The 144,179-nt window shown below is 42.6% G+C and overlaps 2 protein-coding genes across 10 annotated transcripts; one reads left to right on the forward strand and one right to left on the reverse strand.

The window, feature by feature from the left end:
• The first annotated feature begins 4,718 nt into the window (after nucleotides 1–4,718).
• LAMP2 (lysosomal associated membrane protein 2) lies at nucleotides 4,719–38,152 on the forward strand. Of its 2 annotated transcripts, none has more exons than XM_052662901.1 (9): nucleotides 4,719–4,917; nucleotides 14,971–15,089; nucleotides 15,761–15,983; nucleotides 21,097–21,255; nucleotides 22,163–22,329; nucleotides 23,600–23,722; nucleotides 27,848–27,911; nucleotides 28,345–28,509; nucleotides 37,643–38,152. In XM_052662901.1, exons 1-9 carry the CDS (start codon nucleotides 4,719–4,721, stop codon nucleotides 37,780–37,782), a joined length of 1,359 nt encoding a protein of 452 aa, XP_052518861.1. In that variant the 3' UTR covers nucleotides 37,783–38,152. The 2 variants fall into 2 exon arrangements, with proteins under 2 accessions (XP_052518861.1, XP_052518862.1); XM_052662902.1 differs by lacking the exon at nucleotides 37,643–38,152 and adding an exon at nucleotides 31,115–33,094 and having other exon boundaries at nucleotides 4,741–4,917.
• A 13,265-nt stretch (nucleotides 38,153–51,417) lies between these two features.
• Nucleotides 51,418–98,161, reverse strand: ATP1B4 (ATPase Na+/K+ transporting family member beta 4). 8 transcript variants are annotated; one of them, XM_052663094.1, is made up of 9 exons: nucleotides 97,774–98,161; nucleotides 93,607–93,865; nucleotides 89,545–89,673; nucleotides 89,173–89,277; nucleotides 85,819–86,015; nucleotides 85,124–85,180; nucleotides 81,655–81,750; nucleotides 80,798–80,924; nucleotides 51,746–51,939 (listed from the first exon to the last, which is right to left on the reverse strand). In XM_052663094.1, the coding sequence occupies exons 1-9, from the start codon at nucleotides 97,834–97,836 to the stop codon at nucleotides 51,896–51,898; spliced, it is 1,077 nt and encodes a 358-aa protein (XP_052519054.1). In that variant the 5' UTR covers nucleotides 97,837–98,161; the 3' UTR covers nucleotides 51,746–51,895. The 8 variants fall into 8 exon arrangements, with proteins under 8 accessions (XP_052519062.1, XP_052519054.1, XP_052519056.1 ...); XM_052663096.1 differs by having other exon boundaries at nucleotides 51,747–51,939; nucleotides 93,619–93,865; XM_052663097.1 differs by lacking the exon at nucleotides 51,746–51,939 and adding an exon at nucleotides 58,369–58,837.
• Between the last annotated feature and the right edge of the window lie 46,018 nt (nucleotides 98,162–144,179).

The raw sequence follows: 144,179 nt of genomic DNA on the forward strand, positions 1-144,179 counted from the left end.
GTGTGTGAAGGGGAAGACCAGATGCACACAGAGCAGGGACTGACCTTCCCAAGTTTGCATGGTAATCTGATGACTGAAAAGGGTGCCAAAAATCCACTCCAACATCACAACCGTGGACCCCATTCCACTCTGGCCACACTAGCAATGCTTATCTCATGACAAGTTTCCACTTTTGAAAACAGCATAAAACTTAGGCTTATGAAAACACATAAGCCTAAATGATTTATTCAAATTCCCTTATTATTAATGGTGGGCTTCCCTGGTAGCTCAGACGGTAAAGAACCTGCTTGCGGTGCAGGAGACCCAGGTTCAGTCCCTGGGTTGGGAAGATCCCCTGGAGAAGGAAATGGCAGCCCATTTCAGTTTTCTTGCCTGGAGAATCCCTGTAGTCCATGGGATCGCAAAGAATCTGACAGGATTAAAAAAAAAAAAAAAAGAATCTGACAGGATTGAGAGACTTTCACTTTCGTGTGATGCAATTCCTATGCTAACCACAGGGTGGTGCTGCAGACAGATCTAGGGATTTGTTTGGGGGAACGGGTTTAAGAATATTTGGGTTTTTATAAATCGAGGTACAGCTATACAATGAAAGCTAATTAGAAGAATGAGGTCAAGATATATGACTTTTAAGGACCATCTTCAAAATATGCCACTAAGTGAGAAAAGCAAGTCACTAAACAATATGAAGAGTATGCTTGTAATCATGAAAATTTTAAAATGTAAATATATATGCAGGTACGTGCAACATTTTTTCCTGAGAGTTAAAAAAATAGATTCTTACCAGTTATTACTTTGAGGAGTGGGGCTAGAGTCCAGGAAGAGGCAAAAGTGTGCTTCTTTTCAGTTTTATAAGTTAAAAAAATTATTTGATTTTTAAAAATGATTTGTACTCACTAATTTTAAAACCATCATTACAAAAACAATCTGATTGCTATAAAAATTGAAATACTGCAGGAGTTAACAGAAGTCCCTTCTCTTCCACCTTTTAACCCCATTCCCCAGAGGACAGGTGACCTCTGTTTGGTTTCTGGACCAGCAGCATCAGAACCACATGAGAAGCGGCCAGAAATGCAGATTCTCAGGCCCCACCCCAGACTTGCTTGAACTCCACAGTGGGGCCCAGTAATCTGTGTTTTCAAAAGATTTTTTGGTGATTGTGATACACTCTCCAAGTTGAGAGCCGTTAGCAGGTTAGACCAGCTCTTTGGTGGGCACTGGAGAAGAATACTGCTGCAGAAATTAATAACTCCAATGGCCTGCTTCCACTCACCCAGTGCACTTTAGGTTGAGGTTGGCAGCCCTTTGAGTCCACTCTGACCTCTCTGTTGGGGCTGAGTGACGACCATTTTGTCACAGTTTGGAGGAGAAAGGAAAAGAGGAGTGGAGTAGAAACTTTAAAAAAAAAGGGGGGGGTAAGGAAAGGGGGGAAAATGGCAGAGAAAGAATGCAAATAAAATAATCACATGATTTGGAGACAAAAAAATGTTCCCTGCCATTTCACTAAACAAAGAATGTCACCCCCCACCCCCCCCACCATCAAGACATCAGCCACTGCAGTGCACCAGCCCAAAGGGATTCAGGATGGAGAAAAACAGGATACTGCTCGTAAATCCTTAAGATGCATATCTAAGGAATAATTTCAATGAGCCTAGATTCTTGCATCTTCCCATACAGAGAAAAGCAGTAAAATCATTAACTTGAGATGTTTTCTGTGATTAGCAGTAATTTTTTTGGATGTTCAATTACTTGTTTTTTTTCCAGCAAAAATTCCTGGCTCCTTCCTTTGGAACAGTTCCTCAGCGCTATTTAAGAGGCTGTTTCATGGGCTGTAGACCAGTAAGTTTTTTGAATAAAACTTAACTTTTAGACGGTGTTTTTCTTCAGTCAACAGACGGCAGGGAGATGAGATCAGAGCCTCAGGGCTGCTCATTCATTCATTTAATAAGCATTTCTCCTTTTTCCATTCTAAATCTATATGTTGATGTTCATTTCCTCCCTCGGACCTACACATTTCATTGTCATCATTTACCAAATCTGAGAGGGTCATTATCTCTTCCACCCTTCGGTGTGTTCACTTTTCTTCGGGGAAGTGTTTACCAGCGATTCCTTGCTCTCAAAGCTGCTCAAAAAGAGTCAGAATCTACCTGGGGTGGCGTGGGCCTGGGGGTCGGGGTGGGGGAGGGGGACTGAGGAGTTTTGCGCAGGCAGGTGGGCACGGCGTCCCCTAAGAGAGGAAGTGCATGTGAAAGCGCTCCCTTTCCTGGCAACAACAATCAAGCCCACAGCTGGGAAGCTCATATGCCAGGGGAATCTCACAAAGTTCTTCAAACCACCGACCCTAGTCCCACTTAGGAATCTGCCTCTCCTGCAGAAGAGTCAGGGCCAAGTTCCTTCAACTGGCCCGGTGATGGGAGACTGCAGAAAAAAGCGAGTAGTTCTCGCAGTATCTCCGAGTGCGGAGACAACTGCGTTTGAATTGTTACATTAAATTAAGTTGTTAAATTAAACAAAGGTTTGAGAATTTTGAGCCTGTGTCTTCTGACAAAATAACCGAACCTTTACTCACCAATCCCCCACCCCCCATCCTCCAACAACAACAAAAAACAAACACTGTTCTGTCTCCTGAAGGAGGCTGTCCCGGTCAAGAAACCAGCGTTTGTTTTGCGGGAATGGTGGTGATGGGGGCGGGTGGGGGGGAGGATTTAGCTTGTAAGGCCACTGATATCTCTCTCTGTTCCATTTTTTTCATTTGATTGACATCTGCAAGAAGTTCAGTACAATTGGTTAAACGGAATTCTTGACTCAATGGGACCCTTTGTTTTCTTATATTTTATACTAATGAGCATTTACTTTCATAGAATCGTAGACTTGTAAAGCTGGGATTACCTTCAGTTCATCTCTGGCCCATTAATACTGTCTTTGGGAGTTCTAACAAAAATACAATGCCCAGGCCCCAGGCCTTATCTACTGAATCAGAGAATCTCAAGGGGTGGGACCAAGGGTCATCTCTAGGTTTTAAGCCCTATAAGTGATCCCAGAGTGTAGCCGGTGCTGAGAAACAGCTCTAGTCACACGTTTCTACTTTATGGATGTAGAAGCTCAAAGAGATGATGTGAAGGTCATGGTGTCAGTCAGAGGTATCTCATGCCCAACTCTTCTGAATGTCCACCCAGTGTTCTTTCCACTATGCTCTTTTATCTCTTCTTAGCATTTTGCTGAACATGAAATTTAGGCAGTTTATAGTTGAGGGTTAAGGATTGAGCAGGGCGGGGTGGGGGGCAGTGTGCTTCCCTGGAGGTCCAGGGGTTAAGATTCTGTGCTTCCACTGCAGGGCTCACAGGTTCGATACCTGGTCGGGGAATTAAGATTCTGCATGCCTGCATGCCATGCAGCACAGCCAAGATAAAAAAATAAAAATAATGGGGGGGGGCGCACTTCTGAGCGCTCAACTCAGCTGCCGGTTCTCCAGGACAGAGCTGCTTCCTAGCCTTATTGATAGGGCAGTTAGTTTCACTCGTGACAGAACACATTCAGTGTTCTCACTTTCAGGAATTAATCACATTCAAGCAAAGGACAGTGGGGGAATAGATCTTAATATTGGAGCAGAAGTGGGTGTTAGGGTGAGAAGTCATAGGTCCTACTTAAGAAATTGTAAAAACTACCAACTTCCTCAGAAAAATACACGTATGTAAATCTTGCCTGTAATTTTGGGGGATTCACAGACACTTATCCTCCACCTCTAGTTCATCCATTGGAACCAGATTAAGATCTCCTGGGACTAGATGATTTTGAAGCTCTATTTTCTGGTACTTGAAATGTAGTCTGGGAACCATAGGAATCAGAATCACTTGGAGTTCTTGTTAAAAGAACTGATTCCTAGGAGTGCCACAGACCTACTGTTTCAGAATCTCTGGGGAATGAGGTGAGGATTCTACATGTTATTAAAAATCCCCACATGACACTTTTGGAAACTAACATTTGAGAATCAACGCTTTGTCCCAATTTGAGATCTTTATAGTTTTTGAATGCTTTCATTTGTTGAAGAGTTTAGGTTTCAAATGTTCAGTTGTCAACTATACTAAATAATGTGTTTAGCGTGAATTCTAACTAAAGAATATTTACATGTGTATAGGTAGAGGAAAAACAGCTTGTTGGATGGTGTCTCTTTCTGTGTACTCGGAATATGGATGATCCTTTCTTCCCTTGTCCTTCTATTTCTTCCTCATTGTCTTTCTATATTTAAATAAGATTCTTCCTCTTTCTGAGTTCAGTTTCCCCATCTGAAAAACAGGGTGTTGTAACTAGGTGAACTTCAAGGCCTGCTCTGGCGTTCACTGACTCCATATCACCCTCTAGCTCCCTTGTCCTTTTAATGACATGAACTGCATGGGCAACGGTGTTTGGAGAATAATCCTGTTTTATTTCTGTAGGTATGACGTTGCAATACCTAGCAACCATTTTTACTCCAGCAAAAGTATTCTCAAAGAGTCAGAATTGAAATAATCTATACTATCTACACCCCCCAAAAGAGTTCGTCTCTCCTTAAAAACCTCAGAAAGGGCCGTCCGCGCGCATCTCTTAGGAGCGTAAAAATGACTGTGAACCAAAAAGCCAGGGCGTGGTCACCCCGCCCACTGGGCCCAAGCATCACCACCCCTAGGGCCTCTTTCAAGCGCGCAGATTGGCTGAAGGCAAGAAAGAGCCCCGCCCCTGGTCTTATGACCCGCGCTGAAAGCGCCGAGTCCTGGCTTTTGCAGCGTTGTGGTCGGTGGTCATCAGCGCTCCTATCAGGTTTCAGCGAGCCTTTTCCCTGCTGTCGCTGCTCTTGTCGCCGCCGCCTGCTCTCCGGGATCATGGTGTGCTTCCGCCTCGCCCCGGTTCCGGGCTGTGGGTTCCTTCTCTTCTGCCTCGTCCTGGGTGAGTTGTCGGGCCCTTCTGCTTAGTCCCTGATCCTGGGCCCGGGGCTCCCAGTTCAGAGGCAGTAACCTGAAAGACTGGTCCGGAGGGGAGGGGGTTGAGAGGCTGAATGACAGACACTGGGCGTTGGCGCTTGGCCCGAGGTGATGAGCAGTGACCTAGCGAAGGCCCGACTGAGGGATGGCGAGGGACAAGGGCCCATGAGAATAAAAAAGAGCAAGGGGTGGGGGTGGACGCCGAGGGAGTAGGTAGGGAAGAGTGAGGAGTGGAGCACTGGGGGTGGAAAGAGTGACTTGGGGGAGATGCTAAGGAGAGGTGAGCGTGGGAGGGCGGTACGTGCGGACTCTGGGGTGGGGACAATTAGAGTCCTGGTCCTAGGATCAAGGAAGAGTTTTGAAGATGGTAGGAACCTGTGGGGCGGCAGAGGAAACTGAGGAGGGAAGGGGACTGCCTGCGTGGAGAAGCTTGGGTTAAGGGGGGGTGGGGGACAGATAGGGGGAGATTCTGAGGGGCAATAAGAGGCTTGGTGGGGCAGGAGTTTAACGCTGTGGAGGAGGGGCGATTCTAGAGAGATAAATTGGGGTTTGGTACTTGGAGTGTTGATGGGGAAGGGGGAGCTACGGTGGCTGGGGCAATTTCCAGACGAGAAAACTTGGATGTACCCAATCTCTGGAGACTAAAAGGGGTGAATACCAACTTCGGTGGGGAGTGAATATCTGACTTGGAGGTGCTGAGGACATAGTTGTTTATTTTTTTAAAACCAGTTTTATTACTTCCTTCCAGCTAGACTGATTAAAAAAAGGTCCCCAGATACTGAGGTTTTGCGGGTGGTGTATCTGAGTCTTGTATACTGCCACTTTGCGTTCAGAAGCTCCTTTTCTTCTCTCTCACACAACTGGCCTGTTACCGCCTGGTTTTCGGAGGAGGAGGAGGAGGAGGGCAGGTCATTTTCTAAGGATCGGGTTTTTACTAGGTCCTAAGAATGACTGGCTGGCTGCTGGCGCTATGAGCGCCCCGTGCCCCACCTCCACCTCCACCCCCCACCCCCACCCCCACCCCCCGACCCGAACGCTTTAGGTCCCCGAGGCCTTTAAATACCTGAAAGGTGAACTTTGACCAGAATTTTCTTCCTGTCCTGATAAATTCTGAGCTTGTTACTACCTGAAAATTGCCGTTTGTGACCTAATAAAAGACCAGAAAGGGCAGACTCAGATGGGAATAGAGAAGAAATAGATACAGTAGGGGCCGGGGAAGGGCAGTGAGAGGCACACATTTTGTAATTCACATTTCAGTAGAAGAATAAAGTCAACACGTGGAATGGTGGATTCTCACCCAAGAGGCATTTAGCAATGTCTGGAGACATTTTGGGTTGTTATCACTGGGGATTGCTTTTGGCATCTAGTGGGAAGAGGCCAGTGGTGCGTCTAAACATCCCACAAGGCACAGGACAGCACACCCCCCACCTCCCCCCCGCCCAATAAGGAATGACCCATCTCAGAATGTCAGGAGTGCCAAAGGATGAGGAGTCTGGCTCCAAAGCTGTGGCGTTGGAAGGGGTCTGGATCGTCTAGGGATTCTTAAGGATCTTTGGGGGTGGGGTGGGGGGAAGTTCCTGTCAGATGAAAACTATTTCCAGACTGAAATTAAGATATTTGTCTTTTTCACACTCATCCTCTTCTCAGTACGGTGGAGTTTTCCAGAAGCTATAGAATGTGTGATGACATCACCACTCTCATGGGTCTGACGTGTTTTAGTCCTTTTTTTTAGTTTTAATTTCTAGTACAGCAAGTAACAATGGATATAAGTCACATAAACAAAGCCCTTTGAGGTCCTCAGTGGATAAGAGAGTAAAGGGGCCCTGATGCCAGAAGGGAATCTAGCTGTGCATTTAGTGCAGGAAAGCCTCTAGCCCTTTTGAAAGGGGCCACGGAGCTTTGCTCAAATGTAATGTGCAGCCTTGACTCCCCTGTGAAGCACTTAGTAAGGCCAAGTGACCCTATGAGAGGATTGTTTACAGTGAGAAGCACCTTATCAGTGACTAGAACACATCTGACCAAGGCATCTGGTAATCAGTAGTTCTCTGCCAATTGGATCAGCACAAACAACACTTCTATTGTTCAGAGAAAGGGGGAAAAATTCATTGTCTTGTTGGCTTGCTTGTCATTTTTTTTCCTTTTAATGAAAGCTTTTTTGTGTGTTCTTTTTACAAAAGCAGTACTTGCTCATTGCAGAAAATAAACAGGAGAAAAGAAGCACATTAAGAAAAAGCATCAGCTCATCTGCTAGTTTGCCATTTATTGTTTGGGACTAACATCCTCTTGGAAGATTTTCAAACTCCTGTGTGTGTTTAAGAATTTAGCAATTCTTCAGTTGCTTGGTGGATTTTGCACCTTACCTTTATATATCAAAGTGGATACCAATAATAGTATTTTGGAAAGTCAATAAAGTATCTGCTGTGAAATTCACACTGTTCTGAGCACTGCAGAGGGTCCCAGGGAGGAGGATTTGTTCCTGGATTTATGACCTCATCAACTGGTAGTGCACTGGTTTCACTTGGTAACTTTATCACTCCCAGCTCTACCAGGTAGCTCTTTAAAAATAGCTGCTTTAGAGTAAGTATAGAAAGGAATTCTCAGAGCCTGTGTATTGGCCTTTTTCACAAAGATTAAATTATGCTAGTATTTATTGGAATGAATTGACCTGCCTAGAGAACGTCTGAAGAAAAGCTACCTAGAGGTATTAGAGAGTAGTGGATGAAAAACTTTTCCTAGCATCATTGCTTATGTTTCCCCTATGACATTATCGATTTCAGAGTTCCGTGGTTACTGATTCCCATAACTAGTCTGACTTCTGGTTTTTATAGGGTGGAGGCTATTCTGGGTGGGGAAAAACCTGATAGAAATTTCCCAAGTGTGTATTTCACTGGTAGAGGAGTTTCTCCTTCCCACAGTTGTTGATGGAAGCCACTAGGCAAAAGGGGTCGATAGAGCAATGGAGAAGACGGTCAGGTTCCTGCTCTCAGGGAGCTTACCTCTCAGTGGGGGAAGACAGCCCCTCAGGTCAAGAATAGAGTTACAGAGTGCAATAAACAGGTAAAGGCAATGAGGCAGGATGTGAGGAAGAAGAGCGGAGCAGCAGCCGGTAGGAAGGGAGTGGTGGGGTTAACCCTCTTTGACATTTGTGGTCAGAGGCCTTTGTTGTTGGGTGACATTTGAGCAGAGACTTGAAGGAGGCCAGCCCAAGTGACTTATTTGGAGGAATAGGAGTCAGTCTTGTCTTGTCCAAATGCCTAGGTTATTAGGCTAGCCTGTTTTCCACCCTTTTATTCCCCCTCCCCCCAGCACCCCCCCCCCCCCCAGTACTAGGGAAGTCTCTGTGGATTTAGTCTCTGAGTGGAGACTGTCTGCTGTACTGCTAACTTCCCATTGCCTCCCTGGCACAGGGCCGGGGGGCACGGGGTTAACTCAGTAGGCTTTTGTTGAAGGTCTTTGTTGGTGAGTGCTGGGGAGACGTCGGTGAACTAGATTAAGTTGGTTACCGTTTTCTTCTGTAAACCTTACATTGGGCTTTGCAAGAGCTTTAAGATCAGTGCTAAGCTGTACAAATGATTATAAACCAACTGATTAAAGTATAATCCCATGTAATAATGCTGGTATCTTACCTGTTGTTCACTCGCAAAGTTGTGTCTGACTCTTTTTTCGACCCATGGATTGTAGCCTGCCAGGCTCCTCTGTCCAGGGGATTTCCAGATAAGAATGCTGGAGTGGGTTGCCATTTCTCTCCAGCTCCAGGGTATCTTTCCAACCCAGGGACTGAACGCGTCTCCTGCGTTGGCAGGATTCTTTACCGCTAGGCCACCAGGGAAGCCCCATCTTACCTATATCCTTTCGCATAAACCTAAGCGGTAGTGAAGGTTCACCTGGGGAACCAGAACATCCTAGATGAGGAGAATAAATAAGATTTTCGCAAAGAACCAGTTTCTCTCTCTTGGAGGTGATTGAAAAATGAGAAAGTAAGCACTGAGATTTTTCTGTAGCCTTACCACTGATAACTTTGGTTTCACCGTTTTCCTGAAATTATTCTAGTTTTAATAAAGATACTCGAAAGGACAGGCTTATTATTCGTCTATTGGTCATTGGTTATCACATCTGATAGGATTTATAGATATTCACATATTTCCCGTGAGTGCAGGTTTCTTCCACTATATCCTTGAGTGGAATTTGTGATGAAGGATTATTTCACAGCATTATAGCTGAATTCAGTGATCCTTGGTGCAAGAAGACTGCTCTTCCTCCTGTAGTGATGAAAGCATTTCGATCATAATTTCAGATTAAAGTGATCAGAGATCCCATCAGCTCCAAAAGTGTACTTTATAAGTACTTGTTGGTATCCTGCTGTGCATTGAAAAAGAATTCTGGAGGTCTGCCCAACACCACTCAGCAATAAGCACTTTCCATTAGTTGAATAGAAATCTTTTATTTCCTTACCCACTCTCTGACCTTAAAAAAATATTTCATAGCTTGAAATCTACTATTTTTTTTTTAAATTTTAAGAGATTTACCAGAATCCAGAGTATCAGGAACTACCACGTGGTAATTGTACTTACATTAGGAATTGAGGAACAGTTGATTTGACTTGGTTGACTCAACAAACCTATGAGTTGAAACAAAGTGTAAATAGATGCTGTATGCCTATGTCCTAATTTTTTTTCGTGTTTTTGTTTTTAAGATCCTTTGCTCAACCTCATTCTGAATTGATATCAGAGTTTGAGGACAAGAGTCCATCACTTAATACAGTGAAAGTAGACATACTGAAAATTTGGGAAGGGATCCCTTTAGGTGCTGTGTTTCTTAAAAGGGAAAAACAAACTTTTGTTGGAATCTCTTAACTTGCATGGCAAAGGTCTCTTAGCTCTGAAGGGCTCTCGTGCTTTCGAAGAATGTGTTAGAGAAATACACTGTACAATTCTTAGCAAGGTTAACTTGCCCAGAATCTCACAACCAGTGTTTAAATTGGACTGCCTGATTTGAATTCTAGCTCTTCAGCTCCAGTGATGGGTCTCTTTAATTGTTTCATTATACTATTGCCTCTTAGATAATTGTTTTTTATTGGTTTTGTTTTACCACTATTATGATGTTCCCACCCCACCCCCATATTGTTTACAAATGTATATTTTTCAATCACACTTTGGATCGAAAAGACTTAGGAAAACCTAGCCACTTTTTGCTGTGTGTCATGCTTAGAGACCAGAGTCCTAAAAGAACCTATAAATAATTTCTTTGGAAACGAGGATATTTGCATTTGGGAAAGTTGATTTTGCCTCCCCGCCCCCAGCCCCTTTGGAGAGTAAACTCAGGTCTATAATTACACACTCTAGGATATATTCAGCTGTGTTTTTTAATGTCATAAGGCCTTTTAGACAAAAATGGTTGGCTAGTCTAAAATCTGGAGAAGGCAATGGCACCCCACTCCAGTACTCTTGCCTGGAAAATCCCATGGACAGAGGAGCCTGGTAGGCTGCAGTCCATGGGGTCGCTAAGAGTCAGATACGACTGAACGACTTCACTTTGACTTTTCACTTTCATGCATTGGAGAAGGAAATGGCAACCCACTCCAGTGTTCTTGCCTGGAGAGTCCCAGAGATGGGGGAGCCTGGTGGGCTGCCGTCTATGGGGTCACACAGAGTCGGACGCGACTGAAGCGACTTAGCAGTCTAAAATCAGACACTTCGATAGGATGCAAGTGGCTTGCTGAAGATTTTTTTTAACCAAAATGTAAATGTTTCAACTATAAACTTCTGGGAAAAGTATTATTGCTAGCTTGAATCCATGTCAAAATGTATTGCGAAAAACCGACATAGGGGTTGAGGGGAGTATCCAGAAGACTGATGGGTTGGGTTCATGATTTGGAAGAGGTGAAGGCTTAGACTTCCTGTAATTAGATTAAGCTGGGTTCCAGGTCCTGATTGCATGGTATTTTCACCTGGATATAATCAATCAGTATTTATTGACAATCTAATATATTCAGCACTACTAGGGATGGTGGGAGACAGAGGAAAGTAATAGATATATAGTCTCCCCTTCCCTGACACCTGTGATGGATGACATTCATAAAAAAGACACACTCCTAGGGGCTGTGCATAGATAAGATCATCTGCCTAAGGGAGAATATTAGAATTCAAATGAGTAGCAGAGACCTTATCAAAAGCGAATCTTGAATCTATTCGTGTATATCATTCATTCACGGTCTTTGGTACTTTTTTATTAGCTAACAATTTATTTGCTGTATATTATAATTTACCCTGGCATATCAGTTTGTTGAAAGTTACAGTTGAAAACTGTTGTTTTGGAGCTTACAGTAATAGAGGAGACAGGATTTACAGGCATAAACTAACTGAATAATTCAGGGTAGTATAAAATATATGGAAGTGTGGCAATATGCACTATGACTGCCCCTTGAGGGCTGTTATAGTCAGGAAATCTTTAAGGAGAGAATGGTGGCTGAAAAATGAACAGCCTATCAGCCTGGGTTCTTTATTGTAAACAACAGAAATTAAATCTCATCAATTTTTAAGCAGAAAAGGAATTTCTTAGAAGGATATTGGGACATGTGCATACCCTTCCTAAACATATACCCAATAGACACACAACACACACCTGTGTTCACTGATGCGTCCATTTGTAATAGAACCAAGCTGGAAACTCTTGCCAGTGTCCACAAGCAGTAGCATAGACATGCAGTGGAGTACTGACCTAATGCAGGAAGGCTGTATGTAGATACAGAATTAGAAATGACAAACCTCGATTATGCTCAACACCATGGGTGAATCTCAAAAGACATAGTGTTGCATGAAAGAAGCCAGATACAAAAGAGAGCATAGCGAATGATTTCATTTACATCAGGTTGAACAACAGGCAAAAGTAAACTGTGCTGTTTGTTAGAAGTCAGGTTGTTGGCTGCCCTTGGAAGGGAATTGGTAACTGGAAGGGGGAAGTGAGGGAACTTTCGAGGGAGCACTTAGAATGTTTTGCGTCCTGACACAAGTGGGTTCAGTTCGTGAAAATGCTTCAAGCTGCATACTTTATGCACTTGAAATCCCTTCTGTATGTATGCTTTACACACTTTTCTGTATGTATGTTACACATCACACATTAAAAAAAAAACTCACGTTGGAAGAAAGGTACAGTGGATTACTCAGAATTTAAGCCAAGTTTAGTGTTCAAACTCATGCCACTGAGCTGCAGTGCCGCCGCCAAGCATTAAGCAGCAACTTGCCCTGCTGGCTGGCCCCTGCCACATTTTCAGCTGTTACAGTTGGGGGGGTGGTATCGGCCAGAAATTGTTTTCAAAAAAAGGGCGGGGGTGTTGTAGATTTTGGGACAGCCAGAAATAGTGAAATCCCCTCCCAGGTAAACAAGTCTATTTCAGATGTTAGGAACGGTAGAAGCCTGGGACAGAGGTTGACTAGAGCGCGGCGAATGGGTCCAGTGGAACAAGTTCAGCCGGATTGAAGGGTGTGTTCTGGGAACATGGCCTTGAAAGAAGTTGAAGGAATAGGGTGGGACAAGATTAAAGGTTACTTTGAAAGTCAGGCAGAGGAATTAAATTCTAGGATGGGTATTTTGGAGCCCGTAAAAGGTTTTGAACAAGACAGTATCCTGAGAGGAAGAGATGTTTAAGGACCATTCATGTGACAACACCTCTAGGGGCTGCTAGGAGGCATCTGTAGTAAGTTAGGGGTGTGTTGGTGGAGTTGGAGTAGAAATTAAAGGCAGAGATTGGATTTCAGAGGGAATTGGAAGGAAAAAAAATCAAGACTCAACAAAGAGAATGAAGGAGGAGCCAGTTCCCAAAACATTTTGAGCCTGAGTGACTGTACAGGGTGCTGCCTTTCCTTTCAAGCCAGTGAGGCTGAGAAGGGGGGAATGAGTTCGGTGATGGACAGGGAAGCCTGGTGTGCTGCAGTCCATGGGGTCGCAAAGAGTCGGACACAGCTGAGCAACTGACATCAAAACTAACATCAAAACAGCCTACCCACCTACCCAAGGGCCCAGCACATTCTGTCCTCTGACTTCACAACCCAGCTCCCTGGGAGAACTGTGCTTTCAGATGTCTTCTTCCACCCCCAGCTGCCCAGGGGCCACTTTTACTCAATGCCTGTCACCTCAAACTCGACAGATCCAAAACATCGATCACCAAAAAAAAAAAACAAAAAAAAAACACTCCATCACCAATTCCTGGAGCTTGCTCTGACTCGATGGACGTACAGATGGACTGACGTCCATCGAGTTGGTGATGCCATCCAACCATCTCATCCTCTGTCGTTTTGATGTTGATGTAGCAGCAAATACAGACAACTGCCTTTGCCTTCTGTTCCAGAGAGCCGAGTCCTCCACCCTTGATACTGATCCTTTGATACTGAGTGCTTTTTCACACGGTTTTGTTTGCTACTCTAATATCTTTGGAAAGAAAATGATTAACACATGGCAGGCTTTTTTGGTTGTTTCTGATGGTTTTGAATGTTTTTTTTTTTTTAATGAGTTTATTCAGAATCAACAAAGAATTTTTTTTTAATCGTATTTTTGGCTCTGCTGGGTCTTTTGTGCTTTGTGTGGGCTTTGCAGTGAGTGGGGGCTACTCTCTAGTTGCTTGGGCTTCTCATTGTGGTGGCATCTCTGGTTGCAGAGCACCGTTCCTAGGGCTCGCAGGCTTCAGTAACTGTGGCACACGGGCTTAGTGGTCCCGCAGCATGTGGGATCTTTCCAGACCAGGGATCAAACCCATGTCCCCTGCACTGGCAGGCAGATTCTTAGCCACTGCACCCCTAGGGAAGTCTTGAATACTTTGAATACAAGGAGAATATGTTAAAACGGGGGACTTTAAACAGATCAAGAGAATGTGTTCCAGCTGATCAGAATTCGGAGCTGCAGTTCTCAACACCACTGCAGGGTAGCCTTGGATCAGTGATGGTAGCTCCATTCCAGATGGTTCTGAGAAAAGAATGGCTGTAAAACCTACTTAGGCCTCACAGGTCTTTTGGAGCCTGTAGCCAGTACATTTAGGCATTGTCAGTGACCACGAGCTTAGACATATCAGATTCAGGCTTGGCGAGGCAGCTTGGTCTCCAGAGCATGACGCGGGCTTTGTGTACAGCTTGAAAGCTGTTGCTGAGGCACGCCTTCTTGGTATTCCTTTTGGGACTTGATTCTCTATAGTCTAGAGCATGGCCCCACTTGTAGGGGACGCTGGCATGCTTGGGTATCATTCAAGGCTGTACAGCTATCTCAACAGGAAACAGTGCACCCCCTGGTGAGGCAGTGAAGAAAATCCCTAGATGGTGGTCCATCGTTTATGCTGCTGGTGTGTTTTCTGGCATATCGTGTTTTGAGTCCTTGGGCTCTTCAATGTAATAGGTGATGTCCCCCATTTAACCTACTGTAGAAGATCAGAGTCAAGGTAGCTGAAAATCCCCAAAGCTTTTCTGTCCCTGAAAGGTTTCTCTGCTAAAAAAACAGAGGTAGCAGGTTGAGAATGGAGGAAGGGACTTTGAGTCCACGTCAAAAGATGAATTAGGCTTTCTAATCGATCGGGTTTTAAAATGAAACTGAAATGATGAACGTTGTGTTTATAAAAATTAACTTTTTGCTTGTGGATCTAATGACCTTTGCAATACGCTTCCTTTGATCACGTGATACACATGCTTAGACCTGGCCCACATTTTTACATCAGAATAAAAGGGTTTGCCAAGACTTCTCAGTGTCATAGGTCATGTAGTTTGACAGGATTTAAAGCACCAAGATCGCAGAAATCAGAGCTATCATTATTTTTATAGAGAAGGTTGCACCAGCTGGTTTGAGAAAACACCACTTCCACATTTCCCCATCACCTCATTTACCTAAAAAAAACAAAAGTCTTAATAAGTAATAATTGCCTAAAACTAGCAAGGCACAGAGTGTGGAAATGATTATTAGGTTGAACTTTAGGGGTGAATAGAGCTTACTTTTATATATGTTTTTGTAGTCCAATTTAAAAATCTTGCTGTTTTTAATCTAGGCACTGTCTCGTCTTATGCATTGGAACTTAATTTGACAGATTCATCAAAAGCCACTTGCCTTTATGCAAAATGGCAGATGAATTTCACAATACGCTATGAGACCACAGACAAGCATAATGTAAGTGCTTTTATTTTTCTTTGGGTTTTATAGTAGGAATTTAATTGTATTCTCTTTTTTTAATCCTTTGCATTCATTTATACAAATTTAATTTCATGTTAACTAACACCATGTACATTTTGTGGAGCTATTTTATTTAGCATGTACATTTGAACATACTGTATTTAGTTTTGGAGTGAATTTTTTAATTTAGGAATGAATATTTTAATTCATCAGTTCTTTGGAGGCTTTTTGGAGTTGGTTAAGGGACAGTGATCTGAAGACTATGGTGTTTCAGTTCTAACTACTTCTATAATTTTTTAACATGAACTAACATCAAAGCTTTTTTAAATAGCTCGCTATTAAAGTCTCCTTTGGGTGGAGGTGGGTTTATCCTCTCAATCCTTTTTGCCTTATTTCTTTTGGTTGAGATCCTGCCTGCTTACAGCCTGATATATTTTTTTTTTAAGTCAATAGCTGAACTTCAGACTGGTTTTCCTTTTGTTTTTAGACATACGTGAATTTGTCCAGAAGGACTGGTGTGTAGTTAAAGAATCGGAAACCCATCAGCATAGACGGGCCAGGCTGGCTAGTGGGGTGTGATGTCAACTTCATAGTGGCACTCACGGTGGAAATGCTTGTTCTCATTGCTGCCTGTTTGGGACTAAACCCCAGATGTCTTTTTCTTTTAGAAAACTGTAACCATTTCAGACTTCAGTGCTGCAACCTACAATGGAAGCGTTTGTGGGGATGACCAAAATGGTCCTAAAATAGCAGTGCAGTTTGGGTCCGGTTTTTCCTGGATTGTGAATTTTACAAAAGAGGCATCATCTACATCTACTTACTTAGTCGACAGCATCTCATTTTCCTACGACACTAATGATAACGAAACATTTCCTGATGCGAAGGAAAAAGGTAACCTTAAGAACTGGATTCGTTTGTGTTCTCTTGCTTTTCATTAATAATGAACAATGTGAATAATTTAAAGGCCATGCTTATGCATGTCTGTCTCCCTAATTGGAATGGAAATGTCCTGTCTTTGGATTTTCTTGCACAGCATAGTATTTGACACAGTGAGGATGTTTGATGTCATTGCTTGACGCTTTGCTGTGTACTGTGTAGTACTCTAAGTATGTTGCCAGCAGCATCTCACTTAAGCCTTAACAGCAACTCTGGGAAGTAGATGTTATCTCAGCTTTGCAGGCCTGATGAGATTAGATATCTTCCCCAAAGGTCACACAGGCTGGTAAGTGGTAAGCTGGTGTTTGAACCAAAGTCTGTTGAACTTATGTGTCTGTGGCACATAACTACTATTATTTACTTCATTCAATAGTGGACAGTCAATAAGTGTTGAATGAATGTGAAAATCCTTTGCTGATAACTATTTTAAATGGGTACAAATTTAATAACCTGAGACCAGCAGAAAAACTTCATCTTCGAATCTTGTTACCGTTTATATATAGGATTTTGACTGTAAAGTAAAAAACGTCAGGGAAAAAAGTTGTTTAAAAAAAAAGGTAAGATGACTGAAGTCAACATTTGCTGCTATTTTGAGACAATTTTAGGTCAAAATGAACTTTGGAAGGCATTGGGAATTAGGCCATTCTGGTAACTCCAGAATACTGGAGTTGGGTAGCCTTTCCCTTCTCCAGGGGATCTTCCCAACCCAGGGATCGAACCCAGGTCTCCTGCGTTGCAGGCATATTCTTTACCAGCTGAGCCACCAGGGAAGCCCAAGAGTACTGGAGTGGGTAGCCTATCTCTTCTCCATTGGATCTTCCTGACCCAGGAATCGAACTGTGGTCTCCTGCATTGCAGGTGGATTCTTTACCAACTGAGCTACCAGGAAAGCCGCTCTGGTAACTTACTAGAAGTGAAATGTGTATGAAAATATTCTGAAGGCATGGATAATGGAGATTTCAGTCTTGTTAGGAATATAATTCCCTCCTTTCTTTCCCTTCCAATGAGGTTGGGATATTAACATGGTGTTCCTAGTAGCTTCGCATTTCTCACAGATAGTATTTCATCCTGACCCCAGAAACACAAGTAGATGGGCTTCAGTTGCCTGGTCTGAGGGATGAGTAATTCATTTGGATTTATGGAGTATCAAAAGATTATATTTTTAAAGACCCAGAAGTGAATGAGCTCATGTAAAACATGGGCAGTATCACTAACTGAGACTCAGAAATCAAATCCTAGTGGTTTTTTTGTTTTGTTTTGTTTTTACTGATCTCTTAGTTTGAGAGGATAACTGAAGCAAGTTTGTTATTGGATATCTTGTATATTTCGCTTTCTGCTGTATATTGTCTTTCAGAACTAGGATTAGGATTTGCCCCTAACTTTCAAGGAGCTTAAGAACTAGTTGGAGAGAAAAGTGAGTGAAGTTGTTTTCCCAAGTATACATGGAAAAATTGGAAAGCATTGAGATCTGTGTGGTTTTGTTACGGTTTGTGTTTTTGGGGTGGAGGGTTCATAAATCTTTTCTGACAATGTGAGGAAAGCTCTAGACTCTCTTTCTCAAGGTGCAGAGTGCACTTTACCTATGGTATATAGTCCCTGAGCCCATCAGTGGATGTCTGTGGACAAGAGGGTCTGATGACAAGCAGAGGACGTCATGCATTGGAGGAGTGAGAAAGCTTGGTGTAGAGGAGGAGGGCTTAAGCTGAAACTTCGCCTAATGGTAGATTTTTAGTAAGTGGAGAATTTCGAGCAGAGTTTTTCCAGCAGGGGGAAGCACAGTATGTGCAGTAGTGATTGGAGAGCTGCCCAGTTAAAATAGAGGCTGTACATCGTAGAAGGAAAATCATGTTGGCCAGGTGCAATGAGTCTAAATTAATAGGGGGCTTTGGAAGCCAAGGAACTGCTTTTAGCTTGATGGGGTAGGCACTGGGGAACCATTTTAGATTTTTAAGCAGGAGAATGATGTAACAAAACTAAGAGACAGTAGTTTATAAAGAATGTTCTGCAGGATTAATCGGGAAGTGAGGAGACTATAGGCAGAGATAACAGCTTAAGAGACTGTTATAGAACTCAACGGATGATGTAATAAGTACCTAGACCAAGGTGGGGTGGCAGTAAAAGCTGCTGCTAAGTTGATTCAGTCGTGTCTGACCCTGTGCGACCCCATAGACAGCAGCCCACCAGGCTCCCCCGTCCCTGGGATTCTCCAGGCAAGAACACTGGAGTGGGTTGCCATTTCCTTCTCCAATGCATGAAAGTGAAAGTGAACTCGCTCAGTCCTGTCCAACTCTTAGTGACCCCATGGACTGCAGCCCACCAGGCTCCTCCGTCCATGGGATTTTCCAGGCAAGAGTACTGGAGTGGGGTGCCATTGCCTTCTCTGGCAGTAAAAGCAGATGGGGGTTAATCTGACAGATTTGATGGGAAGACTGTAGACTTTGAAATGTTAACACCGATCTCTCCCCCTATTTATTTATTATTTATTTATTTATTTATGACCATGGGAGACGTGGGTTCAAGCCTTGGATCGGGAAGATCCCCTGGAGAAGAGAATGGCTACCCACTCCAGTATTCTTGCCTGGGAAGAGTGGGACATGACTGAGCTACTAAACAGCATTAACAACATTTTTTTGGCTGTACCACATGGCTTGTGGGGTCTTAGTTTCCTGACTAAGGGAAGCTACAATGTTTATTGCTAGCTTCTGTAATATTTGAAGCTGTTTGAGATTTTAAATGACTCCCTTAAACTGTCAATAGTTTTTTGAAATAATTTAGTATCCTATTTTTAGGCATCTGGTAATTGAAGTGACTTTGAAGTTGTTTTTTGTTTTTGGATGTGCGACAGTTTCTCGGAGTTTAGTTCCCCAACCAGCAATTAAACCCGCATCCTTGGCAGTGAAAGACTGGAGTCCTAACCACAGGACTGCCAGGGAATTACCTCCTGCTGTTTCCTTTAAATTTTTCTTTTTCATGATTAAAATACAGTGTATGCTTCTCAGTGTTATGTGCCAACTTGGATGGGAAGTTGGGGGGAGAATGTGCTTCGCCGCCCAGTCGTGTCTGACTCTCTGCGACCCCATGGACTATAACCTGCCAGGCTCCTCTGTCCATGGGGATTCTCCAGGCAAGAATACTGGAGTGGGTTGCCACGCCCTCCTCCAGGGATCTTCCCAGCCCAGGGATTAAACCCAGGTCTCCCTCATTGCAGGCGGATTCTGTACCGTCTAAGCCACCATGTATATGTATGGCTGAGTCCCTTCACTTAATCGGCTATTCCCCAATACACAATGTATTTGGTGTTAAATAAATGAAAAATTTTAAAAAATTACAGTGTAGAAATAGAAAAGTACAGGAAATAACAGAACCACACATAAACCCATTACCTAGAACTAATGCTGTTTTTTCCATATTTGCCTCATTGTTTTATTTCAAGAAATAAAAAACCTTACCAGGTACTCTAGAGGTTTCCTTTGTACCCACTCCTCAGAGCCATTTTCCTCCCTGCCTCCCAAGAAGGGACCACTCTTGGGAGTTAGGAGTGTAGCCTTCTTGTCTATATGTTTGTGTTTGACTAATATATGTGTCAATATATGTTCAGACACAATACATCATTTTAAAAATGACAGTTTTATAATGTAACTCCGGTGTCTATGACTTGTTTTTGCACTCATTTGTTTTTTGAGGTCTGTCTATGTACAGCCAGTTCAGACATCTGTTCACTTAGTTAACAGTGAAAAATGGTTTTGGAGGAAACTGTTCTGGTTCATTGGTTTAAATTTTTTTTCCCTTTGGCATTTCACTATAGGCATTATCATAACTGCACAGAAAGGTGGTAACTTACTGCTTTCGTATTCTGAGATGTTCCTAAAATGGAGTAGTCTCTAAATTCTGTCCAGGAAGAGGTTTCAAAAACTCATTTTAGTTACTTTCACTTACTTTGGGATTGTAGCACAAAAATAATCCTTGATTATCCCATCTCTCTTGTTTGTTTTGTCGCTAAGTCCCATTGCCTCTACCTTAGATATGTGTTTTCAATTTGCTTCTCTGCTCTCTTCTTGGGCTGCCCTGGTGGATCAGTGTGGTAATGAACCCGCCTGCCAGTGCAGGAGATGTGGGTTGAATCCCTGGGTCGGGAAGATCCCCTGGAGGAGGAAATGGCAACCCGGTCCAGAATTCTTGCCTGGGAAATCCCATGGACAGAAGGAACTGCCGGGCTACACTCCATGGAGTCACAAAGAGTCAGCCATGACAGAGCACGCACGCATGCTCTCTTCTTACTGCCCCTCACTCTCTTGGTTTAGGCAACTCCTCCTCATCTCCCCTGCTTTTTTATACTTTTATTTATTTATTTTTGTGCTGGATCTTTGTTGCTGTCACGCTTTTCTCTACTTGTGGTGACCAGTTGCTTCTCTCTAGTTGTGGTGTGCGGGCTTCTCATTGAGGTGGCTTCTTGTTGTGGAGCATGGACCATAGGACGCACGGGCGTCAGTAGTTGCAGCACGTGGGCTCTGGAGCACAGGCTCGATTGCTCTGCGGCATATGGGACCTTCCCAGATCAGGGAGCCAGTCCATGTCTGCTGCATTGGCAGGCGGGTTCTTTACCACTGAGCCACCAGGGAAGCCCTCATCTTTCCCCTTAACCAGGTCATTAGCCTACTAACTAGTTTACCTCTTAAATGACTTTGCTTAAAAAGTTTTCTGCTCTGCCTGACCTCTACAGTTTTGCTGTCTTCCTTAAATGACACGTTTGTTATTTCCAGCTTTAAAAACTGAAACTGACCTTCTATTGCTAACAAAACAATGCCCAACCTGTCCTTAGGTCATAGAACATGCTGCAAAGTGTGACCACCTGCAACTTATCTTTCCTTCCTAATCCCCATCACCCCTTTCCTCTTAACCCTTTGTTTTCAGCCACAGTGAATTTGTCGGTCCCTGAACAGGCCTTGTCTGTTGTCACTTCAGGAGTGGGGTGGGGCAGGCATACAGAAAAGGTGAAAGTCTATGTATTTATATGATCACTTTCCTCCTGCCTTCTTGGAAATAGCTGTTGTTAAATCTTATCTTACAGGAGTTTTTACTGTTAATAATCGTGTGGCACTCAAGATTCCATTGAATGACATCTTTAGATGCAATAGTTTGTCAACCTTAGAAAAAAGTGATGTTGTCCAGCACTATTGGGATGTTCATGTACAAGCGTTTGTCCAGAATGGCACAGTGAGCACAACAGGTGAGACGTTTCTGTACTTGGGTCCTGACTTAAGATGAGAGTATACCAAGAAGCTTTAGTTGAAGTATCATCTGAAGCATTTATATGGTAAGACTTACAGCTTCATTGCACTGTAAAGTTTTTATAAATAACGGCAATCCTTATTCTGGTAGAGCTTGCACTTTGAGGTTTCTGATGGACATGTGGCGGAATGATTTTCTGAAATACCCTACCTCTGGTGCTCTCCGTGGATAAAACCTAATCTTGATTGGAACAAATCCTCAAATAGCATTTGATCCTCAGTTTCTAAGCTTTTGAAGATTCCAGACAAAAGCTGAGAAATTGGATTTCTGTGTTCTAATCTTGACTTTTATAAATTGATTTGGTAACTTTTACATGACTTTATTGGAAATTCATTAATTTCTCAGTCACCAGTTCTGGAAAACGACCAACACTTCCTAAGAAGTTGAAATGCCTATGATTTGCTGTAGGGGCAACACAGATAAAAGGTTCATTTGTATTTAAATCCTTCAGTGATTTTTAAACTGTTTTTTTAGTTAAAAACACTTTTTTTTTTAACGTAGGGGTGAACTGTTTTCAAACTTAAATCTCTGATTTTCATCTCAGAAGCAGGTGATAATTTGGGAGAGAATAAAGGTATAAAAAGATGAGTGTGTGGCCACATGTGAGTAGATAAAGCATTTGTTTGTGTCTGGAGCCCATCTGCTGTGTCATAACTTTTTGAAGATTGTCTGCATGTGAAGCAGCAGTTTGAGGACCTCCGCCTCATTTAGTTTAAAATACTAATAACACTTTCAAGACATTCCTTATCCCGAATATAATCCTTTTGGACTTCTGTTTTGAGAAATATGTTGCTCTTCCCTGACCTTATGAGTTAAACAGTTTATTTTGTCCTTGTATGTTTTAGAGTTTTTGTGTGATAAAGATAAAGCTGTAACCACTGCCATGCCCATCGTTCCCACCACGGCGCCATCTCCAACAAAACCAGTGGTCGGATCCTATTCAGTTGTAAATAGTAATGGTACCTGTCTTCTGGCTACCATGGGGCTGCAGCTGAACATTACTCATGATAAGGTATAGTTGCCTGTTTTTATTGATACATTCTTTTCTGTATCTCCTTTCCAATGTAGTGGGTCCAGCCTTCAGCCCAAGAGTGGTGTAATAGACTGATGGAGTTTTAAATACTGATCTGATGTCTTGTAGAGTTGTGACTAATTTGAGTTAATACAACCGTAAAGAGTTAATGTTGCTGTCAAAGGATTGTCTTGGCCAGCAGGAAATCTATTAGTTTAAGGGACTCTTTGGGGTGTAGATTCTTTTCCCGTCACCAGGTCACAATATGAGCAGTTTTTTATTTTATTTTATTTTATTTATTTATTTTTACTTATTTTTCTCTGTGCTGGGTCTTCATTGCTTTGGGTGGGCTTTCTCTAGTTGCGGTGAGTGGGGGCTACTCATCGTTACTGTGCACAGGCTTCTCATTGTGGTGGCTTCTCTGTTGTGCAGCACGGGCTCTAGGCATATGGGGCTCAGTGGTTGTGGCGCACGGGCTTATTTGCTCCATGGCATGTGGGATCTTCCTGGACCAGGGATGGAACCTGAGTCCCCTGCATTGGCAGGCAGATTCTTATTCACTGCACCACGAGGGAAGTCCAAGCAGTTGATCTTTGTTTCAGTTAGTTTAAAAATACAACTCCTTCACACTTTTATGTGAGGGCTTCCCTGGTGGCTCAGATGGTAAAAAATCTGCCTGCAGTGCAGGAGACCCTGGTTCGATCCCTGGGTCAGGAAGATCCCCTGGAGAAGGGAATAGCAACCCACTCCAGTATTCTTGCCTAGAGAATTCTGTGGTCAGACCATGGGGTTCCAAAGAGTCGGACACAACTGAGTGACTAACACTGTAAACTTGGAAGAGTGCAGCTGTTTCTCCAGCTGTTTGATGATTTGAATGGTATGTAGAGAAAGGAGTGCCTAACGGCACTTCTGCTTGCAAAGCTCTATTGGGCCTACAGAGGGCGTTCTGGCAAACCGATCCCATTTCCAGTGTCTTGGGACTTAAACAAGCTAGACAGATGGCTCTTGTGCTCCATAAAAAATGTCTTTTCATTTGGCTCATTGTTTGAGGAAGCTTCCCTCTTGTCTTCCCTTTTTTTTTTTTTAAAGTCTGCTGAGTTACAGCTTGAGGGGCTTGTACCAGCTTTGAAAGTAAGACATTATACATTTAAATATCCAGGAGACAAAAGGAGTGTTTGTTCTCCGTGAACTTGATCTTATTGGAATATAAGGTTTTGCTATAGATTTTTATGGTTAATCTATGCCTTTCTCCCCTCCTCTTCCCCTAAAGGTTGCTTCAGTTTTTAATATCAATCCCAACACAACCAATGCTACTGGCAGCTGCCAACCTCAAACTGCTCTGCTCAGGTTGAGCAGCAGCAACATCAAGTATCTTGACTTTGTCTTTGCTGTGGTGAGTAACTGGTTCATGAAGAATTAGGATCATTCTCTCAGAAACACATCTGAAAGTCCCTGTGTGAATGGGTGTGTATGTTTCTGTGTTGAGGGGGATAATTATCTCTATTTTCCATTTCAACACTACTTAATTATACAGTGTAGTCCACTGATTCCTGTTAATCCCGCAGGGTCACTTCCATGTTCTGTGAACTGGGCTTATTCTCCTCTTCTGCTGTTATATAGACCTTAGGGTAGGAGTAAGAATTAACCCATATAAAAAAAAATCTAATCTGTCCAAATAGATATATGTAATAATAAAGTCTACTTATAAAAGACAAAGTACTTTCCATAGTTTTTTTCCATTATTGGTTAGAAAATTCTCCTGTTTATCTCTTATAATATTTAGGCTTTTTCAGGGTTATATTACTGGTCAGAGTATCAGTGATAATGATAGCTAACACTTAACTGAGTACTCACTGTGTCCAAGGCTCTGCATGTACTACGTCAGGATAGTTTATAATGGTGGCATCCAGGTGTTCTTTGTTCATGGTCCTATCAAAGGCTGGATGGACCCTAAACAGAAGTTTTCGTGCATGTTCTACTTCTAGCTAGCATAAATTAATCATTGGGGACCTTTATTTCCACCTTCTCAGAAGCAGTTGTTATCCCCATAATTTTTTGAAGGGTGTATGTGTGTGTGCATGTGCGTGCATGGGTTATGACAAATTGGAATGGGGAGGAGGGGCTAGCTACCCATGAGGGAACCTGTTAACCCACCAACAGTTAATATATAAGTGGCTAAAAACAGTTGTGCTTTTAAATCAGATTACTCATATCTGGGGATGGGGAAATAGCTTCAACATCTGATATATGCGAAGTTAGGTATGTCTTTGTTTCTTGTCTAAACTTGGTATTTTGAGTATAAAGCCTTTTTCCTCTATGGAAAATAAGCGGAGTAATTGATGATTATATTTTAGAAAGGTTTATAAAAATCTTCTTTTTCCAATATGTAAATAATTTCTCCATTACAGTACACATATGACCAGTGAACTGCTATTAAGAATGTATAGTTAAGCTTGTCATCTTCAATGTGGTAGAGCAAGCTTCCCAAGTTATCTCATAGAGATTATATTGTAGTCAATAAAAACGAAGAAAGCAAGATTTTAGATTCATTCCCTTTTGAGTGATTGAGCTTGATCTTTCTAGCTGAGGTAAGATCCTAAAGGGAACATGGTTTTTTCTGACTCTCATGGGGAAATATGTAATGCTTAATTCAAGAAGACTGTTCTAAAATGTGGTTCAAAATAGTGACATTTTAACCCTGCTAAAGGCACTTTGAAAAGTCTAGAAATACCTACAGTGTCACCAGAGTTCAGTGGGGCCCATCTCACCTTCAATCCTATCATGACAGTTGCTTGTCAGGATAATTGAATTCAGTGTATATACAGGATGCTTTTTATACTGTTCATGAGGTTCTAATGGCAAGTATACTGGGGTGGTTTGCCATTCACTCCTCCAGTGGATCACATTTTGTCAGAACTCTCCTATGACCCGTCTGTCTTGGATGGCCTTACACGGCAAAGCTCATAGCTTGAGTTACACAAGCCACTCGCCATGACAAGGCATGTGGGTTTTTTTTCCCCCATTGGAAAAGACCTGATGCTGGGAAAGATTGAGGGCAAAAGGAAAAGAGGGTGTCAGAGGATGAGATGGCTGGATGGCATCACCATTCCAGTGGACATGAACTTGGGGAACTCCAGGAGGTGGTGAGGGACAGGGAGGCCTGACATGCTGCAGTCCACAGGATCGCGAAGAGTTGGACACGACTGGCGACTAAACACCACCACCACAGGTTGCTATGGTGGGATACAAAGAAGAAGGCCTGTGTTCTTAAGATGCCCAAGATCTATCGGTCAAGGTGTGTGCGTGCATGCGCTCAGTTGCATCCAACTTTTGTGACCCCATGGACTGTAGCCCACCAGTCTCCTCTGTCCATGGAATTTTCCAGGCAAGAGAACTGGAGCACGTTGCTGTTTCCTTCTCCAGGGGATCTTCCTGACTCAGGGATCGAGCCTGCATCTCCTGTGTCGGCAGGCAGATTCTTTACCACTGAGCCACTGGGGAAGTCCCCAAGTGATAAAGATAACAGTGTACAGATAACCACCACTTTTATGGAAGGCCTTGAATGCCCTGCTGGCTTTTGGATTTTTCTGTGGAAAAGTAGACTGTGCTGTAGGAGGTGCATTCTAAGTGGGATGAGCGTTAGACCAGAGGAAAGTACAGAGTGCTATGGGAGTAAAGGAGGGCTTCCCGGTGATTCAGTGGTAAAGAATCTGCCTGCTATTGCAGGAGACACAAGAGTCCCAGGTTCGATCCCTGGATCAGGAAGGTCCCTTGGAGAAGGGAATGGCTGCTTCCAATATTCTTGCTTAGAGAGTTCCATGGATAGGAATCTGGCGAGCTACAGTCCATGGGCTCACAAAGAGTCAGACATGACTGAGCGCCCCAACACAACAATGGAAGTATAGAGGAATGAGCCATTAATTCTGGCTGGAGGAGAGTCAGGAGGGTTTTACAGAAGAGATGGCATTAAAGCTGGACATTCAAGAATGGGCCAGATGTGTACATATGGAGTATAAGGGGAATAAGTGAAAAAGTACAGAATATCCCTGGATAAAGGAACACAATCAAGACCAGGTGGAAAATGAGGCATGGAACATGTTTAGTGAATCATAAGTTTGGAAGAGTGTTTGGGACAAATTGTGGAGAGCCTTGAATGGCGAACCAAGGAGAGATGGGGTGGCGTTGTCAAGACTTCTGTGTGCTTTCTCCTGAAGTTCTCTTAGTCTGCCCCCTTGTTTTCATTCCCTACCGATTCCGGCCTCCATTACCACTTACCTCCTATCTAGTTTCAGACCACCTCCTAACTAGCCCCCCCTTCTCCTCCTCTCCCCTAATGTACTTCGGCATCAGCTGAATCTTCTTGAAGCTCAGCTCTTTCTCAGAAACCTGCAGCAGTTCTGTTTTGCCAACAAGAAAACATCTAAATTCCATGCCTGGGGTAGTTCAAGCCTCCTCTCCCCGCTGTGCAAAGTAACCTGCATATCCAGCTTTATGTTTCCTTCTTTCCCTTGTCGTGAAGCTCATGCTTCCGTCACCCTGTTCCCTGTGCACATCCAGTGTGGTAGGAGAGTGGCCGAGGAACCAGCACTCAGGCTCCACAGCCAGACTCCCTGGGGTCAAATCCCAGCTAACTCTGTAGCCTTGCGGAAGTTGCTCAACACCCTCCATGGATCAGTTATCCCATCTCAAAATGGGGTGTTGTAATTCTTCCATGAAGCCTCCTGGGTAAAGTTTTAGGAACAGTGCTTAAAGTTTTCAGATGCCAGTGTGCTTGCGATGATGCTTATTTCTGACTTCTTTATTCAGGCTCTTCCCTTCTTGAATACTTGTTTATGCTTCTTTCCTAATTGAATCCTACCCCATTCAGATGGCCCATCCCTAACCTTCTGTTGCCTTTGCTCCTTCCCTAGTTGGAATTCCTCTCCTTTTATTCGTAATTTATCACTTTCTTTTTTGTAGTATGGTTATTTATTTTTGTTTGTCTTCTCTGGCAGATTGTAAACGCAATGGGGGCAGGATCCAAATGTGTCCATTTTGCTGGCTCCCTGGAACACTTAGATGTGTTACCTTGTACATACTAAGCAGTGAAGTAATTGGAAGGATCCTCTGATCAGCTTAATGCCTCAGAAAGAAAATAGCATTGGAGGAAAAACAGAGCTGGACAGGCAGAAAGGCAGGGAGCCCTGTGAAGAGGCTGTTGTGATCCAGGCTAGAGGTGGTAAGGGCTTGGAAAGTGACAGAAAGATCAGAATGGAGGGAGTGAATTGCTGAGTGTCTGGGAACCAGGTGAGCACATCATCTCTGGTCCCAAAGCTGGAAACAAAAATGAAGAGGTAAAAGGGTATCAGTCACATTTTGAGTCTCTTGACTTATTTTGCAATTTGTGCTCCTGGGCCAGGTCTAATCCATGGTTGGATCTTCTGGGTAATAGTATTAGATTGCTCTCCTTCCGTAGATGTTAACTGTGTCTGTAAACAGCTGTGATGCATTGACTAACTGGATGCTTTTTTTCACACAGAAAAATGAAAACCGATTCTATCTGAAGGAGGTGAATGTCAGCATGATTTTGGTTAATGGCTCTGGTAAGCAAAACATTGGCCTGGGAGGTGGGGAGGAGTATAGGTTTCACTGAAAGAATACAAACCATACTTATCTTTTTACCAAATAACAAGATAATTTAATGACAAGTGCCTTATTTAATGGAACAGAAGATTCTATGTTAAAATTGGGCTTTGACCATAACTTAGAACCGGTTTTATCTTTTGCAATATCTTGTATTTTCAAAGCATAGTAAGTAATAGTTAAAGAATGTGACTGGGTTTTAGACTGTTGCAACATCCAAAGAGATAGGGAACCTAGTTAGTGATCTTAAGAATGGCTTTTTGTGGGCAGACCCTGTACCCTGAGCTCTCCCGTATTTCGCAGAAAATTCCTCAGGATTGTCTTCCCCCTCCTCCCTTTTTAAAAAATATTGACAGGATAAGAAGTTACTAACATTTTTTTTTTCCTTTAAAGTTTACAGCATTTCAAATACCAATCTCAGCTACTGGGATGCTCCCCTGGGAAGTTCTTATATGTGCAACAAAGAGCAGACCGTTTCCGTGTCTGGAGCATTTCAGATAAATACCTTTGATCTAAGGGTTCAGCCTTTCAGTGTGACAGAAGGAAAGTATTCTACTGGTAAGAATCAAGCAAGTTTTATTAATAATTTATGCTCATAGGTTGACTGCTAGGTGGCTTTTCTTTTGAGTCGTGGAAATTTAAGCCCTGGAATAGAGAAATAGGAATTCACCTCTCGACTCTTAGAGCCCTGAGAAAGTGGTGTGACTGTATTAGCTAATCATTTTGCTCAAATTAAGTGTGTTTTGTAATCTCAAAATCATTTGCAGCAAAGTTCTTAAGGCTAAAAACTGATAGGTTTTTTAAGTGAGCTTTACATACTTTGGCCACCTCAGCAAAGAGTTGACTCATTGGGAAAGACTCTGATGCTGGGAGGGATTGGGGGCAGGAGGAGAAGGGGACGACAGAGGATGAGATGGCTGGATGGCATCACTGACTCGATGGACATGAGTTTGAGTGAACTCCGGGAGTTGGTGATGGACAGGGAAGCCTGGCGTGCTGCGATTCATGGGGTCGCAAAGAGTCAGACACGACTGAGCGACTGAACTGAACATAAGACGCAGACACTACTCCATGGATTGTCATTTATGGGAAGGATGGCACTGGGGAGCAGCGGTTTTTGAGCATCTTGACTGCCTTCTTGGGGCCATCTTCTCGCTGGAAACATTTTCGTACTCGAATTAAAGTAGTTTGGTCTCATTTTATTAAGATAAAAGATTGCGGTAGGAAAGTCTCAGATGTGGCCTATGTTTTGGCCAGCTAGAATGATCTGGAGAGTTTTAAAAGCATGTGCCAGTGTGAATGAGGCTCTTTGAAGGTCTACACAGGGCTAATGGTGGTATTTAACAGATTTTTAGTGAAAGCTTTGTGAATGGCTCATTACACTGTGTTTATATGATTATCAAAGATGCATTTGGCATTACAAGATTAAAATCTGCATGAAGAGGGAAAAGTACATAAAATTCCTTAATTGACTTGTCTTTTAAACCCGATTACATAAAATGGATGATTTGTGGATCACAGCTCTGCCAAGCAGAGCCACACCAGTCATCCACATCCTTTTCAACAATGAATTCAGTGGTTTAGAAAGAAATGTGGAAGCTGCATCTGAAAGTGCATATGCTATGAGCTGCTCAGCGGTTTTGCAGTAGTGCTGAACACCTAGCTGGCCTTGGTTAGGCCAGAATAAATTAGGCTCTTGACGCTACCATTCTTGTGATTAGAGGGGTTGATCACAATTAAAACATAGTCCCAAGAATTCATGGTCCCCTTGGTCAGATTTTGCTTGTGCGCTCAGTCACTCAGTCGTGTCTGGCTCTCTGCGACCCCATGAACTGTAGCCCACCAGGCTCCTCTGTCCGTGGGATTTTCCCTGCTAGAATACTGGAGTGAGTTACCATTTCCTTCTCAATTATTTTGATCCTTTCATCATTTTACTTTTGAGTCTTTATCAAGCTCCTCCCCTACATTATTACCTTCAAGTTTTAAGTCCAGATTTGTGTTGCACTTCAGATTATTTGCAGTGTGCAGTCAGCTCAAGCCTGTTAATCTAGTCAGCTAAAATACAGATGAGCTGTATTTTTTCTCTTATTTGCCGCTTTGGTTTTCATATACATAGAATTAAAAATATCACCCAAAGGAGTATACAACATTTAGTACTGATACTGAATGTGTAATCTACTTGTAGAGCTAGGTTCTTGACTGGTAATACTTAACTATGTAGGAGGAGTAAGGTAAGAGTGTTGATGGATTTTACTGAATCAGACTGCTCTCTAGAAATGGAAAAGATAGCCCCTGTGAGCCCTGACTGGATTGATAAATTGGTAAACGCACTCAAATTAGTCAGAGGTCTCAGTTTCTTGACTTTAGCAGCCACTAGAAGCGTTTCCTTAAAGTTGAGAATCTGCAGGCTTTTTTTTTTTGTAAAGGCTCAGACAGCGTTTCAGCTTTGGAGGCCATATGGTCTCTGTCACAACTATTGAGCTCTGCTGTTGTGGCGTGAAAAAGAGCCACAGGCAGTAAACAAGTGAACGTGGCTGTTTTCCAGTAAAACTTGCCTTGTGGATACCAGAAACTTGAATTTCATGTAATTCACATGAATCACAAAATCATCTTCTTTTGCTTTTGTCCCCCCCCCCCCAATCATTTAAAAATGTTCAAAAGGCATTTTTTTAGCCTTTGGGCCAGATTTGGTTCACAGGCTACAGTGTGGCTCTTCTGATCGCGTGATGAAACCTTCCTGATCTGCCAGTTTCCCTAAAGACATCACTCTGCCATGAAGAGTCTAAACTGGCTATGTAGAAATCTGGCTAGATTGGCTCCCTTCATTTCTGATAAAGTAATACTCCTATTTTGGAAAGCACTTGGAATATATAAACAAAGAAATATAGACACATGTATGTGTTTTACATAAATGAGTATACATGCATATCTATCTAATACCTACAAACATACATGAATGAAAGGACAAATAAGTTTGAGGATTTTGATTCTAGAACAATCCATAATTTATGTAGCTTTATCATAAAAATAGACCTGTCTTAATTACTTAAAGTTGATCTTTTAAGAGCATTTTCTGACTTTTTAATGAACATCTTTTACTTTTGGAACATCATTTCTTTTTTATTATACTCATTCTTTGTTACACACTTTTTCTCACCTACAGCCCAAGAGTGTTCGCTGGATGATGACACCATTCTAATACCAATTATAGTTGGTGCTGGTCTTTCAGGCTTGATTATCGTTATAGTGATTGCTTACCTAATTGGCAGAAGAAAAAGTTATGCTGGATATCAGACTCTGTAACACTAATCTACATGATAATAAAAGCAAGTACAAATTCCAACATGCAATACTGTTCAACTTAAGGTATATATAGTTTACAGTGCTGATCTTAAAACAGGTGGTATTGGGGGATTTCAAACTCAAATAGTTAAAAAACACCCCTGAAATGATAAACTATAAATTAATCACATGATTTTGGCTTTTCCAACTAAGGAATTTAAAACATTTTTATAGCACCTCCCCCCCCAAATGTGCAAAATCGCATGGATTATAGATTCTGTTTTACATTGTCTTGAATTACTATTTCGTTGTTGTCACTTGAGACATTCTGATTAGAAATACACAGTTTAGGAAAAAGAGCTTAACCCCCTCCCCACCCTCGTATGTAGTCAAATTGAGACAACACATTCTATGGTGGATTTGTACTTGCTCATTTTGCATTTCTTAGTGATTTTGTTTGCAGGTTAACTTAGCTGCTTTGGCATTGCTGCATATTTGACTATGAGAGATATGCCAGTAGATGTGAACAGGGTCTAATAGTATTATGTTCTTAGCAATGCATGCTTTTCTAATGCCTTTTGAGTACACTTGTACTTAATATGGCTGTAGTGACAAAAGATACAGAAGCTTTTAAAATTTTAGAATAGGTGTTAATCTTAACCGTTGAGTCCTTTCTTTAAAAAAAAAAGGCAACTGAGTAATTCAGCCTTTTAAGTGGTAAGATAAAAGACTATTCCACCTGGGCATTTCAATCCATTTTCTAGATGCTTTAGAGATAATTGCTAGGCAGTGCCAATTTGGGGTGTTAGTTCTTTGTACCCATAAATTGGCTCCTACTCACAGTGCTAATATTAATGTCACTAGATTTATGTAGATTTCTCTTTAGTCTTTGAGTCTCCGTGTTGGTGGTAGTTTGTTTTATTCTTTCCTTTTCCTTAAAGAAGAAATGCCAGTATGTCCTAGATAAAGAACTTGGACCTAACCCCAAAATCTTGGTCTCCTCTTCGTTGACGAAAAAGCTGTTCTTCCTTTCCAGCTTACATTGATGGCTACATTTACTAATGTGGCTTTCGTACTTAAATAGTTCAGTGCTAATCAAAGCTTATGTTATTATTGTTCATTACGGTAGCATCATCAATTCACGTACTTTTTGTTAAGTTTTGTGCTCTGGGGAGAGGCACCAAACTCCATTTCACCTGCACCACCTAATGTCTAGAGCCCCTCTCTAGAAAGCTACTTGGAGCTGCTTTGCCAGCTTAAGGCACTTTTTAAAGGCTAAATATAAATCTGATTTTTAAAAAAATCTTTATTTAAATAATGTTTTAGTGTAAGATTGTTACGCTTATAGGAATGGACAACGCTTCCAAGAGTATGAGCCTTAGATATTTCTCAAGAGTCAAAGCAGCTTTTTTAAAAAATAAAAATTAGAAGCACAAGCAAGTGGCCCTGGCTTAATGCTGTTAATGTTTCTAGAAGTTTCTACCTTGAGATTATATACCTGATTCATATTAAAATACCTCTAATTAGCACTGTTTTATAGAGAATCTGACTTAATTGACTATTTTCGTATTTTACATGGGCCAGTTTATATGCTATTACACTATTCGTATAGCCACGTGTTCTTTGTACCTTTTGTAGTTTTGTTTGACTGGGTTTACATCTTGATGGTCTAACACTCTATTTGGTTTCTGGGTGTTTCTCATGGGTTAGCATTTGTATAAAGAATCTGGTCCATGTAAATGCTTTTCATGTTTTTTTCCTCAAATGTTTAAACCACTAGTTGATGTATGGTATTTCTCTTCGGTTATTTGACTGTCCACTTGCTCAACATATTGCTTCTAAAACAAACAATAAAGATTCTTTTATTTCTTAAGGAAATTTGCTCACATTTCTTTCCTGTTGGCTAAAGTCTAGATTTTGTATACTATATAATGGCAATTTCTTCCAAAAGGAAAAACTTCAAAAATGCCTAGAACTAAATTATTTCCAGAATGTTCTGTGTATTACTGTCTGGGAGAGTGGTGTGTGTGTGTGTGTGTGTGTGTGTATAGGTCCTTACTGATGTTGGAGTGGCTACAGAGTAAAAATCAGGTCGGGGATGAGATGTGTATGGGATGTGTGTGTGTGTGTAAGCTCCCCAGTTGAATCTAATGTGTAGGCAGTTAGGAAACCAATGATTTAGAATATTTTACTGTAAAAGCAACAGAGTATCTCTGTATACTTTTCTCAACACCTAAATTGAGGCTGATATTTAATATCTGTACATTGCAGCCACACAAACCAAGCTATTGATCCAAGCCAAAATAGGATTGTATGTAATCTTTCTCTCAGATCACCTTAAAATGCATGAAACTTCCAATTTTTAGATGACTTCCCAGTCTACCTTAGTGTGTCACACACAACCATTTAGCAACCTGGCTGGCTTTCCTCTGGATTACCCAGTTAAGCCTGTGACTGCCAGTTAATCATCACAGCTCTTAACTCTACTAGCTACCATGTGCCTTGGGTCAAGCTACTCAACTGGGGTCTCTCAGTTTTTTCATCTGGGGGTTGAGGGTTTTCAAGTCTTGTTACTTGTATTTCTTTGAGTGAAATTTTTCATTTCAGTGAAGAAAAATATACATCTGAGTATTTTTAGAAGAAACCTGATAAGCTGCTTGTTAGGGATAAAAAACATATTTTCATCAAGTGTAAAACATACCATCTGAAGTATTGCATTTTTTTAGGAGGAATTCTTAAAAGAATCAAGATATTTTTAGGATTATAGCATTTTTATTTCTGTTTATTTAAGTAGATAATATTACATTGTCTTAGGCTCATCTTTCTCCTACTTATCTCCTGATTTTTTATCCTGCTACTGCTAAGTCACTTCAGTCGTGTCCGACTCTGTGCGACCCCATAGACAGCAGCCCACCAGGCTCCCCCGTCTCTGGGATTCTCCAGGCAAGAACACTGGAGTGGGTTGCCATTTCCTTCTCCAGTGCATGAAAGTGAAAAGTGAAAGGGAAGTCGCTCAGTCGTATCCAACTCTTAGCGACCCCATGGACTGCAGCCTACAAGGTCCTCCGTCCATGGGATTTTCCAGGCAAGAGTACTGGAGTGGGGTGCCATTGCCTTTTCCGCTCTTTTACCCTAGTACCTAATTTTCTGCATCAATAATTATCATATTTTTGAAACTAGTATAGAGTGAGTAGTTTCAAGTATCTTTTCAGATCCGTGTAATAAACTTCAAGCAGTTTGACTGTAGATCTAAAAGGTATATGATAAATGTCACATAAAAATGTGCCTCTTAATTCTGATTCTTCTAAAGAGAAATTTAACTCATTGGTTTTAAAGAGGTGTTTGTTTTCTATTTTATTATAAATGTACATCTTGACTTTTCAACCCTCACCCTGAAAAGTGTATCTGACAAATTTCTGAACTAACATAAAATTGAAGATTAACAGCATTTTTAAAATCTCCATGAACATTTTCCTTGAGATTTCAATGGCCATGAAATTTTACTTCTAAAATTCTTCACTGCTTCTGTGATTATTAAACTCTCCCACTTTTCCATTCTCCAGAAATATTTTCAGTATGGTCTCAAGTGTACATTAGGCAGATAGAGCAGGTCAGAATGACTTACAGAAGGTTTTTCAAGTTGTGATTTTATTAAAATTTCTGTTTACCAAAATATCTTTCCATTACCTGAAGAATTTTTGCAGGTTGAATTCATAAAATCAATAGTTATTATAAATTAACACTTCACATACTAATTGAGAGCATTTTAGGTAAATGACAGCATCTAGAAAAATCTTTGTATTAGTGGAATTGCCTTTTTGATCTAAGAATATTTGTCTTACATGAAAGCCTTATTGGCAGTATTTATTAAAGTCGTTTCAGTCGTTTCAAATTGGGTCAAATACCCAATTTGGGAAAGAGAGGACTTTGAATTTGTTTCCAGAATGAGAAATTAATCTACTAATGAATTTTTTAAAAACCAAGTTATATAAAATCCAAGGCATAATACTTTATGGTACATGTCGCCTAGCTGTTTATATGCTGGCTGGTAATTTGGGAAATTGAAGGGGAGGACTCACTGGGTGATCTTAACACCATAAATCCACAAAAGTCACATCTGGCAATCTCAGCTATCCTGATTGTTAACAAAACCAAGAAGCAAGTGAAAAAGATCATTGAGCTGGCAGCCAAAGCTAATGTCACAAAGTCCATAAACTCTAGGACTGCATATTGCTCCCAGTTGTTGCTCCAGAGACTAGTGAAAGGCTGGCACATTTCCTACATGAAAATACAGATTTGCCTTGCAGCTATTCATTCTTTTGGGCACAGTTCTAATAAGCATAATTATCTGATTTATCAATCCCTGGTAAATTGCAAGCGAGGAGGAGAATTAGGGCAGGAAGAGGCAAAGAAATGGAAAATAGAAGTTGTGGTTCAGCATACTAGCTGCTTCCTACCTCTGCAAACATACCACCGTCTACGCTGTTCCTTTCTTCTGGAGTCTCACTAGCTTTCCTTCTGGTCAGTGCTTCTAGAATTGGATTTCTCCTGCCTCCCAGGAGGCATCTTCAACCTGTAAAAAACTCATGGCTTTTTCCTTGATTGTGTAACCACTTAAGTCCCTCGCACCCTGAAGATATCCTTTCTTGACCCAGTGTCCCCCTTCTGTCTACCTTTTTTTGTCCCTCTAAACTTCTCATAACAAATACTGTGTTCCCCATCCCAAGTTCTTGATCTCCCAACCAATCACTTCCCACTCACTCTTAAACCTGCAACAATATGACTCCTAGCCCCCACCCTCTATATTGCTTCAACCAGTGGGCATTTCTCAGGCATCTCTAATAATTGACACTATTCTCTCATGATAATGGAAACTTTCTTTCCTTGGCTTCTGAGGCACCATTTTCTACCTACCTTTCCTACTTTTCCCTACTCCTTTATTCTTCAAAGGGTTTTGTCCCTGACCCTCTTATTTTATCTGCCCTTGCTGAGAAATACCTCTGTCCCTGGTTTGACCTATCACTTAAGTGCATCAACCACTTGGTTAAGACGCAGGTATCTGAAGCTTGAATGTCTCCCTCTTCCACAAATCCCTCTTTACCCTCTCCTAATACACAGATTTTAAAAATTAAAAAACTAACCCTCACGAAAATAAATACATATAAAACTGAAATGCATACTATTCCTCTGTATTCCTCATCACCATGAATGGCACCAGCATCTACCTAATCACCAAAGCATGGAATTGGAAGCCATTCTGTTATCTCCTACCACACTGCCTACATCCATTTGGTCAATTCTGTCTTCTCATTGGATCTCTATAGTCTGTCCCTTCTACATCTGCACGTTACTGAGTTCAGGATTGAATTATTGGTCATCTAACTTCTAGCAGTAGAGTTGCTTCCTAACAATACCTCCAGCCTTCCATCTCCCATAACTTCTGAAACAAATATCCTGCTTAAAATTCTGCAAAAAAATGTTTTTTTTCTATCAGTATAAGGCCAGACTACCTAGAGCATACAATGCCTTTGTAAGCTGGTCCTAACATCCTATTTCCACCTCTTTTCCAAGAGTATTTCTTAATCCATTGTTTTAGCTATGCCAGCCTGCTTACATTTTACCCAAAGCCCTGTGTTTTGTTACCATCCATAGGTCCATATTTTTGTCTGTGCTATTTTCTATACCTGGAATGCCCTTCACCCGTTACATGCACAGCTAATTCTTACTCATTCTTAATATCTCAGCTCTAGTGTCACCTTTTTCAAACCGTGTCTTGGGTAACAAGGCTGAGTAAATTCGATGACACTTTGTGTGTTCCCTGTCCCTGTTATAGCACATTTTGAAATTGCAACCACTGATTCTCTTGTCTGACTCCTATACCAGACTGAAATCTTGAGGCTAACAATTATTTAATCCGGGCCGGTTGATACCTTTCCTTACTACTAAGTGACCGCGTATTGCTCTGCATTGAGTCTTCTATCTGCTTTGTATAGTTGGTTATTTGCTTCATTTCATTATTGCTTCCCAATCTGTGGGGCACCTGGCACTATGCTTCTTCAACTTCATAACGGTTTGCTTCTGAAAGCTCACAGCTTGATCATCAAGGAAAGGCTAAATATATTTATCCATTATCTTCCATTTAAGAAATCTGGGAAGTAGGTGATTGTTTTATGTCTTTCTCCCCAAATGACTGCATTTGTGGGAGGGAGGTGGTACTTAAACATTTTGGTTATTTGGAAAATCACTTTCGTGGGACATCTCATCTGCTGGTAATGAGTGCCAGTGATTTGTTGTCTGGGTGTGAAAAACGAATGTGTGTGTTGGGAAGAACTGTCATTTTAACTTAAAGTGTACACATTAGAAATGTTGTCACTGTTTTTGTTCTCAATTGTCCTTTCTCCACATCTAGCTCAAGACTGCAGTGCAGATGACGACAACTTCCTTGTGCCCATAGCGGTGGGAGCAGCCTTGGCAGGAGTGCTTATTCTAGTGTTGCTGGCTTACTTTATTGGTCTCAAGCGCCATCATGCTGGATATGAGCAATTTTAGAAACCTGCTTTCTGATTGATTGTATAAAAATACATGCACATAACAAGATTTTCTTCCTTTTCAGTTTTGAAATATTTTGTGAAGATAGCAAAACTTTAAGTCTTAAATCAGTCCCAGCATATTGAGATTATTCTTTATTAGTAAAAACTGTAAATAGAACAGCTTAAAATTGAAAAAGCGTCGTGTTAACTGGTCCTGAAGACAAATTTGTTGAAAAGAACATGGGTGTGCAGTGTTTCAAGGTCTATCTTAAGAAGCCTTGGCCAAATTTGGATTCTAACCTAAGATGCCTGAAACTTAGTAACATGGCCATTATGGCGGTTGAATGTGTAGTTGTCTCTTCATGGAATTAATAAACATTGTTTCACTACCGGTGTTCTGTTTTCAGTGTATAAGAACTATCCTGATTTAAACTCGTCACTTTGCATGTAGTTAATTAAATAAATGTTGATGTGGCATAAATGCCCATCATATGCTTAAACTTGGTTTTCAGTTGAATGTCCCCAGGAGTATCAGCATTTTATGTGACTTTTGCTGACTTCTTTGAAGCTGAAGTCAGTATCTTAGGCTTGTGATTTTTCCCTAGGTATAAAACAGACCCAAGAGACCACAACAGAGCTTAAACTGGCTTCAGAATTAAGAGCTTTTTAAAAAAAATGTTTCTTTTTCAGCAGTATAGACTGAAAAGATTCAAATATGTTTGACCACTTACCTTTTTTTTTTTTTTAAGTGTTTTTCTCTTCCTTGGATGCCCAATTAGCACTGAAAGGTAGAAATATTCTATGAACTAATTGGGAGAGATTGTGTTGTGTTTCTCTACCTCATCTTGTTGATCTCTGGAGCATTAAAATCTATTTAGTGTTGTCATCAGACTGGTACTTATGAAATATAAGCTAACAGCAATCTCAAAAGGCAGGCAGTGAGGCATAGCAACTAGGCTCTTAGTTTTTCCAAGACATCCCCTGTGGGGCAGAGCATAGATGGGAGTGTAGGGAGAAGCTGTTGGCGTTAAAATGAGCCAGAGAATCAGCCCCTATCGAAGCATGCTCCATGTTAGAAGTGCAGCACAGATACTGAATGTATAGACAAGTAAAAAGGAAGCTTGAGAATTTCACATTGAAGTGATTATTTTATTAATTCATTCTACGTATATCTTGACTTGTTCAGAATTTTTATAACTCACTCATCAGTATTTTGGCACTCAGTTATCAGTCTCAGAAAGCTTTCAGTAAAATACAGTAAATCCTTTTAATAAAAGCTATTGTCATTGCTGAAATTCATATTATATATTCAGAACGGTAGCAACTTTTTATGCATGACAAAAATTCAAGAGGAGAAAAAGATAAAATTAGAGTAAAAAAGCAAGTTATTGTTCAATCATAAATCACACCAAATACCACATTTGTTATGTGCATGAGATTTATAAAGGACCTTAAAGACTGTTTACTCTATACCCCGTAATTTTTACAGGAGAAGTGCCTTCACTGAGGTTATATATCTAGTGGACAACAAAAGCATTATTACCATTTTTATTTAAAAGAGTCCCAATGAAATCTAATCACTCAATAGTAAAACTGGTTTAAACTTGAAACTATGAGATTAGCATTGGACACTTTGAGTTTCTGTACTAATTACTTCCAATAAATGATATATGACACCAACTTTGCTTAAATATTTTTGAAGGTAATGTTAGCTTTTTGAATGCCTCCTATTTTGATCTGTTTGCTATTTTCAAAGCCTAAAATCTCCTTGGATGGGATCACAAACATGGGAGGAAAAGAGAAGGGAATAAACACTTGTTGACCTTCTGATGTGTATCAGATATTTTAGAAATATAATTGTTTTTAATCCTCAGATACCTTATAATGTAGGTATTATCCCCCTTTTATAGATGAGGAAAGTGAAGCTCAGTTTAAATTACTTGACCAAGGTCCTTTAGCTAGTGCTTGAAGGAGTCAAGATTTAAACTCAGTTCTGTCTCAATCCAGGGCTCAGAATCTATACTGCACGTGCACACAGCCTTCCTGGTGGTCCAGTGGTGTCCACTGGATTCTGCTTTTATTCCAGGCCACTGCTCAGCAAAAAATAATATAACCTGATAGTTACCTAATGCTTGTATGAAAAACATTATATTGTATTTTCATGATCATAAATCCTTTTTAACTTGAATTTTATTACTCATTCAGAATTTTTATATTTTCACGACAGTTATGGCAAGGTAGAAAGGGAGTGGGGAAATACACAGGTGGTGGTTTTATTCTTTTTTCCTGTGGTGCTATTAGACAATTCAGCATAAAGTCTTCCCATAATAGGCAAGCACAATTCTTTTTTTTCTTTTTTTATTATTATTTTTTTAATTTTTATTTTTACTTTATTTTACTTTATAACACTGTATTGGTTTTGCCTAAGCACAGTTCTTTGTTTCAGACTCTTTCCTGTTGTCCCCTTAACTTAATGGTTTTTGTACTGAGGAATTAGGTGTGAATAAACATGAAGTGACAGTGAGATACAGGAGGATTGGTTAGTTGGAAATGTTAATATTTGGGTGGATATAGTAAAAGTAGATGGGATAATGCTCTAAAAGACTAACCTGTGTACACATTCAAAATGCTTGTTTCTTGTTTGCTTGTTTCTGCTTAATTGCATCCCTTACTAATTTCCTTTCCTTGCTTTCTGTCTCTTTTCTAACAGCTGAAGAATGTTCTGCTGACTCTGACCTCAACTTTCTTATTCCTGTTGCAGTGGGTGTGGCCTTGGGCTTCCTTATAATTGTTGTCTTTATCTCTTATATGATTGGAAGAAGGAAAAGTCGTACTGGTTATCAATCTGTGTAATCAGTTAAATCTAGTAGGTTCTTTTATTTTTATTTTTTGGCTATGAGAAGTCATGTCTTCCATTGGCTAAAAGCCAGGAAATGCTGTGCAATTGTTTGGGATATGCAGATTAACCTCAGTGAGTTTGCTAACTAACTTGGGCATGAGTAGCACTCTTAGGACCAATTTCTGTTTTTTATTTTTCTATTTTTTGTTCCTTTGTAAAAGTGTAATTGAAAGAAAAATTGTGGCTTACAGTATCTTTTTTAGTAAATAATGATTTTAAGCCTCTGACTCCAATTATGAAAGCATTGCTATTGAAGGGTAATTTTATATGTTGCAGTTACTTGTATTTTGCCTCTTTGACATTATTTGCAAAATCAAAGCTGTTGGAGAATTTAACTTGCTTCAGAAAATAAATTCAAGAACATAATGGAATTCATTTTCATTGGTGGCAAACATAAAATTTGGTTTGTCATCAGACTTAGTTTTCCCAAGATTATTTAAATCTTGATTTTTCTGCTAGTTAGAAAGAAAGGAATGTTTTCCCAATATTGTATTTAATAGCAAAAGTCTGGCTGTTTTCTTAATTACAATTAGTGGCTACTCTATTTTAACAAGGACGTCTTTTTTTTCCTACTAGAGTTTGGAATATATTGACTATCTCAGACTTGCCATTTATGCTGAAGGTTGAAGTAAGATCTACAACCTTTTTTTTTTTTTTTAAAGGTGTTCATACCAAATTTTTTTGCCGTACTGCACAACACAACACGCGGGATCTTAGTTCTTCCACCAGGCATTGAACCCTTGACCTCTGCAGTGGAAGTGCAGGGTCTTAACCACTGGACCGCCAGGGAATTCCCTGGGTTATTTTTTTTTTTAGAGTTATGAATTAGAAATTTTTTTTCCTCATGGAGCCTTACCTTGTTCAGAAAGTTACTTCATCCTCCGCTAAAAAAGAACAAGACGAAGCTTCATTTTGTGTGCCGTCTGCACTCTCGTCCCCTGTATGAATAAGTTCTAATTGATAAATTTTTAATGTGTTGGTTTCTTTTTCTTACAACAGCAAGTGCTAACTCTAGAAACTAGTGGGCCCTGAAGTATCATCAGTCAAATGGCTGCCTGGCCAAAGCTGGACCAGGAATATTCTGTAAATTTGTTGATCTTGATAACAGACTTGTATCCCTGTAGGGACCTCTGATGGCTCTGGCTGCTAGAGTCAGATACTAGAGGCCTTTCCTCCCAGTGTCTGCTTGATTGGCCAGGCTATTGAATCACCCTGTGATTTGGAAGCACAGTGCTGTATCTCTCTAGTGTGCAGCTTTGCACACGTGTGATTCGTGTGATTCCCATGAAGACAGATGCTGATTTTATCAAGCTATTTTCTCTCATGTAACTAAAAAACAAGCATCTTCCAAAGATCTGTCTTCGCTTTAAAAACTTTCTTGGATTAAAAAATTAGGCTTAAACCTTAAAAATAAAGTTTCTTATTAAATCCAAGGATAAGATCCCCATCTACCTCTCAGCACAGTGCAGATGCTCTCCACTGTGTTGCTGCCATTAAGTGATGCCAGAACTCCGCCAATAATCGGGACTGGAAACTTTCATTTAAAAAAAAAAAATTCATCAACATCTTTCTTTACTATCTTTACATGTGCACCTCAAAGGCATATATTCCAAACTGGAGTAGAAAGTCAGAATGCTCAGCTACACTTCCCTTAGAACTTTCTAGTTCTGACTCACAGACTTGAGCTCTCCTCGATTTGCTAAGTATATAAAGAATGTTTTCTTTTAAAATGTTTTTTTGTATGTGTGAAAACAATTGATTTGCTGTTATTTAGTCAGAGTGATGGCACCATAAAGAACAGTGGCTTCGTTTCAATAAATATTTTTGAGATGATTGTCTAAAAGCCAGGTTATTTAAATCAGCTTGTGACCTTGCCAGGTATATGGGTTGGAAAATTCAGATACATTTAGGAGTATGGGTTCATTTAAAAGTTTTCTACCTGTTGAGTAGGAGACTAACATTAATTCTTCAAAGAGTATCATGGTTTTATCTTAGATAATTAGCAAACATGTTTAATTCTTGAGAATTAAGATTAATTAAAATATAAAATTATCAGATGGTTAGAACAAAAACTGCTTCAATTCCAGTAAAATACAGGAAGCCCCAAATCTATGAACTGAGTGAGCTCAGTTCATTTTTGTTAGTACAACAGTGGATCAGATAGTGGGGCTTTGAACTCATGAATATAAAGAATTATTTTCACCTGAGCTTCTTTGGAAGAGCTGATGCTTGCTGCTACCTAAAGTTTTGGATATATCAATATAGTGAACTAATTAATACCTACAAAATAAAGCATACTGTGGCACTCCTGTTTCATCTGATATGTGTGAATTTTAGATCGGTGGATTAAAATACAATAAAGATCATTCAATCTATATTACTATGGGTAACTTCATTTTTATTCCATGTTCTCAGTATTTAGAGGTTGGATTGGTTTGTATAACTGAGTTCCTCAAATTTTTGTCTCTTGAATTGTCAATAGGACTTACATAATCTCATAGGTCTGCAAATTTACATAGGGCAGTCATTAAGGCATTAGAACCTTTAATGTAGACATCTCAAATATGGGGACCTATATGGTCATGAAAATTCCAAGAAGATATTGAAAATAAAATATAAAAATCAAATTTAAGAGCTTCATAGTAATTGTACTTTTAATATGTATATCTGTCTGCTTCGATAAACTATTCACTGTTGAAATTGGTTCCATTCTGAGCAAGATAAACACCTCAGGGATATGACAGGGGCAGAAGAGGAGCTATCCATTTTCTGAAAATTCCTTTTGAATTCCTGATAATCCAGTCTAATGCTCAAATGTTATATGACTGGATTAAATGGCACACATTCCTTTTTACTTAAGAGACATTTTTGGTGGGAGAAGGAATTGAACTTAGCATCTCTCCATAGTTCTGAATAACGGGGTTTCATTTTCTGATTGTTAAATGTTTAATGGGCTTTAATTCAGTCAAAAAATAGCCTTACCTTGCATTTGTGGGACTGGGGTCGGGGTCATCTGTCTTCTCTCAGCTGAATATATTTCATAACTCTGCACCTCACAAAACCTCTGAAAGAAGCACTTTATAGATAGCAAGTAGAGTGTTTCCATATATGTTGCCATCTAAAAAGTCAATGTGGAGGTCCATCTTTTTTAAGTTCAGTGTGTATACTGTTAAGTGCTAGAACAGCCTTTAGAATTATAAGGAAATTTTTGCTTTCTCTTTGCTGTTACTGTCTTTTTACTGTATTTTGATGGCAGTGTAAATTTGAGTCCCTCTATTTCAAGAGAGTGTGAACAGGAAAAATCTTGGCATCCAATTCATTTTTAGTAGGAAAATGCAGCTATAGTTTTATTGAGCAATTACAGTCCTGTGCACTTTATACACACATTTCATTCACTTAATCCTCACAGCAACTCTCTGAGGTTGAGTGCTATCATTCCCAGTTTACAGAGGAGATAACTGAGGTTTGAGCTGTTGTTTAACAAAAGTCCCACAAAGAGTAAGTGATGAAACTGACATTTGAACCCAGTTCTGTCTGCCTTCAAAGACCATGCTCTTCACCACCATGCATCTTGGCTTCTAAGAAAGAATAGATTAAAAAGAAACGTACCTTACATTAAATGGTTACAGAAATCTGACCCCTATACTCTTCTGTCCTGCATGAAGTCACCCTATAAATGTTCTTCAGTATTCTTAAAATAACTTTAGTTCAGCCCAGTTGAAGCGAGAGTGAATGTGGTGGCAGTGTGCGTTGTGAAAGATCAAACCAAGGCCAGTTTGTGCTGTACCTCGTTAGAGATGTTAAGCCCTGAATGTCACTGTTTTTCAGAGTAGCCTCATCTAGTTATTCTGATCACGTATCATTATCATTCTGTCCTCAAATTGTTCTGCACCATGAATCATTCTGATCGTGCATTAGTGTGTTTAAGAGACTAAATGGATCTGTCTCCTCACTTTACCTAAATTAATGTCCTTCCTACCCCCCAGCCATCCCTTAACTTTAAGTGCAGTGTAGCCATGACACTTGGCAGTCCTTGCTGGGTGGTTCTGAGCCCCGGTATGCAGTTCCTCCCACTATCTAGAGCCTTTCTGAGAGGGCACTGAAACATGTATATCACCATAGGTAAAATAGATAACCAGTACAAGTTTGATACATGCCAGTACAAGTTTGATACATGAAGCAAGGCACTCAAAGCTGGTGCTCTGGGACAACCCAGAAGGATGGGGTGGAGAGGGAGGTTGGGGGGGGGGTGTTCAGGATGGGGGAACACATGTATACCCGTGGCTGATTCATGTCGATGTATGGCAAAAACCAGCACAATATTGTAATTAGCCTCCAATTAAATAAACAAATTTTTTTAAAGAAATCCTCATTCACATTTGTTGTTGGTTGCTCAGTCATGTCCAATTCCTTGTGACCCCATGGACTGTAGCCTGCCAGGTGCCTCTGTCCATGGGATTTTCCAGGTAAGAATACTGGAGTGGGTTGCCATTTCCTTCTCCAGGGAATCTTCCTGATCAGGGATCGAACCCATGTCTTCTGCATTGCAAGCATGTTCTTTACTGCTGGGCCACCAGGGAAGCCCTTATTCACCTCCTTATTTTCCAGCCATAGTGTGCAGCTCTTCCGCTCCCACCTTATCTGCTCTCCTGTACTCCCTCCTCTCCAGCCATACTGGCCCTCTTGCTACTTCTCAGAGACTCTCAGGGTGTCTTCCCTTCAAGGCCCTTGTGTTTGCTCCACCTTCTGCCTGGAAAGATCCCCTAGCTATCCTCACGGTTCATCCTGTAGTCCCATTTAGGTCTCTTCAAATGTCACCTAGTCAGGGAAGCATTCCTTGACCACTCTATAACTCCAGTGTTCCCCCCTACACCACTTCCCATCCCCTTTAGTCTATTTCACTTACATTACTTCCACCCGTTACCATTTGACATACTATTTATTTTACTTGCTAATCTGTATTTCATGTATGCTTCCCACTAGAAGGTAAACTTCATGAAAGCAGGAATCTGCAGTGTTTACTAGGCTGTTCGAGTCTCTAGTGCCTGACACACGGTTCACACTGAATGAATATTTGCTGATGGATAAGTGGTCATTTTTTGTAGTAATAACTAAACACTTACTAACTCCTTAATACCTGTTTTACTCAAATCTAAGATGCTATCGGTTGTAAGATAAATACTCGTTAAACTGTGAGAGGCCTACTGTTTTCAAAAATGTGAAAAAAATGTACATCTTAGAGTTGATATGCATCAGGCACTGTGGAGAGTACTACTCCTGCATTATAACACCTACCATTAATCCACTGAATGCATCTGGAATTCAGAGCCAAGCCGTAAGCGTGCTACCATTACAACTTCCCTTCAGTATGACATACTGCTTCTTGTGTCATCTTCAATTCCAAAAACAAGTCTGGCGGCTATGATTTTCCATTTTAAAGCAGACAGTATTTAATATTCATGTTTCCTTCTTTTTAAATGCTACATAGCATAGCATGGCAGGTATATCAGAAAAGAATTTGCATCCTTGCTCTTGACACACAACAGGGTGATAAGTAACTTGGACAAGTCATTCAACCTCTCTAAGCTTAGGTTTCTCCATTTGCAAGATGGAGATGGTACTGTCTTCTACTTACTATCTTGTAGGATTTTAAAGGGAATTAAGTAAGATAATGCCACCAAATTTACAAAGTAAGCTCACATAAACATGAGCTTTTAAAAAATATAGGTTGGAATCTTTTTGCTAAAGATGAAAGATGTCACATGTTTAGACAAGATCATGGAAAGAGGAAGTGAAGAGAGAATGAAAAGTGAAAGTGAAGTCGCTTAGTCGTGTCTGACTTTGCAACCCCATGGACTGTAGCCTACCAGGCTCCTCGGTCCATGGGATTTTCCAGGCAAGAATACTGGAGTGGGTTGCCATTTCCTTCTCCAGGGGATCTTTCCGACCCAGAGTTTGAACCCGGGTCTCCCACATTGTAGGCAGACGCTTTACCGTCTGAGCTACTAGGACAGGCAGAAGAGAGAATAGGGCTGAGATAAAGCCTTAAGGAGTAGAAATCCACTCAAACTAGGTTATAAAAAGAGCAATGAATTATGAAGTGATTGTATAAGTCTCACAGAATCCAGTCGAAGAAGTACATTTGAGACTCAGAGGAATAGAGTTGAATAAAGCTTCAACTGAGAATGTAACAGGTGATAACTACTAAGAAAATTTAGAAAAAAATGAGTGAGTGATAACTTTACTGCATTTATTAAGATGTGTTATAAAGCTCAGATCAAGTGTTAGATGGATATAACAGACCAACAATTTAATGGACAACATATATACACACACTGTATTTGATAAAGATGGTCCTTTCAGATCAGTGGGGAAAGACTGGAACATTGAAAAATGATACTGAGCTACTAGGTTGATTATTTGGGGGAAAAATACATTGAGACCTACCTCGTAAGTACCAATACTTCTATCAAAATGCCACCACACACAAATTTAAAAATAATCTACAAACAAGGGAAAATACTTGGCATCCTAATTATGACATAGGGTTAGGTTAATATCCTTACTATCAAATAAAAACAAGGTGAGTATTCCATGAGTACACTTAGGACATGAATAAATCATGATAGAAGAAATACAAATGGATAAGTAATTTCAAAAAATACTCCATCTTTCTATGTAAGCAAAGAAATGCAAGTCAAACTAAGATCTTTCAAACTGGTTAAAATTTTTTAAATGATTATATTTACTATTAGGTTTTCTTCTTGTAGCTCAGCTGGTAAAGAATCCACCTGCAGTGCAGGAGACCCATTGGGAAGATGGAGAAGGGACAGGCTACCCACTCCAGTACTCCAGGGCTTCCCTGGCAGCTTAGTTGGTAAAGAATCTACCTGCAATGTGGAAGACCTGGGTTTGATCCCTGGTTCAGGAAGATCCCCTGGAGAAGGGAAAGGCTACCCACTCCAGTATTCTCATCTGAAGAATTCCAGGGATGGTATAGTCCATGGGGTCGCAAAGAGTCGGACATGACTGAGCGACTTTCACATTCATATTTAATCTTGGGCATGGTACAGAAGACTCTGCACACTAATATTGTTGAGAGTGAAATGAAAATTTGAAAACAATCTAAATGCCCAGTGAGAACTCCTTAAGTACAATAAATTGATATGCTGACATGACAGCATTTTACATGACCATTTAAAGTTACATTCTCAGATAATTCAGATATGAGACAATGTGCCCTGCTGCTAAGTGAGAAACAGATGCAGGAAAGGAATATGTACTGAATTAATCTGTTTTGGTAAATAAATCTCTATGTATCTGTAACAGCTCTGCCACCCAAAAAGTGCTTCTGTCAATTGCTATATCTTCTGCATGTGGGGTACAGAGCCCACCAAGAAGGGATCCAAATTTGAGTCACTACTTTTACAGTTGAGGCTTCAAAAAAAATATGTACCATATTGTGTCTTGGTGTATATAAATATGTGGTTCTCTATACACTTAAGTGTGTGTGTATGTAAAGTAAATACATTATAAACAGTAGTTACCTCCAGGTTTGGGGATTGTACGTGGTTTCAATTGCTTTTCCTACTTCTGTTGTGGTGAATCCAGTTTACTTTGACAGTCAGAAAGGGCCTCAGGAAAATAATTTCCCAAGAGAGTGAGTTATGAATCTCCTTGGTTCTCTCTTGCATCTTGCTCATAAATAAGGGTTGACTCAGTGAGAGGACAAAGCCTCCACTCCTGCGAGGTATCAGGGCTCTGCCCTCATTTGAAACTTGTTTTTATTAGAGGAAACTTGAACATTGCTCACTAGTCTGGCTAGCTGGCATTTGCCATGCCCTGGGCACATCTCTCACCTGTACAGGGGTGCAGCACACCTATCATGGAGCGGTCTTTTGTTGCCTCCTGCGCCACCTGATGGAGAAGGCGATGGCAGCCCACTCCAGTGCTCTTGCCTGGAGAATCCCATGGATGGGGGAGCCTGGTGGGCTGCCGTCTCTGGGATCACACAGAGTTGGACATGACTGAAGTGACTTAGCAGCAGCAGCGACACCTGAGCGGAGCTTCTCCCCATCCCTACACTCGCTGCCTGCAGAGGCCCCCGGAGGAAGGGTCAGCTTGGAGCCACTACTTCTGCAGCTGTATGAAACAAATGGGAGTGGAAGTGTTCATGGCAAGGGGCTCTGTGGAGGTGGAGTGGGGAGCGTAGCAGCCACCCTACGCTGCTCCGCTTTCTGCATCGCTCTCCCTGTAACTTTCAGCAGGCTGACACCCCTAGAAGCCATGTCCACACTCCTTCCAGCACCTTCTTTTGTAGCATCAACACTCCACAACAACCAACCCTGACTCTTTGGGCACCTCCAACTCACTTCCCTCTCCACCAGACTGGCTCTACAATTCAGAGTCCTTCCATTATAGTCAGATACATCCAGCAAGGTATTGACAGACCCTGTTAACTCCTAGTAACTGGTAAGGGTACAAGGTTGAGGTTCTGATATAGCAGAAAGGGCATGGAGTTTAGTGCCAGACGACTGGGGTTAGAACCCGCGCTTGACCAACTCCCAACTAAATGACTTTGGGTAACTTACTGAGTTGCCACATTTGTTAAAATGGGAGTAAAATATCCTCCTTGGAGAACTATTAACAGAGGCATCTATTATACCTATACTTTACAGAGCTGTCACCAATGAGAATAGCCATACAGTGTCACATGGTGGCCACTCTGGTATGAGAAGTCACACCATGGGCACCCTTTATACCCATTACCCCATCATCACAGAGATCCTAATGGTGGGGGAAGGGAGCCGACACGTTTTGGGGATCAGAGAAATTCAGTAGCTTGTTTTAGGTTACACAGCTAGTAATTCGTAGAGCAGGTGTATGAGCCCAGTCACCCAGGCTCTTAAACAACTTAGTGCCTTTACCTGCATGTGTCCAGCTTGGGCACAGCCAACCTTAATGATTCTGGCCAAAGATTCATGCAGGTTGGTATAGAAAAAAGTCAGCCCTGAAACATTAGGTGATTATATTGAGCTACAAAAGAGTTGTACCTGGAGTCTGGTTTCTTACAGTTCTACAGACATTCCAATGGACATCAGTGTGTTGTGGAGCCTTAAGTGAGCCAGCCATAATGAGATCCAGGGTGATTTGTTCCCATTACACTATGGGTACAAACAAAGGTTCTCAAACTTTAGTAAGCACCAGAAACACCTGTTAGACCCTACCCTCCACAACTTCTGGAGTCAGGAGGTCTGAGGTAGAGCTTGAGAATTTGCATTTGTGATTAAGTTCCCAGTTGATCCTGATGCTGCTAGTTCAAAAGCCGTGCATTGAGAACCACCAGATTAAAATGTACTGTAGTATTCCCATCTCATCTGTGTCCTGTCCTCCCAGAATTCCAGGGAGTAATCAGCATACACATGTGTATCACAAAACCAGCCTCCAACCCAGAAAACTTAGCTTTGTGATGATGCCCTCGACGGTCCCCTTCCTCCCCAGCACCTTCCCAAATAACCAAGGCCTCCCAGTCATCAGGACCCTGGGAGCGAGGATGCTGGTGGGGCAGCTTCATGTCTTTTCTCTGCCCCATGTGTCTCTACACCAAGCAGGGAGCCAGACTCTACCCCTTTTGCCTCTGGAAACATTTGCCACATTAGCCAACTGGCTAAACCTGGCTCTTCTCCAGAATCCTGAGCACCTTGATGGGATTGTGCATAGGAGGGAGGGGAGAGTGCCCTGCAGGGCAGAAGCTTCTGCTCAAGGCACTTCTGGGAGACAGGGCCTCAGGGAAATGGCTTCTTGGTGCAGACAGGGAAGCTGGACACATCCCAGCCTCGGCAGAAGCCCCCTCCTCACCTCACCTCACCTCACCTCTCCTCTTGTGCCCCATGGGCCCAGGAGTAGCAGAGAAGCCCACCTTCAAGGACACGGACAGTGAGGGGAGCAGGGACAATCACAATGGACTGAAGACCCCACGGAAGTCCCTCCCCCCAGTTCTTGAGTAACCCGCAGGAAGAGCTGGGGCCCTTCAATAGCGAATGAGATGGCATTCTCTAGTCACCTCAGTGGGATGGAGGGAAGAGGCAGATTTAAACCACTTCTGAGCAAACCTGCCCCTCGGTACACACAACACAGAAGACACAGCAGGTAAGTGAACACTCTATTACTAGTTAGAAGCAGAAAACCTCTGACAAATGCTGATCCTGGTGAGCTGTAATCTCCTGGAGGAACTTGAGGACACTTCTTGTTCAGACTGGAGCCTGAACTGACTTCCAGCCCCTGGGCGGACCCTGGCTCCCCCTGGCTTGCAGCAGCTGCCTCAGAGGAGCAGAGTGCCTGAAGACACCAAGTGGAAGAGAAAGGCCCAGGGGCATTCTCAAGAGTGCCTAACCCAGTCCAGTTCTATTTTTAATCTAGTTCAAGAAAGCACAATTCATAGCACAATGCCTGTCCTAGAAAATACATGTTATTCTTCATCTACTCTTGACTGAAGAAGGGCTTGGGATGGGAGAAGCCTGAGGCTGAGGGCTTGAGTGTGTAGCAAGACAACCCAGTGGTCTTTCAGAAAACCAGGAAAAGTTGCCCTTCTCAGGGGGCAATCAGCAGGAGTATGAGAAAAGTCCTGCTTGTACTTTTGTGAGGCTACATTCCCAATATATGCCCCTGCTCATTTATTTCCACTGGGATTAATGTGATGAGCAGTTCAGTCATTCAAATTCTTCCATGAAAGTCTGATTTTGCTCCCAGAATTGTAGAAATGAATCTTGACTTTATTTTCAATTGGATTTATTTAAAAGCCACACTATATGTAAGGCAAAGAAGTCATAGCTGGTATAATTGGTATGGCCAAATTAGGCTCTCTCCTGTCATGTAGCCTCTTTCATCCAACTGAATTAAAATGTGTACACCAGATAACAACATACAGTAGTAATTCCTAGTACATGCTAGACAAAAACTGCTTGTTCAATGAATTAATGAATGCAATTTGACAAACTTGCTAAATCCCTAAAATTTAATACTACATTCCCACCCCCTCTTTGAAACTTTGTCATTCCCTTTTCCTCAACAGATGCATTAAGCTTAACAAAATCTTGTCTGCCCTCCCTTGTTACAAGATGTGTGTCAGAATGTCTTCTTTCCTCTGATTCTTCATTCTTTTTTTCTGCTCCAGCCAGCTGAGATCTCACTGAGGCAAAGGCTGCTGAGAGCTGGAAGGGCATTTCGTGGTGATTCACACATAGGGAGCTGGACTTCCTTCAGCCTCAGATGAAGATCCTGGAGTTTAGAGACACAAAGAACAGGCCCAAACCAATGAATGTTATAAAAACAAATCCAGGAACAAATATGAACATGGCTGCAGTATATAGCATAACGATAGTATTCTCAAGGAAAAGCAGTGTTCCTAGAATAAAACGTATCATGTTCTAAAAGCACTGTTATTCTCAGCCAAAGACCTGGTATCATGGGGGAGAGGGGCTAAGAAGAATACAGGAAGGAGAAAAATAATATTTAGTCACATCAGCCCATATACCTTAAGGTGTCAACCAATCAGTGGCAGCCATCAACAGTCCACCACCTGTGAATTTAAATGCCATTGGAGAAATTTTCCTTTAAAAATTAACATATTCATTAGAACCTCATCTTTCTTTGAAACAATACACATATACACACGTATACATGTATAATATGAAAGTAGGGGAAGAGATCCATATGTAGAAACATATTGTTGTGTTAAAATGGTTATGGCTCATTGGTAGGATAATGAAAATTTTTGTTTGATCGATTTTCAAATTTTCTATGATGTAAATAAAAGTTTTTGATCAGAAGGGGACCTCCAGAGATTGATTTCTCTTTAGAATATGTCTCCATTCTTTTTCTACATCCCTGAATTCAGTGAGGAACTTCTTTGGGGCAAGACTTCCCACCTCAGTTAGTATCTAGATTTTTTTGCATTCATCGCAAGCCAAACATCAGGAAAAGTTAATCCCATTCTGTACCTTAGGCAGTCCCAATCCCTCCTCCTGAGGATCCCTCTTCCTAGGGTTTAAAGGCTTTCTTACCATCTGGAGTCCTGGGCATCTGATCCTGAGGTTGTTGATTCATTGAGTCATCTTGGAAGTACCCCACAGGGCCTCCGAAGTGGGGACCTTCCCCTTGGCCTTCGATCCTCTGGTCCCACGGCAGGGCTACCTCTTCCTGGGACACAACTACAGGCCACATAGCAGGTGCACACATCGCCCCAGCAGGCATCTGGGGGGCCGGGTATGCTGCTGCTGCAGCGGCGGCTCCTTCGGCTTCTGAGAGTGCCCTAGGTGGGGGAGGTGGTGGGTATGGGAAGGGCATGGGGTATGGCATGTGCTGGGGGCATGGCATGGGGGCTGGGGGTTGAAAAACCTGGGCCCAGGGATCCTGCGCTCCTTGCACGTACTGCACACCGCCTGCCGAAGCATTCTGTGCCTCCTCCCTCTGGGCCTCCAGCTGCCTGCGCTGCGAGGTCGCGACCAGCAACTTGTTGCGCTCCTCAGCGGTCACGGGCCACGTGTCAGCCCGGAGCTGCGCGGATCGAGAGCTGACTACGACCGCCTGGGACTGCCTCTCGGCCTGCAGCAGCTGCCTGCGCAGGGCCTCGCGCTCGCTCAGCGCCTGCTGCAGGTCTTGGCGCGTGCGGCGCAACTGCATGATCATCTGCTTATGCTCCTCGCGCAGACGCTGCAGCTGCGAGGCCAGGGCCCAGGTGGCCGTCTCACGCTCCTCCACCTGCTCCTGCAGCCGCTGGACGCGGCGGGCCTGTTGCTGTCGCTGCCTCGTGGCCACCCGCACGCTCAAGGCCAGCGCGCTCCAGGCACAGGCCCTCTTGAGGCTGCGAGGCGTATTCAGGTCGGCCAAGACGGACTGCAGCTCGTCCTCGATCTCATTCCAGGGCCGCGAGCGGTAGGTCACGTAGAAATCTGGGCCGCCGCCGTTTCTGAGTACTTCTTGGTTGATGAACGTAACTACGTCGCTGTGGCGAAAACCGCTCCTGGGATCTTCGCTGTCTAAGGCCATGACCTCCGCGGCCTAGCCTGCGGAGACGCAGCAGCTCTGGTGAGCGAGGGCCGCTAAACCGATGCGCCTCTCAGCTCCTCACTCAGTCCTTCAGCCCTAGCTCAGTCCTGGCCTCCTCTTTCGCCTCCTTCCCTCACACCCACGAGTCCCCTAACAAAGAGTGGGGGTTACCGGCTCCTCTCACCACGTGACGCATCGGAGCTGTGGGCTTCGAGTGAGGCTGCAAGGCATGGTGGGAGCCCTCGTCCTCAGCATGGCGCCCCCTGTATGACGGGAAGTGGGGCGCCTGCTCCTGGATCCACCGTGGACACACTTCCCTTGGCACATCGCCCCCTACAGGGCGGGCTGGCTAGTGACTGCAGTGTGCCACACAGTGAATTTGCGTTCCCAAGAGATTCTGAAGCACCCGGATACTGAAGAATTTCGAATCTGGGAGTCAGTTGAGTGGGCCGGGCGCGGGGGTCGGGGGTCGGGGGTTGGGGTTGGGGTGAGGTCTTTTGGTTCAGCGCCCTCTCGCTTTACGTCAGCCGCTATCTCACATTTTCTATATGGTTTCAAGCTGTCTGTATTCTTCCCTGATCCTAAAGCAGACAGCCCTGGAGTTCGGCTAGTCAAGAAAATCAAGTGGTTGAGCCATGAAGCCCCTTGGTTTTCCTTGCTGAACCCTATCTTCAAGCTCTAGATCCCAGTTCCTCCTATTCCTTTTTCTCAGGGACTTCATTACGTCTTCCCACCCCTCCCCCCACCCCACCCCCACCCCCACCCCACCCCCCTATTTCCTGCATCTCAGCCAGGCTGCACCACCCCTGTGCTACTGGGTATTTTTCTCCCAGACAGCAAGCCTGTTCAGGCTCCCTATGTGCTTGGAATAATTTCCTCCCTCTAACCTATGTCCTGGACTTTCTTCTCATTAGAATAGTCTATACTAGGTCCACTTCACTGTACTCCCCTTACCGTTCAACCTGCTGCACTTTGGTTTTCACCCTACAAAAACTTTAGTGAAAAATCTCTGATAAGATCACCAGTAGTCACTATCTCACTACAAAAGCAAGTGGATACTTTGACAGTTTTTATATGATTTTTTTCAGTAGGCTTTGATTCCGGAGTAGGTGATGGCATCCCACTCCAGTACTCTTGCCTGGAAAATCCCATGGACAGAAAAGCCTGGTAGGCTATATAGTCCATGGGGTCGCGAAGAGTTGGACACGACTGAGCGACCTCACTTTCACTTTTCACTTTCATGCATTAGAGAAGGAAGTGGCAACCCACTCCAGTCTTCTTGCCTGGAGAATCCCAGGGACGGGGAGCCTGGTGGGCTGCCATCTATGGGGTCGCACAGAGTCGGACACGACTGAAGCGACTTAGCAGCAGCAGCAGGCTTTGATTCTTTTGACCATTCCCTCCTTGACACTCACTCTATCCTGTCTTGCTTTCTGTGACATCAAATTTTTCTGATGCTCCTCCTGTCCCTCTGGCTTATCTTTCTGTTTCTTTCGACTGTTTGTTCTTCTCTGCCCATGGCTCCAAAGTTAGTCTTTTCCCAGTTTTGTCTTCAGATTCCTCCTCTTCATTCTATATGTTCTCCTTGAATGAGCTTATTCACTCCTATATTGTTATTTTATTTTCTCAGGACTTCAACCCCATCAGCTGTAAAATGGGAATATAGGTAGGATCTACCTTATAAGGTTGTAAAGATTAAAATGTTTAGAATATGTTAATTCTTATTGCAATGATTACATAATTGCTACTAATAGAAGTCATAATAGTGGTAATGGTGGGGTGATAGTTTTAACAGTCTATGCCCAGTCGCAGCCCCAGATCCTGTCTGGTTATATATATGCACATATATGTAGAGAGAGAGTTGATTTATAATATTAGTTTCAGGTATATAACAGTGCTTCAACATTTTTATAGATTATATTCCATTTATGGTGATAAAATATTGGCTGTGTTCCCTGTGCTATACAATAAGTATATCCTTGTAGCTTATTTATTTTATACATAATAGTTGGTACCTCTTAATCCCCTACTCCTATCTTGCCTTTCCCCCTTCCCTCTCACCACTGGTAATCACTAGTTTGTTGTCTATATCTGTGACTCTATTTCTTTTTTATTATATTCACTAGTTTGTCTTAGTTTTCAGATTTTTTAGATATAAATGATAATATACAGTATTTTACTTTCTCTGACTTATTTTACTAAGCATACTGCCCTCCAGGTCCACCTATGTTGTTGCAGATGACAAAATTTCATTCTTTCTTATGGCTGTGTAGTATTCCATTTGTGTATGTGTGTGTGTGTACCTCAGATCTCCTTTATCAATTTGTCTGTTGATGGACACTTAGGTTGCTTCCATATCTTTCCTATTGTAAATAATTGTAGGTAATGCTGCTATGAACATTGAGGTGCGTGTGAATTTTTGAATTAGTGTTTTCATTTTCTTTGGATATATACCAAGGAATGGAATTGCTGAATCGTTTGGTAGTTCTATTTTTAGTTTTTGGAGCAACCTCCATACTATTTTCCATAGTAGCTGCAGCAATTTACATTCCCACTAACAGTGTACTGCAGTTCCATTTTCTCCACATTGTCACCAATACTTGTTATTTGTGGCCTTTTTGACAAAGGTCATTCTGACAGGTGTGAGGCGGTAGCTCATTGTTTTGATTTACATTTCTCTGATGATGAGCACTGTTGAGCATCCTTGTTTGCCACCTATATATCTTCTCTGGAGAAACTATTTAGGTCTTCTGCTTATTTTTTGAATGGGTTGTTTTTTGATCTTGAGTTGTATGAGCTATTTATATATTTTGGATATTAACCCCTATTGATCATATCATTTGCAAATATTTTCTCCCATTCAGTAGCCTGTCTTTTCATTTTGTCAGTGATTTCCTTTGCTGTACAAAAGTTTTTAAGTTTAATTAGGTTCCATTTGGAGAAGGCAATGGCACCCCACTCCAGTACTCTTGCCTGGAAAATCCCATGGATGGAGGAGCCTGGTAGGCTGCAGTCCATGGGGTCATGAAGAGTCGGACATGACTGAGCCACTTCTGTTTCACTTTTCACTTTCATGTATTGGAGAAGGAAATGGCAACCCACTCCAGTGTTCTTGCCTGGAGAATCCCAGGGACGGGGGAGCCTGGTGGGCTGCCGCCTATGGGGTCACACAGAGTCCCATTTATTTACTAGCTAGAGCTAGTGCCAGCCTGCTGGTAGGTAAAGCCAGGTCCTGGGATCTCTCTACACGGCCTTGCGGGGGGGGGTGGGGTGGGGTGGGGGGTGGGTTGGGTCCCAGAATTGGTTCCTGACACAGCTGGCAGCAAGACCCAGAGTGTCTTGAAGCTTATATTGACCTGCTTATGGGTGGGACCAGGGCCCAGTCGGTCCTAGTGCTGGTTCTGTCGTGCTGGTGATTGATCTGGGTCTGTAGGCTTCAGGCCTATGGTTATCCTGGGGCTGGTGTTCACCTGTGGGGGGTGAGGCTTGTCCTGAGGCTAGAGGAGGCTTGCTGGTGGGCAGGGCCTGGGCCCATCTAGTACTAGGGCTGGAGCTGGCCTGCTGGTGAGTGACTTGGGTACATAGGTTGGGGGGGCTGTGATTTTCATGGAGCTAGTGGCCTCTTGCTGGAGGGAAAGTCTAGAACAGGCTTGCTGCTGGGCAGGGCCTGGGATTCTGGGGCTGGTGTCTGCCCACTGTTGGGTAGACCTGTGTCCCAGGATCTCTGGCCACAGGAACCTGATGGTCCCTGATCTATTACACGTGCACTGGTGTGTGGGGCCTGCTTCTGGGCCCTCTCATGGGCAGGGCCTAGTCTAAGGGTGGCTGTGGGCTCAGAGGATCTTAAGGCAACCTGTCTGCTAGTGCATAGGGCTGTGCCCCCTCACAGTTAGTTGCTTGGCCAGAGGTATCCCAGTACTGGTGCCTACGGGCTGTTGGGCATGAGTGGGGCTGGGTCCCAAGGCTAATAAGCTAGACGGAGGATTCCAAAATGGTGCTTGCCAGCACCAGCGTCCACATGGTAGAAAGAGCTCTCGGAAATGGCTGCCACCAGTGTCTGTGTCCCCAGGGTGAGATATAGTTGCCTCTTGTCTCTCCAGGAGATTCTCTAGATCAGCAGGTAGGTCTGACCAAGGCTCCTTTCAAATTAGTGCTTCTGCCCTGGGTCCCGGAGCATATAAGATTTGGGTGCACACTTTAAGAGTGGAGTCCATTTTCTCCAGTCCTCTTCATCTTTGGAAATTGAGCGCAGCTGCCCTTCAAAGCCAAACCTTCTAGGGGATCATCTTTCCCCATGCAGGACCCCTGGACTGGCGAGTCCAATGTTGGGCTTGGACCTCTCACTCCTTGGGGAGAACCTTTGCAGTTATAATTATTCTCCCTTTTGTGGGTCACCACTTGAGGGGATGAGACTTGACTATATTGGACTCCACCCTTCATACCCCTCTTGTTGTGATTTCTTATTTATATCTTTAGTTGTAGATTATCTTTTCTTCTAGGTTCTGGGCTTTTTCATTGATAGGTGTGCTGTAAATCATTGTAATTTTGGTGTGCCTGTGAGAGGAGATGAGCTCAGGGTCTTTCTTCTCTGCCATCTTGGCCCAATCACACAATTTTATTTTTTTAAATTTATTTTATTTTATTATTATTTTTGGCCACACTGTGCGGCATATGGGATCTTATGTGGGATCTTAGTTCTCTGACCAGAAATCAAATCCACATCACCTGCAGTGGAAGTGCACAGTCTTAACCACTGGACCACCAGGGAAGGCTCTCTATAATTTAAAATACTACTTCCATCCACCACAAGTCAAAGTATTCCCAACCTAGACATCTCTCTTAAACTTAAGATCCATAGATTTTTCTTCCCTTAACATGTAGCTATTGAACACATATACAGTCACTTTTTGAAAGTAAAATTGAGAGATATTATAGATTGTTTGGATGGGGGTTGTAAAGATTAAGAGGAAAAAAAGGAGACAAGGATGACCCTTAGTTTTTAAGTTTGAGCAACTGTTTCGGAGATGTGGTTTGTGATGTCTTTTAGTGACCAGACTAGAGATATCAAGCAGGCCTTCTGGGATATACAGGTTTGGTGCTTAACAACCAAGGAATTGAATGAGATCTCCTAGGGAGAGAGGAGAACAGAAAATAGAAGACTGAGTCTCAGGGCACTCCAATTTACAAATACACAGTTATAGAATAGTCAGTTATTAAAAGCACAAAAATGATTCTGTGGTAATTCCTATTTAACCTTTAACACCAGGTAATTATGATATATGCCATTTCAACCATAGAAAAATATGGAAAACTCCCCCAGATCATTTTGTATAGCCATTATCATATAAATTCTGATGACAAAAATATAGTACCAAAAAGAATACTATTGACCCATCTCATTTATAAATATAGCTGCAAAGAGATTGGACCAACATTTATATGTTACTTTTGGTTCATATCCAAGAATAATTCCTTGTTGTGAGATTCTTGTATTATATATGAAGGAGTATAATAACTCTTAAAAGTGTATTAAAGATGTATATTGTAAGTTAAAGATATATATTCCACACCATAGAAAAAGATGGGCAGCTCCCCAGTTCATTTTGTGAAGTTGATAAAGCTAATAGCCAATCAGAAAAATAGTGTGCAATTTAATATTGTATAAATATACTGCTGCTAAGTTGCTTCAGTCATGTCCGACTCTGTGCGACCCCATAGATGGCAGCCCACCAGGCTCTGCCGTCCCTGGGATTCTCCAAGCAAGAACACTGGAGTGGTTGCCATTTCCTTCTCCAATGCATGAAAGTGAAAAGTGAAAGTGAAGTCACTGAGTCGTGTCCAACTCTCAGCGACTCCATGGACTGCAGCCTACCAGGCTCCTCTGTCCATGGGATTTTTCAGGCAAGTGTACTGGAGTGGGGTGCTATTAAATACACTGACCCATCTGCAAAAATCCTACATATCTGAAAATGGACAGTATCAACATTCCTAGGACAGCAAACCCTACTTTCTTCCTTGCTAACAGAACCTCTACATTGCTTAGTCAGTGGCGTATGAACCCTGGGCAGGGTCTTGTGATTGACTTAGGGGTGGACATGTAACCCTGTGCTAGTCGGTGAGATATATCAGGAAATTTGCTGGGAGTTTCAGGGAAAGATTTTGCTTTGCGATTAGATATAGGACCAATAAAGTGAAAACCTTTTACCACGAGCCCTCATCCTTAGGATGCCAGTATGGGGTTGTGTTGTTTGCAGCTGCAGCAGTTACCTTGAGACCAGGAGGGGAGACATGGCAGACATATGTTGTGACCATCATGTAGGGTGAGCCTCCGTCCCAGATTTGGTCCAGATGTCCAGACTGATGACATCACATGCACAGTAAGAGGGTTTGAAAATGTTTATTCTATTAAGGAGCTTTCTGGGGAGAACAGCCAGACCTCCCAAGTTGGTCCAAAAATGGCTTGAGAGAGCAAAGAAAGACTGACTGGGGATTTTGGTTGTAGTTAGAGTTGGGACTGTGGTGACAGTTCCTGTGTTTAGGTGGGGGCTTGTGGTTTGAAACTCTTGCCATCATGAAGGGAGAAAGCACTGAGGCTTTCTTCTTAGCTTTCCCAGATAAGGGGGGTACAAGGGGAGAGTGAGGGTTGAGGTCTAAAAGCTGTCTGCAGTCAAACATCAAAAAGCAAAGTCAGATTCTTCATGATAATTCACCCCAGTGTTTGAGTGATGACAAAAGTGTACGACACTTCATTTAATTGAAGTTGGTTATGGCGCTCTATGGTGGTCTGAGGGCTTCCCAGGTGGCTCAGCAGTAAAGAATCCATCTGCCAATCAGGAGACACGGGTTTGATCCCTGGGTAGGGAAGATCCCCCGGAAAAAGAAATGGCAAACCACTCCAGTATTCTTGTCTGGGAAATCCCATGGACAGAGGAGCCAGGAGGCATGAGAGAAGGTTGCTAAAGTTTCTATTTGTGAAAGGAGTCTAGCCGAAGGGCACTAATGAGAGTGGCTGTTGTATTGCAGTTTTGACAGAATCTAGAGCCTTTGTTGGAAGGGGCTCCATTCAAGGTGGGCTGATTTGCAAATAACTGCATAAATGGGCTAAAGGAAAAATTGTAAATAAGGAGTATGTAACCGCCAGAACCCAAAAGGCCTAAAAGATACTGGGCTTGTTTTAACACTGTGGAAGTTGAGAATTCATAACTATTTCTTGACAGTGTCAGGTATGGAGGGGTCCTCTGTTTACCAAATAATTTTTAGGAATTTACAGAGGTAGTGGGGTCTTGCACTGTTTGTGACGCAATGGCCTAGCCCCCTTTTTGAGCTCCCTATGTGATTGTGTTCATCCTGAATCAATGTGCCTAGTGAATAGCCTCGGAGAAGGCAATGGCACCCCACTCCAGTACTCTTGCCTGGAAAATCTGTGGACCGAGGAGCCTGGTAGGCTGCAGCCCATGGGGTCGCTAAGAGTCGGGCGCGACTGAGCGACTTCACTTTCACTTTTTACTTTCATGCATTAGAGAAGGAAATGGCAACCCACTCCAGTGTTCTTGCCTGGAGAATCTCAGGGACAGAGGAGCCTAGTGGCCTGCCATCTATGGGGTCGCACAGAGTCGGACACGACTGAAGCAACTTAGCAGCAGCAGCAGCTGCAGTGAATAACCTCAGAGGAGGATGTCAGGAGTATAAAGCCATATCTGTTTGCAAAGATTGTATGCATTGGCAAGACTGTTAATGTGCTCCATAGATAACCAGGTAAAGGCGTATCATGTACCTTAGGAGGTGAAGGCAAACTTGACCTTCACCTTTCAAAAGTTGAGACTTTTGAAATAGAGACTGAACAGAATGTATTAGTCAAATCTGTTACAGAAAAATATCTACCATTTGCTTGGACAGAGTCAGTAGTTTCAATAATTTTGAGTATGGAAACCTTAATGGGTGTGACCACAGCACTGAGGCTACAACAATCTACTGTGGGGCATCATTCATTCTTTTTTCACTTGAAAGCCTTTAATAATTAATACTAAAAGTTATACATTTTTCTTTACTCACTTAAGACTTATATAACATATTTTTTTCCCTTGGTGGATAATTGCTTCACAGTGTTGTGTTGGTCTCTGCCATACATCAACGTGAACCAGTCTTAATTATTGTTGTTGTTCGCTCGCTAAGTCATGTCTGACTCTTTGCAATCTCTTGGACTGCAGCACACCAGGCTTCCCTGTCCTTGACTATCAGCTGGAGTTTGCTCAAACTCATGTCCATTGAGTCGGTGATGCCATCCAAGCATCTCATCCTCTGTTGTCCCCTTCTTCTCCTGTCTTCAATCTTTCCCAGCATCAGGTTCTTTTCCAGTGAGTCAATTCTTCCCATCAGGTGGCCCAAGTATTGGAGTTTCAGCTTCAGCATCAGTCCTTCCAATGAATATTCAGGGTTGATTTCCTTTAGGATTAATTGGTTTGATCTTGCTGTCCAAGGAACTCTCAAGAGTCTTCTCCAGCACCATAGTTCAAAAGCATCAATTCTTTGGCGCTCAGCCTTCTTTATGATTCAACTCTCACATCCATACATGACTACCGGAAAACCATAGCTTTTTGACTATATGGAAATTTGTCAGCAAAGTGATGTCTCTGCTTTTAAATATGCTGTCTAGGTTTGTCATAGCTTCTCTTCCATGGAACAAGCATCTTTTAATTTTGTGGCTGCAGTCACCATCTGCAGTGATTTTGGAGCCCAGAAAATAAAGTCTGTCACTGCTATCACTTTTTCCCCTTCTATTTGCCATGAAGTGATGTGACTGGATGCCATGATCTCAGGTTTTTGAATGTTGAGTTTTAAGCCAGCTTTTTCACTCTCCTCTTTCACTCTCATCAACAGGCTCTTTAGTTCCTCTTTGCTTTCTGCCATTAGAATGCTATCATCTGCATATCTGAGGTTATTGATATTTCTCCTGGCAATCTTGATTCCAGCTTGTGCTTCATCCAGCCCAGCATTCACATGATGTACTCTGCATATAGGTTAAATAAATAGGGTGACAATATACAGCCTTGACGTACTCCTTTCCCAATTTGGAACCAGTCTGTTGTTCCATGTCCCGTTCTGTTGCTTCTTGACCTGAATACAGGTGTCTCAGGAGGCAGGTAAGGTGGCTTGGTATTCCCATCTCTGTAAGAATTTTCTACAGTTTGTTGTGATCCACACAGTCAAAGGCTGTAGCATAGTAAATGAAGCAGATGTTTTTCTGGAACTCTATTGCTTTTTCTATGATCCAACGAATGTTGGCAATGTGATCTCTGGTTCCTTGCCTTTTCTATATCTACCTTATACATCTGGAAGTTCTTTTTTTTTTTAATTTATTTTTTAATTTTAAAATCTTTAATTCTTACATGTGTTCCCAAACATGAACCCCCCTCCCACCTCCCTCCCCATAACATCTCTGTGGGTCATCCCCATGCACCAGCCCCAAGCATGCTGTATCCTGCGTCAGACATAGACTAGCGATTCAATTCTTACATGATAGTATACGTGATAGAATGCCATTCTCCCATATCATCCCACCCTCTCCCTCTCCCTCTGAGTCCAAAAGTCCGTTATACACAGCTGCGTCTTTTTTCCTGTCTTGCATACAGGGTCGTCATTGGCATCTTTCTAAATTCCATATATATGTGTTAGTATACTGTATTGGTGTTTTTCTTTCATGTACTGTTGAAGCCTAGCTTGAAGGATTTTGAACATTACCTTGCTAGCATGTGAAATGAGAGCAGTTGTACAGTGGTTTGAACATTCTTTGGCATTGCCTTTCTTTGGAATTGAAATGAAAACTGACCTTTTCTAGTCCTGTAGTCAATGTTGAGTTTTCCAAATTTGCTGATATATTTGAGGGCAGCACTTTAACAGCATCCTCTTTTAGGATTTGAAATAGCTCAGCTGGAAGGAATTCCATCACCTTCACTAGCTTTGTTCATAGTAATGCTTCCTAAGGCCCACTTGAGTTCACACTTCAGGATGTCTGGCTCTAGGTGAGTGACTGCACTGTCGTGGATATCTGGGTCATTAAGATCTTTTTTGTATAGTTCTTCTTTGTATTCTTGCCACCTCTTTTTAATCTGTTCTGCTTCTGTTAGGACCTTGCTGTTTGTGTCCTTTATTGTGCCCATCTTTGCATAAAATGTTCCCTTGGTATCTCCAGTTTTCCTGAAGAGATCTCTAATCTTACCCATTCTATTGTTTTTTTGCTATTTCTTTGCATTGTTCACTTAAGAAGCCTTTCTTATCTCTCCTTGCTGTTCTTTGGAACTCTGCATTCAGTTGCGTATATCTTTCCCTTTTTCCTTTGCCTTTTGCTTCTCTTCTTTTATAATTGTGACTAATTCACATTGATGTATGATTTTATATATATATACACATATATATATGGCTTCTCTGGGTCAGGAAGAGCCCCTGGAGAAGGAAGTGACAACCCATTCCAGTATTCTTGCCTGGGAAATCCCATGGACAGAGGAGCCTGGTGGGCTACAGTTCATGGGGTCACAAAGAATCAAACACGACTTAGCGACTCAACAGCATTAGTCACAGCTTAGGCTGGAATCAAGACAGATGATTCATTCTAAGACTCACAGATAGGTCTGGGCCCAAGACACACAACCCAGGGTCATTCACTTTAAGGAGGGCTCTGATCCCATACTTCTAAATGCCAATTAATTATTGAAACTTCTGACTTAGTTAAATCTATAACAGAGCTCTGTAGGACTCCGCCAGTGTAGCACAAAGCAGCACAACTCAAAGGGCAAGCTAGCCAGCAGGCATCAGAGTCAGTTAGCAAGCCAGAGCAAGCGAAGACACACCCCTGGTGGTGGTGATCATTGTCTCAGCCTTCTGCTCACAGTACTGACTGTGGACACCCTACAGCATGGACCCCCACCCCAAATTTGGTTTTGATGTCAACACTGAAATTGCTTACATAATGAGGCTTTCTGGGGCAACCAGGGCAGGCATCTCAAACTGATCTGAAATGATGTGAGAGAGGAAGGAAAGAAAGACTGGCTTGGGATATTTTCTTTCTTTTTTCTTTTCTTTTCTTAATACTGGAGTGGGTTGCCATTTCCTTCCCCAGGGGACCTTCGTGACCCAGGAATCAAACCCGCATCTCCTACGTTGGCGGGCAGATTCTTTACCACTAGTGCCACCTGGGAAGCCCTGGCTGGGGACTTTTATGGTGGTCTGGGGAGTGGTGGGCTGGAGTGAAGGTTTTTGTCCATGGGTTGGGGCCTGGGGGTTTGAATCTATGGCTGGTGCCAAACAAAGGAGAACCCAGGCTTTCTTACTAACTTACCAAGATGTGAGGCACAAAGGGAAGAGGGAGGGTGAAACTTAAAAGCTGTCAGCAGTCAAACATTGAAAAAGGGATTCGACTTTATTAGAGCACACTTCTAATGGCAGTATGGAAAAGTGAGAGAGCTGGGTCCTTGATGAGTTTATTCAGCCTCTCAAAGGCCTTGGAAACACCTGCTCCAGACTTCCACTGTTGCTGAATAATTCAGTGTCTTTATGGTTAACAGGCTATTTTTAATTAGGCTTTCTGTTGCTGCTGCTGCTGCTGCTAAGTCGCTTCAGTCATGTCCGACTCTGTGCGACCCCATAGACGGCAGCCCACCAGGCTCCCCCATCCCTGGGACTCTCCAGGCAAGAACACTGGAGTGGGTTGCCATTTCCTTCTCCAATGCATGAAAGTGAAAAGTGAAAGGGAAGCCGCTCAGTCGTGTCCAACTCTCAGCGACCCCGTGGACTGCAGCCTACCAGGCTCCTCTGTCCATGGGATTTTCCAGGCAAGAGTACTGGAGTGGGGTGCCATTGCCTTCTCCAAGGCTTTCTGTTAGTTGCAGTTAATTCTGAACTGATTTAGTGTTGAAAATATTGTATAATCCATTATTATCATTTTAGATATATTCAAGGAATACAAAGGCGGTTCAGTATAAATAAACCTGTACTCGTAATTCATAACGAAATGAATTAAAGAAGAACATCATGGGTCATATTAATAATATACTTTAATTGCTTTCATAAAATCCAGTAACTATCCCTAATAAAAACACAAGGTAAAAGAGGAATAGAAAGGCCTACCTAAAGGCTCCTTACTAAAAACAAACAACAAATATCATTCTGAAGAATGAAACACTAAAAACATTTCCAAGATAACCAAGAATTACACAGGAATGCTATTATAATTATTCTTCCACATATTCTTATTCTAATCAATGCAATAAAGGAATAAAATGATTTAGTATAATAAATATTGAAAAAATCATAACTTTTTCTGCTGTGAGTGTATACCCAGGAAATCCAAGAGACACTAATAAATACTAATACAATTGATGACATCATCAAGGTTGCTGGATATATATTTATTCAGTCATTTGTTTATTTATTTTAAAATATCTGTTTATTTATTTGGTTGTGCCAGGTCTTATTTGCAGCATGCAGGATCTTTACTTGTGACATGCAAATTCTTTAGTTGCACCATGTGACCTCTTAGCTGTGGCATGTGGGATCTATTTCCCCAACCAGGGATCAAACCTGGGCCCCCTGCATTGGCAGCACAGAGTCTTAGTCACAGAGAAGTCCCCAAAGTAAATATTTAAAAGTTAAATTTTCTTTGTATTAGGAACAAATGAGGATAACTAGAAATGGAGAAAATACTTCATTCACTGAAATGACTTAAATTATAAACTACTTCATAGTAGATTGGTAATGAGTTAATTCGTTTAGGTCAGCTACATTTCCCAGATTTCCTTTTCCTTTATGTTTCCAGCTAGGGTGGGACACAGGAGAGATTATTGTGGGGGACTTGGAGGACTGAAGGAAAGCAGTAGCCATTTTGTAGCTTGAACACATTGTTTTTTTCTGCTGACTGACTTCAGTGGCACAAGATAGCAACTGGGTTTGAAACTGTCCCACCTTCCCCTCAATTCTCCTTTAAGTTTTCTGAGTCCTGAGTCAGATGTGTGAGTTTAGTTTTGTGACAGTGTCTTGGCCTCTACAGGATACACATTCCGTCAAGGTCAGAGGAAAAAAGAACTGACACAAGTTTCAGTTCATCCTTGGGAATGCTAGGTCATGCTCATGAGGTCCAGTTTGTTTTGGTTCTCTCCCATACTTCATATCTACATCCATCTTGCCTTCCTGACTATCTGCACTGTGGATTTCAAGTTCCAGCATCAGATGTGAAGATAGGAGCCTTCCAGAGGCTTCTTAACTAGTTCTCACAATTGTGTAAGGTAAAATCTCTATAACGAATGCCTTAAAAGCTACACACATACACTCACATGCACACTCACGTGTGCACATGTATACATACACGCAGAGTAGTCCTACTACTTTAATTGAAGCCTGACTGAAATACTTTGAAATAAAATTTAACAAAAAAGGAGGTAGATGTTTGCTACCAGCCAAGATGGTACAGTAGAGACTGGATTTACTCTCTTATTACAAAAAGATTACTACATTTTTACAAATGGACACCAGATATGAAATAACAGTTTTCTAGTCACTGGACATTAAGTTATGAAGGACAGTGGTCCCTGAGAAATGGGAAACAAATGAGGTGATCCCCATGTTTGCTCAGCATACTGTCTGGAGAGAGTTTCCAGGACATACCATAAGGAGAGGGAATCAGGTAGAAACGGAAAAACCCCATGAGGTGAGGAGAGGGAGTGAAGAATCTGGGGGATACTAACGCAGCCAGTATTTGCAAGACAGAGTAAGGCTATATACATCTATATATATGTATACAACTTCAGAGACCTGCAGAGGGTCCTCTCAAGTACTGATGTGCTCACATGTGAAAAAACTACTCAAGGCTAAGGAATTAATCACAAAAAAGGATTAGAACACAAATAGACATGGAAATAGTGCCTGTTCCCTTAGCCAGACTGGTAATAATCTCACAATTCATGGAACATTGGGTAGAATACTGAGGTTCTGGCCTAGGTGGTGGAGGATATTTAGACTCAAACTGAACACTGCTCTCAACCCACCTAAAATATCATAAAAGCAAGATCCTAAAGGATTTAACTGTTTCCATGTAGTAACTTAAGTGTCTCTGAGGGAAAAGCTTCAATAATTGTACGATTACAGAGACAACTAGTACTCAACAAGTTAAAATTCTCAGTGTTGGTTATCTAATAAAAAATGGCTAGGCATGCAAAGAAGCAGGAAAACTTAAGTCATAATGAGAAGAAAAAAAAAATCAACCCATCAAAAGCAGCCCCAAAACAACAGAGATGTTGGAATTAGCAGACAAGGGCATTAAAACAGTTGTTATAGCTACTAAAACTGTTATAACTATAACTCTGTATGTTCAAAAGTCGTAAAGACATGTATAATATAAAAAGAGAAAATCTATGAAATTGAGAACTATGCAATTTGAAATAAAAATATACTGAATGGGACTAACAGTAAATTAGACATTGAAGAAGAAAAAAAATAGTAAACTTGAAAATATAGCAATGGAAATGATCCAAAATGACACACTCAGAAGAAAAAGCATCCAAAAAAATGAACAAAGCATCACTGAGCTATGGTAAAACTGTATTTGTGTAACTAAGAGTTCTCAAAGGGAGTATAGAAAATGGTTAAAAACTTTCCAAAAGTTCATGAAAGCTATGAACCCACAGATCGAAGAAGCTCAAAGAACCTCAAGCACACAAAATATTAAAGAACACTACACCAAGGCATATATGATTAAATTTGCTCATGAATGAGAGAGAAAATCTTTTTTTTTTCACCCCTCTTTGCAGCTCGCAGGAAAGATCTTAGTTCCCTGACCATGGTTTCAACCGGAGTCACAACAGTGAATGTACTGAGTTGTAACCACTGGACCACTAGGGAATTCCCTGAGAAAATCTTAAAAGCAACCAGAACAAGGCATGTTATATAAAAGGATGATAGTAAATTTTATATCAGAAATTATGTAAGATGACAGAGGAGCAAAACCTTTAAAGTCTTGAAATTAAAAAATGATTGTCAACCTAGAATTTTGCCCAGTGAAAATATTGTTATAAAACAATTTTTTACTCAGTAAAAATTAAAGATCTTATTGGCTTTATTCAATGATTCATGAATCGGACAGCATCCCATCTAGTAGAAAGGCATTTCCAGGAACTATACAAAATGAAAGATTTTTATAGGCAGAAGGGAACAAGAGCAAGGAAATTATGCTAGAAGATTCATTGTGGCAAGGTCACTCCTTTAGGGGATGGCAGGGGTCTATCAGAAAAATTGCCTCACTAGTAGTGATCAGGTAATTCCTGACTGTTTGGTTTAAGATTCCATTTTTGGGAAAGCTGAAACTGTAGTTAAGTTTTGTTTGGTGATGTGAGACTTAGCATAAGTGACTCCATTTGTGACCTGTTGTCTTATTTTTAACAATATCAAGAAAGAAGGTGAAATACTTATTCAGATATACAGAAGCTGAAATAATGCATTATTAGCTGACCCATACTGTAAGTGTTAAAGGGATTTCTTCAGGCAGAAGGAAAATGATAAGATGGAAATGTAGATTTCTACAAAGGAATAAAGAACACTAGAAATTGTTACAATAAGGAGATATACATACATATATGATTTTTTCTTATTATTTAAATCCTTAAGATAAAATTGACTTAAAATAATATTAACAATCTAGCGTAGATAAAGCAACCCTAAAATAACAATAGAGAGCAAATGCTAATAAAACCAACAAAGGCAAAAGTGAAATAATAAACAATATGCAATTCATCAAAAATAAGGCAAAAAGAGGAAAAAAAGAATAAATGGGGCAGATACACCACTGAAGTTGTACCCCAATTAAGTCAGAGATTCTCAAGAGAGTGGATTTAAAACCAAGGCCCAATTATAAGTTGCCTGCAAGAAACACACTTTAAATATAAAAACAGAAATAATTTAAAAGTAAAAGAATGGATTTAGCAATAATTTCTTGGATTTGACACCAAAAAATGCAGGCATCAAATTTTTAAAAATATATAAATTGCACTATGTTAAAATTTAAAACATTTTTGCATTAAAGGACACAATCTTTGCATTAAAAGACACATTAAAAACACAGATTGAAAAGGAATCCTCATGGAAAGGGAGAAATATTTATAAATCTGATAAGGGGTTAATATGCAGAATATATAATGAACTTCTACAAGTGAATGATTTAGAAAACCTGATTTAAAATACGGGCAAAGGTAACAAGATGGTGGACCAGGAAGTTACAGGCCCTCCTTTCCCCACAGAGACACTGAGTTACACTGAGTTAACAGTAATACACAGACCAGAATACCTCTGTGAAAACTCTAGAGACCAGCTGAGAAGCTACAGCAACTAGGCCCTTATAAAACCAAGAGGGATTCCAGTGAAAAAATAGGAAAATTCATGCACTTTGGTTACTCATTCAGGTCACTCCCTCTGTGTAGCATAGTACATACAGAGTAACCAGGAGGAAAACCTCCATACCAGAGCACCTCCCCCCAGAAGGAATAAAAAAAGAACATATGTCCAACATTCTGACTTGTCTGGGACTGCCAGAGGAACTAGTTTCTGTCTTGCCTGATTCAGAACACTGATGGGACTAGCACCATGGTTTGGAAGCCACTGAGAGCAGGTTTGGGCTTCTCAGGTGGACCTAGTGGTAAAGAACCTGCCTGCAAATGCAGGAGACATAACAGACGTGGGTTCGATCCCTGGACTGGGAAGATCCCCTGGAGGAGGCATGGCAACCCACTTAAGTATTCTTGTGCAGAGAATCACATAGACAGGGGAGCCTGGAGGCCAAAGTCCATAGGGTCGCAAAGAGTCAGACACGAATGCATGAAAATAGATTTGAAAGTCACTGAGAATAAAGACGGAGAAGGCAATGGCACCCCACTCCAGTACTCTTGCCTGGAAAATCCCATGGACGGAGGAGCCTGGTAGGCTGCAGTCCATGGGGTCACTAGGAGTCGGACACGACTGAGTGACTTCACTTTCACTTTTCACTTTCATGCATTGGAGAAGGAAATGGCAACCCATTTCTCTGGGGTCGCACAGAGTTGGACACGACTGAAGTGACTTAGCAGCAGCAGCAGAGAATAAAGAACATCGTGTTAGGACTGTAGTTCTGCAAGCAGACACCAGGGGGAGCAAGAGATCGGAAAAGGTTTGAGAGGTTTCAGAACTTTCAGCAGCGAAGCTTGGAGAACGTCTTCCCTTGCAAGAAGCTAGCGCTTAACGATTGGGAGAAGTGGTTGTTTTTCAAATGCCCAAAGCCCAGCAAAAAATTACAAGAAACAGAGAAACATGGCCCAATCAACGGAACAAAATAAAACTCTAGGCATCAACCCTAATGAAACACAGATCTATGAGCTGCCTCACACTCATTAGCATGGCTACTATCACAAAACAGAAAATAACATGATGATAAGGGCGTGGAGAAATTGGAACCTTTGTGCACTGTTGAAAGGGCTGTAAAATGATGCAACTGCTATGAAAAATTATACGGATGTTCCTTTAAAAATTAAAAATAGAACTACCATATGATCCGACAGTCCCACTTCTGGGTGTGTACCCCAAAGAATTGAAAGCAGAGTCTTGAAAGATATTTGTTCACCCATGTTCATAGGAGCATTATCCATAATGGCCAAAAGGTAGAAACAGCCCAAATATTCATCAACATATGAATGGGTTAACAAAATGTGGAATATTCATACAATGGAATATTATTCAGCCTTAAAAGGGAGGAAATTCTGTCATATGTTACAACATGGATGAACCTTGAGGACATTATGCTAGGTGAAATAAGCCACATGAAGACAAATACTGTATAATTCCACTTATATGAGGTATCTAAATTCATAGGAACAAAGTAGGATGTTTGTTAACCAGAGGCTGGAAGGAAGGGGAAAAGAAGAATTGCTGTTTAATGGGTACAAAGTTTCAGATTTGTAAGATGAAAAAGTTTTGGAGATCTGTTTCACAAAAATGTGAACTCCACTGAAAAATAGTTAAGATGGCAAATTTTATGTTGTGTATATATATATTTTTGACCACAGAAAATATCCTAAAGGAATAATCAGAAGTGCGCAAAGGGATTTTAGCACAAGAATGTTCACTGATCATTAATATCAAGGAAAAATAAGTAACAACCTTAATGCACAATTTGGAATTGATTAAATAAATTTTGATGCATTATGGATAGTACATAATGCTATTTAGCTATTAAAAGTCATGTTAAGAACAAAAAAATGATACATGATAAAGCAAGCATAATAGTAATAACAATGAAGTGTGGTGTTTATAACATGCATAGAAGAAAAATGTATGATAAATAGCACAAAGATGAAATGGAAGTTAATTGTTGTAAAGTTCCTATACTATACATGAATTGATATAATATGACTTGAAGGTAGAGAGTGATAAATTAAGGATTTCTATAGTGAAACCCTAAAGCAATGTCTAAAAACACACACACAAGAAATAAATGAAGCAATAATAGCTAATAAGTCAATAAAGTAGAATCACTTTAAAAACAATGAATTCCAATGGAAGACAGAGAAACAAGAAAGGGAGAACAATAAACAGATGGGACCAACAGAAAACAAATGGCAAGATAGTAGATTTAAATACAACCAAATTAATAATCACATAGTATATAAATGGTCTAAACAACTCAAATGGTAGAGGTTGTCAGTATAAAATATATGATAACTACATAATTAAATACATAATTTTTTTTCTTATTACTGAAATCTCTTTTAAAATAGTTTACTGTTTAAATAAAAATATAACAATGTGTTGAGCAGCTTATGATATATGAATCAGTAAAATGTATGATAACAATAGCAGAAAAACCCACAGGGGAGAAGTTAAACATATGATTCTATGGTAAGGTTTATATACAATATGTAAAGTGATATGATATAACTTAAAGGTAGATTATGATTTTAAAGATATATACTCTAAACCAGTGGTTCTCAATCAGGGGTGATTTTGACCCCTGGAAGACATTTTGGAATGTCTGCAGACGTTTTTGGTTTCTGCAACTGAAGAGGGTACTACTGATGTATACTGGGTAGAGGCCAGGGATGCTGCCAAACATTCCAAATGCACAGGATGGTCCCTGATATGAAGAATCACCTGGACCAAAAAGTCAACAATTTTGAGATTGAGAAAACCTGCTATAAACTCTAAAGCAACCATTGAAATAGAATCTTTCTTGCAGAAATTGACAGGCAGGTCAAAAAATTTACATGGAAATTAAAAGTATGCAGAAAAGCTAAAATTTTTTTTTTTTTTAAAAGAACAAAGTTGGAAGACTCACACTTTCTGAGTTCACAACTTGCTCCAAAGATTTTGGCAAATCTTGTATTTGATAAAGGTATATAACCCTAACAAATGGAGAGTAGAAAGACAACCAAACTAAAAATGAGCACAGGATCTAAACAGACATCTCTCCAAAGAAAATATACAAATGGCCGATGAGCAGAAGAAAAAAAAAATGCTCTCTGTCCTTAGTCATCAGGGAAATGCAAAATACAAATCAAAACCATGATAAGGGGACTTCTCTGGTGGTTCAGTGGCTAAGACTTCGAGCTCCCAATGCAGGAGACCCGGGTTTGATTCCTGGTAAGGGAACTAGATCCCACATTCTGCAACTAAGACCCAGAGCAGCTAAATAAATATATATTCTAAAGAAACATGATAAGATGCCACTGCACTCCCAGTGGGATGGCTATAATAAGAAAAAAATAATAAAAGTGTTGGAAAGGATATAAAGAAGTTGGAGCCCTCATACTTTGCTGGTGGGACTGTAAAATGGTGCAACTGCTTTGGAAAACAGTTGGACAGTTTCTCAAAAAGTTAAACATAAAATTACCATAGGACCCAGAAATTTCTCGTCCTCTATATATAGATGAATATATAGATAGATAAGTGATACGTCGATAGATATTCTCATCCCTATTAAAAGGCACTCTTCATTCCCCTTCCTTCCAGCCCTTGGCAACCACAGATGTATTGTGTCTTTATGGATTTGCCTATTCTGGATACATCATATAAATGGAATCAAACGTGATCTTATGCGTTTGGCTTTTTTAGCATAATGTTTTGAGATTCATCCATGCTGTGGCATGGATCAGTATTTCATTCCTTTTATGCCTGAATAATATTCCACTGTATAGATATGTTATATTTTGTTTATCCATTCATTAGTTGGTGGACATTGGGGTTATTTCCATTATATATTATTCCAACAATATTATGTAGTTTTCAGTGTGTAAGTCTTACACTTGTTTTGTTAATCTTTTCCTAAATATTTTATTCTTTTTTATTCTATTATAAATGGAATTGTTTTTTAATTTCATTTTTTAATTGTTCACCACTAGTACAGAGAAAGACCATCATTTTTTTTGTGCTGATATTTTATCTTGCAATCTTAGTGAACTTATTCTCTAGCTGTCATAGTCTTTTAATAGATTCCTTGGATTTTCTATATACAAGATGATGTCATCAGTCAGAGGGTTGGAGGGGAGGGAAAGGATGTTACCCTCATCCTGTGTCTTACTTGTGAACAAATTTGTTCTGATGCAAGTCAAATACTTTTATGATTTAAGTTATTAATAACTATTTTATGAAGATTGTATCATTCTATTCTGAGAAGAAAATGTTTTATGGAAGCCAGGCTTTGAATGCAGATTTAAATTATGGAATTCTCTTTGGTAAAGACAAAGTAGAATAAATCAAGATGGTTTCTTTCTCTCTCTTTCCACCTTGCTTTTTTTCCAAGCCAAAGGTGTTGACAAAATGCCAGAGTAGAGTGAAAGGACTGTCTTTGGAGACCTTAATGTTAAAATTTTGAAAAGATTTTAGTCTAAAAGTACAAGAACAACCATAAGTAGATGTAGGATTTGACAGGACACTGACAAAATGCAGTGGACAGCGATTCCATCTTCTACTCGTTCACCTTTCTTTGGTAAAATCACTTCCGTTTTCCTCAGGAGGATCACCTCACCCTGACTTTCATTCCAGGCAAGCTGAGTGGTATTGATATCATCTCAAGCTCCAGGGCTGGGCATGTGACTCAAGCCTGGCCAATTAGAAAAGTTTCTCCTTGTGGCCACAGAGGTAGGTTCAGGGATGGACACAGAATCCAATTCAAGCCAATGAGAGACTCAGAATTTTTATTTGAACTATCAGGGAAGAGAAGCTACCTTTTCAAAGGGAAAGCGAAAGTGATAAGTTGCTCAGTTGTGCCAGACTCTTTGCGACCCCATAGACTGTATAGCCCGCCAAGCTCCTCTGTCCATGGGATTCCCCAGGCAAGAATACTGGAGTGGGTAGCCATGCCCTTCTCCAGGAGATCTTCCCTACCCAGGGATCGAGCCCGGGTCTCCCAAATTGTGGGCAGATTCTTCACCGTTTGAGCCACCGGGAAGCCTTTTGAAAGAAAATTAGCCTTTGAGGACATAGGCCTGATAGTGCTGGCAGCCATTGTACATATCTTGATTGTGGAGCCTGAGAATGAAGCCAACGTGATGGAAAGCAGTATAGAGAGATGGAGAAAGACTGGTTCCTAATGACATAGAGTTCCAAGACTTGGCTATGCCTGAAACCAAAGTGACCAGGACCTGGACTTTTTAGTTATATGATTCAGTATATTTCTTTTTATCCTCAAGTCTGTTTGAGATTGTTTTTATTCATTTGTTTTGTGACTTACAAGCAAAAGAGTTTTAAATGACATACCAAAGGATACCAGATTAGGAAAGTATGAAGGAGGAAATTGGAAAAGGGAATGAATATTAAAGAACAGAGAAAAGAGTTTCTATCATGGGAAAGCCTGCTGCCTCTGACCCCAAAGCTGTGGAGCAGAGTATGCATGAAGACAAAATGCCCTGGTCACTGGAGTCAGTTCAGTAGATGGTTCTAGCACTCTACCAGGCTCCCAGGAGTCTGTGCTCAGAATCTCAAAATCTTGGTGGCTGTGCTAGATGTTTTGTGTTTGACGCTCCAAAAGTAGTCCCTCCTCCCCTTTCCACCCTGCTTTCTTCCTTGGGAGACTGACCTGTATGGACCACACCAGAGGGCTTACTTGCCCTCTAACTTTTGGTTGGGTTTGGGCAATGAGAAGTTCCAGCAGGAGATCAGAAGGAGGGAGGAAGATTAAGTCAAGGTATTTATTCTCCTGTTTCCCTACCTACTAGGTCACCTTGAGAGAGCTTAGTTCTCCAGCAAGGTCACCACTTCTCTCGAGGTGGTCAGCTATACCCTACTCAGTCCTTCTGGGTTTTGGGAACCACTTCCTAACCCTGTCCCTTAGGGCCTAGGGAAGGTTAAGAGTTTGGCACCCCACTCCAGTACTCTTGCCTGGAAAATCCCATGGACGGAGGAGCCTGGTAGGCTGCAGTCCATGGGGTCTCGAAGAGTCGGACACGACTGAGCGACTTCACTTTCACTTTTCACTTTCATGCATTGGAGAAGGAAATGGCAACCCAATCCAGTATTCTTGCCTAGAGAATCCCAGGGATGGGGGAGCCTGGTGGGCTGCCGTCTATGGGGTCGCACAGAGTCGGACACGACTGAAGCGACGTAGCGGCAGCAGCAGCAGGCTGGTTTATTGTGCTATTCTTTGTTGTTCCCTACATTGACACATTTATAATTAATCTCTTTGTAAATAAATCCTCTACCAATTATTCTATTTTGTCAACATGCTGTCTATTTCTTATTGGAATCCTAACTGATGCTATGGCTAATCAGGGGCCTGCAGAGAAGTATATCTTGAATACAGGGCTGTCAGACTGAGAGCCTACCACATCCTTCTTAAACCTTTTCGATCCCTCTATCAGCTTTTCTTCTTTCCTAGCCTACAACTAAAGAACTGTGTGAAGTAGGCAGGGCTGTTCTGCATTTCAACTCCATTTTCCTTGCCCTTTGCCTCCATCTATCCTAGCCCCCCTCACACCCCTCAGTACCTACACAGACACCCAAAATTATTTTCTGCCTGGATAAAATCACACTGTAAATCACACTTCTGCATGATTTGGTTAAACTGCTTTATCATGTTTGAAATTAGTAAGGAAAAAGGACTCTAACACAGAACCTAGATGGGGGAAATACACTGGGATCATAGACCTCCCCTCAGTCAAACCATATCTGCTTAGTAGACCTTAGCCCAGGGCAGCTTGCAAAGAAAGAAGGGGTTCCTACTGCAGCCTAGCCTCTGAGTCAAACAAGGGAATGGAAATATTTCTGTCTTTAGCTGCAATCACCACTAGAGATTTGCTCTGGGAGACAGTCTGTGGTCAGCTGTGCCCTGAAGTCACTTAACTTGCAGTTTCTCTTTGAATTTCTGTTCCTTTTCCCTGCCTCAAAGTTTCTCGTCGCGTTCTTCTCCTATGCAAACAAACAGAATAGTTAATACCAGAAACTCAACCTTGATGAAGAAAGGCAGTTTACTCTGACAAAATAGTCTTCCAAGAAACTGGAGCATGAGTGTTGCAAAAGGAAAAACACTTAGAAATGGAACAACTTTTAGTCTCATTCTCCTGTGGCCGAATCACAAGAGTCGGGAAAAAAAGATGGGAGGGAGAAGAAAAAAAAGTCTTAAACTAATAGGCTGTCAGTTGTCAAGTTTTCCACCCACATGTGTGCCCAATATTCCTGTGGGGAAATCAGTGGTACAGTTTAGAAAGAGGAAATCGTACACTCCTTTTTTATTTTAATTTATTGCTGTCAACATCTCCCCAAGACAATATTAATGTTTTCTACATGAAGATTCCCAGCAAACAGATGCCTAAGAAAGGTAAAGTTAGAATAATAATTTCAAGGGCTAAGAAGTAAAAAAAATCCTAAGTCTAGCATGGACAAAAATCATGAAGGCATTTGGAAGTAGTATTTCTCATTGACAGTCAAGTAAAACCGAGTACAGTGCAACAGATGGTATACAAGTCAAATCCTGATACAGCACCATTTAGGGGACTATTTAAATTAATCCACTGGAAGTTTCTTCAATTGTTAGAATCCAGTTTTAATAAATATAATATCCAGTTCTGTATAATAAAGCTATTTTTAAATGTCCTGGCTGACATCCCCAAGTATTCTACTTCTATTCAATATTGCCTTGAAACTGTGGAAATGATGGATTCCGTTGAATGAGAAATACTGTATGACAAAAGATTCATAATTCCTTGTCTGTTTAATAGTCAACGTATTTAACAGGATCATGTATTATGTATAATATATAGCACCAGTTGAATTCCTGTGAAATGTTAACTATTCTAAGTCAAATTTGACATATGTTTTAAAATGTTTGGGACATCTATCATTCACTGATTTTTTAAAAGATGGTACTTCCTGGTAAGCAGCAGCTCAGAGTAGAAAGAGCACTGGACCTGGAGTCAGATGCAATGCGGGTTGTTTTCACTAAACGCTCTCTAAGTTCCTTTCCAGATCTACTGTTCTATTATCTGTTACTACTAAATCTTGAGACTTTGATCATTTGAGCTGATTGTTAGGAGGTTTTCAAGTTGTTATCTTCAAGTTGGTTTCTTTTTAAAGGTTAGTTTTGAAAGTCGAATTTGGTAAGGAAAGGAGTTGAGGGGAGACAGTTTCGTTGTTTTTTGTATTTTCCACAAATCTGCTGTCTCATGTCTTTGAATCACTTGTTAATAGCAGTCAGCCCCCCCTTTACTGTCACTAAGAGTTGGAAAGGTGTGTGGGAAGGAGATTCCAAAGAGCAGCAGCAGTCCTTCCTGCCATAAGCCAAGAGAGAGGCGCTACCTGAGAGACCAGATTGCTGTGATATGTTTACATAAGTGGCTCAAATTCCCATGATTAAATACCGTGGACTTTCTTAAGAGAGTTCACTTAAACAAATGTTGTCTTTGTCCTCAGATTTCCTTCTTCCCCAACCCACTTATATTTACAGCTCCACATCAGTGTCTGACAAGTAGAAATCAGAAGCCTAAAATGTCCAGAATTGATCTCAACATCTTCCTCTCCAATCCTGCTTCACTCATGTATTCCCAGTCTTAATCGACAGTATCACCATCCCAGTGGTTCTTGCCAAGCTCAGAACCTTAGTGTCATTCTTGATTCCTTCTCCCTCACTGCCCATTCCCCAGTCTTGTCCCTCTGCAATGCACCCTTCACAATGTGGCTGCCAAAGTGCTCTTTCTGCAAAGGAAGTATGATCACAAAGCTTCCCTGCATAAAATGCTTTTGTTTGTTGTTGTTTAGTCACTCAGTCGTGTCCGACTCTTTGTGACCCCATGGACTGTAGCCCGCCAGGCTCCTCTGTCCATGGAATTTTTCAGGCAAGAATACTGGAGTGAGTTGCCATTTCCTTCTCCAGGGGATCTTCCCCACCCAGGGACTGAACCCATGTCTCCTATGTGTCTTCTGCTTAGCAGGTGGATTCTTTACCACTGAGCCACCTGGGAAGCCCATAAAATGCTTTAATGACTCCTTTTTTCCTACTGGATAAAACTCGAAGACCTCTTTCAGTACCTGTACGCCTTTCTAGCCCAGTCCACTGCCCCTCCCTGCCATTGCTCTGAGCCCTTTACATTCGAGTTACATGAGCTGCTCACAGTTACCCAAACATACCATGGTCTTTCATGATTGTGACTTTGCATGTGAAATTTCCTCTGCTACTTTCTCAGCTTGAGTTATTTTTCCTCATGTTCCCATAGCATTCCCACATACTAATATTAAAACTCTTGTCACACTATATTGTAGTTACTTCTTTACTTGTTTGTCTTCACTACCAAACTGTCAGTTCCCTGTTTCGGGAGAAGGTAAACACTGTAGAGGAGCTTCTGACTCTGGATATTTCCAGGTGGCCTTTAAGCTTGCTTTGGACCCTGAGACACTATACTCTTCTCTGACACTTTCTTTTTCTCCTGGTCCCAGCCCTCTTCCTAGTAGAGACAAGCAGCGGAATGGTCATATGGCCAAAGATAAGACAAAGCAGCCTGGCTGATCCACAACCTGGATAAACATCCTCCTCATACCACTTTTTTAAGAAAATGAAAAGCTGGCTAATGGGACTTGAATATAGGGTGGCCTGGCAGGAGATTTCTGTCTTACCATGTATCAGTTGGGAGACCCTGACTTCAGTCCCCAAAGGTGTAGCAGAGGGTGTGAGAGGGTGGTCAACACACCCATCCCTGAGGTCTCAAAAGAGCATCACACTGCTGGCAAACAAATAGCCCAAGAAGAATTAGGTGGTGGAGATCATCCTTGTCTTTTCCTTTGCCTGAAGCAGAGACAACCTTTCTACGGGAACATTTGCCTTTGGATGACTACACCATAAAGCAAGGAATCTAGTAACAGTCACATCCACGTGGTAGGTGTTCTCCCCAGTTGCACTGGGCCTCACCTCCCCAAAGTAGTCATAGGGAAAGTCTATGTTCTGGTCTATCCCAGAACAACATCCAGTAATCAATGACTTCTGTTCCAGTTGGAGATAACCTAGTTCGTGAAGCAGTATTTAGTTGCCCAGGAAAGCCTATTTCACAAGCACCCTTGGATACAGAGTTCCCTGGGCATGGTGGCCCTAGGTGTATTCTGGATTGGTCTGCTTGGTGATTCTCAGGGCAGGACCTTGCCAGGCAAGTTAACAAAAAGGGTTCATTATCAGCCTGGTTGGGAGGAATCTCACCTCTAAAAACAACACATTTTTAGAAAACATGATGAATTTATAATCATTACAGAAATTGTCCTTCATGGCTACTGTGAATTTTGTCAGATACTATGTTTACACTACAATAAGACTTCTAGCAGCAAGTATGGATTTTAGTTTTAACTGGGGGAAAAGGAAACGAATATCATCTATTTGTCATCAGGAGAGACTACCTTTAAAAATCAAATAGTTCCCACAATGCCATTTTGTACATATGTCAAAGGCAAGGAAAAATGGTCTACTGTCTCAGGTGTCCATCTGGCTGTGTCCTGATTGAAGAAAAGAATTCAGGTGCTACCAGGGTAACATGAAATAAAACAGAAACAGAACTGGTGGGAGTGGCCCCCCGAAGTTCTTAGGTTTCTATGTTTAGAGTGAAGATTACCCTACCCACAAAACGATCATTGATGACGTCATTTATGATGCCTTTGCCCTTCAGCTGGCACTGCACAGGCACCGCTTGGTTCTTCACTACATCTGTAAAGTGCATTGCCACCAGCGGGGAGGTGTAGTTAACCTGTAGGTGGAAGAACAATGAATTCCAAGTGGGGGGGAGGGGAGGGGGGCGTGGGGAAGGACAGCAGGATGGATGTGATTGGATGGTCAGTGCAGGATGGAATAACCTCCACAAAGGAGACTGTGCAAATTCCATGATGCCAAGTCACAGGTGGCTGAAGCAACTGAGATGCTCTCTCTGCCCTGGGACTGGGGGGAAATGACACGTTTCTCTCGTAAGTCAGTGTCAGTTGTCTGACTGTCCTCCGGGGAGAAGAAGTTCTAACTCAGCATGATATGGTTTTCTGGGTATCAGACCATGAATCAAACCAGAACTAGTATTTATTCAGTCTCCAAGCTGGCGTTGAAGCCTTCACTGCCCCAAGACTCCAAGCAGGAGAAAAAGGAACCCGATTATTTGGGCATCATTGAGTGCAATGCTAAGTGATTAGTCTGCTCCTGGCTCTGCCACTAATTAGCTGTGTGACCTTGGGCAAGTCACTTCCTCTCTCTGAACCCTCATTTTTCTATCTGTAAACTGAAGGAGTGAGGCCACACCATGTTTGAGATTCCTTCAGATTTGGCAAGGAGCGGTTGGGATAGGAATTGGTGGAGTGAACTCCTGGTCTGGGCCAGCAGCTGTTCACCCCGTTGCTATTACTACCTGCTGCTCCCTGATTCTCACTGATCCCAATCAGCCCTGCCTCTGAGCCCTTTTCTGCAGCAAAGACTAAAGGGAAGTACAGACTTACATGAGTCAGTTTGCCATAGTAAGGGTAGTAGCGGAGGTCAAAAGAAGCCGACTCTGGGTAGTAATTGATGGATCGGATGTCATTTTCGTCACCTCTCTGTAAGTAGAAGCAAGTATGTATCAGGTGCTGGGTCCCTGAGTTGGAGCCTGAGCTAAAGGGGCCTGAGGCCCAGACAGAAACACTGTGTGTGCATCTCAGGAAGATCAGGAAAGCAGAGTGAGGCATAGCTCAGGCCAGACTTATTGCCAGAGGAGTGTTTCCAGGTAAAGACTGGGCTTTGGCTTTGCAGTTCAAAGAATTCTGAATAGAAGGCCCAGACATGGGAGGCTGAAGGTTCTCAGTGTAGCTCTGTGCTGGCTCCTAGGAGACTCAGGCGGAAGGGCTCCAAGGGGCTCCAAAGGGCTTGTGGTACCTGGTGTTGCTCTGGCAAGAGGGCCTACCATGCCAGCCCCTCTGCAAAGAATCATACTGGACCTGGCACCCAGTCTTGGACTCTGGAGCCGAGGCAGGCATAAATTAGAACATGCTCTGTAAATCCCACTCTGCAACACCATGCACATGGTGTGTTCAATTCTGGTGGAGGTCAAACCAGGTGCACAGGGACACAGCCTGGACATGGCTCACCTAAACGCGTGTCTCTGACCACATTCTCTGAGGGGCTTCATTAGAGGGGGTGGGGTCAGGAGGATAAGCAAAGGGGGAATGACTAAATAAACAAGTTTACCCTCATTTAACTTCTATGTAGAGTACATCATGTGAAATGCTGCGCTGGATAAAGCACAAGCTGGAATCAAGATTGCCGGGAGAAATATCAATAACCTCAGATATTCAGATGACACCACCCTTATGGCAGAAAACGAACAAGAACTAAAGAGCCTCTTGATGAAAGTGAAAGAGGAGAGTGAACAAATTGTCTTGAAACTCAACATTCAGAAAACCAAGATCATGGCATCTGGTCTCATCACTTCATGGTAAATAGATGGGGAAACGATGGAAATAGTGAGAGATTTTATTTTCTTGGGCTCCAAAATCACTGTAGATGGTGACTGCAGCCATGAAATTAAAAGATGCTTGCTCCTTGGAAGAAAAGCTATGACTGACCTAGACAGCATATTAAAAAGCAGAGACATTACTTTGCCAACAAAGGTCAGTCTAGTCAAAGCTATGGTTTTTCTAGTAGTCATGTACGGATGTTGAGAGTTGGACCATGAAGAAAGCTGAGCACTGAAGAACTGATGCTTTTGAATTGTGGTGTTAGAGGAGACTCTTAAGAGTCCCTTGGACTGCAAGGAGATCCAACCAGTCCGTCCTAAAGGAACTCAGTCCTGAACATTCATTGGAAGGACTGATGCTGAAGCTGAAACTCCAATACTTTGGCCAGCTGATGTGAAGAACTTACTCATTTGAAAAGACCCTGATGCTGGGAAAGATTGAGGGTAGGAGGAGAAGGGGATGACAGAGGATGAGATGGTTGGATGGCATCATCAACTCAATGGACATGAGTTTGAGTAAGCTCTGGGAGTTGGTGATGGACAGGGAGGCCTGGCGTGCTTCACATGGGGTCACAAAGAATCAGACACGACTGAGCAAGTGAACTGAACTGACCCTCATCATAGTATGTCAGGCAGGGCTTTCTGCCCATGCGTTAGGTTTGCCCTAGATAGCCGAGGTCTGGAGGTTAGTAAGAGACAAATAGTGAATCACTACTAGCAAATCACTCACTCGGGTCATGTGATTACTTCTATCAATATACTATAATGGCTTAGTATAAACTGAACTCTCCTTCATTTATTCTAGTAATTACTTCATCCTGCTTGACTTCCACAAGTGGGTGTGGATTTGACCAGTATTGATTATTATAGAATGTATAATGACTCAATTTTTTTTTAAAAAGACAGTTCTCAGCAAGGTTCGATGTAAGCTGAAAAATGAATGACTTCCACTAGGGAACTCTCAGTTCATTTCAGTCGCTCAGTCATGTCTGATTCTTTGTGACCCCATGGACTGCAGCACACCAGGCTTCCCTGTCAATCACCAACTCCCAGAGCTTGCTCAAACTCACAGCCATCAAGTTGGTGATGCCATCCAACCATCTCATCCTCTGTCGTCCCCTTCTCCTCCCACCTTCAATCTTTCCCAGCATCAGGGTCTTTTCCAGTGAGTCAATTCTTCCCATCAGGTGGCCAAAGTATTGGAGTTTCAGCTTCAGCATCATTCCTTCCAATGAATATTCAGGACTGATTTCCTTTAGGATTGACTGGTTTGATCTCCTTAGGGAACTCTAAGCAGGACTCAATCCAGTTACTATGCTAGTTTAAGACTGAGTTCATCTTCATGGTTTATTTTTATATTCTAAAAAGTAATGAAATTTATTTTTGGTGAATGGTGTGTGGAATCAATTCCACCGTTTGTAGTCACACCTCTCATGTGTGTATGTTTATACATGTTCACGTATATGTGAACAGAATGAATGTCTTTCCTACCTTGGTCACTGGGCAAGCATGGCCTGACCTTTCAAAGCGCATCTTCAGTGTCATCACCTCCCATGTGGAACTAACATTTCCTTCCTTTATGTCCCCACTGCATCTGTATTACTTGACTGCCTTGATTTCAGAGACAGATTCATATTTATCTTGGCACTCCCAACACCAAGCAGAGTACCTGGTACTTAATAAGTGATTCATAAATTCTTGTTGAATGTGAACTACTGCTGAATAAATGCCACTTTTTGTTGCTTTCTGATCTGCCACCATCAAGACTGGAGTTTTGAGCGGCATTTATGGTGCTGAGAATGGGATTCCCTGGCTTCACTTATTTGTAAGACATCTGCCCAGGACTGGGGGTACAGTGGCTGTTAGCAAACAGGAGGCAGCTACTGCCAGTTTAAGAAGCAAACCCAAGATCTAGGGCTTTTTCCTACAAGGGAGCTAATTGGCTCAGATGAGATAGGAGTTAATGGTCCCTTGAAGGACAGTTAATTAGCATATTAATGGAGTTCTGTTTATACTTCCTTTGTAGTCATTTGCTATTGCAGCACCCTGTGCCACTGGTCATTGCTGCAAAAAGTGAAATTCAGTTTTAAAACCGGGGACTAATGACTCTAATGAAAGCCGCTTGTTTAGTTCAAAGAAACAAGTAATTAGAGCTAAAAGCAAAAGTGTAAACAGAATCCCAGTTAATGACTTGGCACATTGTTGTTCCCTGCTGTGGCCCTTAGCTGAGGTTCAGTCCTTGGCTTTCACAGGTATAAATCAGCACACACACACACACTACACACACGAATATACATGAATGGAATGCTTTCTGGAAACAGGGAGGACTGAAGGTATAAATGGAGGCATAGTTATGAAAAGATTAACCCTTTCCCTGACCCTTAGCCAACCGTCCAGGTTAAGCCCTTGGAAGAGATGACCCACCTTTTTGCACGAAACAGGTATGCTAACAGTACTTATTCAAAAGGGCACTTTACCTGAACTTTGCAGGAAACCTTCACAGGGTCTCCACGCTCAGGACGAAAGCCAACAATCTAGCAAAAGAAAAATAATTAACAGATTTGACAGTAAAAAAGTAGGGCTTTTCTAAATCTCCCTAGAGTCATCACTTCTTTAGGCACAAACTTGATCTATTTGTCCTCTCAGAAATGTTACAGAAAGCAGAAGATGCAAAATATCTTCAAAGCTACACAGCTCAGCTTACTCCTTGTTTTATTTGTGGCTGATATTCATACAATGGCAATTGCAGCAAGATTATCCTGAAGGTGTAAAGAACGTAATGGTGTCAAGAGGACGGCATGCCTGATAAGGCTCTGCCACCCCAAGGCATGGCAGTAGAGGAGGAAAATGCGTTTCTTGTGATATAAGAATTGCCCCCCACACCACCTTCATGTCAGTCCCCTGTGCCAAACAGTTCAAGATCTCATTCCTGATACAGGCATCCAAGGGCAGGTTCAGGGGTGCTGGAGAAGAATCCAAATAGAAAATGTTCAGGGAGAAAAGGAATTATTACTTGGTAGGTTTATCCAGGTGTTTGTATTACTGATGCTCTTGGTAAAAATGGCCAAGCTTAACAGTGTATAAAGACAGAACCCAAGAGACGTGGAGTGGCCAGGGCCTTCCTACCCAACTCATCCACTTTTCATCACCAGAGTATCATGGGCCAATATACCCGGTTCATCTTTAGAAGGATGCAAGGCTGTCCAGTAGAGTAGCCAAAAGTTGGGTCTTCCAGGCCAGAGCAGTTTTTCAGGAAGGAGCGCTTAAATTGGCAGGCCTTCTTGTCTTCATCCTCATCACCGTCTTGGATGAAGTATTGGCCCGGGGGACAGTCTACATTCATTTCCTCTTGAAGACTGTCATTGTAACCTAAAGCACGTAGGGGTGGCAAAGGGTCACGTTAGGTGCTGCAGAGAGGGCCAGGTTTTCAGTAGTTCTCCTCCCTGGCTTCCTTTCCCCAGCTTACTTGTGCTCCTCTGAAAGCCCACTCATTCTGTCTTAGACCCTGTGACCTGGCGTCAGGGGCCCCGGGCCCTTCAACAACATCTCTCCAAGAAGCCTTCTGGGCTAGTCCCCTAGCCCGCTTGGATTGCCTGTCCCCTTGCTTCTCATTCTCTTGGAACTTCTTCCATATCCATCTCTGGATTGTATTATGTTTGTTGCTTTATAACTCTTCTCTATTTTCCATTATTTCTTTCTGACATGGTAAATTGTAAACGTGGAGGGCTGCCTCTTCTATGAATACTTCTGGGAGAGGAAGAGGTGCATAGTAGGTGGATTTGGGAAGAAGGATTGAGTCATATCAAGGCATGGGGTATGCACAGAAGCAAAACACGGGGGTTATATCTCTTTAAGTTCAGTCTAGGAAACCTCTCTTTGAGGTTGATCAGAGGCAGCCAATGCAAGAAGGTGAAAACTGCGTTGTGGAACAGGAGGAAGTGGGAGGAAGAAGAGGAGGAAATAAACCAGCTCATTCTTTATAGAGGGAAGTTAGAGCTGAAAAATAGAAACTTAGGTTGAAAGACAGGAAACAATGACAAACGTAGGGTCTCCACTGAGAGGTTGAGGGGGTGAGGTCTTGTCTGCTGAGAACCGAGGCACTCAGAGTCAGTGTCCCTTTCCTTGCGTGGAATTTAGCATGTGCACAAGGTACACGTGGCTTCCCTGGTAGCTCAGCTGGTAAAGAATCCGCCTGCAATGCAGGAGACCTGGGTTCGATCCCTGGGTTGGGAAGATCCCCTGGAGGAGGGAAAGGCTACCCATTCCAGTATTCTGGCCTGGAGAATTCCACAGACTGGGGTGCATGGGGTCGCTAAGAGTCTGACACGACTGAGCGACTTTCACTTTCAAGGTACAGGTATCAGGGAGAGGGCTGAAAAAGTCCGCCTGTGAGCTGACTGGGCTACTAGATGCCATAGAACTGGGCTTTAGAAATGACTACATTATTCCCAGTTTGGTTCTCAATGATGAAGTCCAGTTAGTCCTATTAGATCCAGCCTCCATGCATTTATGTTCCAAGTAGCTCAGTTTTTCAGAGGAGATTGTACCACCAGAGGTAAAACTCCAGAAGTACTGCTGGACCCTTATCTAGACAGACTGTGACTTGGGCTTGATATTAGAAGCAACTAGGAATTTTAAATTTATTCTATTAAATTTTAAATCTTAGTTATGGCTAAGCTTTTATTTTTCCTTTGACAAATCTACATTCAATTCAAGGTTTTGTTTTAATCTCTCTCTTTTTAAAATCTTTTTTTGAAGAACAAGAACTATGTTCAAATAACTTTCTAAATAGAAACTCTAATCACGTGTTCTTTGTTTCTCTTGAGGGTGCTCCTTTAAAAATAATGTGACATGGGCATGACCCTTATTGCAAAATCTCTGTCCTCACAGGAATGAAATTGATACTCTGGGATGTCTATTTCAGAGATGTGTTCCTTTTAAACAGGGCATATTATCTACACTTAGGAACTAAAAAATCCAATGCTTTTCTAATGTTCCCCACCTCTGTCATCAGGTCAGAATGATATTTCTGCATCTGCTGTCTTAGAGGAATTTTCTCAGCAGAGATTCTGATAGTACATTTGCAATAGCTCACAAGCATTTTGAAAGAAGAGACGATATTGTGCTGGCTATGATGCCCAAAATATTTTGGGGAGCCAAAAATGGGACTCCATGGATTCAAAAAGAACCATGCCCCTCTCATTTTACAGGTGAGGATTCTGAATCTCAGATTTAATCAAAATGACACTGATACAAAGCTGAGTTTCTAATTCCTGGTCATATGGCAGCAGCAAAGAATTGTAAAAAGCAGCACTTCTCAAGCTTTAAAGGGTGTAAACACCACCTGCAGATCCTCATTCAGCAGGTTTGGGTAGAGCCTGAGATTCTCCCTTTCCAGCAAACTCCCAAGTGATACTGATGTTGCTGGTCCCTGGCTCACACTTTGAGTAGCAAGGGTGTCAAGAACAGAAGCAAGGGTTTAAATTGAAACACTGGTTCAGCTACTGGAAAACTTTGATCAGATTTCTTCCCCTTTCTGAGCCTCAGTTCCCCCATTTGTAAAATGGGGACAATAGACTCTGCGATGCAGGGTTAAAGTTCAGTGACAACATTTATGCATTTAAACAAGGCTTCCTGTCACATAAGAAAATCCTCTTAGTTCAGTGCATGTTCTGTAGGCCACCCCTATCACTTGGCTTCAGCCAGGCCAGGACAACCAAACCAGTCTAACTGGCTTTTCCCCCACAAATAATAGGTGCAGTTGACCCATGGATTTACTTTGATAGCTGGAGAAATACAGAGACTGTGGGCTCTATGTTTAACCTTAACCAAGCTGCTACCTCAGTTTTCACCCTGTGTAAGGGCTTCTCAGAAAGCCGTTCATTTGCCCCTGAGAACGTTATCTCATGATACTATAGAGATAGGCATCTTGAAAACACTGGCCATCAAAATGTTGGAGTGAGTGCCACCCAGAGGTTTGTCCTCCAACTCCCTTTTGGACTGCTATTTAAATAAAGAGCCTTAAATAAAGGCTCTTTAAGAGCCTTTAAGATGGATCGTCTCCAAGAAATGAATTCTCTCACCTTGAGAAAACACAAGAGATAAGAGTCTTCCAGTTCTGGAGAACACTCTCCTTTTCTCATCACCACCTGCCCCCACACCCCAGAATTATCTTTTGTAATTGATCATTATTGAGCCATCTGGATATGTCCAGGACATAACTAGGTGCTCTAGGGTATTCCAGAAGAGAAAGCAAGTTCTCTGTCCTAATGAACTTATCACCTTACTGGCTTATATGCTTTCATAAACATATAACTTACCATCTTTGGCTTTATATGCTTTAAGGCAACATACAATCACAAACCACAGTAGTTTTGATTGTATCTACAGGTGCTGAGGGGGATGCAAGGTAAGGAAAAATCAGAATGGGCAGTGTTAGTTAAGACTGGGATTTCAGAGCCAAGTGATTTTTGAGTTCCCACCCATCACCTTTCCAAAGATATTCTCACCATTCAGAGGCACTTACCCTGGAGAAAGCCATTTAGACTAATCACATAATGCTGCCAAGTGTCAGGTTCAGAAACATTGAAGTTGAAGTTAAGGCTATGGGCGAAGGGTCTGATCATAACTCCTGGCAATGAAAACAAGTCTTGGATATATTAACCTGTTCTTGGGATAATTTTTTGTATCGATTCCCATGAAACCATTCCCCCCAACCCCCTCCCAGGCAATCAAAATGAAAAGGACCATAATCTGCCAAGTACCATTTTACTTTTACTCCTAATAATTGAATCCCTAAGTCATTACCGGGAAGAGCCAGTTAATTGAGGCCGAACATGCCGTGCAAGCAGATTTCTGTCCAGGGTGTTCGGACAGCTCAGGGTATTTGGGCACTCACCAGGAGGCTTCACCCTCTCAGTGAAGGTCGGCATGTAAGGACTGATGGTCAGAAATAGCGTGTACATGCAAAGGGTGATCACAGCAGCCAGGGAGGCATAGAAGAAGAAGTAAATGACTAAGATCAGGCCTGCAGAAAAATCAGAGAGGAGGGGGGTCAGTGCTGGCCAATAAGCCCTGCATTTGCCTTTGAACTCACGAATCAGAACCAGCGCTAACACGTGACATGGCTTTTTTTGTAATTCCCCAGATTCAGTATGTCCTTGCTTATTCAGATTTCACCGATTTGAAATTGGTGAGAATTGCGTCAGAGGTCTGACTGCAGTTTTACCTTTACAGCATCTCCGATGGAAGGGCTTGCTGAGCAAATGATGACCATGAACGAGATTACAGGGGAACAGAGTTTGAAGAACTGCAGAGGGCAAATTGCTTGGGAGTCCTCTGGGCTATGGGCGATATCCTGTGTACAAATCATTCTCTGCTATTCATTAAAGCAGGTGTCCTAAAGAGTTCTAGTCACTTGGTTCCAGTGATTATATATATTTGCAAGTGATGAAAACAGCGTTTCTTTTCACATAGCCCATAATTCAAACTTTTGCTTCATTTCCACTGGACTTGCCTTTAATGAAGGCAAAGCAAGGTTTCACTTTATGTACTTCAAATCTTATTCATGTTTGGCAAAAGTTTAAGTGACTCTGATTTCAAAAAGAACACTAACGCAGGATGGGGAAGGAAGGAGGGGGCAACTGTACTGATTGATAGCTGCCACCTGTGAGCTCTAACTGTGCACTTGGCAAGTTATCGAACCTTTGGGCACCCCCGATTCCTTGCAGATAAAACACTGATAAGTTTAGCACTTCCCTCATATTCTGATCTGTGTCCCTAACAATATTTGAAATTCAGCTTTTCCTTCCATCCTGTGCTGATGCTACCATTTCCTAGCTGTTGGATGTTAGACATGCTATTTACCTCTCTGGGCCTCAACTTCCTCATCTGTAAAATGAGGATAATAATAGTACTGACTTCTTAACATTGAATGATGCATATAAATAGCATAGCACAGGGCCTGGCAGACACTCAGTGCTCTATATATGACACTGTTCCTCACTGTTAATATTATTATTGCCATAGTTTCCAGAGGCACAGTTGTGTGAATTCTCCCTCTGTGGGCTGGATCAGGACCAGGTTTGCCCCAGGATTAGGCAGCACAGAATGAGTGAATAAGCATGCCCCTCTTTGGGGCTGTCTCAGAAAATAGCATCTGACTCTTCTCACAGCAGTGACATGATGTCAGAACTATGGATTTGAACCATATCATGAGCTGGAAACCGGAACAAACTACCTAACTCTGCTGTACCCCAAACCGAATCCAAATGTCAATTTTTAAATTGAACCATGAACCAAATAAAATTAACGGCCCCCAAAAGGAGTCAGGAAAAGGAGAAAAAAATTCCTTAGGAATTTAACTGGAGGTGAACCTTTATGTTTTCTAAGATGCACTAAAACGGAACTGGAATACGAACACCTCACTTCAGCTGGAGTCCCCGGAGAAGAAACAGCAGCACCTTGTGTGCCTGTGGTATTTGGCTGGTGCCCACTGGCTGGCCTGATGGGATGTGCCCTCTGCCTCCTCCTCCATTCTCCATTGCTCTACCCCTGTCCTCATCCTGGCAACCCATCCACAGCCGGAACCATCCTGGGGGACCAGAAGGCTCAGTTTCATGGATGAAACGAAAGCAATAGAAGACAGGTACATTCCCCTGGAGACATCTTCCTTCTTGCCCAGGATGTGTGGCTGGGAAGCTGTAGATGGGAGAATGGCACTAGCAATGTGTCCCCTCGGCTCTGCCCAGGAGTCTGTGCCTGGAGCCTGTGATAGGCTGTCTCAGCTACACTGCACCACCCCCACCCCCAGCAAAACCAAGCACTGTACCCACCCGAACCCATTGATCCCTCCAACCTTTTCTGCTCCAAATATCCAAATTTTACTTGGGCTGCTCCTCTAGGTAATCCAGTGTTCGCCCCTGAATGCCCCACCCAAGCTTGGATAGACGATTATATCTTGAATAGACAAGATACCCGCAATCCCAACTCTTCAGTCCTTCCACTAAAATACCCCATCAGGTCCTGAGGCCCTTACCCATCAGGGCCTTGCTCAGTGCTAGAGTTCATGAAGACAGTGTGGTGTTCTGGCAAGAGAAGGAACTCCAGTGTTCATCCAACCTGGGTTTGAATCCCAGTCCTACCACTTATTAACTGTCACTTTAGGTAAGTTACTTACTCTTTCTAAGCCTCAGTTTCTGCATCTGTAAAATGGGGACAATAATATTACTACCTCATAGACTTCTGGTCAGTACCCAATAAAATAACATATAGCTCCTATGAATAGAAGTTGCCCAGCTATAAGAGGAAAAGCCCAGAATATAATAACAGGCTGGGTAAATATGTCTGTCCTGTTGGCATCCAGGCTGGACAGGGTTAGTAAGTGCTTAATTGGCACCTAGTTCTCAAGCAAGAGGACAGCAAGGCATGTGGTGGCCCTTTGCCCAGGGTTAGCCTTCTGAGACCCGCTTTCCAGAGGCCTGGATGTGCAGTGTCCCCACTGCCACATCTCCCCTGGACACTCGAACCTTCCTCCCTTGTCCCCACGTATTGGCTTGTGGATTCTTTTCCGCAGGCACAATTTGGGTCAGCTCATCTGGTTAAGTTCCAATGGATGTTTAAGGGTTAACACAGGGCTTCCTCTCCCAGAACCACACTTGCATTTCACAAGGCCTGTTTTTCCAGTCCTCTTTAGGCAAGCCAGAGACAGCTGTGCCCCTTTTGGAGCCCCAGTGAGTGTCCTGCATTTGTCTGCAGCTTCCAGAATGTCGGAATGTTCCTTGAAAGGTACATTTGTTCCAGTCGAGAGTTGGGAGTTCGAGGGATGGGCAGGGGTGGGGCTGGGAACTGAAGAGGGGTGAAGGGAGGTGGGTGTTGTTCGGAGCCCCACACCTGCTATTCCCAATTCCAGGAAGCAGGGCTGGCCGTTTCACCCTGACTGAGCTGAACTAGAAACATTAGCTACAAAGGAGAGAATTCTCAGTTTAAAGGGGCCTTTAGAAGGCATGAACGTCAGCTTCAGCAATGTAGACTCTTGGCACTGGGGGACTCTTATTTCACCCATAGACTTATCTGTTTTTTCTTCCGTGGGTTAACTGAGTTCAGACCAGCAGCTGCTCTTTTCCTGGGATGTGCAGAGAGTGTGGCGAGTGTGAATTTTACCACAAGCTAAATCTCCTGAGAAGCATCAGCATTAAGAGTTCAAGAGGTGAGTAGGAGGGACCCTGGGAGAGGAGTGCTGGGGAAGCTGTGAAGTAACAAGTGGTGGCTGCATATGGACCGCAATTCTACCGTGGATCAAGAAATACAGGAGCTTGGGCTTAAATCGCTAGAAATCATCCCTTTAACCCATTTCTCTCTTAACACCCTGGAGCCGTAGAGCACCCACAACCTGGGGCCAGTGGCAGCCCTAGCTATCCTTCTCTGACATTATGGGGTGAAATGATGAGACTGTACAAACACTTGGTCAGGTTAGCAGGGACCTGAGTCTCGTATCCTAGGAATAGTCTTCTGCGTAATACTTTCGATTTTACCATGTTCATATCTTATCAGAGTCTCAGGCTGCTCCTGTGAGAGAGAAAGGGAGATACTGCTTCCCTTGTTTAGCAGGTGAGGAAACTGAGGCTCAGAGAGGATAAAAGATGAGCCCAAAGTTACAGATAGAAAATGACAGGGCTGGGGCTTCCATAAAATCTGTGCTTTTTCATCTCATTCTTACTGTCTTTCTGCACTACAAAATGCTGTTGAGCCCAGTGGATTTCAGCTACACAATCATCTGTTCACCCACTTGGAGTTTGTTCTGATGAGATCTGCCCATTATTTCCCTAGGCATTGATCCGGTTACGTGAAGAGCTAAGAGAAGTTTGCAGACAAGCCCATCCAACGTGTGGTAAAGGAGTCCTGGACGCCAAGCTGAAAGCAAAGGACACCCAACTGGGGCATTGGGACCACTGGGACTTACTCCAACTCTGACCTGTTCGGGCCAGAGATGTCCTTTTCTCCGGATCCCACAGGTATTCATTCACAATCTGCAGTTTTCGCCACCAGGCACTGTCTGTTTCCTGACTGTGACTATCTTCTTCCTCCTTCTCCTCCTCTTCTTTCTCCTCCTCTTCTTCTTCCTCCTCCTCCAAATCAGGTACCACCATCACCCTAGCCTCCTCTTCTGCTTCTTCCTCTTCATCCGCTAAGTAGTTCTGGTTCACTTCATCCTGATCATCCTGAAACAGTGACAACACACAACCCCTTTTTTTGGAAAAGAAAATTTCCCATGGCACATCCCACCAGTCAAAATAAATGAAAAACAACTCAATATTTGGAGATGCTTCAGATGTCCACTTACCCAGAAACATACCTATTGTTACAAGAGGCAGATTTCTTTCTCTCTGTTCTCTTGCAGGAAATATTCTTTCTATGACCCATTTTGACCCAATATTCTTTCCATAGAGGTGCAAGTGTTATTCTCAGCTGCAGGCATTTGGGCTGTTCCCCTAGGACTGTTCATGTCATTACTCTGTCCTGGGGCCATGGCTTCCCGTTAACTTTGGCCTGTCAGGGCAGACTGAGCTCAACACTGGAGGATGGAGGAGTTTTAGACACTTGTGTCTGTGATGCCACATTCTCAGTCCACGGCAGCTTTGTCCTAACACTCTGGATGCTTTCAGCTGCTCACCCTCACCATCCTAAGTTGTGGCTAAAAATAGCTTGGAATAGACATCAGGAGGAAAAGCCAGCTGCTGTACCCCTCCTCAAAACTTAGACTGTCTTCCTCACAGAAAAAAGAGATTAGGGGTGCAGTTTTTGCTCCTTCTCTGGCTATTGCCCACGCTGGAACCTCTGCCTGCCAGAAGCAGGTTGGACAGACCACCTGAGGGCTGGGACAGAAACTGATATTTCCTTCGTCTTCCCCACCCCCAAGCCCGTACCCTTGGCAGAAATCTGGGCACGTAGGAAATGCTCAGCACATATTTGTTGATTGACTGATTGCAGCCATTACTTGAGATCTGAAACTGTAATCTTCTCCAAGTGGTTCTAAGAAAATTAAACAAAAAAGAGAAAAACCCAGACTTCACCAAATGGTATTTCAAATGCCTCCCAGCCACAGGCTGGCGAGTTGGATCTCTGCTCTTTGTGGGTCTGCCAAGGCTCATTGCAGCAGCAGAAAATGAGGCCACCCTCCCTTCTCTGTGCTGTCCAAATCTGAAGAGCGGCAGGGCCTGTGCACCTGTTGGGGGGATGTGTCCAATGATAGAGGCCAGGGGCTCCATGCCGCTCTCTCCCTGCCTGATTCCTCAAAGGCCATTTAGAGGACACTCAGCTGAAAGGGCTGACATGGGGGGCGGGGTGGGCCAGAGAGCTGGATTGTTCAGGATCCGTAAAAGTGATACAGAATGACAAGGCTCTACTCTCAGCATTCAGTCTGCCCAGTGCTGTCTAGCTCTTGATTACAAGCACTCTTGAATTGCTCTCGAATTTGTTCAAAGGTACAGTCTTATGTCACGTGTGTATCAGACCTGACGGGGACCTTGAAGATTCACTTGTCCACGTGAGGCCCAGAGAGGCAACAGGATGTAGCCAGAATCACGCAGCTAGTTCAACGATAGAACAGACTCCGAACCCATGTCTTGCAATATCCCTGATGATGTTTCTCCCCTACCACTCTGAGCGCAAGAGCTGAGAGGTGGTTGAGCAGACTGATAGAGCACAGCAATGTGTTAGATTCTGTGTTCCCAAGAGGCTGAAGGTGCTCACAACTGGAGATCTCTAACTCTGACAAGGACTCACGGGGTAAGGCTTAGGAAAATAAACCCCCATCACTCAATGTTGAACGGATTAATACATGTTCTTAAATCTCTTTCACTTGTGTGTGAACATAGGTACCCATTTGACCTCCAGAATTACATTCTGAGCACCCGGGGTGGGGGTGGGTGGGACGGGGCCATAGTTTCTAACTCTTTGATGGCCCTCCACAGCTTGGAGCCTGCAGCTAGGTAACCAGTGGGCACGGAACAAACATCAGTGATAACTGCCTGGCTGAAAACTCCTGAACCATGCCCTCGCCTAGGCGCTCATCCGGACTGTAGTGGGTAGTCAGTCATCCTGGCCTCCAGAGAATCTGATGTAACTGAAAATCTTGGAGAATTTGAAGTATAACATTTCAAGGTGAAGGAGTTTCTATTCCCTTTATATTTTCGGGAAAATCTCCTTTCCTCTCCTAGTCGCCTGTTTTGCCTGCCCTCCACCCCTGCTCCACAGAGGAGGCAGCTAGCTTTGGCCTCTGCCTGATCTTATTTGTAGATATGAGCTCTCACGATAATCCCATTAAAGATGGCTTGTCATTAAAGCTTTACCCTCCCGGGAAGAATTAACCTTCTCAGAGCTAATTTCCCCACAGCTCTCACACTGCCTGGGCTTCAGGAACTGCAAATATCTTTCCCCCTTGCCCCAGCTTCCAGGTATAGAACCTCACACTGTACAAGAGGGGCACTTTGGGGGGAGCTCAGTGTTTCATGGAACCCAGTAGGGAATCCTTTTATAATGAGAGGGCCTGTTTTTGTCTGTTTCCTAAAGTGGCACTGACCTCCTGTGATAGTGTGTGTGAGTGTGCAGAGATGGAAGAGTGGGTGTGTGCTGGGGCCGTGGTGTTGCCCTAAAAGGAAAGAGTCTGAAGGGCAGAACATGGCTCCATTTTGAGCATTCTAAATATACAAACATATAAACAAATACATAAACAAACAGTATGACCCGGAAGATAAATTTGTGCCCTGCCTTGAGTGACACCCTGTAAACATTCGAATGGTTGATTAATTTTGAAAGAGACATTAGCACACAATTATTCACTGCATCAAATCCTCTCTTTGTAAACGTGATCAAGTGTTCCCGATAAAGCAAGATCCCCTGATGCATTTAAAATCCAAAACGAGGGACAGATAATTAAACTTGTACACAACACTTTAGCAGCATTATAGAGAAAAGAATCCAAATAAGGAATGATTTTCTATGCCTTACAGACTGTGACTGCTCTGAGAACTGGAAGGGACTTTGGGGAATGTCAAAAGAGAGATTCTACAAACCGTGGCTAGAAAGTTACGAGAAGCCCTCCACAGGTTGGTATGGGGTTAGAATTTGTGTCTTCCTCTGCTGGCTGTTGAGAGTCTCCAGTTAGCTCCTTGGTTGGGGAGTGGCCATTCACCAAGAAAAATGGATTAAGCTTTGTTTCTTCCTGAGGCTCAGATCACAGCCCTCTCTGGGGGAGATTTCAGAATATACTTCCCAGCAAAAAAAAACACTGCATGTGGCATATACTCATGATTTCTAGCAAAGTAAATGCAAGGAAACTTTGGGTTCAAAGACAATTTTAATGCACCCTGGAGATAAATGGTGACATTGAAGGTGGGGTGTGTGAGTGTTGGGCAGGGTGAGGTGGCAGGCAGGAAGGCCATGGGTGCTGGAGTGTTAGGGAGTTGCATGCTGCAAATATGAAAGAGCATAGGATGAGAAGTGAGGAAACCTGCATTCTCACTTCGGCTTCTCCAGTAAATGGCCAGTACCTCCCGTGCCCTGAGCCACAGCAGTCTCCTTTACGTGATGAGGGATTCTAGAGAAACAATGTCTAGGACTGCTCCCAGGTTCTATCTAGTATTCCAGGGTTTTAGCTATAGCTTGGAATTTCAGCTTTAGAAAAAGAGTAGCTGGGTTCCTCAGAAGCTCCCACCCAAAGGGACTGAGACAACTGGGTAGGCAAATGCCTTTCATTTCCTCTTTCCCTTCCCTTCTCTCTTGGCTCCATTTCTTGCTATTGGAGTGAAACCTCTACTCCCAGACTCCAAAAGGTCTGTTCAAATTCTAGACTCCCACGAAAACATTGTAGAAGACACCCTCATTCTCTGGCATCTCCCCTGGCCCTTATCTTTGTTGCACAGGAGGAGGGCTTCCTCCTTCAGTCTAGCCATTCAGGGTGCAATGGGGTCCCAGGAGTCACTGCTCATGCTTGACACCCTGGGCTTCCTTAAACTTCAGTGTTCCTGCCCATCCTAAAGAGAAGCAGCCGGTGAGTCATGACCTATACACCCCCCACCCAGCCCATTCTGAAGGGACAGCAAAAAATATTCTGCTTCCCAGGACTCACAAGTCTGTAGCGATAACCGTAAGGCAAGGCCGGGGCCCTTCTGGACCGGAGCTGCCTTCTCATGGCTGTGCAGTGGGCAGAGGCGCGGCAGAGGCAGACGAGTAGGGGAGAGCTCCGGAGCTGCTGCTGGTACAGGAGACACTGGTTGCTGGGGCTACTTGGCGCCTAGTAAAAGTGAACCCTCCTGGCATGAGCCCTTCCCCAAAATAATCTAACATGCCCCTCTCTCATTGGTTGGCCCCTTCTCTGAATCAAAGGAAAGCCCTTATGGAAAAGCAAGCTCATCATTACAGGGAGGGGGAGATATTCTGGGTCACAAGGATGAGCGACTCACCCCCCCCTCCCCCGCAGCTTCACGTCTTCCCTCTCCCTGCCCTTCTCTAGCGCCTGAGCTACTATGGGCCCAATGGCAGTCTTCAGTTGTGTCCTTCTCAGTTGAGAGCTGGATATCAGTGCATGCAGTGGGTGGGGCCTGGGTGGGAGTTGGGGGTGAGGGGAGTTGGCCAAGAATAACTTTCTTTTTTCATAAGGCTGATCTCATGCAAAAGGATCTAAGGTGTCAGGAAAGATTCCCTTTGCTCTCCCCACCTCCCCCGCCCCACACTAAGCCACCTATAATATTCCTTATTTGTGTCAATCAACCAGCCCCTTAAATATGGATTATGCATTTTAGAGGCCAGGCTCCTGCTTGGCCCCTCCCCCCCACCAAAGAGGGCCTTGGATATAAAGAAACCTTTTTTCTCTCCCACATGTCAGAATGGCCCCATCAGCACTGCCCCTCACACACACACCCCTCGGAATCCTGGCCAAATTTCTGTAGTGGTTGAGATCTATATTTATCCCTTAGCATCAGGGCAGGGAACAAGCCAGAACTTTGCAGTGTCGGTTTCCCAGACATATATAACTCCTGAAGCCAATGTGGGATCCACCAAGAGAAAAATTAGTAGAAACAGCCAAGAACATTGCATAGCAGTTTTTGTCTGTTTGGTTCACCCCATTGGAGCCTGGGTAGTTAAAAGGCCTAGGGGGAATATATGATCCTTCACAAATCCCCTCCCCCTCCCATCACACCCAGGTGACTGAGAATGTTGCAGGCATTGAGATTCTGGGCATATTGATAACCAGGAAAATTAGCCCAACCACTTAGAAACTTCGATTTATTCATAATGCCAAACCTAGGCTGTTCTGATGAAGACAGCTTCGATAGTGGCTAATTTAAAATAAAGACTCCATTTACTAGAACGTTACTACTCAGGATTCTTCTTTAACAGAGTCTCCTCTGATACCCTCACTTGACGAGAAGGAGAACACTGACAAAGAAAAGAGAAACTCATTCCTCTTTTGGGATTTCAATGAAAGCAAAATATATTCCAGGGGTTACCCTGGACATTGCGCTTTACCTCTTATGCTTTCTCCACTTGAACTTTGTATGTGATTCCTGATGTTAAGTATATGAGAAACTTGAAGCTCTTGGAAGCCTTAAAAACCAAACAAAGGATAGATACATTGGTCTTGTCTTACTAAGGCAGAAAAAAAGTGTACAGTTATGTTAGCAAGATTTAAAAAATCAGGAGTAGGGAGTAGGATTATTCACGGTAGCCAAGGTGTGGAAAAAGCCTGAGTGCCCTGTCAACAGATGAATGGACGAGGAAGGTGTGATGTATATACATATATATGATGGAATATTTCTCAGCCGTGAGAAAGAAGGAAATTCCGCCATTAATAACAGCATGGATGGACCTTGAGGGCATTGTGCCAAGTGAAATAAGTCAGACTGAGAAAGACAAATACTGTATGATCTCACTTATATGTGGAATCAAAAAATGCCAAATTCATAGAAATCGACAGTAGAATGATAGTTACCTGAGGCTAGGGAGACATGGGGGAATTGGGGAGATGTTGGTCAAAGGGTATAAACTTCTAGTATGGAAATGAATAAGCTCTGGAAATCTAATGTGTGGCCTGGTAATTGCGGTTAATAGTACTGAGTTATATACTTGAAAGCTGCTAAGAGAGTAGATCTTCCGTGTTCTCATCATAAAAAAGAAATAGTAATTATGTGATGTGCTAGAGGTATTAGCTTGCCCTATGGTGGTAATCATTTTGCAATATATATGTGTATCATGGATAAAATCACATTGTACACCTTAAACTTACATAATGTTGTATGTCAGTTATATCTGAATAAAGCTGAGAGGAAAAAAAACCACAGTAGGAGACAAAAAGGGGTTTGGATTAATGTGAACTCAGGTAACAAAATGTTCCATTCTCCAGAATCTCTCATCCCTAGCATTCTGGGTGATTTTGGGTTTGCCATATACTTAAGATACTTGCAATGTACTTAGCCCAGGCTGCCTTCTGGAATGCCAGCTGTTGGGTGGGGTACAATAACAAAATCCCATAGGATCTCAAAGACAGAAATCTGTCTGAGCTCACACTCAGAAGACTAAAGGAGAAACCACTCCTGCCAATTTTGGGGAAAAAAGCAATCTGCTTAACAGGACAGCAGACTGGAGCCAGAAGTGACCAGTGGAGCTGCAGATGAAGCAGTGGCTACAGAGGCGAGAGAGGAGGGAGAAGGGAGAGGCTTTGATACCGAGTTCAGAGGCAAATGATTCAAGTCAGTCCTTGTGCACAGATGTTAGCAGCTGCTTCTGTAAGCCCTTTTTCCTGCTTGCCTGCCTCAGTCAAACCACATGGTTGCTGACGGGGAACAGAAACAATCTTATGGACCTGGTCCTCCTGTTCCCAGGAAGGAAGAGAAGGTAGCGCTTTTGAGAGCTTGTTTCCTTTTGCCACGGGAGAGGCTAGTTTCTGGCATCTGTTCTTGTGAGCTATTTACACAGTTGGGTGGGGTTGGGGGGTGGGGTGTGTCCCTGCCTGGAGTTTGGCTAAGTCCTCGGGGAGACTCTAGAAGGTCATGTGCAGTGGTATTATGAGTACTGCCTAGAACCCCAGTCTCTCCCATGACCTTGAGGACTCTGAAGTCACGGGTGAGGGAACTCCAGGCTGGCCGAGGAGCTGAGGCTGCCATGAATGCTGCCCAGCATAGGGTGTCAACTTCAAAATTCGTGGAGGAGGGGGAACTCATTCGAGACTGCAAAGATCAGGGAAGGCTTCCCAGAATAGGCGGGGTTTGGGCTGAACCTTGAAGGGCAGTCCTTCAAGCTGGAAAGGCTTTGATGATGCCAGTATGGTCCCGGGTGCCCAAAGTTCCCCCTCCTGAACAACTAGCCTCTGAGTAGTGGCCAGCAGGCGTGGCCAGCGGGCTCACTGGCTAAGGCCAAAGGGTTTCTTTGACCTGAATGGTCCAGATAATGGCCCCGGATCCTTATTTCGCTGGGTTCCAGGAAGAACCCTTAGCGCATCACATTCCTGAGCAGTTTCCATCTGTCGAGTACAGTTATACAGTGAGAGAGGCTTTCATTTCGAGGGACTGAGGGCCCTAAGTTGGTGACTGTATCAGCCTAGACCCCTGGGGGAAAAATGAAGGCTTGGGAAATAGTGAGGTCCTTGTGGAGTTTCAAGCCTATTTCCAGTGGCTAAAAGGCACTAATGAGTATAATGCAGGCAAGAGATGTTGGTTCAAACAAACAACTAATTGGAATTAAGAGAAGAAGTGTGCAGAGGCCCCTAATGAATGGATATGCTAATTGGTCTTCTTTGCTAGCCCCTTGGGCTTTGGCTGTGACATAGACTAGCCTATTAGACGCCTGCTCTGTAATAGCTGCTGAATGCTGGGGCCCTTTATTGCCATGGTAACATTGATGTCGAGAGTCTAGCTGAGCCCCGGATCTCTTAATTTACTACTCAGGCGGCTACAATTCTTTGGGTTTTATTATTCTTCGTGCCCCGGGTGCCAGAGTGGCAGTGAATCATGCTTATTCATCCTCTGCACCGCCCACGGTGTCTTTGAATAAGTCAGGGTGTCTCTTACTGTGGGTGATGAGCAGATTATTAAGTTCGAGCCTATTTCTGCCTTAGCTGCACTAGTGCCTCTCAGAAACCAATGTACCTCTCTAACCACTTGCTTCCTTGCTGTGTCACATGGCTTTTGGCAAGCTGAGTGATGGCACTGCAGTGGGCCCACGGCAGCCCAGCCTCCCAGGAGCTCTGTGCTTGCTTGCCGGGTGGGGTGGGGTGGGGGTGGGGGAAGCAGAGCAATACAGGTGGGACAGCAGCAGCTGGGAGAGTGATCCTTGCAAGACCCACACCATCCAGAGGGGGCAGTCAGAGGGGGAGGAGGGTCACTGCAGAGAAGATCCTGTCTGGGCACTGTGGTGCTGGGAGGTTTCAATCTCTCTAGGGTCGGGGGACAAGCCTGTCTAGAAAAGGAGATTCCTTATTCTGAGTGACTCCAGAGGAAGGGAGCAGCCCCCTAAAGCCAGGAGTTACTAGGAGGATGGATTTCGCTTTATTTTATAAGAGATCATTGTGGGAAGAACAATGCTGGTCATAGGCACCAGCTGCCTCTGAAACTTTTGCATAACTTTATCTGCAGCATTGTTGTTGTTCAGTCCCTCAGTCGTGTCTGACTCTGTAACCCTCCAGGCTCCTCTGCCCATGGGATTCTCCAGGCAAGAACACTGGAGTGGGTTGCCTTTTCCTTCTCCAGGGGATCTTCCTGACCCAGGAATTGAATCCAGGTCTCCTGCCTTGCAGGCAGGCAGATTCTTTACCTCTCAGCCACAACGGAAGTCCCAACTTGTCACTGGAGCTGCCCAAACTTTGGTCTCTGAGTAAGAGCTGTTCTGATTATTGCGGCCAGGGGGTGAAGTACTACTAGTACTAGGTACTAGGTTTGCTAGATGAGCTCTTAGGACTCCTCCAACTATGGAATCTTTTGTGTCTATATATGACGTTGTTTAATTTGTCAGGACATATGCTAAACTTGGATGATACTTTATATGTATGTGTGCTTGCTTTAACAGCACATGTGCTAAAATTGGGATGATATTCTATATGTGTTTGTCTGTGTCTATCTCCAGCCAGAGATGAAACCTTGCAACAGGTGCAGAAATATTTTCCTGACACCCCTGTCACTAAGAAACGGGCAACCTGAAGCTAAAGATAAAGCATTCAAATAACCCCCTCCCCAGTTACAAATGACTCTTACTAGCAGGAGAGAGTCTTGGTTTCTGTGGTTTTGTTTGTTTTCTTTTTTTCATTTCACTGCAGCATTTGACTGGGCATCCTCATGGGAGAATTGGCAGACTAGAGAAAACTGCAGGCTACACAAATTTGGAGCACCTTTACAAGGTTTTTCTTTAATTGTTGTTGTTGTTCCTGTTTATTGGGAATGGAGGGTGTAGGGTGAGAGCGAGAGGTTTTCTTGACCTAACTAGAATCTAAGAGGTAGCATTTTCCCCTGTGACAGGCTGGACAGAGCACTGTAAACCTAAAGGCAGTCAATCAAGTGTGCAAAGCACAGAAAGAGGCTGTTAAGCAACACCGGTCTTTTTCCACCAAAGCCTGCAAGCCTGTTGATTATCAAGCAGCAGCCTTTCCCCACACAAAGGACAATGATATTAATCCAACCTGAACCCACTCTGGATTCAGCAAGCACCAGTCAGAAATCACAGTGGCTCTCAGCTGCCTCTTAAATCAAAATCAAATTCATAAGCAAGAGCTTAAGGTCCCTCCATCAACATCCCTTTTCGGTTACTCGCTGCAAGACCACAGGAATGCCAATTGATCTCGCTGTTCTCCATCTTGAAAGATAGTAAGTCCAATGTCCCTGCTTCCTCATGCTTAGGGATGCTGTGGGCCTAGAACTCTTCAGAGGAAAATGGAAAGAGAATTCTGAAGTCGGTGGGATTCTTGCTCATTAGGGAGTAGAACTGAGTGTTTAAAAGCATATGCTTTTTTAATTGGTACTGGATTTGAATCCAGTTCCCACTTTTTTTTCTACTATGTTTTAATTTATTAATTGAAGGATAATTGCTTTACAAAACAGTTCCTACTTTTAATAGCTGTGTAACCTTGGGGAAGTTGCCTCACTTCTCTGAGCCTCATTTTTCTCCTCTGTAAAGTACCTCATTGGCATAGGGTCAAAAGATGTAATTTACATACAGTGCTTGGCTTAGTTCACCCCACTATTATTATTATTGATAATGATAATACAAATCAAACAGACAAAAATACCTTGTCCATCTTCAAGGACTCTTCCTCACAAGGCCAGTGACCTGAGTAAGGGGAGCAAGCTCCTTTGGGTTGTAGGTAGTGCCCTCATCTGGTTTACCAATGTCTCCCAAGCTAGGGATTTGGAGCCAGGCAAGAGGGAGAGGGTCTTTGGAGGTGGAGTGAGAAGTGAAAGGTGAAGGTTGACATGCTAAGCCTGAGGTATTTTGGAGGCAGATCAGGCCTTGGAGGACCCTCATTCACATCAATCACACCATGGAAGACAGTGGTTCAAACTTCAGTGAACTCAAGAATCACCATAAGAGCTCGTGAAAGATGCTTATTCCCGATTACTCCGCAGATTACTTATTAATTGCAAAGGAAACATGTACCTTTTCAAAGAGGAATTTCTAGAAGACACCACCTTAAACGAGGGATCAAATTTAGCATCACCAATAACAGGGCAATGGCATATGAACCTCCTGATGTGACACGCTGGGAAGTAAACAACATTACTCCTGTAGTATTCTTGCCAGAGATGTTTAATATGAATCTAATCATGAGGAAACAATCAGACAAATCCAAACAGTAAACAAGACAGCCAACCTGGACTCTTTAAAAATATCAGTATCATTAAGGAAAAAAGCCAAATGTACTGTTCTAGAATCTAGATTAGTAGAAACTGAAAAGACAGTAAAACGAACTCCATGATTCTTGATTGAATTACAAATAGCTAGGATGTTTGGGAGATAATTTGAGAAATTTTGATATGAGTCAATATTGAATAATGCTATTTTGTCAATGTTACATTTCTTGGATGTGATAATGGTATTATTATTTTGCAAGGGAATGAGAGAATGCTCTTGTTCATAACAGATACATGCTTAAATTAGATGCAATTTTAGATGCAAAACTTTAGATGCAAAGTGGCATGATACTTGCAAGTAAATTTCAAATGTTGTAGCCAAATACATACAAATACATACATGTTTTTATGTGTGTATATGTGTCTATATAGAGAGAGCATATGTGCAAATCTAAAATGTTACTGTCCTGGTTAATTTCCAGGAAGGATATGCTGCTATTCAGATTTTACTTTCAGATTTTCATTTAAACAGTTTACTTTCAGATTTTTCCAAATAAAAAGTTGGGGACAAAACATAAACCCTTTCCTACAATTCCATCCTTCCCAGATATGCCTTGTCATATCCCCAACGTCCCTTGAACCCAAGTTCGTAGATGCCTAGTATCCTCTACCCCATAACACCAGGAGATAGTTGAAGTTAAGGAGACATGAAATCAGGGAAAGCATCACGAAGGCAGCTACACCTGAGCTTGGCCTTCAGGATTGGAGCAGGATTTTGCTAAACAGAGAGAGCAGGAGAAGAACTTTCCAGAAGGAGATGATTACTTGAATGAAGCTTGAAGAATATAGAACAGAGGTCCTCAACTTCAGTGGACCCAGAGTTATATGAAGAGCTTTTACCTATGCAGACTCTCTGATCCCAACTCCAAAATTCTCATTCTGTAAGATTGAAATAGAGCCCATAAATTTGAAGTTCTAAAACACTAAGATGGGTCTCCTGCAGGGGTCTGAGGACCATGATCTGGGAAAGACTGGCACAGGCAGCTGCCTATTCCACACGCACACACAGAACTGGCCCTGTCTCTCTTGTGTTCAGTCGAATCTCTCATAGGTGGATTGTCACCAAGGGTGATGTAAACCTTCAGAGGAAGTCCTCTTTACTAGACCTGTCAGTCATGGTGCCTGCCGTGTCCACTACTGTGCTCACTGCCTACTGGTCAGGAAAGCAAATCCAGCTAGTTGTGGCCTGGGGTGACCTTGACTGTAGCAGGAATGGGCCCCCACAATCTGGTGACAGATAAGCGTGTATGTGCATGCTAAGTGGCTTCAGTTGTGTCCAACTCTTTGAGACTCTGGATTGTAGCCCGCTGGGCTCCTCTGTTCATGGGATTCTCCAGGCAAGAATACTGGAGTGGGTAGCCATGACCTCCTCCAGGGGATCTTCCCGATCCAGGGATCGAACTCACACCTCTTATGTCTCCTGCATTGCAGGCAGGTTCTTTACTATTAGTGCCACCTGGGTAGCCAGGCACTGCTGCTGCTGCTAAGTCAATTCAGTCGTGTCCAACTCTGTGCGACCCCATAGACGGCAGCCCACCAGACTCCTCCATCCATGGGATTTTTCCAGGCAAGAGTACTGGAGTGGGGTGCCATTGCCTTCTCCAAGCCAGGCACTGTTCTGTTCAATAGGATTGACAGTAACAAGCTAAGGCATCAGACCAGCAACCTGTGACACTGTTCCTATAGACTACGGAGGGAGAATTTCCCAGTCCCTGGCAAGAAGAGACTAGAACAGACTTCCAGAGGGAATCAGGGACGTTGTATAATAACATGATGCTGATGACTAAGCCACTTTGGAATCTAGTAGTTCTCTATGCTGTGTGTATCGTCACCATAATCTTTTCTCAAGGTCTCCTAAGTAGACCTCTGTTATCTAAGATAAAAGAAGTAAATTAATGTGCCTTCTCTGAGGTTTCCAGTTCTTGGAGAATTGCTAATGCCCACGCTAGCAAGAAGGAAACTGTCTCTACGGCATGTTGTTGTTCACCTGAGGAGGCTGCAGGACTGAAATAAACAAATTGTTTCCTTGTCTCTGGCCTCTTTCAACAGACCTACAACTCAAGAAGAGAAACCCTGAGCCCACGTGCTGGAGACTCTCCTTATCTTACAGATGCCTGCATCCCAAATGCCTCCCTTTCTTGTCCCCAGTCGTCCATGCTTGGTTCAGGATGGTGGCAACTCCAAGTTGTGTAGCCCTTTTCTGAACTGTTTGCTTCCCACCAACCCTGGCTCTAACCCAAGCAAAGCCCAGCTTGGTAAATCCACGCCCAGAAGTCAAGGAAGTGAAACAGTCTTCCTCTGTTCAGATAAGAGCAACAGCTGCTAGAGGGGGTCAGGCAGGGGATAGCTGAAGGCTGTGGGGAGGTTTTGTCTACTACTCTGCCAGGGGGCCATTTGGCCAGGAGGACCGGTTATCTGGCTGGACTCTTAGGCCCAAAGACACCTATATGTAGATTTTGCATGCAGGGAATTCATGCAAAAGAAGAATTCATGGTCCAGTCAGACTTAAGGACTCCCAGTCCCCAGCTCTGTGCAGTGCACCAATCCTTACATCACCCTTCTACCCTGTCTCTGTGGAAGGAAGCATGACATGTCTAGGCATGGCTCTTTCTTCTGGTAGGATGACAGAAGCTGTCAAAAGGAAGAATCCTCATCCTACCCTTCATCCTACTCTTCTACCTCCTGGAAACTAGGATACCAGCCTCTGAACTCACTAAATATGCAAGGTATAGAAAGGGATGCTAGCCCCAGATCTGCTATGAGTGCACAGCAGAATCTTGAACTACTTAGTCACTTAAACTTTTTGGACCTATTTCCTCAAAGGGCTCTTGTGAGGATGGCATATGATCATTCTGGTGCAAAAGCTAGACAAATCATCGGGTCTTCTGGTAGACCATTCCTCTGGGGACATGATCAGGGGAATGACCTCACTGCTCCCCAGCCTGTGATTTCCCCTCTCCCCAACCCTGTGCTGGCAGCTGTAGCTCTAACTTTAGTGAATACAGAGAATGATGGCCTGGCATGCCAACATTGTTGAAGATCAAAAGAGTTTGTAGATAATAAGAGCAAAAGACCTATGTGAACAAAAGGGATATTTGGGACTCCTGAGATTAGGAATGTCTATTGAGACCACTTTAATACAATTATTTCAGGGGTTCAAAACATATGGAAAATGGGATCTTGGGGTGCCACCATTGTATACCCTCTGAACTACTACTTAGATGGCCCAGCAAGGATATAGGAGCCCCAGGACCTTGTGATGTAAAGTTTGGCAAGTATCCTCCAAAGCGCTAAACCTAGCTGGTTATTTATTTAACTTTATTAAAATGTGAATGTTAATTTACTTTCTTTTTAAAAAGTTATTTATTTATTTATTTTTGGCTGTGCTGGGTCTTTGTTGCTGGGAGGGCTTTCTCTAGTTGCAGCCAGTGGGGACTACTCTCTAGTTGCAATGCATGAGCTTCTCATCATGGTGGCTTCTCTTGTTGCAGACCACAGGCCCTAGGGTTTGTGGGCTTTAGTAGTTACAGCACTCGGGCTCAATAGTTGTGGCTTGCAGGCTCAGTTGCTCTGAGGCATGTGGGATCTTTCTGGACGAGGGATCGAACCCATGTCCCCTACATTGCAAGGTTTCTTGACCACTGGGTCACGAGGGAAGCCCTAGTTGGTTATTTATGAAGTATCTAAGTTGTTTCAGTTGTTGTGTCCTCTGGGAATTTTTGTTCATTGAGGTGAATATGCCTGACAAAAGCCTGACTATCATAAGAACCATAACCGTGGGCAAATAGTATGATTAAGAAGACGGGATGATAGATGAAGGACTCCCATTCACCTGGGAGACAGAGGGAAAGACAATTATAATCAGATACTTTAAACCTCTTTGCTTCACCGAACAATCCAATCATCCAATTTGAAAAGTAAAGTCAGATTTAACACAAAGGTATGGGGGAGGGGAGGGCAGGGAGAAATGACACCATATGATGTAACAACTAGCCCATGTATAGCTCAGGAAGCAGCAGCATCCTGGGAAAAGAGTATGGGTTCTGGAGTCAAATAGGTATGGGTACCATTCCCATTTTTAACACTTCACCTGTGTGACCATCAGGACCTGTGATGGTTCTAAGATTTTATCTTACTTGCAAGCTACCAACTTAGCCTGCTACATCGTTTCATGAATGCTGGCAGAAGACATGAGACTCCTGGGTCAGCCAGAGTAGTGGCCAGAGTATAAGCATTTTCTGGTGTCAGTTCCCTTTGCCCTCAAAGTCTCAGAGGAGCTACTCAAAAAGGGCCAGGTGACACTTGCACATGCTGTGGGTTGTGCTACAGGAGAGCAACAGTGATCTTAATGAGTCTGAATCTTTTAGGGTGAGCAGTAGGTTTGCTTTCCACTGGCCCAGAGGGAGACACTGGATCTTCCAAAGCCGTTTACTGTACAAATATCCTGAAAAAAATAGTCCAGTACAGGGTCAGTCACTGCCTCTGTTCATAGGATGTGCAGAAACAGGAGAGATCCATGAGCAAGTGTCTCACAATAATGATCGTCAACAAATTATTGAACCTCTTTGAATCTCTTTTTTTCATCTATAAAATGTAAAACTGTCATATTGCCTATCTCGAGGAGTCATGAAGATTAAATGAGTTCATACATGTTAAAGCACCAGAAGCCTAGAAGATGCTCAACAAATGTTCCATTCAGTTCAGTTCAGTTCAGTCGCTCAGTCGTGTCCAACTCTGCGACCCCATGAATCGCAGCACGCCAGGCCTCCCTGTCCATCACAAACTCCTGGAGTTCTCTCAGACTCACGTCCATCGAGTCAGTGATGCCATCCAGCCATCTCATCCTCTGTCGTCCCCTTCTCCTCCTGCCCCCAATCCCTCCCAGCATCAGAGTCTTTTCCAATGAGTCAACTCTTTGCATGAGGTGGCCAAAGTACTGGAGTTTCAGCTTCAGCATCATTCCTTCCAAAGAAATCCCAGGGCTGATCTCCTTCAGAATGGACTGGTTGGATCTCCTTGCAGTCCAAGGGACTCTCAAGAGTCTTCTCCAACACCACAGTTCCAAAGCATCAATTCTTCAGCACTCAGCCTTCTTCACAGTCCAACTCTCACATCCATACATGACCACTGGAAAAACCACAGCCTTGACTAGATGGACCTTTGTTGGCAAAGTAATGTCTCTGCTTTTCAACATGCTATCTAGGTTGGTCATAACTTTCCTTCCAAGGAGTAAATGTCTTAATTTCATGGCTGCAGTCACCATCTGCAGTGATTTTGGAGCCCCCCAAAATAAAGTCTGACACTGTTTCCACTGTTTCCCCATCTATTTCCCATGAAGTGATGGGACCAGATACCATGATCTTAGTTTTCTGAATGTTGGGTTTTAAGCCAACTTTTTCACTCTCTTCTTCCACTTTTATCAAGAGGCTTTTTAGTTCCTCTTCACTTTCTGCCATAAGGGTGGTGTCATCTGCATATCTGAGGTTATTGATATTTCTCCCGGCAATCTTGATTCCAGCTTGTGATTCTTCCAGTCCAGCATTTCTCATGATGTACTCTGCATATAAGTTAAATAAGCAGGGTGACAATCTACAGCCTTGACGTACTCCTTTGCCTATTTGGAACCAGTCTGTTGTTCCATGTCCAGTTCTAACTGTTGCTTCCTGGCCTGCATACAGATTTCTCAAGAGGCAGGTCAGGTGGTCTGGTATTCCCATCTCTCTCAGAATTTTCCAGTTTATTGTGATCCACACAGTCAAAGGCTTTGGCATATTCAATAAAGCAGAAATAGATGTTTTTCTGGAAGTCTCTTGCTTTTTCCATGATTCAGCGGACGTTGGCAATTTGATCTCTGGTTCCTCTGCCTTTTCTAAAACCAGCTTGAACATCAGGGAGTTCATGGTTCACGTATTGCTGAAGCCTGGCTTGCAGAATTTTGAGCATTACTTTACTAGCTTGTGAGATGAGTGCAATTGTGGGGTAGTTTGAGCATTCTTTGGCATTGCCTTTCTTTGGGACTGGAATGAAAACTGACCTTTTCCAGTCCTGTGGCCACTGCCGAGTATTCCAAATTTGCTGGCATATTGAGTGCAGCACTTTCACAGCATCATCTTTCAGGATTTGAAAGAGCTCAACTGGAATTCCATCACCTCCACTAGCTTTGTTCCTAATGATGCTTTCTAAGGCCCACCTGACTTCACATTCCAGGATGTCTGGCTTTAGGTGAGTGATCACATCATCATGATTATCTGGGTCGTGAAGATCTTTTTTTATACAGTTCTTCCGTGTATTCTTACCACCTCTTCTTAATATCTTCTGCTTCTGTTAGGTCCATACCATTTCTGTCCTTTATCGAGCCCATCTTTGCATGAAATGTTCCCTTGGCATCTCTAATTTTCTTGAAGAGATCTCTAGTCTTTCCCATTCTGTTGTTTGCCTCTATTTCTTTGCATTGATCACTGAGGAAGGCTTTCTTGTCTCTTCTTGCTATTCTTTGGAACTCTGCATTCAAATGGGTATATCTTTCCTTTTCTCCTTTGCTTTTCGCTTCTCTTCTTTTCACAGCTATTTGTAAGGCCTCCCCAGACAGCCATTTTGCTTTTTTACATTTCTTTTCCATGGGGATGGTCTTGATCCCTGTCTCCTGTACAATGCCACGAACGTCTGTCCATAATTCATCAGGCACTCTATCAGATCTAGGCCCTTAAATCTATTTCTCATTTCCACTGTATAATCATAAGGGATTTGATTTAGGTCATACCTGAATGGTCTAGTGGTTTTCCCTACTTTCTTCAATTTAAGTCTGAATTTGGCAATAAGGAGTTCATAATCTGAGCCACAGTCAGCTCCTAGTCTTGTTTTTGTTGACTGTATAGAGCTTCTCAATCTTTGGCTGCAAAGAATATAATCAATCTGATTTCGGTGTTGACCATCTGGTGATGTCTATGTGTAGAGTCTTCTCTTGTGTTGTTGGAAGAGGGTGTTTGCTATGACCAGTGCATTTTCTTGGCAAAACTCTATTAGTCTTTGCCCTGCTTCATTCTGTATTCCAAGGCCAAATTTGCCTGTTACTCCAGGTGTTTCTTGACTTCCTACTTTTGCATTCCAGTCCCCTATAATGAAAAAGATATCTTTTTTCGGGTGTTAATTCTAAAAGGTCTTGTAGGTCTTCATAGAACCATTCAACTTCAACTTCTTCAGCGTTACTGGTTGGGGCATAGACTTGGATAACTGATATTGAATGGTTTGCCTTGGAAACGAACAGAGATCATTCTGTCATTTTTGAGATTGCATCCACTACTGCATTTCGGACTCTCTTGTTGATCATGATGGCTACTCCATTTCTTCTGAGGGATTCCTGCCCACAGTAGTAGATATAATGGTCATCTGAGTTAAATTCACCCATTCCAGTCCATTTTAGTTCGCTGATTCCTAGAATGTCAACATTCACTCTTGCCATCTCCTGTTTGACCACTTCCAATTTGCCTTGATTCATGGACCTGACATTCCAGGTTCCTATGCAATATTGCTCTTTACAGCATCGGACCTTGCTTCTATCACCAGTCACATCCACAACTGGATATTGTTTTTGCTTTGGCTCCATCCCTTCATTCTTTCTGGAGTTATTTCTCCATTGATCTCCAGTAGCATATTGGGCACCTACTGACCTGGGGAGTTCCTCCTTTAGTATCCTATCATTTTGCCTTTTCATACTGTTCATGGGGTTCTCAAGGCAAGAATGCTGAAGTGGTTTGCCATTCCCTTCTCCAGTGGACCACATTCTGTCAGACCTCTCCACCATGACCCTCCTGTCTTGGGTTGCCCTGCAGGCATGGCTTGGTTTCACTGAGTTAGACAAGGCTGTGGTCCATGTGATTGTTAACTAGTTTTCTGTGATTATGGTTTCAGTGTGTCTGCTCTCTGATGCCCTCCCGCAACACCTACCATCTTGGGTTTCTCTTACCTTGGGCGTGGGTATCTCTTCATGGCTGCTCCAGCAAAGCACAGCTGCTGCTCCTTACCTTGGACGACGGGTATCTCCTCACCGTTGCCCCTCTCACTTTCTCACCACTGTTACTAGAAGGCCCTACTATTCCACTCTTCCTCTTTCCTTTTTGAAGTCATTTCATGGCTCCCAACAAAGACTTCAGTTCATTTCTCCCCACCTTTTCTCACTCATTTGCTAGTTTCCATCTACATCCTGTCAGGATTTAAGTCCCACTTAACTGATTAATTATGTAACAGATATTTATAGGACACTGACTAGGTGTCAGTTGCTGTGTTGGGTGCTGGTGATAAAACAGAGAATGAGAAAGGCATGGTCAATAGCCTCATGGAGCATGCCCTTTTGTTGGGGAGATAGACATTCAACAAATAAATTAGAAATGATTGGTCACCACGAAAGCATGGCATATGGGGGAGAGGATTATCCCCATTTTTCTCATTTGACCTGCCCTGACTCACTGAGAGAGCCTGTCCACATAGGATCCTATCTCTTACCGCTTTTCCTTGATGGACTCAACTTCACTCCTGGGACCTAAGTAGGTGAAAGGTCAATCTAAACTTGTGGACCAGCTAGGATGTAGAACAGTGTCCAAAAAGTGGAGTCCTATTACTTTCGAAGACAGGCAGCAACACTGGTGACAGAAAAGAGGGTCAGAGAAATAAGGCTTCTGTAATGTGCTGAGGGCTTGAACACATCCCAGTTGACATTAGCAGACAGTCTTTTTATAAAACTTTTTCTTTTGTATTGGGGTGTAGCCAATTAACAACTTTGTGATAGTTTCAGGTACACACCAGACCAGCTCAGCCATATATAGATACATGTATCCACTCTGCCCCAAACTCCCCTCCCATCCAGGCTAGCAGAGTTCTTTAAGAGAAAACACAGCTGCCAAAGCTGTTGCTTTGTTGTTGTTGGCTGCACTGCGAGGTGTGTGGGATCTTATTTCCCCAATTAGGGATACAACCCAGGCCCAGCAGTGAAAGCACCGAGTTCTAACCACTGGACCACCAGGGAATTCCCCAAAGGTGTTTTTGAAAGCAAATCCGTTGGCCTTCACTTTTAAGGAATCTACATAGTGCCCTCATTTCCCACAATTAATTAGCTACACAGCCCTCCCTCCCCTTCTTCAGAGGTCAGCCTGACCTCTGGCATATAAAGATACGATCATGCACCCCAAACCAGTGAGTTATTTTCTCTTCCTTCTCCTAGCTGAATATTGTTTCTCTCCAATAGGATTGTAAGAACCTTGAAGGCAAGGCCTGTACCTTCTCTTGTAACACATGTCCACTGCTTCCCTTCCCAGCAAAGCCTGTATCTGTTCAGTGACACAATCTGTTTTCAAAAAAAAAAAAAAATCGAGCTAAAAAAAGGAATGATGCTGTGGAATGGTATGGTGTTTACAAGCATATTCGCGGTTATTTTATTTATAAAAATTCCCAGACTTCTCTGGTTAGTCACTCTTATGGTATCAACAAAAACATTTTTCCCCTGAGTATTTTGTTAGCCCAAACAGATTGGTCTCCCTAGTTTCACAGATAGAAAGTCAGGTGTTAATTTGAACCAATCCTGTGCTAGTACAGTACTGCTAAGAATAGAAGCAAGGAAACATTATCCCTAACTCTCTCTTTAATCATTAGCTCGGCCTCTTTCTTAGTCTAATCCCCTTGATCAGGAGTCAAGGACCTTTCCAAGCAGTATGCCAAGACTTCTGTCACTGTTCCTCCCCAGGGCAAGGGGCAAGAAGTGATTAACCTCAGGGGAGGGCATGAGGGGGAAGATGGTTACCTCTCAGCTATTGTAACTTGGAGGTCAAGGGGAGAAGCCAACTCTCTGGAGAGAATGAGATTGGAATGAACTGATGGGAAGAAGAAGCCATGACAGTTGCAAAGATGAGCCCAGGCACTAAATCTGACTGTTTTCTTATCAAGAGTGAACCTAGAGACCTTGGAAAGTCAATAATTCCTTGGTTCTAGAGAGAAAGATGTTGCAATAGGGGAAAGCGTAGACTTTTCACTTTGATGGCCCACAATGCTTAATTAAGTCTACAGTTAATATATTGACATACCTTCTAAAACATGAGAAACTTAGAGCACTATAACTGTAATCACTTCTCCCCAGACATGTCTTCCTTTCAAAAGCTGTGAAATATAATATGCATACAGATTTTAAAATAGACTTTGCTTTTTAGAGCATTTTTAGGTTGATAGCAAAAATGAACAGAGTACAGAGAGTTTCCATATACCCCTTGCTCCCAACAACCTCCCCCACTATCAACATACCATACCAGAGTGATACATTTGTTACAATCAATGAGCCTCCACTGACACATCACCATTATCCAAAGTCCTTCCTTTACATTGGGGTTCCCTCTTGGTGTTGTACATACTATGCATTTTGACAAGTGTATAATGGCATGTATCCACCACTATAGTATCAAACTGCCTTAAATGTCCTCTGTCCTCCATCTATTCATCCATCCCCCTCCACTAACCCTTAGTGACCACTGACCTTTTCACTGTTTCCATAATTTTACCTTTTCCAGAATGTTATATAATTGGAATTGTACAGTAGGTAGCCTTTTTAGATTGGCCTCACTCACTAAAGTATATACATTTAAGTTCTGCCACATCTTTTCATGCCTTGATAGCTCATTTCTTGGTAGTACCTGTTACATACAAATTTGATGCATAAAATATTATCGTGCAGTGTAATGAAAAAAATGTAAAAAGCTAATGCCATAGGAAAACCACTACCCAGGTCAAGAAATAAAAGATTGACAACAGTCAAGAAATAACCATCTTCCCACGTGGACTTCCAAAAGTCTGGACTCTGCAAAATACAAATAACATGAAAAGAAACATTGGGAGGTTTTAAGTTAAATGAATCTGGAGAGACAAAGCAACAAAATGCAATATGTAAACTTTGGTTGTTGGTTCCCCACCTCCACCACCCCAAAAAGACCCATAAAAGGCATTTTTGGAGGTATTTGAATATGGAGTATTTATTAGATGATATGTAGAATTATGTTCATGTATTCAAGAATATAATTGTATTGTGGTTATATAGGAAAATGTCCTTATTTAGTGGAGATGCATACTGAAGTAATTAGGGATTTTTCCTGATGTCTGAAACTTATTTGATATGGCTCAGCAATGGCACCCCACTCCAGTACTCTTGCCTGGAAAATCCCATGGATGGAGGAGTCTGGTAGGCTGCAGTCCATGGGGTTGCTGAGGGTCGGACATGACTGAGCGGCTTCCCTTTCACTTTTCACTTTCATGCATTGGAGAAGGAAATGGCAACCCACTCCAGTGTTCTTGCCTGGAGAATCCCAGGGATGGGGGAGCCTGGTGGGCTGCTGTCTATGGGGTTGCACAGAGTCGGACATGACTGAAGTGACTTAGCAGCAGCAAAAACTATACATGGATATATATGGAAGTTCCACTCTGGTAGGACAATGTGAAGAGCTCTGTGGACCAGCTCTCCAGTGAAACTGGTGAAAATTATGAAAAAATTCTCTGGAAATGATCCTAAGGACATACAGAAAATGAAGAAACATCTACTTAAGAAAGAGTCTACTAAAATTTGATGAGAACATGAGGAGTATGTGGTATTGGAACCAAGACCCATTCTCTTCCTCCCCCTTTCCTAGCTCTGCAAGAAGGAAACTCCTCTCCTGATTGCTGCAAGCAAGAACACAGGGCTCCAGCTTTCCCTAGCTCCCAGTTGGAAGGTTGCCTTCTTAGGAGGTGCAGGATGTGAGCTTTTCTCATCTTGCCCTTAGCTGCCCGTTGCTGAGGTAAGATCCAGTGAGCGTGGCCAGGAAGCACAGGCTTCATTCTTTTACCCGGCACCCACTTGTGGTATGCAGGCTCTACCTTGGGCATGGCCCTACTGAGAATACTGGGGCCCCATTACTTTTGCTCTGGCTTGTAAGGTGGCGGTTCTGGGCTGAGAGAAGTGAGCCTAGAAAACTCGGAGCAATAGCCCTCCACTCCACTGAATACCAAGTTCCTAGAAGCAGAAGAGAGGAAGGAACAGAAAAATTATTTGAACAAATAATGGCTAAAAACTTCACAAATTTATTGAAAAATATTTGTCTACACATCCAAGAGGGACTTCCCAGATGGTGCTAGTGGTAAAGAACCTTCCTGTCAGTGCAAGAGATGTAAAAGACGCAGGTTCGATCCCTGGGTAGAGAAGATCCCCTGGAGGAGGGCATGGCAACCCACTCCAGTATTCTTGCCTGGAGAATCCCATGGGCGGGGGAGCCTGGCGGGCTATAGTCCATAAGGTCATAAAGAGTCGGACATGACTGAAGCGACTTAGCACAGCACAGCACACATCCAAGAAGCTCCACAAATTCTAAGGATATACAAAACAAGACAAAAACAGGAAATGCAAGGAAATACAAAACAAGGAATTTATAAAGAACACTTAAAACTCATTATTACCAAGAGAAATAACCCAGTTGAAAATTGGGCAAAGGATTTGAATAAACATTTCTGCAAAGAAGAAATGTAAATAGTCTGTAAGCCCATAAAGAGGATGCTTGACATCATGACTGATCAGAGAAATGCAGATTGAAAGGGCAATGAGATGCCATTCACATCCACTAAGATGACTATAATAAAAGGTCAGATAACACAAGTGTTGTCAAAGATTTGATAAAATTATAACCCTCATACACCCCCGATGGGAATGTAAAATGGTGCAGCCACTTCAGAAAGCAGTCTGGCAGTTCGTCTAATTGTTAAACATAGAGTTATCACATGACCCACCAATTCAACTCCTAGGTACGTACCCAGGAGAAATGAACATACATGTTCTCGCAAAAACTTGTACACAACTGTTTATAATATAGCAGCATTATTCATAATAGGTAAAAGGTAGAAATGACCCAAATGCCTATCGACCAGTAAATGGATAAACAAAATGTGACATATCTATACAATGAAATATTATTTGGCCATAAATAGGAATGAACTGGGCTTCCTTGGTGCCTCAGACAGTAAAGAATCCACCTGCAATGTGGGAGACCTGGGTTCGATCCCTGGATTGGGAAGATCCCCTGGAGAAGAGAATGGCAACCTACTCCAATATTCTTGCCTAGAGAGTCCCATGGACAGAGGAGCCTGGTGGGCCACAGTCCGTGGGATTGCAGAGTCAGACACCATTGAGCAACTAAGCACAGCACAGCACAGGAATGAATTGCTATTACAGATTGAATTATTCACCCCCCCCCCCCCATTATATGTTGAAACCCTAGTCCCCAGTGTGACTGAATTTGGACATAGAGCCTTTAAGGAGATGCTGAAGGTTAAATGAGGCGCTAAGGATGGGGTCTTCATCCCATAGCACTGGCATCCTTGTAAGAAGAGGAAGAGACACCAGCAACCTCTCTTTGCAAGTCAGAGTGGAAAGAGTAGAAAGGCCACGTGAGAACACAGTCAGAATGTAGCCGCCTGCAACCCAAGGAGGAGTCTCACCAGACACCAACCCTGATAGCACCTCGATCTTGGACTTCTAGTCTCTAGAACTGTGAGAAAATAAATTTGTTGTTTAAACCTCCCAGGTTGTAGTATTCTGTTATGACATACCAAGCAGACTTAACACAAGTACTGACACATGCTACAACATGAGTGAACTTTTAAATGAAGCTTTCTACATGAAAGTTTTTAAACTTTTTTAAACTTTCTATATGAAAGAAGCCAATCACAAAAAATCACATGATTCCATTTATATGAAAGGCCTGTCATAGGCCAATCTACAGAGACAGAAAGTATATGCTTGCTTGCTGAGACAAGAGGGGGATGGAGAATTCATAGTTAAAGTATGAAGTGTACATCTGGGGTGATGAAAATGTCCTAAAATTGAATATGCTGATGGTTGCATATATCTCTGATTATACTAAAGACCATTGAATTGTACACTTAAAATGGGTGAATTATATGAGATATGAATTACATTTCAATAAAGTTGTTAAAAATATAAGTATACATGGAGAGATATAAAGCAAAATGCTAAAATGTTAGCAATTGTTGCATCTAATTAGAGGGTAGGTGAGTATTAATTGTATTATTCTTTCAACTTTTCCTCTATCTGCAAAATTTTCCATAATAAAAAATTGGGAAAAAATAGAAGCAGCCCTCCCATGTGCTCTTTCCTGATCACTCCCATTTTTCCGCTTCTAAGAAATAACCAATATCCTGACTTTTGTTAACCATGTCCTTGCTTTTCTTTATAGTTCTACTGCCTATGTATGAGTTCCTAGACGATGTAGATTAGGTTTTCCTGTTTTTCTACTTTATACAGTATGTAATATTTGTCATACAGTATGTAATATTTGTTCTTAGCTTGTTTCCATCAACAGCATGTTTGTAAGGTACATTCATATTGTTGCATGTAGCTGTAGCTCATTAATTTTCACTGCTGAATGTTTTCCATTGTTTGGAAATATCACAATTTTTTATCTTTTCTATTGCTGGTCAACATCTTGGGTTATTCAAGTGTGAGGGCTGTTAAAACAGTGCTGCTAAGAACTTTCTTGTACATATCTTTTGACGAACATATTTACAAACTTCTGTTGGGTGTATACATAGAAGTGGAATTGCTGGTCCACAGAAAATGCATTAGCTTTAAATCCACTAGATAATGCCAAACTTTTTTGAAATGGTTAAATCAAATTATATCTCCACTAGCAGTGTGTCAGAATTCCTGTTGTTCCACATCCCTACCAATGGTTGGTATTGTAAGGATTAAAAAACAACATCAGCCATTTCTGGTAGATGTGGTGGTATCTCATAATGGTTTTATTTTGCATTTCTCTGATGAAGTTAAGGACATTTTCATGTATTTATTGGCCATTTGATTTTCTACTCTTGTGAAGTAACTGTTTATTACTTTTTACCCATTAAAAATTTTTTCTTATCATATTCCAGCAGCTTGGTATATGTCCCAAGTCCTAGAACTTTATTTGCTACATGTATAATACAAATATCTCTGCTATTGTATGGATTAATTTTTAATTCTCTTAATGGTAACTTTTAATGAAATGTTTAATTTTAATGTAGTCAAAGTGTTAATTTTTTCTTTTATGGTTAATAGTTTTGCGTGCTGTTTAAGATTCTTCACTATCCCAAAGTTGTGAACACAATCATTTACATCACAAAAGCATAATTTGCCCTTCAAATTTAGACATATCATCTACTTGTACTGATCTTGGGGTATTCATTGAAGTAAGGATCCAATTTCTTTTTTTTTTTCTATATGGGTATCCTATTGTCCCAGCACCATTTTGAAAAGAACCATCTGTGTCTCTTGGCTGTTCTTTCAAGAAGAATTTTCCATCCAGCTGCAAGGAGTACAGTCAGCTGTCAGCCTCCAGGTGAAGCACCTTTGAGATCGCTAAAGCATTTAAGCAGAAGCCAAGCTCTTCCCACGCAGCCCCTAGCTAGTGCCTGAGCATGGGAGGCATACTAAGGCCTGGTCCTTTGAGGGTTTTCTTTAATGAGCTCTTCACTTTCACAATCTGAGGTTCTCCTTTCCCAAACCTGCTTTCCTGTCCTTTCAGATGTTACCCTCCAATAAACCTCTTGTACTCCAATTCAGTGTCTCCTTACCAGAGGACCTAAACTAACATATCTGCTACCAGGGGTGATCCAAGAAATCAGGCAGTAATGGAATTTGGGAGATGGGATCACTCACAACCAGGCTGTCAATGCAGACCCCGCACCCAGTAGTATGTGAAGGATGGATTGTTCCAGGCACCAGATGGTGGCGCTCTTGCTAAAACTTTTGCAGGTAGTGTCTTGGGGAAATAGTCTATGAAAGGGAATAATGCCTTGTCAGTGCAATGATTCAGGCTTTTGGAAAATGAGTTGAGGAGAAGAGGGAATCATACAAAGACAATGAAATTTGCCAGCTCTCATTTAGTTGCATTGATACCCACAGAAGGATAAGAAAAAGGTGAGGGTTGTTAACAAACACGGTGAAATCCAGAACGTCTCTTTAGCAGCTTACACCAAAGCTCTTGTCTTCTGCAGTGGAAGAACAGAAAAAAGTCTCAAGGCCACAAACTCACTATTGTAAAGAGTTGAGGAGCTTCGAAGATGACTGAACATCCGACGGAGGCAAGTGAGAGCCTTGGTTGAGAAAACTTGGGACACGGGCTGGTGAGTGAGCCTGAACATTTTGACGTCTGTCTGAGTCTGTTTGGGCTGCTCTAACAAAATACCACAGATTGGGGGATTTAGAAACAACAGAAATTTATTGTTCACAGCTCTGGAGGCTGGAAGTCTGAGATCCAGGTGCCAACATGGTCAGGTGAGGGCCCTCTTCCCGAGTTGAAGAGTTCTCTCTGTGTCCTCACATGTGGCAGGGGCTAGCGAGCTCCTTGGAATCTGTTTTATAAGAGCACTAAGCCCATTCTAAAGGAGACCAGTCCTGGGTGTTCACTGGAAGGAATGATGCTAAAGCTGAAACGCCAGTACTTTGGCCACCTCATGCGAAGAGTTGACTCATTGGAAAAGACCCTGATGCTGGGAGGGATTGGGGGCAGGAGGAGAAGGGGAGACAGAGGAGGAGATGGCTGGATGGCATCACCGACTAGATGCACATGAGTCTGAGTGAAATCCGGGAGTTGGTGATGGACAGGGAGGTCTGGTGTGCTGCGATTCACGGGGTCACAAAGAGTCGGACCCGACTGAGTGACTGAGCTGAACTGAACTGAAGCTCATTCATGAAGGCTCCGACCTTGTGACCTAATCACCCCCCAAAGGCCCCACCTTCTAATACCATCACATTGGGCATTAGGATTTCAACATATGAATTTAGCGGGGGGACACAAATATTCAGATCATAGCAGCTCTCTAGGCTTGCATTGCCAGATTTAGCAAATAAAAATATAACAAAAATTCAAATATCGTCTGGGACACACTTATACCAAAACCTTATTCATGTATCTGAAATTCTCGCTTAACTGGGCATCCAGTCAATTATCTGACACCCCTACCCCGGCCCCCTCTGCACCCTCAGAACCTGTACAATGGCCCATTCCTCATTAAGAAATAGCACTCCAGCCCACCCCATCCCCCATGTGGGAAGACACAGCAAAGGTATCTGTCTCTGAAGGCAACAGGAGACCCCCCCCCTCAGGATTTGCCCCCACCTCTTCTCCTGCCAGCCCCAAGTAGCAGCATAGCCCGTGTAAGAACAACGCGGGCCTACTGCGGAGGACAGGCCCTAGAGCCCAAGGTTTGGTTTAGTCGCTAAGTCGTGTCCGACTCTTGCGGCCCCATGGACTGTAGCCTGGAGCACTCCTCTGCCCAGGGGGATTCTCCAGGCAAGAATACTGGAGTGTGTGGCCATGTCCTTCTCTAAGAAGCCCAAGTGAGCCACACAAATTAGCTAGAATGTGTCAGCAGGAGTCAGAAGAGTATTCATGGGACTTGATTGTGAGGGTGCTCAATCAAGTGGGCCATGTCATAAGACTGGAAAAGGGAGAGTTTATAGATTCGGGGGTACTCTTAAAGAGTTGGACACAACTGACACTTTCACAGTTTCTTGGGATACAAGATTTAATTGTTATAACAAAAATTCAAATATCATTTTGAATTCAAAAATTCAAATTCGTTTTCTGTGTCCACTTGACTGGGCTAAGGGATGCTCAGAGAGCTGATAAAACATGATTTCTGTGTGTCCCATGGGAGTGTTTTTGGAACAGATGAGCATTTAATTCAGTAGACTGATAAACACCCTCACCAGTGTGGACAAGTATCATCTAATCTGTTGAGGGCCCAAACAACAAAAAGGCGAAGGAAGGGTGAATTTCCTTTCTCTCTTCTTGAGCTAGAATGTTCATTTTTCCTGGCCTCTGACGTCAGAGTTCCTGGTTCTCAGGCCTTTGGACTCAGAAGAAATTATATCACCAACTTACCCAGTCTCCGGCTTATGACAGCAGATCATGGGACTTCTTGGCCTCCATTACCATCTAAGCCAATTCCTATAAATCTCATCTTACATATACCTATATATATCTGATTAATTATATTTCTCTGGAGAGCTCTTACTTTTTAAAATATTTATTTATTTGGCTGCACTGGGTCTTAGTTGCAGCAGGCACTGCATGCAAAATCTGTAGTTGCAGCATGTGGGATCTAGTTTCCTGATCAGGGATCAAACATGGGCCTCCTGTGTTGACAGCGCAGAGTTAGCCACTGGACCACCAGGGAAGTCCCTGAAGAGCCCTTATTAACACAGATTTTGGTACTTGGGGTGGAATGCTGCTGTAACAAATGTGAAAGCAGGTTTGGAACTGAGTAATGGATAGAGGGGTCTTCCCTGGTGGCTCAGTTGGTAAAGAATTCACTTGCAGTGCAGGAAACCTGGGTTTGACCCCTGGGTTGGGATGATCCCTTGGAGAAGGGAATGGCTACCCACCCCAGTATGCTTGACTGGGAAATCCCACGGAGCAAGGAGCCTGGCAGGCTACAGTTCATGGGGTCACAAAGAATCGGATACAACATAGTGACTAAACAACCACCTCCAATGGGTAGAGGCTGGAAGAATTTGGAGGTGCATGCTAGAAAAAGTCTACATTGCCATGAATGGGCTATGAAAGGTGGTTTGGGTAAGGGCTCAGAAGAAGGTAAGAGTATAGAGAGAGCTTCAGTCTTCTTACAGAATACCTAAGTGGTCCTAAACAGAATGGTCACAGTATGTCCCAGCATGGACACTAAAGGTCATTCTGATGAAGTCTCAATGGAGATGAGGAAACTGGGGGAAAGGCCATTCTTTTTATAAAGTGACAGAGAGCTTTGTCGACTTGCGTTCAGTCCTAGAGTTTTGTGGAAGACAGAATTTGTGAACGGTAAAGTTGGATATTTGGTTGAAGCTATTTCTAAGCAAAGTGTTGAAGGAGCAGCTTGTCTTCTCTTGGCTTCTCATAGTAAAATGAGAGAAGAGAGAAATGGCTTAAAATTGTTCATCAAAAGAAAAACAAATTAAAAGTTTGGAAAATTCTCAGCCTATCCGTGTGGCAAAAAAATTGAGAAGGCATGTTGGAATGAGACCACGATAGCGTGACCAAGCAATAAAGGGATTAGTAGAGGCGTCAGCCAGGAAGACGCAGAAGGCAATGGCAGCCCACTCCAGTACTCTTGCCTGGAAAATCCCATGGATGGAGGAGCCTGGTGGGCTGCAGTCCATGGGGTCGCGAAGAGTCGGACACAACTGAGCGACTTCACTTTCACTTTTCACTTTCATGCATTGGAGAAGGAAATGGCAACCCACTCCAGTGTTCTTGCCTGGAGAATCCAGGGATGGAGGAGCCTGGTGGGCTGCCATCTATGGGGTCGCACAGAGCTGGACACGACTGAAGTGACTTAGCAGCAGCAGCAACAGCCAGGAAGAGGGCCCTCACCAGGACACAACTATGCTGGCCCCTAAATCTTAGACTTCCCAGCCTCCAGAACTGTGAATGATACATTTCTATTGTTTATAAGCTACCAGGCTGTAGTATTTTATTACAGCCACCTGAACGGATTGAGGCAATACTCCAGCCAGGACTGTAGGGAATGACACACAGATGCTGCTAGGGTGACTCCTAGAAGCCTGGGGAATGTGACCCTGGGGAATCTCACATTAAGTGAGGTTGAAATGCCCAAGTTGCTATGGGAGACAGTGGGGGAAGGGATTAAAAGACCTAAGGCCATAGGCACGTTGGAATGCATGTATTATGTGAGCCCAAAAGACCCACTGGAGATTATGTTTCATGGAGGGGCTCACGGAACACACTATTCAGCAAGGTCATGAGGAAAGTTCTAGCAAGATGGGCAGCAGCATTACCAGGAAGCTGAGTGCTCATTCATATATAGACCTGCAATGAATGAGCAGGAGTCTGAGAAAACCATGATCCCTTGCCAAGTTCCTGGACCTGATTCAATTTTCAAGACCTGGAATCCATGGGCTGAAAAAGTGGCCCAGTCCCCAGAAAAAAGGATCCTAAATCACCATGGAAATTATAGACCATAATACTAGCCCCAGTTTTTCCCCAAAGGGACCTAATGCCATTTATTTGGGTGACTGTCCACTGGGGAAAGAGGAGACATTTAGAGCACTACTGGACATTGATACCCAGACACCCAAATTGTCATCACGACTCCCTTATCAGAGAGTGGGTTATAGGGAGACTGGATAATAAATAGAGCCTTTGCAAAAAGACATCTTACAAGAGGTTCACTAGGTCTTTAGACTTACCAGATGCTCATTTCCCTGGTCACTGAGTCTTTGCTGGGATTGGCAGGGTGTCTGTGGGGTAAGAGCTACAACAGTGGAAAGACTAGGTTGGTGGTTCTAAAACTTTAGGTGGCAGTCAAGATTATAATAAAAATCAATACTCCATCCCCTACCTCAAGATGGGACATGGCAGAGATTGGTACTACCCTAAGGATCTCAGAGATGAAGGGATGTGTTCCCAATTTTATACATACACCAGTACAGACCCTGCAGAAATGAATAGAACTTGAAAGATGAGTGGAGGTGACTGTAAGTTAAGCAAGTAGTAGCCAATCACAGCTTCTGTGCTGGCCATGGTATCTTTACCAGAGCTGACTAATTTGGCTTTTAGGTATTATATGATATATAGCCATCGATTTAGCAAATATGTTCTTTGCTAGTCCAAACAAGAAAGAGGATCAGAAAGAGTTCACAGTAAGTGGAACATATAATAATATTTATTTACTGTTTTGGCCAGGGATATGTTACTTCTTCTCCCTGTGTCATAAAATAGTTCAGAGAGATCTGGCCTCTCTTAGCAGCCACAAAACATCACATTTATCCATTACATTAATGACATCATTATGCTGATTGAGCAAGGTGAGCAAGAAATGACTACTACTCCACAAGCCTTGGTACTGGTACAGACATGTGCTCCAGATTGTAGGAGATAAAACCTGTAAAGATTTAATGAAGTTTTTTTTTTTTTAAGGATCTAGTGGTTAGGAGCATGCAGGAACATCCCTGCCAAAGTAAAAGACAAATTATGGCACCTTGTAATCCCTCCTACAAAGAAGAAAAACCCAGTACCAGGAAGAACTATTTGGGTTTTAGAGCGAATCATTCCATACCTAGGAACACTAGTCCAGTCATATACCTGGAGTCAGGGAAGTCTACCACCTTTGAATAAATCATGGAACAGGAAAGGACTCTTTTCAACAGATCCAGGAAGTGAAAACAGTTCTGCTGCTTAAACCATATGATCCAGCAGACCCTATGGAGTGGGAAGAATAAGGGTGAGAAAATATGTATTGTAGAGTTTATGCCAAGTCCCTGTGGGCTGGTGTTACAAAACAGGGACAAGATGAGATATGAATGGAGCTTAGGTAATCCATTCGGACAACTCCTGGTAGTCCCTTGCCTTGCTCCATTTTAATTGTGAATGGACAAGTGCAGCAACCCCAAACCGAGGTGTGTATGGTTGCCAGGGACTCAGGTTTCACAGTAATGAGGGTTTCACTGACATCACCAAGTAAGCCAACAGGACTAGCAGACGTGATATCTGAGGGTGAGAAGAACTTAGGATGGATAGTGAAGGAAGGAGCCAATACACATAAAGCAGCTGCAGAACTTTTTATCCAAACCCCTGCAAAAAATATACCCGCTACCTAGAGTACACAATTTGTTTACAGCTAGTTTAAGTCTAGGTTAATCAAAATATTGTGTTCAGAAATTTCCTGGGTTAGTTCTGTCTCCACTCCCAACCCCTAAAGTGGTTGTGTTATTTATCTGAAATACTGTTAAGTTTGTTTGGGGCTTTTGTTCCACCCCATACTTGTGGAATTTATTTATTTATGACCTTTGTATATTGATTTTGTATCCAGCAACCTTGCTAAACCTGTACTTACTCTCATGCAATTATTGCTTAGTATTTTCACTGTAATACTTTTTTAAAATACCACAAGTTATACATTATTGTTTTGCCTTAATTTTTTGGATTTACTCACATCATCACCAATTTTTTCTCAATATTTCTTTTTGTGATTTAGACCTTCTTTTTGATATCATTATTTTTCTTGAAGTACAGCCTTTACTAAACTCTCTGTTTATATGAAAATGCCTTTGTTTCACCATCATGCACAAAAGATCATTTTTCCTGGGTATTAATTCAGAATTGACAGATTTTAGCCCACCCTTTGAAGGTATCATTGCACTATTTTCTGATTTTCATTGCTGCTATTGAGAAGTCTGCTGACAGTCTGCCTTTCCTTTGTGGGGGAATCTGTATTTTCTCTCTGGCTATTTTTTTAAAACTAAAAATTTTGTTGATATAATTTTAGATTTACATACAGTTGTAAATAATAATACAAAGACATATCTTGTATACTTTGCCAAGTTTCTCAATATGCTGTGCTGTGCTAAGTCACTCAGTTGTGTCTGACTCTGTGATGCTATGGACTGTAGCCCGCTAGGCTCCTCTGTCCATGAGGATTCTCCAGGCAAGAATACTGGAGTGCGTTGTCATGCCCTCCTCCAGGGAATCTTCCCAACCCAGGAATCAAACCCAAGTCTCCCGCATTGCAGGCAGATTCTTTACCATCTGAGCCATCAGGGAAGTACCAGTTTCTCAATAGCAACATGCAAAAACAATAGTGTGATATCACAACCAGGATATTAATATCCACTGAACTTATTCAGATTGCCCCAGTTTTACTCACATTCATTTTTGTGAATATGTCTGTATGTGAGTGTATTTTAAGTTCTATGCAATTTTATCACCTGTACAAGTTTGTGTATCCACCATCAGAGTCAAGACAAGAAACAGTTCCAACACCACAAGAATCCTTCATCTTGCCCTGTTATAACTACACCCACCTCCCTCTGACCCCCTTCCCTTGTCTCTAATCTTTAGAAAACACCAATCTGTTCCTTATTTTTATAATGCTGTCATTTTGGCAAAAAAACAAGCTGGGAACTACACTGGATTTCAAACCATGAAGAACATGGCCAAGGACAAATAGATTTGTAAACTCAGGTTTTCTGAAACTTCTGGTTTCTCTTACCTCTCTTATTGTGCCTTCTCAACCTTCTAGGTCTCAAATTACCCTTAAATATTGCTGTTATTCAGACTTGTGGACACAGCTGGGGAGAGAGTAGGGATGAATTGAGATAGTGGCTTTGAGACATACATGACCATGTGTGAAATAGATAGCTAGTGAGGAGTTGCTGTATAACACAGGGAGCTCAGCTCAGTGCTCTGGGATGACCTAGAGGGGTGGGGTGGGGGGATGGGATTGAGGCTCTACATACTATCATGTATATACTGATAGCTGATCCACATTGTTATACAGCAGAAACCAACACAACATTGTAAAGCAACTCTCCTCCAATTAAAAATAAATTTTAAAAAATATTGCTGTTCTTCACAGTTCTTTCCTAAAAACGTCTGTTCTTCATATCATACAAATTCTTCCTGAGTGAACTCACCCATTCCAGTATTTTAAACTATTCTGATACCTTCCACATTTTAATCTCTATATCAGATTGACCCAGCCTTCAAATTTATATATTCAGTTTCCTATTGGATATCTCTAACTAGATAACCTACAGATATCTCAAACTCCAAATGTTCAAAATTGAATTTGAATGGTGTCAGCAATAATGATGTGGTACGGACCACAGAAAACACTCTTTTCCACAGAAGCAGTGAGAACACTGGTGATGATGGTCACAGTCAACTTCTTTAGACCTCTGGGAATTAACAAATGCTTGCAGGAACCAGACAGTGTTTACTGAAGAAAAACAGGTAAGTTGTGGTAAGAACAGCAAACCTAGTGGCATTGCTCTATGCTCATCCCCTTCTCTCCAGCTCTGTAGTAGCCTTTAACAATGACAGCCCACAATCATGTGGAAAACTGAGAGTCTGGCAGCCACTGGGGGAGGCAAAATGAGGTGAGAGCTCCTTCAAAGCCCTATGCCCATATAACTGTCATCATTTGACCTGTCTGATATTTCTCTGGAAGACCTCACTCACAAGACTTGTCCTTATTTGACCTGACTCAGAGCTCACCCAGTGTGAACAGCCTTTTCCCTGAGGGTGTTTGTTGAAATAATAAGTGGCATTTATTTAACATCATTGGTACTAGGTGCAGTGGATAATAGTTGGGACACAATAGGCTAACCATAAAACTTAAAAGGAAAAGCAGGGAAATGAAAGCTCCATAGGGATCTTGACAAGCTCTGACAAATTTCTAGGCATCTAGAAGGCTACATACATGTGTTGCGCTATGTGCATGCTCAGGAAAAACCTGAGGAGACCCAAAGCTCTCACCTCTGGATAATTTTGAGGTTCTACATAATCATGAAATAGAGCTAAGACAGAGTTTCAAATGATTTGGCTCAGTGTTGAAAGCTCCAAAGTAAACACAGAGCCCCTCAATAAATACTTGGAGAAATTGATTCCAGGCATTTAAGGAAATCTCTGCCTAATCATAGGCTTCCCTGGTGGCTTAGAGGTTAAAGCATCTGCCTCCAATGTGGGAGACCCGGGTTTGATCCCTGGGTCGGGAAGACCCCCTGGAGAAGGAAATAGCAACCCACTCCAGTATTCTTGCCTGGAGAATCCCATGGATGGAGGAGCCTGGTAGGCTACAGTCCACGGGGTCGCAAAGAGTTGGATACGACTGAGCAACTTCACTTTCACTTTCACTTTTCTACCTAGTCATTAGCTGATCAGTAAGCTAATCAAGCAAAAACTTCAGTGGTCACACATGAGAAAGAACACAAACTTTGCAGAATTACTTCAGAAAAGTCATTAACCAAACAAATAGGCACAATAACAAAGACAAACAGAAAAACAAAAAACACCTTGAACATTAAAATCTAATTTCAGGAGTTGCCAGATTGTATTTTTCAAAGAAAACAGTTTGAGACATTCAAAGAAACATGAAAGATTGGTTCATACACAGTGGGGAAAAGAAGTCAATAAGAACTATTCCTGAGAAAGCCCAGACACTGGAATTACTAGACAAAGACTTTAAATAAGATGTTTTAAATATGCTGAAATAAAGGAATGCAAGTCTCCTGAACTAAAAGCAAAATATGAAAATGATCTTTCACCAAATAGCAATCAACAATGAAGAGATAGAAATTATAAAATTAATGGAATAGAAAGTATGGAATTGTAAAGTGCAATGACTGAAATGAAAAAACTCACTAGAGGGACTTGACAACAGAATTGAGCAGGCAGGAGAAAGGATTAATGAGTTGAGGATAGGTCAATCAAGATTTTTGAATTTGAGGAGCAGAAAGAAGGAATAAAAAGAAAAATAAACAGAGCCTCAGAAACCTCTTGGACACAGTGAAACATAGGCACAATGGGTGACTCAGAGAAGAGAGAAAAAATGGGGCAAAATGTGTACTTGAAGAAATAAGGTTAGAAAGCTTCCCAAATTTCATTAAAAAAAAGAAAACATGAATCTACACATCTGAGAAACTAAACAAATCCAAGTAGGATAAATGTAAAAAGATCCACACCTAGACACATTATAATCAAATTGTCAAAAGACAAACAAAAAGAGATCATCTTGAAAGCAGCAAGAGAGAAGTGACTCATTTGATACACAAGTTACTCAATAGATTGGCAGCTAATTTCTCTTTGGAAACAATGGAGGCCAGAGGCAGTCAGATTACACTTTAAAAGTGCTGTAAGAAAAGACTGTCAGTTAAAGAATTCCATATCCAGCAACACTTTTCTTCAGAAATGAAGGAGAAATTAAGACATCCTCAGATAAACAAAGACTAAGAGAGTTTATTGCTGGCAGATGCCCTACAAGAAATACTAAGGTGATATTTTCAGGCTTAAATGAAAGAACACTAGGTAACAACTTGAATGCACATGAAAAAAAGCCAACTGTTAAATTTAATTACATAGGTAAGTATGAGACAATATAAATGTATTTTTTTCTTTATAACTCCTTGTTTTGATCACTGCCTCTTCACTGGTGAAGGATGGATTCCCCATTCTAGGTTTATGGGGATGGCTAGGACTGGAGATGGATGCTGCTGCTGCTAAATCACTTCAGTTGTGTCTGACTCTGTGCGACCCCATAGACTGCATCCCACCAGGCTCCCCCGTCCCTGGGATTCTCCAGGCAAGAGTACTGGAGTGGGGTGCCATTACCTTCTCCGACGAGATGGATAGCAGTTTATTAGTCACATATACTCACAACCCAGGGGAGGGAAGATACCGCATGCCATGCAAGGCCACGATGGGGTTGTACTTGGGACAGGGTGAACAACCATGATCTGAAGGAGTCAGAGTTTATAGTATCAAGGGTATGAGGTGACTCTTAGTTTCCACAGAAGGACGTGATTGGCTTGTTTGAATAATTCCAGGGGCTGGCAGACAACTAAGGCATGCTACTCTGGGTTGAGTAAGAACTGTGCCTAATCCCCATGGTAAGGGAGAATTTTTTGGCTAGAGGGCTTTATCATCCATATGAGCATAGTGAGGAGGGGAACTTGGAGTTAGGCTATTTGAGGCCCTCCTGATTTTACCAGCTGGCAAGGCAGCACTTATTAAGATTTGTATCACACCTGACCTCTTGAAGGTCTTGATATCAATTTAAATCTTGGTCACAGACTAAGAGTTTCAGGGAGTAGAAGTACTTCCCTAGGAAGTGAAGGAGGGCCACATGGTGAGGTGAACATTGAAAAATATTAACTTCAGAGGTGATCCGTTTTTGGCCAGTAAAGTCACATGAGGGATCTGTGTGGCATTGGTGAAGAGAGTACGTGTCCCCAGGGGGCATGAATTTAAACTAATCAGAGCCTGTGGCAATAGTGACCCCCAGTGGGGGTCCATCTGCCACTCTGTACCTTAAATAAGAGTTCTCTGTGGAGCTCAGTTTGCCGTTCAATTAAATCAACTTCCTAGGGCCTACAGTAGAGGTGAAAGTTCCAGTGAATACCTTCTTTAAGAGCCAGCATTGTGTATTCTGAAAAATGAAATGAGTCCCTTTGTCATGGTCAGTAATGTCTACAACTCCAAAGGGAATAAGAAGTATCCTGGTAAGGCCTTGTATTGTGGCCTTAGTATATCTCAAAACACGGGTGACCTTGATTTATATTTTGGGTATCTATGAGTCAAGAGACTTTCAGAGTTCTTTACCCCAAAGGGGGCACTTCTTGGGCAATGACCCAAGAATTTGTAAAAATATATAGATGAGACTACTTTTTGGCCAGGGCATCCAATGTTAAAATGATTACCTGAAGTGTGGCCCATTGTGCTGACTGACTCTCGTGTACTATCCTTTTCAGAGACATTCTGGTTAAGGGATGAAAAACAGCAACATTCTACTGAACTCCATCAAGTATGATGGTGCAATACCACCCATAAAGTGTATGAACTCCCATTATTGGTCACTTAGTTGATCCTAAGGGAGTCCCATGGTAGCCAAGGGTCTGGGAGAGGTGTGACTTCCTTCAGCATCATGACATGTGGCAAATGACTGAGGAGGCATATGACTGGCTACACCTCCTGTAGCTGAAATCTACTAGAGGGACCAGGTTTGGCTCCATCCTGGGTCAAGGAGGCCTCATTAGCTGTGACGTGCTTATGGGGTGCTGCTTTCAAGACCCAAGGCATAATGAGCAGCGAGGCATAGAAGGTCATAGGCTCAGGGACTGTGAGAAACTCAAATTTCAGGAGATCTCAATATGTGGCCTTCAATTGCTGTCCTGATGGTATATAGTGCAGGCCTGTGACGGGCAGCTTCTTGCATCAGAAACCTAGGGACAACCTATGGTCATTTGTAGGTGGCCTAGAGATTCCAGGAGGCATGAAAGGAGTTTGCTTAAGCTACAGTGAAGGAGTCTGTGAGGGCACTAACAGGAGTGCTTGTTGATCTCAATTTGACAGATTCTAAAGCTTTTTGTTGGAGAAGGCCCCATTTAAAATGGGTCAGTTTGCAAGTAACAGCATTAATGAGTAAAATTTGTAAGTGAAGAATATGGTGCTTCCAGAACCAAAAGAAGAAGAAAAGAAATACTCAAAGATGTGGGACTTCCCCTGTGGTCCAGTGGTTAACAATCCGCCTTCCAATGCAGGGGACTCGGGTTCGATCTCTGGTTGGGGAACTAAAATCCCACATGACCCGGGTCAACGAAGTCCTCCTGCTGCAGCGAAGGCTCAGTGCAGCCAAAGTTGAAAAAAAATGTTTTTAGTGTTGGACTTGTATTAGCATTATGGGCACTTAAAGGGTCAATAGCTGTTTCCTGACAGTGTCAGAGATGAAGCAGCTGTCAGGCTACCAAAGAATTTTCAGGATTGTAACAGAGGTAGTGAGGCTTTGCACTGTGTGTGGAGGAATGGTCTGTCCCCTTTTTGTGAGCTCCTTGTGAGTATTTGTATATACTTAATAAATGTGGTAAATGAACCTCCTTGAAGTAGGATATCATCGAGGTAATGTCATACCTGTATTTCCAGAGAAAGGTGGATGCATTTGGGGTCTTGGGTGTGACGGCAAGGCCACTGAGGTACCCCATGAGTAGCCTGGGAAAGGTGTTTTGTGACCTTTCAGAGGCGAAGCCGAACAGCAGTTGAGAAGGTATTGGGATAGATACTGGACAGAATATATTATGCAAATCTATAATACTTATAGCAAAATAGTTGCTGAGTAGCTAGAGTCGGTAATTCCAATAATACTGAATATTGGATGCGGGAGCCATATGGATAGGTCCACAGCATTGAGGCTGCAGACACATACTATGAGGCACCATTCATTCTTTCCAGGTTGAGGAATAGGCCAAAATAGGATGTCAAAAGAAGGAGCAGTGGAGATAATCACTCCTTCACTAATTAGGTCTTATCTATAATAAGTTTTAATCCTTGAAGGCCCTATTTTAGGTTACATTAGGTCATATCAACTATTTTAACCGGGGAATCCATGGCACCTCACTTAGTCAAAGAAATTTGTAAGTGTCAAAACTTTATTTAATTTTGATTAATTACTCATTGGGTCAGAGTGTCCATGCCCACAACAGGATATTTTAGGATAATGGGTGCTGTGACCATGGGGAATTTAGGCAAAATAATAATTCTGATGGTTAAGGTAAGGCATACCTATTTGTCCTTTATTTTACAGTTAGTAATTCCCTTAAGATTATAGGGGGTACCTTGTTTAAATTTAATGGGTCCCCAAGTGAAGTGAAGTGACTCAGTCATGTCTGACTCTTTGTGACCCCATAGACTGTAGCCTACCAGGCTCCTCCATCCATGGGATTTTCCAGGCAAGAGTACTGGAGTGGGGTGCCATTTCCTTTTCCAGAGGATCTTCCCAACCCAAGGATCGAACCCGGGTTTCCCACATTGTAGGCAGATGCTTTACCATCTGAGCCACCAGGGAAGCCTAATGGGTCCCCAGGTATAACGATAATTTGAGCTCCAGTATTGACTAAGTCCCTGAAAGTTTGCCAGTTGGCGCATTTCAACTGCAAATGTTGAAGTTAATTCAGAACCTATGTTGTAGAGGTGTGAAAGTGCCCTTTCATCTTTCTGCTGTATAAACTATTTTAGTCAGTGTTGTGTTTCCTGTTGTATCAAATTGGGGACCTGTGGTTCAGTTTAATTTTTTTTCCTGCAGTCCTGAGAATCAAGCTCCTGTTGCAATGGAGGCATAAGCAGAAGAGTGGTGTAGCAGCAGATCACTGGGGCCACAAGTCTGCTACAGCCCTACTCTTTCCCCCATGGGGACTGCCCTTTTCCTCCTCTCTTCTTTTTCTTAAAATTTCCTCATAACAACTTAGATTTCTAGCCATGTAGAACTGCTGCTTTCAGTTTCTGTCTCCACCCAGTCACCTGTGATGTGGATCTTCTTGGTTGTTACAGGGAAAGGTTCAGCGCCCCTGGGGCCCACTTCATAGGCAGCTGCCTCCTCCTCCAGGGAATGCCAATCTTCCCTGAGTTGAGGTCCACATCCAGTAAAATCATTTTGTCTATGGCCTGAATGGGATTCATCAAGCCCTGTGACTGCAAGATTAGGACTTTTGGCATGCTGGCAAGCAGCAGTGTTAGGCAAAGCCCAGGCACACTGGCTAGGGGTTATAGATTGGGATAGCAACTAAGTATGAAATATTCCTTCCCATTTTTAAAATGGATGCCTGGGCCATGGGCCACCATGAATGTGCAACTCAGTACCTTTGGGAGTCAGGAGAGCATACAGGACAGTAGCCAGGGAAGCAGCAGTACAGGAGTGAAGCAAGGATGCTGTCCTTGCCTGAATAACAATGACTACTAGGCAACGAATAATCAAGTAATTCTCCTCAGGATGATAGTATCTTTCCTTTCCATGAACCTTATGAAGAAGTGTCCCCAGGCCCGTCCCGGCAGTGCACAATCATGAATAAGGTGGGTGATGGCTGTCCGAATGCCTAGTGACAGTCACCAGGCTAGACACTGACCAGAGAGCTATAGCTCCACCTTTGGTAACTGTGATCAAGTGCCAACTGGTCAAGATGCTGTGTGTGCTGTCTTGACAGGCAGGTGCCTCAGAAACCACCTGCCAAATATGGGTGAAAACCAATAGCATACGATGATGGGATACACTCAAACAGTGACCATTCTTTTTTGTAATGTAATTTTCTTTCTTTACTTTATTTATTTTTCATATAAATTTATTTATTTTCATTGGAGGCTAATTACTTTACAATATTGTATTGGTTTTGCCATACATCAACATGAATCCGCCATGGGTGTACACATGTTCCCCATCCTGAACCCCCCTCCCTCCTCCCTCCCCATACCATCCCTCTGGGTCATCCCAGTGCACCAGCCCTGAGCATCCTGTATCATGCATCGAACCTGGACTGGCGATTCGTTTCACATATGATAATATACATGTTTCAATGCCATTCTCCCAAATCATCCCACCCTCGCCCTCTCCCACAGAGTCCAAAAGACTGTTCTATACATCTGTGTCTCTTTTGCTGTCTTGCATACAGGCTTATCGTTACCATCTTTCTAAATTCCATATATATGCGTTAGTATACTGTATTGGTGTTTTTCTTTCTGGCTCACTTGACTCTGTATAATAGGCTCCAGTTTCATCCACCTCATTAGAACCGATTCAAATGTATTCTTTTTAATGGCTGAGTAATACTCCATTGTGTATATGTACCACAGCTTTCTTATCCATTCATCTGCTGATGGACATCTAGGTTGCTTCCATGTCCTGGCTATTATAAACGGTGCTGTGATGAACACTGGGGTACACGTGTCTCTTTCAATTCTGGTTTCCTCGGTGTGTATGCCCAGCAGTGGGATTACTGGGTCATAAGGCAGCTCTATTTCCAGTTTTTTAAGGAATCTCCACACTGTTCTCCATAGTGACAGCAACCATTCTTATCTTGAGGATTAGAGCATTCAGAGTGGAAAGAGACAAACAAAGACAACACATTGCCTTGCAAGCCAAAGTACAAGTCCACTGGACAGAAACGCCAAGTTTAGACAGCATTTGCCACATGATGGAACCATTTCATTAGCCATGAATAGTTAATTAAACCTGAGGGTGTCCTTGATCATGGTTGGTCCATCTTGTTCATGACACTGATTGTGCTGATTACCTCCTCTTCAACCCCCTGTTGAGGGAGGGATGCTGCCCTAGGGTTATGGGGATGACCAAACATACAACACCCAACACTGGACAGATGAAATAGACAGCAGTTCATTAGTCACATATATTTACAGCCTGAGGGAGGAGGACACTTCCTGTAACAGAGCCACAAGCAGTTTGTGCTTGGGAACAGAGTGAACAACCAGGGTGTGAGAGGAGACTTTGTAGTATCTAGAGGATGAGGACTTCCCTGGAAGTCTAGTGGTTAGGACTCTGTGCTTCCATTGCAGGTGGCATGGGTTAAATCCCTGGTCTGGGAATTAAGATCCTGAAAGCTGCAAGGAACACCAAAATAAAAAGAGGATAGAGTAACCCCTGGTGCCCGTGGGAGGCTGGGATTGGCTTGTTTATAGTTCTTCGGGCTGGCAGGCAACTGGAGCCCACTACTCAGGGAGAAGCAGGAACTGTGCATGGTCTCCATGATAGAGGGCCATTTGCTAGAGGTCCTCATCTGTGGAAGCAGAATGGGAAGGGGAGTTTGCAGTGAGGTCATTCGAGGCACTCTCAGTTTTACCACATATCAAGGCCATGCGTGCGTGCTGCGTGCTTGTCACTCAGTCGTGTCTAACTCTTTGTGACCCCCAGGACAGTAGCACACCAGGCTCCTCTGCCCATGGGATTTCCCAGGCAAGAATACTGGAATGGGTTGCCATTCCCTTCTACAGGGGATCTTCCCTACCCAGGGATCAAACCCAGGTTCCCTGCATTAGCAGGCAGATTCTTTACCACTGTGCCACTGGGGAAGCCCATCAAGGCAATACATAATATTAATTTTAGGCCATATACCACATTCCTTTTCTCCTTCTTCCTGTTTTAAAAAACAACTGTGTAAAGCAATCATGATAAATCTGTGTTGATGACATACAACGTATAAAGATGTAATTATGTGACAATAACAGCATAAAGGAGCAGGGAAAGAATGGAGCAAAGTTCTTAAATAATGTTGAAATTAATTTGGTATTAATTTTGGTTGGTTTTTATAAATTAATATACTAATTGCAACCCCCAGGGAAGCCACTAAAAATAACTGAAAATAGAGTAAAAGAAACAAGGTAATAAAAATGGTAGAGTAGAAAATAAATCACTTAACCCAAAAGAAGGCAGTAATGGAGAAATTGATGAATAAAAAAGATGTGAAATATAGAAAACAAATAGCAAAATAGCAGACATAAATCCTACCTTTTGCTAATTACATTAAATTCAAATAGATTAAACACTACAATCAAAAGGCAGAAATTGGAAGAATGGATAAAAAAGCATGATCCGATTATATGCGGTCTACAAGAGACATGCTTTGGATTCAAAGATACAATTAAGTTAGTTAAAATTAAAAGGATGAAAAAAGACATATCATGAAAACAGTAACCAAGACAGAGTTGATATACTAATATAAAAAAATAAACTTTAAGACAAAAATTGTTACAAGAGACAAGGAAGGACATTTTATAATGATAATACGGTCACTAATTCAGGGAGCTATAACAATTGTAAATATATACATACCAAAAAACAGACCTCCACCAAAATACATGAAGCAAAACCTGAGAGAATTACAGGGAGAAATAGACAATGCAACAGTTATAGTTGAGGACATTACTACCGATGTTAGAGAAATTTTTTAAAGGCATATTATGAACAAATGTATGCCAACAAATTAGATAACATAGAGGAAATGGACAGATTTCTAGAAAGACACAAGTTAGCAAAATTGATTCAAGAAGAAATAGTCTGAATAGACCAATACAAGTAAGATGATTCAATCAGCAATCAAAAATTCCCACATACACTCACAGACACAAAAAGCCCAGACCAGACAGCTTCCCTCTCAAATTCTACCAGGCCTTTAAGGAAGAATTAATACCAGTCCTCTGCTCAAGCCAAAAACCTAGAAATCTTCATTGACTCTTCAGTTTTAATCACCCCACCCCCGCCAGGTATCCCAAGTGCTGAGCACATTGTTGTTGTTGTTGTTGCTCAGTCGCTAAGTCGTGTCCAACTCTTAGCAGATAGTAGGCATGTGTTTATTCAATGAATATTGCGTTCTTACCATAGTCCAGGTATCGTTTTAGGCGTTAGACCTACAATAGCAAACAAAACAAGTCCCTGACCTCATGGGATTTACATCCTAGAGAATGAATGAGTAAATCTTTTAATACTTAAATCAGGCACCACTTCTCCCCTCCCTTCTTGGTTCTCTTTCAGAATCCAGCATAAATCTCCTTTATCATTCCTTTTGGTTTCCTGTGCTTAAATTATATATATATGTGTGTGTGTGTGTGTGTGTGTGTGTGTGTGTGTGTGTGTATCATATATGATATACATATATTGGGAGCTTCTCTTGTGGCTCAGCTGGTAAAGAATCTGCCTGCAATGCAGGAGACCTGGGTTTGATCCCTGGATTGGGAAGATCCCCTGGAGAAGGGAAAGGCTACCCACTCCAGTATTCTGGCCTGGAGAATTCCATGGACTGTATAGTCCATGGGGTCACAAAGAGTCGGACACAACTGAGCGACTTTCACTTACTTGCTGCTGCTGCTAAGTCACTTCAGTCGTGTCCAACTCTGTGTGACCCCATAAACGGCAGTCCACCAGGCTCCCCCGTCCCTGGGATTCTCCAGGCAAGAACGCTACTTTCACTTACTTACTTATATATGTATTTACAAACCTCTCTCTGCCCACTCATTGAAGGAATTCCCTGGCAGTTCAATTGACTCTTGCTTTCACTGCCAGGGCCTGGATTCAATCCTTGGTCCAGGAACTAAGATCCCTACAAACTGTGTGGGGAACAAACAAAACAAAAAACAACCAAACCAAAAAAAAAAAAACAAACCAAACAAAACAAAAAACTGCAAACTCCTTGAAGGAAGGATCTTATTTATTTTTTGAATCTTAATTATTTCTAGGACCTGGTACATAGCAGAGGCTTCCCTGGTGGCTCAGATGGTAAAGAATCTGCCTCAATGCAAGTGCTTGAAATAGTCAAGATGTTTTCTAACTGAATACAATGTCTACCTTCTCTGGTTCAATTCTGCCTCTAGACCCTCTCGCACGTATCCACAGCTTGATGGGGCCAGGAACACTGGCCTCTGCTTTCCTGGTTTTCAGATTCATTTCATACACAGGACCCTGGGGTGGTGCCTTGGGGAAGCCTGGGGGTCCTTGCAACTTCCGGTGAAGAGCCTGCTCAGCATTACTTTGAGTTTAGAGAGGGTTGTTACAGCCTTCACTTTGATTCCTTTTCATTCTAAAAAGCTACCATTTCCACTGTAAACCGGGGCCTTAATAATTCCAAGCACTTCCCCTGTGCTGGGTCAGGTCCCTGTGGTGATTCTGGGGTACACCCTGGAGGGGTTAAGTGCAAGCTTTTCAAACTGGGGAAAAAAAACAGCCGCAAGAAAGTGTGATTAGTCCCTTCAACCTGGCTCTACTACCAGGAAAACCTCTCAAACCACAGGTCCTGGTGAGGATGGCCCAGCACAGTCAGCTTGGGTGGAAGGCACACCATGGCATTTGAGTGGCAGCACATGGCAGTCAGGGGCTTCCCTGGTGGTTAGGTTGGTAAAGAACCCACCTACCAATGCAGGAGATGCAAGAGACAAGGGTTGGATTCTCTGGGTCTGGAAGATCCTCTGGAGAAGGAAACAGCAACCCGCTCCAGTATTCTTGCCTGGAGAATTCTATGGACAGAGGAGCCTGGCAGGCTACAGTCCATGGGGTGGCAAAGAGTCGGACACAACTGATCGCACGTGCACGCAGACACACACACATCACCTAGGTATCTGCTGCATTTCCTACCTGTCACAGAGTATAATACTGACTACAGGGACTTGCCTGACGGTCCAGGGGTTAAGACTCTGGGCTTCCAATGCAAAGGGCATGGGTTCAATCCCTGGCTGGGGAACTAAGATCACAAAGGCTATATCATGTAGCCAAAAACATGTTAGAAAAATCATTAAAAAAAATACTGACTACAGAATTTCTGCAAGTCAATATCATGGCCTCTGTGCTTCTGATGAGAAAATAGGCGAAGAAGGGTTAATTAGACCAAGGAGAGACCATTTTCATTTCGCTTAAGCCTTGAGAGCACCTGTGGGAGGAGTGGAGGGACGCACGCTTGCATGTCTGAGTGTGCTGGAGGAAGCTGTCAGGGAAGGCCTTGAAGCTGGTGCGGGGAACACTAAGAATGATGGATCTGAGAGGCTTTGGGGATGGAGAATAATGATAGGATTGGGTTAAAGGAGGTGACAGGGAAGACCCTCGGGGGCAGGCAGGAGGCTGACAGTAAAGGTCTTCTGAGTGGGGAGGAGCTGACAATCTGAAAGAAGTGACCCCACATAGAGCCATAGAAGGGCTGCTGTTGTTTGCTGCATTTCCTTACTAGATGAGCCAGTGTCCTAGCTGGGCGCCCCCTGGGCTGGACTAATAATGTACGTGCCCCACTACAATGCCAACACATCAAACAAGCCACCATTAGAACAGGATCATTTTCCTCCAGGCAGCTGCTTGCTGCAATCATTCTGCTGATTAAATTTCATTCTGGAAAGTACTGCACAGACATTAATCAGGTGTCACAGCCACTCCATCCTATAGAGCCAAAGCCTCTCTGACCTTTAAAAATACACCAAACAGTTGCTAGAACACAGGCCCGCCCACAGAAATCTATGCTGTTCTCGTCCCCATTCCAACCCATCTTCCTCTCCCCTGGAGACAGAAAAGGGAAACAGAGACCTTTCTTCCATTTTAGCCCAGGGGAGTCCGGTCAGCCTTCCATCTTGGGGTATCAGCAACCCCCTCCATATGTGGGTTTGAAGGTCTGGAAGGGATTCCCCATCTCAAAATAGCTTCCCCACTGGCCCATTCCACAACCTGACATTTTCACCCTCATAAGCACTCCTCCTGGAGAGGGCAATGGCACCCCACTCCAGTACTCTTGCCTGGAAAATCCCATGGATGGAGGAGCCTGGTGGGCTGCAGTCCATGGGGTTGCTGGACACGACTGAGCGACTTCACTTTCACTTTTTACTTTCATGCATTGGAGAAGGAAATGGCAACCCACTTCAGTGTTCTTGCCTGGAGAATCCCAGGGACAGGGGAGCTTGGTGGGCTGCCGTCTATGGGGTCGCACAGAGTCGGACACGACTGAAGCGTCTTAGCAGCAGCAGCAGCAGCAGCAGCAAGCACTCCTCCCAGTTAAAACACTGTAGTCTCCAGAAATCCCCCATCTAAACAAAATCAAATCAATTTGGTTTATCTGGAAGAGAGAATCCATAAATAGTAACAGCACCTCACAATCACAGAACACTCTTCCTTGCTTTCAGTGGCCTTTTCCCTACACTACCTCATTTCATCTCTACATCAACACTGAGAAGATGTTAGTACTAGCCCCATCTTGCAGATGTCAAAATGGAGGCTCAGAGAGATTAATTGATTTGATCAAAGGCCAAGGGCTAGGAAATGGTCTCTTGATGCCAACCGTTAAGTGCTCTCTGTCATGCTAACACAAATGAACACTGGCAACTGAGAGTTCTGAAAAGAAATGTGTTCTGATGGGGGTGCAGGCTGAGGTCGCCTCCAAGGAGGGTGACTCTTTCTAGGGCCTGCAAGCCACCAGAAGGTTAGTGGAAACAATGAGCACCTGGGCGTAGTGGGGAGACATGGGGAGGGGAGAAGGGTAGAAAGCAGTCTGGTCTCCCTCAATTCAGATGTTACTATTACTGTTCTCCTATTTCTTCCCCCGAGGCCAGTCGGTGGCAAAGAAAGTACCTTGTATCTCACTGGATCTTCCTGCCAGAAGTGGTAGAGAGATGCTGGATAGAAGTGGATGAGGGAAGGTCACATATCTGTGTCCCCCTGTGTTGGGCCGCAGTGCCCACTCCGGTCCAGGGCATTAGTATGAAGATAGAGCATTATGACACTGTCAGTAATGCAAGACAGTGCCCTGTCCTTAAAGCATAATGTCATTTAAAATGCAGTGTGTAGTAGACTGCAGCTTAATTGGAAAGGATGCCTTAGACCATTCGGGACGCTACAGAACATTTGGCATGGCCATTAAAGACTGTTCTCCAGAGCCCAGGAAACTAATTGCAAATGCTTAGGTAATGCACAGTTGATGGAAAGAAGATTCCCCCTAAAGTTGATTCCATGGTATGTACACAGGGATGTTTATTGCATTATTGCTCGTAACTACAAAAAACTGGATCTAAATGAAATGTCCAACCAAGGGGACTTGGTTAAATAAGTCTGAAGCATTCCCACGATGGAATGTTACACAATTGCTAAAAAAAATGAGGGAAACCTATATATACTGACATGGAAACATGCCCATGAAATAATATTGGGCTTTTAAAAAAAGTAAGTCACAGAATAATATTTATAGTTTGGCTCCATTTTTGTTCACTATGTGTGTAATTCTCTATGTGTGCCTCTTCTTGTATTTGCATAGGAAAAGTGGAAACACACACCAGACTTTTAATAGAAGTTACCTCTGAAGAGTGACACTGGGGAGGAAAAGAATTTCACTTTGTAATTTATACAAATTGCTGTATTGTTCAAAATTTAGGTTCGTATTTCACTTTTGCAATTGTTGGCTGTTTGTTAAAGGAAGTCAGCCTTTATTGAGCCCCCTCCTCATTACAGTAGGATCTCAGGATCTGACAGAGCTGAGAGGCAGGCATGGAGTTAGGGGCAGTTTACCTCCAACAGAACTTGCTACAGGTCTAACTGAACTACAGAGCTGTATTTCTTTTAAACAGTAAGACCCTAAAATACAACTTTACTAAGGGTATCCTTTCTAATAAACAAAGCTGCTCATTTTACTCTCTAGGCTATCTTTCCCTCAAATTCCCACTGCCCTACCTTACCCCAGGCAGTGTTCCTCTTATTTTCCCAGACAGGTCAGTTTTCCAGAAAGCTGTTCCTTTCAGGCAATCCACAGAGTAGACAGCCCCCTACCGGTGTAATTTCCAGGGCATAGAAAGACCTGGATCAGAAAAAGTACTTGCCACCTGCCAGCATCAACAAGCTTTAATCACAAAATGAAAAAGAAGCACAAATTCCCTTTAGAGAGGTGACACATTGCCTGAAACTTGCACTCAGGCAAGGAAGACTGAAAGCAGAGCAGTGTGTGTCTGCGTGTGTGGGTGTGTATGTGTATGAGGGAGAAGAACCAAAGTGAGTCCTGAGTGGCCCAACCACACACTGCAGGGAGGAGAGTGCAATTTATGAAACATTCACCTGTTCAGTTTGTTTATAAAATAGAATCTGGAGGGTTTGGGAGGCTAATTGTAGTAAGAATACATGCTCACTGAATATATTTGAGACATACAGAAAAGTATAAAGAAGCAGGTAGTCGCCTGAATCCTACCTCCCAGAGGTAACTACAGTGAATGTTTATGACTTTCCTTCTAGTCATTTTGCTCTGCATATAGATGCAATTTTAAACAAAATCGGGATCAAACTATGCATGTAGTTGTTTACCTATGTATTCACTCACTATTATAGATATTTCTATGTCCTTAATATTTGAAACAGCTCTGATACTGGGTTGGCCAAAAAGCTCATTCAGATTTTTGCATCAGATGGTACAGAAAACACAAATGACCTTTTTGGCCAAACATAACAATATAACATGTGCCTCCTATGGCTGTGGTATCACCTGGTTAATCTTTCCCCTAAATTTGGGCATTTTAGGTTTTTTCCCCCAGTTTTCCTCCTGATTATAAATAACATTGCCATGGACATCCTTGCACATAAATCTCAGTCCGGATTTCTCTTTCCCTAGTACAGATTCCCAGAAGTGGAATTACTGGGTCACAGAGTGTAAACATTTTCAAAGGCTCTGTGGAGCAGTTTGAATTGGGAGCAAATCTATTGCTTCCCAGAAAACACTGAACACAGAAATCCTCTCCAGTCCAAACCTGAACAAAGCAGTTGGACACATACGCCCCCGCCTGCGACAATGCCACAT

The sequence above is a fragment of the Budorcas taxicolor genome, chromosome X (genome assembly GCF_023091745.1).
Source record: "Budorcas taxicolor isolate Tak-1 chromosome X, Takin1.1, whole genome shotgun sequence".
Taxonomy (NCBI): domain Eukaryota; kingdom Metazoa; phylum Chordata; class Mammalia; order Artiodactyla; family Bovidae; genus Budorcas; species Budorcas taxicolor.

Bases quoted from the DNA above. Each gene is read 5' to 3' on its own strand.
- LAMP2 (XM_052662901.1), top strand. From the start codon at position 4,719: ATGACCCGCGCTGAAAGCGCCGAGTCCTGGCTTTTGCAGCGTTGTGGT. The intron at 21,256-22,162 runs GTGAGACGTTTC...TGTATGTTTTAG, and splicing joins TGGCACAGTGAGCACAACAG to AGTTTTTGTGTGATAAAGAT. The intron at 23,723-27,847 runs GTGAGTAACTGG...TTTTTCACACAG, and splicing joins TTGACTTTGTCTTTGCTGTG to AAAAATGAAAACCGATTCTA.
- ATP1B4 (XM_052663094.1), bottom strand. From the start codon at position 97,836: ATGAGAAGGCAGCTCCGGTCCAGAAGGGCCCCGGCCTTGCCTTACGGT. The intron at 93,866-97,773 runs GTGAGTCCTGGG...TCACTGTTTCAG, and splicing joins ACGGTTATCGCTACAGACTT to GATGATCAGGATGAAGTGAA. The intron at 86,016-89,172 runs GTAAGTGCCTCT...TACGTGCTTTAG, and splicing joins TCTAAATGGCTTTCTCCAGG to GTTACAATGACAGTCTTCAA.